This window comes from Vulpes lagopus, chromosome 3 (genome assembly GCF_018345385.1).
Source record: "Vulpes lagopus strain Blue_001 chromosome 3, ASM1834538v1, whole genome shotgun sequence".
NCBI classification, from domain to species: domain Eukaryota; kingdom Metazoa; phylum Chordata; class Mammalia; order Carnivora; family Canidae; genus Vulpes; species Vulpes lagopus.
Genome location: NC_054826.1, coordinates 89,331,017 through 89,452,912, shown reverse-complemented (window position 1 = coordinate 89,452,912; position 121,896 = coordinate 89,331,017). Strand labels below are relative to the sequence as shown.

The 121,896-nt window shown below is 42.4% G+C and overlaps 2 protein-coding genes and 1 pseudogene across 9 annotated transcripts; 1 reads left to right on the top strand and 2 right to left on the bottom strand.

Moving 5' to 3' along the window:
* Positions 1-10,517: 10,517 nt before the first annotated feature.
* Positions 10,518-78,295, bottom strand: LOC121488081 (CGRP receptor component). 8 transcript variants are annotated; one of them, XM_041750351.1, is made up of 6 exons: positions 76,054-78,295; positions 66,276-66,312; positions 64,968-65,108; positions 63,175-63,269; positions 45,892-45,949; positions 10,518-11,557 (listed from the first exon to the last, which is right to left on the bottom strand). In XM_041750351.1, exons 1-6 carry the CDS (start codon positions 76,059-76,061, stop codon positions 11,342-11,344), a joined length of 555 nt encoding a protein of 184 aa, XP_041606285.1. In that variant the 5' UTR covers positions 76,062-78,295; the 3' UTR covers positions 10,518-11,341. The 8 variants fall into 8 exon arrangements, with proteins under 8 accessions (XP_041606285.1, XP_041606286.1, XP_041606287.1 ...); XM_041750352.1 differs by having other exon boundaries at positions 10,526-11,557; positions 65,010-65,108; positions 76,054-78,284; XM_041750353.1 differs by lacking the exon at positions 10,518-11,557 and adding an exon at positions 39,597-40,765 and having other exon boundaries at positions 76,054-76,928.
* LOC121488083 lies at positions 49,561-50,776 on the bottom strand (annotated as a pseudogene).
* A 24,023-nt stretch (positions 78,296-102,318) lies between the features above and the next one.
* ASL (argininosuccinate lyase) lies at positions 102,319-113,330 on the top strand. The gene is made up of 17 exons (XM_041750349.1): positions 102,319-102,418; positions 102,821-102,875; positions 106,195-106,389; positions 107,011-107,094; positions 107,354-107,410; positions 107,568-107,665; positions 109,481-109,558; positions 109,642-109,719; positions 110,194-110,246; positions 110,595-110,657; positions 110,819-110,933; positions 111,107-111,191; positions 111,304-111,363; positions 111,585-111,668; positions 112,721-112,801; positions 112,942-113,048; positions 113,143-113,330. Exons 2-17 carry the CDS (start codon positions 102,864-102,866, stop codon positions 113,285-113,287), a joined length of 1,395 nt encoding a protein of 464 aa, XP_041606283.1. The 5' UTR covers positions 102,319-102,418; positions 102,821-102,863; the 3' UTR covers positions 113,288-113,330.
* Positions 113,331-121,896: the final 8,566 nt, after the last annotated feature.

Below are 121,896 nucleotides of genomic sequence, written 5' to 3'. Positions count from 1 at the left end.
TTGCCCCCATGTTGACAATTAGATTTAAAGACTGAATTATTATTATTATTTAAGATTTTTATTTTATTGATTTGAGAAAGAGAGACAGCATGAGCAGGGAGGAGGAGGCAGAGGGAGAGGGAGAAGCAGACTTTGTTGAGCAGGGAGCCCATTGTTGGGGCTGGATCTCAGGACCCTGAGATCATGACCTGAGCTGAAGGCAGACATTTAACTGACTAAGCCAATCCAGTGTCCCAAGAAGATAATTTTTTTGAAGAGAATTTTATAAAAGATGTGCATTTGCCCTACACCCAGTGACTGAGGAGTTCCTCGAAGAATTCCTCAGTGTATTCAAGTATCAAAGAGCTAGTTTTAAATATTTAACAAATCCTAAACCAACTCACAGCAGTAGCACTCAAAAGGGAATGTTTCTGTTACCCTTTCCTGTCTTCCTTTACTATATTCCAATCCCGAGTGTTCACAAGTTAGCCACACACAACACATTCCCCAATTTCAGGCTTCCCACCTGTGTTCCACATCACAGTCTTCACCCAGTCTGAGAATCCTCTTACCTTGTCTTCCTTCCCATTGAGTTTTTAAGGCCTCATTGAGATACTCCTCCCTTGACAATCCTCACCTGGAATGATCTGGCCCTTTTTTGGTTTTCCTTGATTTGCTGTCACACATTGTATTAATGCCCCTATCAATATAGTTCTTCTTATTTATTTATTTATTTATTTATTTATTTATTTATTTATTTATTTATGATAGTCACACACACACAGAGAGAGAGGCAGAGACACAGGCAGAGGGAGAAGCAGGCTCCATGCCCCGTGAGCCCGACGTGGGATTCGATCCTGGGTCTCCAGGATCGCGCCCTGGGCCAAAGGCAGGCGCTAAACTGCTGCGCCACCCAGGGATCCCTAGTTCTTCTTTTTTTATTTTTTATTTTTTAAATTTTAAAAAAAGATCTATTTATTTATTTATTCAGAGAGAGCAAAAGAGAGGCAGAGACACAGGCAGAGAGAGAAGCAGGCTCCATGCAGGGAGCCCGACGTGGGACTCGATCCCGGGTCTCCAAGATCACACCCCGGGCTGCAGGCGGTGCTAAACCGCTGCGCCACTGGGGCTGCCCTAGTTTTTCTTTTTTTAAAAGATATTCTTCCTTCCTTCCTTCCTTCCTTCCTTCCTTCCTTCCTTCCTTCCTTCCTTCCTTCTTCCTTTCTTTTTCTTCTTTCTTTCTTTCTTTCTTTCTTTCTTTCTTTCTTTCTTTCTTCTTTCTTTCTTTTTCTTTCTTCTTTCAGAGAAAGAGACTATGATCGTGCCTGTGAGAAAGCAAATGCAAAATGTATGAGGTTTGAAAAGTAGTGACTTTAGTCTTAATTCTTTGCCCCAATGTTGACAGTTAGATTTAAGGACAGAATTATTATTATTATTATTATTATTATTATTATTATTATTATTATTGGGCAGGGAGGCCAATGCAGGGCTTAATCCTGGGACCCCAGGATCAGAGCCAGGTCTGAAGGCAGATGCTTAATGACTGAGCCACCCAGGGGCCCCATCATGGCTCTTCTTTTTAAGAACAGCTTTATTGAGATAAAATTCATACAGCATACAATTCACCCGTACCCCTAAATGGTTTTTAGTATATTCAGAGAGATGTGCAACTATCACTATAATATTGTGATTTATAAGAAATATATGCTTGGTCATTCCAATGACCAAAATTTTTCCCATATATATTTGGCGCTTAATTTTCCAAAAAAGACATAGAGATGACTAACAGACACATGAAACGATGCTCAACATTACTCATCATCAGGGAAATACAAATCAAAACCATGATGAGATAACATCTCACACCTGTGAGGGTGGCTAAAATTAACAGCACAAGAAACAACAGTTGCAGGCAAGGATGCGGAAAAAGGGGAACCCTCTTGCACTGGCACTGTTGATGGGAATGCAAAGTGGTGCATCCACTCTAGAGAACGGTATGGAGTTTTCTTAGAAAGTTAGACATAGAACTACCCTACAATCCAGCAATTGCACTACCAGGTATTACCCAAAGTATACAAAAATACAGATTTAAAGGGATACAGGAGCCCTGAAGTTTATAGCAGTAGCCAAAGTATAGAGAAAGCCCAAATGTCCATCAACTGATGAATAGATAAAGAAGTGTACACACACACACACACACACACTGAAATATTACTCAGCAATCAAAAAGAATGAAATCTTGCCATTTGCAATGATGTGGTTGGAGTTAGAGAGTATTATGCTAAGTGAAATAAGTCAGTCAGAGAAAGCCAAATACCATATGACTTCACTCATATGTGGAATTTTTTTGAAAGACTTTTATTTATTTATTTATTTGTGACAGACGGGGAGGGGGGCAGAGACATAGGCAGAAGGAGAAGTATGCTTCCTGCAGAGAGCCCAATGTGGGACTCGATCTCAGGTCCCTGGGATCATGCCCTGAGCTGAAGGCAGATGCTCAACAGCTGAGCCACCCAGGCGTCACCATATGTGGAATTTAAGAAAGAAAACAGATGAACATATGAGAAGGGGGAAAAGAAAAAAAGGACAGAGGGAAACAAGCCATAAGAGACTCTTTTAAGTTTCCTTAAAACCCCGAGAGGACAGTTTTTTGGACCCTTTCTCTTTGGAGAGCTTCCATGTGGTAGGAACAAGAATGCTTCCACATGCTACTGAGCTGGGCCCCAAGTTCCCCAGAAGCTTCTTTATTCAGGACCTCCCCTAGGAGTCTCTTCATCCGTATCCTTTATCATATCCTTAATAAACTGGTAAATATAAGGGTTTCCCTGAGTTGTGTGCATTGCTCTAGCAAATTAATTGAGCCTAAAGAGAAGACTGTTAGAACCTCCAACCTGTAGCTGGTTACTCAGTAGTAACGTGTATCAGCCTGGGACTTGCAACTGGCATCTAAAATGGGGAGTGGGAGGAGACTGAGCCCTTAACCTGTTGGAACATGATGATATCTCTAGGTAGCACTCTGCTGGTGTGCAAGAATTATTTGGTGTTGTGTGGGGGAAACACCCACATACATTGGAATTCGGTCTGGGAACCCTAAAAGAATGATCGTATCAATTCTAGAACATTTTCATCACCTAGAAAAGAAATGTTGTACCCTTTACTTATCACCCCTCATTTTACATCTCTCCCCTCCCAGTCAGAAACAAACACTAATCTACTCTCTCTATAGATTTCTCTACTATAGATATTTCAAATGAATGGAATATAATATGTGGTCTTCTGTGACAAGTTTCTCTCTCACTTAGGGCAAAGAGTTCAAGGCTCAGCACATTGGAGCATGTATCAGTACTATATTCCTTTTTATGACCAAATTATATTTCATTGTATGAATGTGCTACATTTTTTTAAATCCATTTGTCAGTTGATAGACATTAGGTTGTTTTCACCTTTTGGCTATTGTGAATAATGCTGCTATGAACATTCGTGTATAAGTTTTGGTGGGGATATAGGTTTCATCTCTCTTGGGTCTGTAGCTAGGAGTGGAATTGCCAGGTCATGTGATAACTCTGTGTTTATTCATTTCAGGACCTGCCAGACTTTTTCTAAGTGATTGTGCCAACTGCAACATCAGGAGATCCTGCTGCTCCTTCTCTTACCCCATTGTATTGCACACCAAAGGAATCTCCCATGGGCACAGTTCTTCTCCAGCCTCAGAACATGGATTGGGATAGACCATCCAAAGTGTTGTGGGACACCAAAGCCCCAACACATGGAGGATTACAGCAGAAGTCTTGTTGTCAAGTGGACTGGATGCTGTTCCTGTAGCCCCCTGCAGATCTGATAATGCAGGAGGGAGTGGGAGGAAGAGAGAGAGAGACACCACTCAGATTTTTTTTGTATATATATTTTTAAAGATTTTATTTATTTATTCATGAGAGACACAGAGAGAAAGAGAGGCAGAGACACAGGCAGAGGGAGAAGCAGGCTCCATGCACCGGGAGTCCGACGTGGGATTCGATCCCGGGTCTCCAAGATCACGCCCTGGGCCAAAGGCAGGCGCCAAACCACTGCGCCACCCAGGGATCCCCTCATTGTGGTTTTGATTTGTATTTCCCTGATGGCCAGTGATGCAGAACATTTTCTCATGTGTTTGTTGGCCATGTCTATGTCTTCCTCTGTAAAATTTCTGTTCATATCTTCTGCCCATTTCACGATTGGATTGTTTATTTCTTTGCTGTTGAGGTTTTTGTTTGTTTGTTTGTTTTTGTTTTGCTGTTGAGTTTGATAAGTTTTTTATAGATCTTAGATACTAGCCCTTTATCTGATAGGTCATTTGCAAATATCTTCTCCCATTCTGTAGGTTGTCTTTTAGTTTTGTTGACTGTATCCTTTGCTGTGCAGAAGCTTTTTATCTTGAGTAAGTCCCAGTAGTTCATTACTTTTGTTTCCCTTGCCTTCATAGATGTATCTTGCAAGAAATTGGTGTGGCCAAGTTCAAAAAGGGTGTTGCCTGTGTTCTCCTCTAAGATTTTGATGGATTATTGTCTCACATTTAGATCTCTCATCCATTTTGAGTTTATCTTTGTGTATGGACACAACTCAGATTTTATTGCATGTCCCAGCTTACTCTTCTGGAAAATTCAGTCCCTGGAAAGCAACCAGCTTTCCAGCTGTAAGTCAGTTTCAGGAGTTCTTTCCTCCTTCCTTCCCTCAATTCTTCCCTCTACCCTCTTCCTTCCTTTCCTTCCTTCCTTCCTTCCTTCCTTCCTTCCTTCCTTCCTTCCTTCCTTCCTTCCTTCCTTCCTTCCTTCCTTCCTTCCTTCCTTCCTTCCTTCCTTCCTTCCTTCCTTCCTTTCTTTCTTTCTTTCTTTCTTTCTTTCTTTCTTCTTTCTTTCTTTTTCTTACTTTCTTCCAACTTAATTTTTTCCAATGACAAAAAAAAAATACTATTACAAACACTTTAGAACACACTGCAAAATATTAAAATGGAAAGAAAAATACCTCTCAGAAATGATCATTGTTAACATTTTAATAGTTCCTTTTAGGCTTATTAGTGCACAGTTTTAAAAAATCACAGAATAGAACATATTTGCGGTAGACCTCCAGCCTCCCTGTATGCAAGCTGTTGTCTAATGCTGCCCCCCCCCACACACATACCCATGCGACTCTGGGCTTGGTCATCCTGACTTGCTTTGGCCAACAGGACGTTAGCAAACATGAGGCAAAGCAGAGTGCTCACACCTTGAGGCTTGTTCTCTTGCTGCTCTTTGAGTCCACCTAAACACTATGAGAAGAAGCCCAGGGTAGCCTGTTGGAGGATGAGAGATCACATGGAACAGAGATGAACTAACTGTTCTGGATGAAGCCCTCTTAGACCATCAGCCTGCCAGCCACCAGATATGAGAATAAGGCTGTCCCAGACTATTCAGATCCAGCTGCAAAACACCTAGACACACAAAACAAGGGAAATAATAAACGCTTAAGTGAATTAAGCAACTAAATTTGGAGTTGTTTGTCACATGGCAAAAGATGACTGGTATACTAATTTACCTAAAATCCTGTGACCTATTTTTTTTGCACTTGATATTTCTTTTTTTTTTTTTTTTTTAAGATTTTATTTATTTATTCATGAGAGACATAGAGAGAGTCAGAGACATAGGCAGGCTCCCTATGGGGAGCCTGATGTGGGACTCGATCCTGGGACCCTGGTATCATGCCCTGAGCCGAAGGCAGACACTCAACCACTGAGCCACGCAGGTATCCCGCACTGGATATTTCAACACAAGCACTTTGTCATATGATTACAACTCTTCATGAACATCTGTTTTTAATGATCACATAATAGTCCCTTGAGGGACAGATCTAGTTTACAAAATTGTTGCCTATTGTTTGACATTTAGGTTGCCGTAATTTTGGCAATCGTAATGCTCATGGGATTGATATTCTTATGCATAAAGGTTTTTCCTAAATTAGATTATTAGATTTTCTCAGCATGGACCCTCTGGAATTACAGAATTACAGAGTCAAGGTGAAAGATCTTTTATTTTATTTACCTCCTTACTGTGGAAATTTAAACAAAATACTGAAGAGTATAATGCATTTAATGGGCCAGAATTCAGCTTTAATAATTACTAATATTTGCCATTTTTCTTTCGTGTATATATTCCTCATCCCCACGTTTTTTTCCTGAGGTATTTTAATCTCTCCTTTTACATAAGCATTTTTAGTATGTATTTCTAACTGATAAGAATTAAAAAAAAAACAATACATAAGCATAATTTCATCATCACACTTAACAGCACGAACAACAGACATTAAAATCTTCCAACAATAAATCCATGTTAATTTCCCCTCATTTTCTGAAATTATATTGATTTGAAGGTTAAGAAGGTCTTGGTTGATATATGTCTTATCACTCTTGTAAATTCTCCATAAACTGGATTTGGTTGATTGCATCCTTATGATAACATTTAACACATTTCTCTAACCTTTATATTTTCTGTTATTCCAGACATTTGATTAGATTAAAACATTTTTTGCATGAATACTTCATTGGGAATAGTATGCTTTCTAATACATCACATCAAAAGCCTCCAGAACATCCGGTTGGCCCTTTGTGTGATCTTAAGATTGTTCCGAAGCTGTCAGCCTGATCATTTCACCAAATGTTTTCCACAGCCACCGATAGCCACTGCTTAAATGTATTACCTCATGAGGGATTGTAAATACAGATTTTCTGGGGATCCCTGGGTGGCTCAGCGGTTTAGCTCCTGCCTTCAGCCTGGGGCATGATCCTGGAGACCCAGGGTTGAGTCCCGCGAGGGGCTCCCTGCATGGAGCCTGCTTCTCCCTATGCCTGTGTGTCTCTGTCTCTCTCTGTGTCTCTCATGAATAAATAAATAAAATCTTTAAATAAAAAATACAGATTTTCTAATCCTATAATTCCTTTTGCTGTAAAAAGAACTTTCTTTCATCAACTATTTGAGTATCCTAAAATAGAGTTGATAAGGAAAGTCAGGATAAATGCTTAATTCTTTTTTTCCTTTACCAACTTGCAGAACGAATTGGTATCCCAGAACTTCAAACGATACTTTTACTTTTGTTTTTTAGTATTAAATATTTATTTGAGAGAGAGAGAGAGAGAGTGGGGGGGAAGGGCAGTGGGAGAAGGAAGAAGACCCTTCTCCCTCTGCCTGTGTCTCTGCCTCTCTCTCTGTGTCTCTCATGAATAAATAAATAAATAAAATCTTTAAATAAAAAAAGACTGGATATTCTTGTTAAAATAGATGGATAGATCATATATATTGTATATTTATATGTAAATATGTATTACATATAAATCAATTGTTGTCATGGAGAATGTAAATGGACATCAATATTTTTTTAAATAGTCCTGGGTGATTTTATAGTACAACCAGGGTTGGGAATCACTAAACCAGTGCTTCTCAATCTGTGTTTACAAATCGCCTAGGCATATTGTTAAAAGACAAATCAGATTTGGCAGGACTAGGGTGGAGATGAGATTATATATTGTATATATATGTATTATAAATATACTAATATATTTCTACATTATATGTATTAAATGAATATATATATTATAAATATATATAAATATTTGCTATCAATAGGTTTTTAAAAATTGTATCTGTGCTAATTTGCCTTTATTTTTCGTTCCTAGAGGCTGAAAATTTTCTGTATGGGGTGCTGGTAAGGATGACAACAGACCTTCAGTTTTGGGGGCTGGCAATAGGTGTGCAGTTGAGTTCTAGGCACATATGTGGCATTGGTGCTGGTGGCAGTTGTGGGCGTAGTTGGTTTGCATCCCTAGCATGAGTGCAGATGGGCTCAGTGCCTGGCAGTGGGAAGACTGGTTCCTTCATTAGGTCAGTTCTGAAACCGTCTTAGGCACTTATTTCTGGGAGCTCAGCTCCAAGCTCCTAATTGGTTCTTGGAGTACCCCAGTGCCTTTTCAGAGCTGAAGCATGTTTTGATGTTATAACTGAGAATATTTTTATTTTTTTTATTTTTTTTATAACTGAGAATCTTGACTAACAGTAGGCAAAACTAAATTGGGGAAGAAAGGTATTGTATCCGGTATGAATTGTAGGTGCTGTCTACAGTTCAGATGGATCCTTGATATTCTAAAGTGTGTAAAGTCTGGTCCATGTGGACCAGCAGCACCAGTCCCTGAGAACTTGTTGAAATGCTTAAATTCACTCCACCCCAGTCCTGTTGAATCTTATTTGCCCTTTTTATTTTTTGGAAAGAGACAGAGAGTGAGAGAGCGCGCGTGTGCACCTGAGGTTGGTGGGGGGTGGTGCAGGGGCAACGGGAGAGGGAAAATCGTAAGCTGGCTCCATGGAGCCTGATGGGCTCGATCTCACCACCCTGAAATCAGGACCTGGGCCAAAATCAAGAGTCGGGTGCTTAACCAACTGAGCCACTCAGGCGCCCCTGATTTGCCTTTTAACAATATGCCCACAGGATTTATAAACACAGATTGAGAAGCCCTGGTCTAGTGTTTCCTAATGCTGGCTGTGCTTTAAAATCACTTGGAGACTATTTAAAAAAATATTGATATCCATTTACATTCTCCATGACAACAATTTATTCAGGAAAGAATCATCAATGGATCCTAAAGCCACAGGGCAAAAGGTTGTTGGGGCATTGCTTATTCTCAAAGAATTTCCCCACAGATCACTTATTAGTTACAAAAGGGAAGAATGACCTTTATTTTATTTTATTTTTTTTAAATGAACTTTACAGCAGAGAAATCTAGCAGAATCCACATAAAAAGGAACAAAACTTAGCAACACAAATAATTGGGGCAAGTAACATCATGAGCTTCCTGATAAGAACACGTCACCTATGTAGAATTTCTGCCAAAAATGAAAATGATTAACCTGAATCTAATACTGAGCAACAAAGAAATACAGATAAATCCAAACTGAGAGACAATCTGCTGAACAGCTGTCCTGGACTCTTCAAAAATGTGTTTCATGAGTGCTGAAAAAGACTGGGAATTGTCCTAGATCGAAAGCAACTGAAAAGACATGAAAACTAAATGCATCTTTAATCACATACTAAACTGAGGGTGGAAAGGCTATGAAAGATATTTTCAGGCCAATTTGGGGGAAATTTGATTATTAGTTAATAGTATTGTATTAATGTTAAATACTCTGGGTGTGATAATTATAATGTGATTTATGGAGAAGAGTAAATTTGTTCTCAGGACACACGCTGAAATATTAAGAGACAAAGTGTCATGAGACCTATAGTTTTAATGATTTTTTTTTTAAGATTTTATTTATTCAAGAGAGACAGAGAGGAAGCAGAGACACAGGCAGAGGGAGAAGCAGGCTCCCTGCAGGGATCCTGATGTGGGACTTGATCCTGGGTCTCCAGGATCACTCCCTGGGCCGAAGGCAGGTGCTAAACTGCTGAGCCAGCCAGGGATCCCCTGTTTTAAATGATTAAAAAAAAATTATAGATAAAAGAGAAATAAAGGAGGTGGGGGCAGGGGGGAAAGAGAAATAAAAACAAAATGGTAATATTTGGTAGACCCAGACCAAGGGTCAGTAATTTTTTTCTGTGAAGAACCAGATAGTACATTAGGCATTAGTTTCTTCTTTTTTTTTTTTTTTTAATTTTTATTTATTTATGATAGGCACACAGTGAGAGAGAGAGAGAGGCAGAGACACAGGCAGAGGGAGAAGCAGGCTCCATGCACCGGGAGCCTGACGTGGGATTCGATCCGGGGTCTCCAGGATCGCGCCCTGGGCCAAAGACAGGCGCTAAACCGCTGCGCCACCCAGGGATCCCTAGGCATTAGTTTCTGTCGTCATACTCAACTCCACTGTTTTAGTGTGAAAGCCGTCATAAACAAAATAGGTCTGGCTATGTTTCAATAAAACTTTATTTGTGGAAAAATATGTACTAATTTTAGCTCATTAAAATTAGAAAATAGCCATTTCAAAAATTTCCTTCTCAGACTTGGTGAAAGGGAACTTTGTTTTACTTTCCATACTGTTTAAATGTTCAAAAGAGTGCTTTGAGTTTTTTGTTTTTTTTTTCACTAAATTGCTTCTTAGATTAGTCAGCTTTTGCTGCAGTAACAAACAACCCCAAATTTCAGTGGTTTATAATAAATATTTGTTTCTCATTTTATGTGAGGGCTGAAAATAGGCTGCACTTTGGCCCTGTGTATTTTCTTACTCTGGCACCCAGGCTGAAGGAACAGACCTATCTGGAACGTACTGTTCTCATAGCAGAGGGCAGAATTGCTAGAGACCAAGCCAAACTACGCAATTGCATTTAAGATTTCTGCTCAGACATGATGACGAGCCTGCTCCCAGGCCAAAGGCCAAAGGCCCAAGGCAGTTCCCAGTCAAGCCTCTCAATGGAAGTCTTAACCAGGGGAGTACGTATAATTACCTTATAGGGAAGGCAATGGAGAATTGTGAAACAATGATATACTTGACTACATTTATTTTTTTTTTTTTTAAGATTTTATTTATTTATTCACGACAGACACAGAGAGAAAGAGAGAGGCAGAGACACAGGCAGAGGGAGAAGCAGGCTCCATGCAGGAGCCTGATGTAGGACTGGATCCCAGGACCCCAGGATCACATCCCGGGCCAAAGGTGGCGCTAAACCGCTGGGCCACCAGGGCTGCCCTTGACTACATTTCCGTTCAGCTAAGTAAATTCCCTTTGAGAAAATATTTTCTATTTTTGTTCTTATATTTTTTTCCCTATTGATCCACTTTTTCCTTCTTAGTTTTTGATTCCCTATGTAAAACGTAGCTTCAGCAGTGCTTTTCAAACTGTAGATGGTAACCCATTAGTGAGGAATGAAATTAATTTAGTGGAGGCACAACTAGTCTTTTGTATAAAAACAGAATACAATAGAAAATTATAAGAGAACATTGCACATAGTAAAGATAAGGATTGTTTCATGAAACTTTTATTGCAGTTACATATATCTGTCCACAAACTAATAAAAGTTATAATTTTTGCTGTGAGTTTCAGTAAAAAAAATTTAAGTGTTGATGGAAAGAACAAGCTAGGCTGGGTGCCTACGCACTTCCAATTCCCATCTGGATTCAAGGATGCTGGCATCCAGGGTAGAGGGAAGCTGGTTGCAGAATCTGATCACCAAGACACCCCTGAAGGCCGAGGGACTGTCATGGATACAGCAGAGTGGCAGTCTTCTCCTCTTTCCTGTGTTGCATTCTCCTCAGCTGCAGAGACTAGAAATCCTAAAACTACATTTCCCAGGCACCTATGTGGCAGGGCTCCAGGTGGGTTTTAGCTTCCACTCATCACATGTTGTGGTAGGTCAGAACTGCACACATTCTTTGCTACTCCTCCCATTGAGAGGTAGAATCCCAGGAATCTGATGTTGGAGACTCGTATGGCCAAAAGAATGCAGCAGAAATGATATTCTTGAACTTCGTTCCTAAGTTCCTAAGAAGTCTTACAGCGTCCACCTCTTGGAATGTTTTCTCTGGAGGAGCCAGCTTCTGTGTGAGAAGTCTGACTGTCCTCAACAGCCATCCTGTGAGAAGCCCAAGCATCTGGAGGATGAGAGCAGCACGTAGAGGTGCTCAGTATGGCAGTGAACAGTATTCTTTTGGAAATAATAAAATTTGGAAGTAAATCCTCCAGCCCCAACTACACCAGCATGGATCAGAGATGAACCACCCAACTGAGCCCTCTCCTGACTCACAAATCATGATCAAAATAAAATGGTTATTTAAGCCACCAAGTTTCAAGGTACTGTGTTTTATAACAATAGATGAATGGAAGAGATGCCTTTTCTCAAGACTTGGAACGGAGTTAAGCAGAGAGACAGTGGCATGCAAGGTGCCCGAGGGATCAAAGGTTGCATCTTGTTTGGGCATCTTGAAGATGTGTGGTATGCACCTTTCCCTTTAGGCCTCCACCCTTAGCAGCACCCAAACTCCAGGATAGGACATTTGGGAACCAAGAGACATTGTGCTGAGAGAATCCAGAGGCTAACACTAAGGACCACAGGAAAGCCAAGGAGAATTGGGGGTATAGAGCCAGAAATGAAGCTGGACAGAGTGAGAAACTCAGAGGGCTAACATTTGCTGGATACTTGCTGTGTGCCAAGACTACATCCTCACTCTATGAATGTGATTTTATTTGATCCCTCCAACTATCTTTTTTTTTTTTTTTTTTTTTTTAGGATTTATTTATTCAGAGAGAGCGCGAGAGAGGCAGAGACACAGGCAGAGGGAGAAGCAGGCATCATACAGAGAGCCTGATGTGGGACTCGATCCAGGGTCTCCAGGATCACACCCCAGGCTGCAGTCGGCGCCAAACCGCTGCGCCACCGGGGCTGTCCTCCCCCCAACTATCTTACGTGAAGAAATTAAGGCACAAAGAAGCTAAGTAAATTCAAGGTCCTGCGACCAGTAAATGGCAGAGCATGGATTCATCTGACTGACTGCTTGTGCTCCTAGCAGCCACTTACACTGGAATGGCTTCCAAGACCAAGGGCCAAGTCATTCAAAGGATGTTGAAACCACAGTGAGCATTAAAGGGCACGTGAAGTGTGTGTATGTTCTGTGTGTGTGTGTGTGTGTGTGTGTGTGTGTGTGTATGTTCTTGCACAAAAGTACAGGTGGGATTCAGCCACACAGAATGGTCCTTGACTCAAGGTAACTCATGAGCGAGGCCCGACCCTCACTCTCTAAGACACTGTTTATAGACACCATTATTGTTTCTACTCTGTGAGTGCTGAAAGTTCCTGTTGGGATTCTAAGGCTCTTCTTTGCTCCTGGTAACCAGAGCCTGGGTTCACCTTAGCATGGCTCAAAGCCCCAGACAGTTCAGACCTCTTATACTGGTTCAGGTGTGATCCGGGTTGGGGCTGGCCAGGAAAATTGCTGGAAAAAGGGCTGGTGTAACTCCCATGATTGTGTTATACTATATGGTGAAAGGGACGTTACCCAAGTGGACCTAATCTGATCATACAAGCGCGCTAAAAGCAGAGTTTCTTTAGCAGAAGAAGTAGTGACAAAGGTTCCCTTTTTTGACCAAACTCTGGCCATGCTCCTCTGTGCCCTCTTCTCCACAAGGAGAAGTCCATGTTGGACTATAAAGACTTGAACAGGGATACCTGGGTGGCTCAGTGGTTGAGCATCTGCCTTTGGCTCAGGGCCAAAGATCCTGGAGTCCCAGATCAAGTCCCACATCGGGCTCCCTGCATGAAGCCTGCTTCTCCCTCTGCCTATGTTTCAGCCTTCTCTCTGTGTCTCTCATGAATGAATGAATGAATAAATAAATAAATAAAGAAAGAAAGAAAGAAAGAAAGAAAGACTTGAACAAACACTAACCTAGTTTCCAACAACTCAAGGCCACATCCCTCGGATAACCCTAGCCCTCTCAGCCCTGCCTGAGAAAGCTCAGTTGAGTTTTATTCACATTAGACTCTTTCCCCTATTGCAATAGTTGTTACTGATTTTCATCTGTCCCTAACCACTTTGACTAATGTCCAGCTTTGTTTACCTTTGACAGAAGTTGGAGAGATTCCAGGCAAGAATGATTCAACACACTGTTGTTGGTTTGAAGATGGAGGAGCCACGTGGCAAAGAATGAGGGTGGCTTGTGGAAGCCAAACACCCACAGGAAAACAGGGACCTCAGTCCCAGGAACTGAATTCTCCCCCTGAATTTTCTTGGAAATGAATTCTTTCTAGAGCGTACAGATAAGAGCCCAGTCAACATCTTGATTTATGCCTTGTTATATTTTGAGCAGAGAGCCCAGTCAAGCATGCCTGGACTTCTGTCCTACAAAACTGTGAGCTAATGGGTGGGCGTTGTTTTAAGCTGCTAACTTTGTGGTAACTTGTTACACAGCCATAGAAAAGGAATGCACCCTTGGTTTGACCCAGAAATCCCATTTCTAAGAATTTACCCTGAAGATATACTGTCAATAATACAAATACATAGGTTATTCACTGCAATATTATGTTTAATTGCAAAATGCTGGAAATTTCCTAAATGTCCAAGCAGAGGAGATTGGGTGAATAAACTCTGGCATAGACAAGAGCTCATGGAGTAAATAGAACAAGGAAGACTTCTGTGAGCTGAGATGCAATGATTTCCAGAAGATAACTGAAGAAATTTAATTGCAGAAAAGCATATTGTGAAGGAAAAACTGTTTTCCTCTACATTACACACAATACTCTGAATACATCTGTACTCCATATATGTGGTAGCTTTTCCCACATCAAGCAATTTTGTGATGCTGCCTAGGCAGCCTATAATTTAACTCAATTTTTACATGATCTGCCTAGAGAGAGCACCAGACCCCACAGGTTAAGGACTTAGTCCCATAAGATCTCCCCACTTCAGACATCAATCGTAAATCCAGGTTGTTACATGTGCTTCTGAAGGGCCATAAATTGGAGGTTCCCATAAACTCCTGTTTAGATTTCATTTATTCACTAGAGTGGCTCACAGAACTCAAAGAAATCAGTTTATTATAACATATTATAAAGAATACAGGGATCCCTGGGTGGCGCAGCGGTTTGGCGCCTGCCTTTGGCCCAGGGCGTGATCCTGGAGACCCGGGATCGAATCCCACGTCGGGCTCCCGGTGCATGGAGCCTGCTTCTCCCTTTGCCTATGTCTCTCTCTCTCTCTCTCTCTCTCTGTGTGACTATCATAAATAAATAAAAATTAAAAAAAAAAAGAATACAGATGGGGGTGCCTGGGTGGCTCAGTTAGTTAAGCGTCCAACTTTTGGTTTCAGCTCAGGTCATGATCTTAAGGTCATGCGATGGAGCCCCACATTAGGCTCCGTGCTAAGTGTAGAGTCAGCTTAAGATTCTCTCTCCCTCTGCCCCTCCTCCTGCTCTCTCTCGCTAAAGTAAAATAAACAAATAAATAAAACCTTTTTTTTAAAAAAGGATACAGATTAGCAGCCAGATGAAAAGGTACATAGGTTGGGGCCCAGCAGGATCCTGAAGACAGGAGCTTCTAGCCCATAGAACTGGGATGTGACACCCTTCAACATCTAAATGTCTTGTTCAAGAGTCAGTGGGAGATGCTGAAAGTTCCAATCCTCTAAATGCTTGGACTTTCCGGAGATGAGCCCCAATCTAAGGGTATCTAGGGGCCTCACGCTGTCACTTCATTTGCCTACAGTCAAGTGTGCTCAAAAAGGATCTCATTAGGAGTAACTAAAGACACTCCCATCATTCAAGAAATTCCAAGGATTTCAGGAGCTCTGTGCCAGGAGCCAGGGACAAAGACCAGATATATTCTCTATTTTTTTTTTTAAGATTTTATCTATTTATTCATGAGAGACACACACACAGAGAGAGAGAGAGAGAGAGAGGCAGAGACACAGGCAGAGGGAGAAGCAGGCTCCATGCAGGGATCCCAACGTGGGACTCGATCCCGGGTCTCCAGGATCAGGCCCTGGGCTGAAGGTGGTGCTAAACCGTTGAGCTGCCCAGACTGCCCTCTCTCTTTTTTAAGATTGTATATATTTATTTGAGAGGGAAGGAGGGAGAGAGAGCAAGTGAGAGCACAAGAGCAGGGGGAGGGAGAAGCAGACTCCCGCTGAGCAGGGAGCCCAAGTTGGGGCTTGATTCCAGGACCCCGGGATCATGACCTGAGCCAACGGCAGACACTTAACTGACTGAGCCATCCAGGCACCCCAAAGATGAGATCTATTTCTTTTATTACACACATGCAGTATGCTTATATTTTGCATGAGAAGAGAAAATGAGAAAATATACATATATCTGCTTATCATTACAAAATAAAACCCAGGAAGGATAAACAAGAAAACAATGCAGTTGGTTACATACAAGAGGTGGAAGGAAATAGGTGGAAATGATATTTCTCTGAGCATATCTTTCTGTATGATTTTGATTTTTGGAAGCATGGCCATCCCACATAGTCAACAGTAAAATTAAATCAGTAAGAATGTCAAGAAGGTACATTAAAACTGAAGGCAAACTAAAACTAAATCATGTTGTGAGTAAGTCCCATAATCACACTGAACAGGAAAAAAAAAAGAATTAATTCGAAGTAATTTAACACAGTATTCGACTATATTTTCTCCACTGGGGACCGGGGATGTTGTGAGGAGGGAGAAAAATTGCAAATACATCCTCAACTCTTTTTCCTGGGTCTGCTGTTTGAAATGGGGTGGGCAAAGCAATTCAGAAAGGATTCTAGGTGGAACAAACTATTTTAGGTATAATATAAGATTGAGCAAAAGTGTTGAGTTGGGAGCCAGGAATCTCACGTAGGGAGAAGGGACAACCAAATAGGGAATGGGAGAGATGGGAAATAGCCTCATGAGGGGGTATCAGTATAAATCCATGATTTCCAAGATCTGTATATGCAGATCTGTCTATGCCACACATGTATACATATGCAAACATATGTACATATGTACACGTGTGTATATATGCATGTATGTCCTAGCTCTGTCCATTGAAGGGGCCAAGAAGCAAGAACACTGCAGTAGCACAGAGGACACCTAATTCTCTGACCTTGAGCTCTAAGAACTTCACTACGAAATGAATCAGGCTCCTCAAAGAAATGAGGGAGACGTAGGCTAAGTCCTAGACATAAGAAATGCTTGGAATCCTATTATGCCAAAAAGTAAGGAAGTGCTTTTTTTAAAAGTGGGTTTAGGTTACATGGGCCTAGAAGACAGCTTGATGGGGTTCTCACTGGCAAATGTAGGACAATTTGAACACCAAAATAAGAACTGAATTATAAATCCCTAAAAAGGGATGCCTGGGTGGCTAAGCAGTTGAGCGTTTGCCTTCAGATCAGGGCGTGATCTCAGAGTCCCAGGATCGAGTCCCACATCAGGCTCCCTGCATCTCCCTCTGCTTCTCCCTCTGCCTGTGTCTCTGCCTCTTTCTCTGTGTCTCTCATGAATAAATAAATAAATAAATAAATAATCTTAAAAAAATAAAAAGAAAAAAATCCCTAAAAAAAATAGGAACTCATGAGTCTATAGCATGTGTCCACAAATACACAAATTGAGAGAGGGGAGATCTCTTGTTCATTGGAAAATGCTGACAGCAGAATGGAAATGTGGAGGGAGTGTTGGATTACCGTTTTGGAACTGTCATGGTAAAGAGTGGATGGGCAAGAATCATCAGTGGATGCTAAATCTAGGAGACAATTTTGATAAAGAACATGATTTGTGTGGTGCACCTGGGTGGTTCGGTGGGTTAAGAGACCAACTCCTGATTTCTACTCAGGTCATGATCTCAGGGATGTGCTCTAGGCAGGGCTCCATGCTCAGTGTGGAATCTGCTTGAGATCCTCTCTCTCCTTTTCCCTCTACCCCTTCCCCTACCTGTGTGCTCTCTCTCTCTGAAATAAATAAATAAAATCTTAAAAAAAGAATATGATATTTGCATGATGTCCCATACTGCTTATTAGTTGCAAGGGAGAAAAAAAATCCTAGCAATAATCATACAGTAAAGTATTTAGGGGTTAAAGGGCTTGATATATTTAACTCACTTTAAGATAGTTTAGGGGGAAATGTGTATTTTTATATTGTGCTACTTTTATTTTTGCAACTTGGTGAAAGTTTGACATTATTTATGGATGGCTTAAAAAAATTTTAAAACCTCCTACTTGGAAAGTCTCTAAGAGTAAAGCTCTTGCAGAATGCAGTTTTCATCCAAAGAGAGGGTTGGGGCCTGACTGAGTGATCATAGCAGATAAGTAGCCAGGCTAGGGGACTACAGCTGATAGGATAGAGAGGCTGAGCCCCAGGAAACCAAGGTGGGAATGGGCCTGAGGCCTGTAGAAGAGGTGAATGTCCACCACAAAATCTGATCCAACAGGCTACCCATACTAATGCATGCTTCTGGGCATGTACATCCTCAGCTTGGGCCAATCTCCCAGCCATAGGCCACTATCAGCCCTGACGACAAGCTTCCATCCCTGAAGATCTCCAAACATGGGTTCAGGATCTCCTATACCAGCCAGACGTGATCCTGACCTGCTGGAGCTTGTTCTTGGCTCCAATTCTGACTGCATTCCCTCATGCGACCTTGCGTGTATCTGGTGAGTTCTCCCTCCTCCCAGCATTCAGACCATGGCTTTCCTCCAGATTTTCTGGCTCAGTGTGTCTTGCCCTGGCCCTGATTCCATGTCTCCCTCTGACTCAGGGCTCTGGCTCCCTTCCCCAAGACCCCACCCTGCCTATGTTCTGGTCCTCCCTGCTAAGGTCCCACAAGAGTCCAAAGAATGGGCATGTGTAACCCAGAATCTGTCAGATTACTAAGACCCTCCACACCTATCATGTGAAAGGACAACTTGGGGCTCCTGCTCTGTCAACCCAGGTACTGAGCCAGTCATGTCTGCAGGACACTGCAGATACATAGTGACCCATGAAGCTGCAGACTGGGGGTGGAACCAGCTCCTGACTACTGAACACACCCAGCATGTCACAGTCCATGGCCCTCTCTCTAGGTCAGGCAGTGTTTGGGAAGCACAAGGAAGGAGCATCAGAAATAGGCTTGTTCAACAGACCTGATTCTTGGAGTCCCCCATTTTCAGCTAATACTTGCTTCCCCAACTCTAGCATATGAACTCCAGCTCTAGAGCAGCTGGTCCTAGAGTCTCCTCCCATTTCTGCTGCTTATTAGCTATGCCCCTTGCACTACTGTTTCTCCTCTGCAGCTTTAGTCTCTTCTTCTGTGATGTAAGGACAATGCACATGAAGACCCAGTGCAGCACCTGGAGTGTGGCTGGTGTTCAAAAGTAACAGCCACTGATTCAGGAAAGAATTGTCAACAGATGATTATGAAAAGTTTGATGAGGAAGAGGATCTTCATATAATTGTAAAGTATCTCTCCATAAATTACTAATTAATTTAAGAAGGGAGAAAAAAAATCAAAGGACACTATCAAGAAAGTGAAAAGACAACCCACAAATGGGAGTAATTTGCAAATTGTAATTCTGATAAGAAATTAATATCCGAAATCTATAAAGAACTCCTGTCAGAACAACAACAACAACAAACACAATTCAAAGGACTTGAGTAGACATTTCTCCAAAGAAGATTTACAAATGCTCAGTAAGCACGTGGAAACTTATACATCATCGATCGCTAGGGAAATGCAAATCAAAGCCACAATGAAGATACGACTTCAAACCCATTAAAGTCACTATGATTAGAACAAAAACAAAATGGAGAAAGAGAAAGTGGGCAAGGATGTGGAGGAACTCCTGTGCATTGTTGGTGGGAATATATATATATATTTATATCATATGTATATGATTCTATTTATTTATTCATGAGAGAGAGAGAGAGAGAGAGAGACATAGGCAGAGGGAGAAGCAGGTTCCATGCAGGAGCCTGATGTGGGACTTGATCCTTGGACCCTGGGATAAGGCACTGAGTCAAAGGCAGATGTTCAACCACTGAGCCACCCAGGTGTCCCTGTTGGTGGGAATATAAAGTGGTACAGCTGCTGTGAAAATGGAAAAGCCATTTCAATTTGTGATAGTTCTTTACAAAGTTGAAAATAGAATTACCATATAATCCAACAATTCCACTCTTAGATAAGTATCAAAAGAATTAAAAGTAGGGTCTCAAATAGATACTCATACACCAATCTTCATAGCAGCATTATTTGCAACAGCCAAAAGATGAAAAAAGTATTCATCAACAGATGAATGAATCAACAAAATGTGCTATATATATACATATCTATCTATCTATCTATCTATCTATCTATCTATCTATCTATCTACATATATATATCTCTATCTATCTATATCTGCCTTCGGCTCAGGTACATGAGCAGGGGGAGGGGCAAAGGAAGAGGGAGAAGCAGACTCTCCACTGAGCAGGGAGTCCGACCTGGGCTTGATCCCAGGGCCCTGAGATCATGACCTGAGCTGAAGGCATTAACTGAGTCACCCAGGTTCCCCAAGGCAGCCACTATTTTAAAATCAGCTAAAAATGATTAAGAAAATGATACAAGACACAAAAGAGTTACAGTAAAAGAAATGAGAAAAACTTAGAAATGAGTAAAGAATTAGAAATAAAAGGGGGAGGGACGCCTGGGTGGCTCAGCAGTTAAGCATCTGCCTTTGGCTCAGGTCATGATCCCACGGTCTGGGATTGAGTCCCTCATCGGGTTGTCTTGCAGGGATCCTGCCTCTCCCTCTGCCTGTGTCTCTGCCTCTCTCTCTGTGTCTCTCATGATTAAATAAATAAGATCTTTTTTTTTTAAAGAAATAAAATGGGGAAATAAAGAGTAAATTAGAAGAAACACAAAGACAAATAAACAAGAAAAATCTTAATCTATTTAGAAGGGAGAAAAACATTAAAAACATTTTTTAACATCAAAAAAGTTTTTTCTAAGATTTTACTTATAAGTAATTTCTATAGTCAATGTGGGGCTTGAACTCATAACCCTGAGATCAAGAGTCACATGCCCCACTGAATGAGCCAGCTACGTGTCCCAAGAAAAAAACATTTTTTTTCCCAAAACTTTTATTTTATTTATTTGAGAGACAGAGTGCACACACACAAGTGTGGGAAAGTGCAGAGGGAGAGGGAAAGGCAGAGAGTGAATCTCAAGCAATCTCCCTGTTGAGCACGGAGCCCAATCTGGGAGCACGGAGCTCTCAATTTGATCCCACAACCGTAAGATGATGACCTGAGCTGAAATCAAGAGTTGGATGCTTAACCGACTGAGCCACTCAGGTTCCCTGAGAAAAAACTATTTTAATTTTAGAGGAGTCTAATAGAAAAGAACAAAATGAATTGACTGAAAATGACAAATATGTAGGATAGACAAAGAAGAGCTAGTACAGAACATCAAATTCTCTCAAGTTGAGAATGAAGCAAGTAAATAGAATAAATATAAAAATCAAGAAAAACGTAAAAAAATCAAGATATATAAGTCTTAACATAAAATATGTGTAAATCAAGAAAATATGTAAAACAAAAAATTAAGAAAATGTTCCTGAATTGAAGAAAAATAATATTTGAAACTACACACACACACACACACACACACACACACACACACACACCATGTACCTAAGAATACTTGATGCAAACAACACTATTAAGACATATTCTGGAGCACCTGGGTCTCCAGGGAGTTGGCCGTCTGCCTTCTGCTTAGGTCATGATCCCAGGGTCCTGGGATGGAGATCCACATTGGGCTCCTTGCTCTGCAGGGAGCCTGCTTCTCCCTCTCCCTCTGCCTGCCACTCTCTCACCTTGTGCTCTCTCTCTTTCTCTAATAAATAAATAAAATCTTTATATTAAAAAAAGACATATTCTCATAAACTCACTAGACTGTCAGAAGAAAAAAAAATCCTTTGGGCATCAAGGGAAAAAAAGAAGTGGTTTATATGAGAAACAAACGTGGGTATTGCCAGACTTTTTTTGACAGTACAAGAAAAGAAAATGTGGCCCAAGGATTTTATACCCAGCAAAACTGACTCCAAATATAAAGATCACTTACTATTATCAACATGCAAGAGCTCAGGGAATACTGTTTCATGAGCTCTAACTGAAAAATCTACTGAAGAACAAATTTCAGATAATCAAAATGAGATATATGAACATAGCATAACCCAAACGAGAGATTTGAATATAAGGTATGGCAAGCGACATTATAGATACATATAGTAAGTTGTGGAACTCAAATTAAACAGAGGTTAAAAGAGGAAGGAATGGTTATATTTCTGGCCATGTTTGTATAGATTGGTTATTATAAAATACAGAGTAAAAGGGAAAGCAGATATGAAAAATATATTTTTGGGGGGGACAAAAAAATATATTTTTAAGTATTTTCAGTAATTATATCAGTAGTGTATTACTATTGTTATTCTGAGACTCTCGTATAGGTAAGGTGGGTAAAGCAAATAAACAATTATGAGACATTCTAATTCTATCCTCTAGAAGAGTTTAAGTAAAAACCCTGAATGTGAAGTGGAAGTATCATCAGGATGACCTCAGAAGTTACCTTTATCTTTAAAAATGTATATAGACATGTATGCATATATTTATATAAAATACATGTATATTATGTACATATCATCCTAGCATATATATTCATATATGTATGTATTTTGTACACTTATATATATTTTCATTTTTAATTAAAAAATGTATTTATTCATGGGAGACACAGAGAGAGGTAGAGACCATAAGCAGATGGATGTGGGACTTGATACCAAGAGGTCACGACCTCAGCCAAATGTAGACGCTCAACCACTGAGCCACCCAGGCACCCCTTATTTATTTTTATAATATATCTTATATCATATGTATATATAAATTCTTAGCTGTCTTGACTGAAAATGCCTAGAAATGAGGTAGACACAATGACCAACCAGTGGCAGTGTGGATAATGGTCTCAAAATACTGCTTTGCACTAGAAGAAACCAGGGCTTTTTGAAGAAATGGATGATTCAAAGATAGGAAAGGTACAAGATGAGCCTGGAACTCTTTGCATATGTCAGGGCACAAGGAAGCTCTCAGAGAAACTCAGGAGCCAACTTTGAAAAGGCTTCCATGGGCCAGAGGACAATTTGAGCTGCACTAAGGATAATAATTATATAGACTGAAACCCATCAATAATAGTTAAGTCAAAAGGTTAAGTCCAAACAGTACTTAAAACAAACAGAATTAATTGGTCACCTTTGGAAAATGTTTAGGAGCCAATTCATAATTTTGAAGATAGATAAGTAAAAGGAAAGAATCAAACATGTATCTTGCTTTCCCTACATGAACTTTACTCCTAGGTGGAGGGTAAACAAAAATCTATTAAAAAAATAATAAAATAAATGTTAATATCTTTTGTGCTTAAAAGAGAACATTTCCTCTTGTTCTTTCTTTTCAGCATTTCCTTTAAAAACCTGAAATTATAAATGCTTTCTCTATCTCTCTGAGATATATGTAAATCTTAAACAAGTTAAAAAAGATCTCTTGCCAGTTTTTCATACCAAGAATGCCTTCTTGGAGGCCAGTAAAACTGACCATTATTGAAATGTGAATTTGTCTCTTTGGGATGTTAAACCTAGGTGCTTGGCTCTTAATGTAACATCCTGATTGTCATAAAGATGGGAGAGGAAAAAAAAATGATGGGAGAAGTTTTATTTTTCCTTTAATAAAGACAATTAACATATATGTAATGGATTTTATTTGCCTGGCTATATGTAACAGGATTTATTTTTCTTTGCAGTCTCGTTGATGGATTGCTATTATGTGCACTGCAGTCTGGTTTAATGCTTGTTCAATAATGAGACTATATCCTTTCCTATTTTGTAGGAGCAAATTTCTGTGTTGGCAGGAGATCTGATTTATAGATATATTTCCCCAAAATGGGTAACCAGTAGTAGATGAGGAAAAATATGTCATTATAAAAATATTTCATTTAATAAATAAAGAAAAAGTGATAGAATTAGAATACCACCATTGTGCAACCCCTGGTGAATTAACAGATCCAGGCACTAGTATTAACGCTGCTAGTATCATAAACAGACAATACAGACACTATATGCCTCTTGCTGAAAGAACACAATACCACCTGTATAGAGTCTTGCCAAAGGGATCAAACCTAAATCTGACCAAGCCTCTGGACTCAGTTGCTAAAGTGCTGGAAAAACTTGAGAACATGTTGAATTGCTCTATGAGTATGCCATCAGCAAAATCCAGGCCGCTACAGGAAACTCTATAGGTCAAACAGCCTGGGATCGTCATCATGAAATTTTAAGAAGGGCATGGTGAGTGATCTTGAAGATTAAGAGACTTAAAAGGTATGTTTAAAAAAATAACAAAAGTGCGAGAGAAAACTACTTGGGTAACAAAATTATAAAGAAACCCAGTGAAGTGGCTACCATGAAGTTCAGGACTGTGGACACTTTATGCAAGAGGAAGGCAATTGTATGTGGGACAGGATGAAAGGAGGGTTTCCAGGGTGGCTGGCAAAGTTCTGTTTCTTGACCTGAGTGGTATTTATACAGGTGAATTCATTAAGCTATAAATCATAATCGTAAATTCTCTTTATAATCCAATTCCTTATAATTCACATGATTTATGTGGCATTTTTTGGTATCTGTGTTTTATTTTACCATTAAAAAATGTTAAGATTATTTAAACCAAGTCCTTTTTTTTTTTTTAAAGATTTTATTTATTTATTCATGAGAGACACACAGAGAGAGAAAGAGACAGAGACACAGGCAGAGGGGGAAGCAGACTCCCTGTGGGGAGCCCGACCTGGACTCAATCCCCGAACTCCGGGATCACGCCCTGAGCTGAAGGCAGATGCTCAAGCACTGAGCCACCCAGGTGTCCCTAAACCAAGTCGTTTAATCATTGTCTCCCCAGAAAATTCTGCATGGAATTAAAATAGAAGAGACTTGCTAATGAACTGGATTGAGGCTGGAATCAAGAGGGACTTCTTTTATTTATTTATTTATTTATTTATTTATTTTTTTATTTTATTTTTTTTTTCAAGAGGGACTTCTATTTGTGTAACAGGGCAGGTGGGCATCACGAAAACACCACAAGGCCATGCATAGCTTAGAACTAATAACCAGCAATTGTTTCATTTATATCAAGGAGAGAATACTTCAGCATAAGATGATCAGGAAGGACTTTCTGAAGAAGGGAGGAAATGAGCCAAATCTTAGAATTTGGATTTTTTTGGGACGCCAGATCAACTCAGTTATCGACACCACCCTGAGATCATGATCTGAGCTGAAATCAAGAGTAGTCGCTTACTACTAGGACTACTACGCTTACTACTAGGAGCCCCTAGATGGGGCTTGATCCCAGGACCCCTAGAATTTGGATTCTAACAGAAGGTACATAGTACAAGCAGATGGCACCCTATACACAAAAGCATATAGATGAGAAAACACAAACATCTCTTGAAGGAATGTTCTTTCCTTCACTGACCAACTTACTCATCCTTTAAGTCCACACATTATTCTCTCCAAGAACCTTCCCTGGTTCTCCCAGACTAGGTTAGATTCTCCATTATATGCTCTCTTGGCTCATTTTAATTTCCAACTCTTAGCACAGTCATAATTAAATGACAAGCTGTGAAATAAGTCATTTAACATCTCTTCTTCTAGAACAGTGACTCTGGATGTCAGAGTCACATCATATCGCTACTCCCCAGCCCTAAGCCTTGTATGGTAGACACTCAAAAACTTGAGTAAATAATGAGTGAAACCATTCAGCTGAAATGGAGGGTTGTGCAAGAGACTAATAAAATTGGGAAATTTTATTGGGAGGCAGATTATGAATGCTCTAGAATGCTAGGGTTAAATGCTTAGATTTTTATCCTTTTTTAAAAAACTTAAACAACAGAAATTTATTGTTTCATAGTTATGGAGGCTAAAAGTTCCAAATCCATTACATTCAGCAACTTCCAGATGTCAAGAGAGCTGTTTTCTTCAAAGAGCTCTCTCCTTGGCTTGCTCATGGCTGCCTTTGGCATGTGTCTCTTCACATGAACTTCTCTCTATGTGTATATATCTCTCTGTGTCCAAATTTCCGTCCTTTATTCCCTAAGGTTTTATTTATTTATTTGAAAGAGAGAGAAAGAGCACAAGTTGGGGGAAGAGCAGAGGGAGAGGGAGAAGCAGGCTCCCCACTGAGCAGGGAGCCCAACATGGGGCTTGATCCCAGGACCCCAAGATCATGACCTGAGCCCAACGCAGTCGCTTAACCCACTGATCTGCCTTAGGCACCTTCAAATTTCCCCTTTTTATAAGGACTCCAGTCGTATTGGATTAGAGTCCACTCTAATGACCCCATTTTAACAAACTCAAAGAATCCTATTTCCAAAATAAGGTGACATTCTGAGGTACCAGTGTTAGAACTCCAAAATATTGTTTTTTTATAGGGGACACAATTCAACCCATAAAATATGGCTAACTCCCACTCAACATTTGAGACAGTTTGAAAGTTTTATTTGGGATGCCTGGGTGGCTCAGCGGTTGACCTTCTGCCTTTGGCTCAGGGAGTGATTTCGGTGTCCCAGAATCGAGTCCCACACGGGGCTTCCTGCATGGAGCCTGCTTCTTTCTCTCTCTATGTCTCTGCCTCTCTCTGTGTGTCTCTCATGAAGAAATAAAATCTTTAAAAACATTTTTTTTTCAAAGACATATAGTATGTTAACAAATACACGAAGTTTTACTTTTTAATATGATGTAGGCAAACAATATAGCTTATATTCTAAAAACAAATTAATCAGAATACTGAGCCTTATATTCCTAAGTAACAAGATTTCAATCTTTTTTTTAAATTAAAAAAAGATTTTACTTATTTATTTGAGAGAGAGAGCACACACAGAGAGGGAGAGCAGGAGCTTGATGTGGGGCTCGATCCTAAGACCCTGGCATCATGACCGGGGCTACCCAGATGCCCTAAGATTTCAATCTCAATTCAAGGATATAGTCTCTGTAAGTGGTTTTCAGAGCACATGCACAGGAATATGACCCTATTCTGGAGGAAATCTGAAGCTCGATAGGTCTGATTGTATTAGAATGAGTGCCTATAGCCCTACCCTTTTGTCTGATCTTGAGATCCATGAGTTGGCTTCTAAAGTTCTTAGTAATTCAAGGATTGAATAGAATACAGTGTAAGAATCACTGATCTAAAGGACAGAAAGTGAAGACTCTGAATACATATTGTTTTCTAAAAATCCTTGTTTTCCTCTATTAACCAAAAAATAATAATCTCTGAATTTTGGTCTAAATATTTTTGTATTCAATATTTATTATTATTTTTTTATTTATGATAGTCACAGAGAGAGAGAGAGAGAGAGAGGCAGAGACACAGGCAGAGGGAGAAGCAGGCTCCATGCACCGGGAGCCCGACATGGGAGTCGATCCTGGGTCTCCAAGATCGTGCCCTGGGCCAAAGGCAGGTGCCAAACCGCTGCGCCACCCAGGGATCCCTGTATTCAATATTTAACTTTCTACTGTCATGATCTAATTATGTATGTATATAGTTCAGAATTTTAACTGCCATAATTTATTTATTTTAAAGATTTTATTCATTTATTCACGAGAGACACAGAGAGAAAGAGAGAGAGGCAGAGACACAGGAAGAAGCAGGCTCCATGCAGGGAGCCTGACGTGGGACTCGATCCCAGGTCTCCAGGATCAGGCCCTGGGCTGAAGGCAGCGCTAAACCGCTGGGCCACCTGGGCTGCCCAAGCTGCCATAATTTAAACCAATGCAATAGTTTCCGTTAAACTATCAAAGCCATTCAACATGTTCTTGGCACTATGAGAATGTATCTTTTTTCTTGGTTCCAGGAGGCTTGGAGACAAAGTCAGTGCTCAGCTATTTTTTTTTTTTTTTGAGATCTTATTTATCTATTCATGAGAGACACACAGAGAGAGGCAGAGACACAGGCAGAGGGAGAAGCAGGCTCCCTGTAGGGAGCCAGATGTGGGACTCGATCCTGGGACCCCAGAATCACACCCTGAGCTGAGGCAGACACTCAACCACTGAACCACCCAGCCATCCCAGTAAGTGCTCAGTTTTAACTACACCACTATTTCTGGTTAACAAATCTTCTGCCTTCTACTCTAGTTTCCTAAACATATTTTATTGGAGTAAAATATACATAACATAAATTTACCATTTTCACTATTTTTAAGTCTACAATCCAATGGCATTCAGTACATTTACCACCATCATCTCCAGAAGTTTTTCATCTTTCTAAACTAAATTCTGTACCCATGAAATGTAACCCCATTATCCTCTCTGTCCAGCCCTTCCCTGGGACCCACCATTCTACTTTCTACATCTATGAATTTGGCTGTTCTGGGTATTTCACATAACTAGAATGATACAACATTTGTACTTTTGTGTCTGGGTTATTTCACTTAGCATAATGTCTTTAAGTTTCAATCATGTAGCATCTGCCAGAATTTCATTTTTTTAAAGATTTTATTTATTTATTTATGAGAGACCCAGAGAAAGAGGCAGAGACACAGACAAAAGGAGAAGCAGGCTCTCCCCAGGGAGCCTGATGTAGAACTCGATCCCAGGACCCTGGGATTACCACCTGAGCTGAAGGCAAATGCTCAACCACTGAGCCACCCAGGTGTCCCCAGGATTTCATTCTTTTTATGGCGGAATAATATTTCTGTATGTGTGTGCATGCACACATTTTGTTTATTCATCCATCAGCTGATGCTTGGATTGTTTCCATATATTGTTTATTGCAAATAACCAAATGCTATGAACATGAATATACAAATCTGTTTAAATTCTTTGAGGTATATACCCAGAAGTGAAACTGCTGGATGATATGATAACTCTGTTTAACCTATTGAGGAACTACCATCCTATTTTCCACAGTAAAAGCACCATTTTACATTCCCAAAGCAATGCACAAAGATTCAAATTTCTCCACATTTTCATGAACACTTGATCTTATAGTGGTTTTGGTTTATATTTCCCTAATGACTAATGATTTCAGCATCTTTTCACAAGGTTGTGGAACATCTCGATATCTCATTTGGAGAAATGTTTATTCAAAACCTTTGCCCATTTTTGAATAAAGTTTTTTTTTTTTCTTGTTTTGTGCTAGCAGTTCTTTATATATACTGGGTATTTTTTTTAAAGATTTTAATTTATTCATGACAGACACAGAGAGAGAGAGAGAGAGAGAGAGAGGCAGAGACACAGGCAGAGGGAGAAGCAGGCTCCATGCAGGGAGCCGGACATGGGACTCAATCCCGGGTCTCCAGGATCACGCCCTTGGGCGGAAAGCAGGCACTAAACCGCTGAGCCACGGGGGCTGCCCTATACCCTGGGTATTAGTTGGTTATCAGATGTACAATTTGCAAATGTTTTCTCCATACTGTGTATTGCCTTTTCACTCTCTTAACAGTGCATTTTGACACATGAAAGTTTTAAATTTTGATGATGATCAGGTTATCTATTTTTTATTTTGTTGCCTTTGCATGTCGAAAAAATCATTGTCAAATCCAGTGTCATGCAGCTTTCCTCCTGATATTTTCCAAAAGTTTTACAGGTTTTTAAAAAATTATTTACTTTTTTAAAAAGATTATTTATTTATCTATCTATCTATTTATGAGGGGGGGCGCGCAGAGAGGCAGAGACACAGGCAGAGGGAGATGCAGGCTCCATGCAGGGAGCCCGATGTGGGACTCGATCCTGGGTCTCCAGGATCACACTCCGGGCGCAGGCGGCGCTAAACCGCTGCGCCACCGGGGCTGCCCAGTTTTATAGTTTTAACTCTTATATTTAGGTCTTTGATATACTTTGAGTTAATTTTTGTATATGGTGTAAGGTAAGGCTCCACTTTTATTCCTTTGCATGTGGCTACCCAATTGTCTCAGAATCATTTGTGGAAAAGATCGTTTTTCCCACTGAATAGTCTTGGGACCCTTGTTCAATGGAGTTTAGGAGGGCTTACTTCTGGGCTTTCTTATTCTATTCTATTGGTTTACATATCTGTCTTTATGCCAGTACCTTACTGTTTTGGTACTGTATGCCAGTACCTTACTGTAGCTTTGCAGTGTTTTAAAATAAAAAAGTGTGAGATCTTTTTTTCTTTTTTTAAGATTTTATTTATTTATTCAGGAGAGACACACAGAAAGATAGAGAGGCAGAGACACAGGCAGAGGGAGAAGCAGGCTCCATGAGGGGAGCCCAATGCTGGACTCCATCCCAGGAGCCCTGAATGTGACCTGAGCCAAAGGCAGGTGCTCAACCACTAAGCCACCCAGGTGCCCTGCATCTTCTTTAATTTCTTTCAGCAACATTCTGTAGTTTTCCATGTACAAGTCTTACATCTCCTTGGTTAAATTTATTCCTAAGGAATTAATTTTCTTCAAAGTTATTGTAAATGGTTTTCTTGATATCTTTTTCAGATTCCTCATTATTAGGATATACAAATGCAACTGATTTTTGTGTGCTGACTTTGTGTTCTGTCACCTTAACTGAAATTGTTTACTAGTACTAACAACGTTTTTGTGGAATCTTTATGGTTTTCTACATGTTATCTGTCAACAAAGATAATTTCACTTCTTCCTTTCCAATTTAGATGCCTTTTATTGGGGATCCCTGGGTGGCGCAGCGGTTTGGCGCCTGCCTTTGGCCCAGGGCGCGATCCTGGAGACCCGGGATCGAGTCCCACGTCGGGCTCCCGGTGCATGGAGCCTGCTTCTCCCTCTGCCTGTGTCTCTGCCTCTCTCTCTCTCTCTCTCTGTGACTATCATAAATAAATTAAAAAATTAAAAAAAATAGATGCCTTTTATTTCTTTTTTCTGCCTAATTGCTCTGAAGAGGACTTCAAGTACTATGTTGAATAGAAACGGCAAAAGTAGGCATACCTTTCTTGTTCCTGATCTTAGAAGAAATGCTTTCAACCTTTCACTATTGAGTATGATGTTAGCTGTGGGTTTTTCCATGTGACCTTTGGTCAATGATGTATAATCCTTTTAATATGCTAATATGTTGTTGAGGTTTTTGCATCAATATTCATAAGGGATATTGTTCTTTAGTTTTCCTGAAGTGTCTTTGTCTGGCTTTGGTATCAGGGTAATACTGGTGTCATAGAATGTTAGAATGTATTCCCATTCTTCGATTTTTGGGAAGAATTTGATAAATATTGGTGTTACTTCTTTTTTTTTTTTTTAATTTTTATTTATTTATGATAGTCACAGAGAGAGAGAGAGAGAGGCAGAGACATAGGCAGAGGGAGAAGCAGGCTCCATGCACCGGGAGCCTGATGTGGGATTCGATCCCGGGTCTCCAGGATCGCGCCCTGGGCCAAAGACAAGCGCCAAACCGCTGCGCCACCCAGGGATCCCTGGTGTTACTTCTTTAAATGTTTAGTAGAACTCATCAGAGAAGCCATCTGGTCCTGGGCTTGTTGAGTTTTTTGGTTATTGATTCAATATTTTTAGTTATAGTCTATTCATATTTTCTATTTCCTCTTGATAATCTTGGTAGGTTGTGTGTTTCTAGTAATTTGCCCATTTCATCTGGGTTATCCAATTAGTTGGCATACAATTATTCATAGTACTTTTTTATAATCTTTCTAATTTCCATAAAATTGGTAATAGTATCCTCACTTTCTTGCTGATTTTAGTAATTTGAGTCTTCTTTTTCTTCTTAGTCAACCCAGCTAAAGTTTGATCAATTTGTTGGTTTTTTGAAGACCTGATTTTTGGTTTCATTGATTTTTCTATTCTCTACCTGCTTGCTATGCATAGAATTATTTGTGTCCTCTCAAAATTCATATGTTGAAATACTAACCCCCAACGTGATGGGTATTTGGAGGTGGAGTGTTTGGGATGTGTTTAAGTTAGGAGAATGGAGCCCTCATGAATGAGATTAGTATCCTTTTAAAAGAGAACCCTCTAGAGCTCCCTCCCCTCTTCTGTCATAAGAAGACAGTTAGAAGATGGTGGTCTATGAATAAGAAAGTACATCCTAACCAGACACCAAATCTGCTAAGGCCTTGATCTTGGACTTCCCGGCCTCTAGAACTGTAAGAAATACACTTCTATTGTTTATAAGCCACCCAGTCTATGATATTCTGTTATAGCATTCCAAACAGTCTAAGACATTGTTTCAATCTTTATTTCCTTCCTTCTACTAGCTTTGAGTTTAATTTGTTCTTTTCCATTCCCTCAAGGAGTAAAGCTATGTTGATGATTTGAGATTTCATCTTTAAAATTTTTTTTTATTTTATTTGAGAGCAAGCAGGGGTGGGAGGGACAGAGGGAGAAGGAGAGACCATTTTTAAGCTCACGGGGCTCAATCTCACAACTCTGAGGTCATGGCCTGAACCAAAATCAAGAGTCAGATGCTTAACCAGCTGAGCCACTGAGGTGCCCCTTAAATCTTTCATCATTTTTATGTATTTACAGCTACATATTTCCTCCTTAGCACTGTTTATGCTGAATCACATATATTTTGGAATGTTGTGGTTTTGCTTTCATTTGCCTCAAGATATTTCATAACTTCCTTTGAGATTTCTGACCCATTGGTTTAAAGAATGTGTTATTTAATTTCCACATAATTATGAATTTTTCAGTTCTCCTTCTGCTGATTTCTAATTTCATTTCATTGTGATGGGAAAACATACTTTGTATATTTTCAATAGGTTTGAAATGTATTTACTTGTCTTGTGGCCTAACCTATGATTTTTACTGGAGAATGTTCCATGTGCACTTGAGAAAATTGCTAGGTGGAATGTCTGTATGTCTGCTAAGTTCAACTGGCTTATAATATTGTTCAGATCTTTTATTTCCTATTGATTCTATCTCGTGTTCTATCATTATTGAAAGTGGTACTGAAATTACTCTTACTGCAGAGCTATCTATTTCTGTCTTGAATTATGTCAAGTAAGTCCTTTCCTACCAGCCATTACTTTAAATGTAAATGGATTGGGACATCGTCTGGGTGGCTCGGTGGTTTAGCATCTGCCTTCTGCCCAGGGAGCACATTTCATAGTTAAGTCTGATGCCTGTGTTTCCTCATGGAAGATTCCTGCCACCTCCTTTTCTTTTGAATGGCCCAGGTTATCCTGCTGCTTGTGATTTTTTGGTTGAAAACTGAGCAGGTGAAAAATAGCCTCTTTTTCCAGTCTTTGAAGACTGGGTCTGTGCCAGTGTATTCTTTTACTGATTAGTAGAATCTGTTCTGAGCTTTGGGATCAAACGAGAAAGCTAAGTCTTCGAGGATTTCAGTGTGTATCCCACCTGGATTTGCAAACCTTTATCTATTTCCCCCTTTACCTTCTTGCTTTTATGTCTTCCAGTTTCACTCCAATTTCTCCTTGGGGCCACAGATGCTCTACTATGTGTCTCCATCCACAATGTCTTGCCCCAGGTGTCTGTGAGCCATAATCACTCTAGAGATTTTATGAGCAGTTCCTTCCACTTTATGCTGAGTTTCCTCTGCAGAACTCCAATTATGGGAAAAAGAAACCAGTCCTTCAGGCAGCTCCCAGATAAGTTAGTACACTCCAAATAAGGTTTGCTCTGCTCCCTTCAATTTGAGGTGGGGCAGGGTATCGGAAAATGGGCTGTTGCCTCCTCCAGATCAAGACAGCCCATAAGTGAAGGGACAAGGATGAGCCAAACTTTCATTTTTCCTACTATTTTCAATGTAGCTTTTACTTGATTGGACATTCACTTGGTTACTGTAGACTTTAGCCTGTTTTCCTGAGCTACCTCAACCTTACTGTATAATTTTTGTAAAGGTTTTACTTATTTGAGAGAGAGCAAGAAAGCACAGAGGGAGAGGGAGAAGCAGACTCCTCGCTGACTAGGGAACACATGCAAGCAGCCTTAGTGTGTGGTAGGTAAGGCAGTCAAAACTGAACACACTCCATAAGACTTCTGTATCATGCTAGTGGGAAGAATCTCAACCAGGATTGGGCACGCCAGCTCTTGAAGCATTTATGGAAAAATCCCAGATGTCCTGCAGAAAAGTAAGGTACAGTGAGGATCTCATGAAGAAGGTTGTTGGTGGATAGGGAACCCTCTTCTCCCTACTCTAGAACCATCTAAACAAAGGGTCAACAAATAATAGCTTGTTGCCTGATTTTGTAGTTTTACTGGAACATAGTCACACTTACCTATTTATCAATTATCCATAGCTGCTTTCATGTTGTAACATCAGAATTAAGTAGTTGTGACAGTAATACCATGAACCGCAAAGCCTAAAGTATTATCTGGTCCTTGCTGACTCCTGTTCTAAACAATATAGTGAAGTCTAAAGGGGCTAGAGACTGCTGTAAATGACCATATTTAGTACGGGCCAAAGATGACAGATAACTAAGTAGTCCACAGAACCTGACTGATGAAATTTAGTAGTCACTGTCTTTTCATGGACAGAAGGCTTGGAGGAAAATAGGTTTCAACAAATGGTACTAGGACAAATGGATATCCACATGCAAAAAAGTGAAATTGGACCCCTTCTTTGCACTATACACAACAATTAACTCAAAATGGATTGAAGACTTAAATGTATAAACTTTTAAAAAGTTACAGAGGGGTAAATATTTATGATCTTGATTTAGGCAATGGATTCTTAGATATGATACCAAAACCAGAAGGAACCAAAGGAAAAAAAGATATGCTGGACTTCATCAAAATTAAAAACTTATGTGCTTCAAAGATACCATCAAGAAAGTAAAAAAAAAAAAAAAAAAAAAAACACACCAAAAAATGAAAGAAAATATGTATCTGTTAAGGGTTTAGTACCCAGAATATATAAAGAAATCTTGCAATTCAACAACAAAGACAAACAATTAGAAATGGGCAAAGGAGAAGAACAAGGGGACCAACACTACATGACTTCAAAACTTAATACAGTAATCAAGACAGTGTGATATTGGTGAAAGTACACAGACAGAACGGAACATAAGAGAGCCCAGAAATACCCATACAAAGAGAGTCGACTGATCTTTGACAAGGGATCAAAAGCAACTGGATGGAGAAAGGACAGTCTTTTCAACAAAGGGTGTTGGAGCAACTGGATATTGACATGCAAAAAGAAATTGTAGATACAGATCTTACATTTTTTGCAAAAAATCACTCAAAATGAATCAGATCTAAATGTGAAATATAACGTTATAAAACTCCAAAAGATAACATAAGAGAAAATCTATGTAACTTCACCATGATAATCTAGCCTTCACAATGACTTTTTAGGTATAATATTAAAACCATGATCCATGAAAGAAAAAATGGACAGGTTGGACTTCATTAAAATTAAAAATTTTTTGTTCTGTAAAAAACTGTTAAGAGAATAAAAAGACAAACCATGGACAAGGAGAAAATACTTGCAAAACACTTATTTTTGATTTGGTCTAGTATCCAGAATAAATTTTAAAAACCACTTAAATCTCAACAAAAAGAAAATAACCTAATTAAAAAATAGGCAAGAGATCTCAACATTAATAAAGATATACAGATGTCAAATAAGCATATAAAAACATGAATATTTTATGTCTTGGAATTGCAATTAAAGCAACACAATACTGGGACACCTTGGTGGCTCAGCGGCTGATAGTCTGCCTTCAGCTCAGGGAGTGATCCCAGGATCCGGGATAGAGTCCCACATTGGGCTCCCCGCAGGGAGCCTGCTTCTCCCTCTGCCTGCATCTCTGCCTCTCTGTGTCTCTTATGAATAAATACATAAATCTTTAAAACAACAACAAAAAACAACACGATACCACTACATACCTATTAGAACGGCCAAAATCTAAAATACTGACACCACCAAATTCTGATGAGGACATAGAACAAAAGGAACTCTGATTCATTGCTGCTAAATGGTATAGTCACTTTAAGACGATCTGGCCATTTCTTACAAAACTAAATATACTCTTACTCTATGACCCAGGTATTTTGCTCCTTGGTATTTACCAAAATGAGCTGAAAACTTGACCACACAGGTGTGTACACAAATGTTTACAGTGGCCTTTTTTGATAATTACCAAAATCTGGAAGAAATTAAGGTGACCTTCAATAGGCAAATGGATAAACAGGTACATCTAGACAATGGAATATTATTAAATACTAAAAAGAAATGAGCTATCATGCCATTGAATGACATGGAATAATCTTCAATGCGTATTGCTAAGTGAAAAATCCAATTTGTAAAGACCATATGCTCTAAAATCCAACTATATGACATTCTGAAAAAGGCAAAACTGGAGACAGTAAAAATACCAGTGGTTTTAAGGGACTCAGAGGAAGGGAGGGGATGTAACGGATGGAGCACAGGGTGTTCTCAGGGCATGGAAAATATTCTGATAGTATAATGGTGGAATACACATATTTGTCAAAATTCATTTTATGTATGCAATACTGCACTTTCTAACGTACAACACAAAGAGCGAACCCTAATGTAAACTATGAATTTTAAGTAGTAAAAGTTTATCAATGCTGGTTCATCAATTGTAATGAATACACTACATTAATGTAAGATGTTAATAACAACAGAAACTCTTGGGGGTGGGAGCAACGGCCCATATAGGAATTCCCTATACTTTCTGCTCAATTCCTCTGTAAACCTAAAAATCCTTGAGAAAAGTCTGTTTTTTAAATGCAAAGGATTTTTTTAAAAAAGATTTTATTTATTCATGAGAGAGAGAGAGAGAGAGAGAGAGAGAGAGAAAAGAGAAAGGCAGGCAGAGACACAGGCAGGAGAAGCAGGCTCCATGTAGGGAGCCCAATGTGGGACTCGATCCTGGGTCTCCAGGATCAGGCCCTGGGCTGAAGGTGGCCCTAAACCGCTGGGCCACCCAGGCTGCCCAATGCAAAGGATTTCAATAGGCATTTCTTTAAAGAACATACAAAAATGGCCAATAAGGACATGCAAAGATGTTCAACTTTAATAGCCATTAGGGAATTACGAAGCAAAACCACAATGAGATAGCACTTCACAACCACTAAGATGGCTATATTCATAAGAGGGACAAGAGAGAGACTGGATTCCATTATGCACTGCTGGTAGAAACATGATATGGAAAACAGTTTGGCAGTTCATCAAACAGCTAAACAGAATTATCACATGATGTAACAACTCCACTTATACGCAAGAGAAAGGAGAACGTAAGTCACAAAAATTTTGTACATGGATGTTCTCAACAGCATATCTATAAAGAGCCAGTTATGAACACACCCCTAATGTCCACCAACTGATGAATAAACAAAAGTGGTATATCTATTCAATGAATTATTATTCAACCATAAAAAGCAAAGGTACAACATATCTGAACCTTAAAAACATGCTGAATGAAAGAAGTCAGATACAAATGGCCACATATTGTATGGTTCAATTTATACGAAATGACCAGAATAGGCAAATACGTAAAGTAGAAACTAGATTAGTGGCTGCCAAGGGCCTGTGGGGAAATGTTAATGAAGAATGACTGCTAGTGGGTATGGGGCTTCTTTTTGGAATGAAAAGAATTCTGGAATTAGAAGTGATGTTTGTATAACCTTGCAATAAAAGGGCAAATTTTATGGTATATAAATTGTATCTTAATTTAAAAACTACACAGAAGGATCTTAAGCAGCTTTACTTCTTATCTCATTCGTTGTTGTGTAATTACGGTTGATGATTCTTTTCAGAGTATGTGATGTTTTACAGTTTATCAAGAAACGATCTATTTACATGCGTGTTAAATTCACTTCAGGGGAGAAAATGATTTAGCAAATATTATGATGGAGCATTAATGTAACTACTAGGGCATAAGCTTTTGAAAGCTGGCACACAATGATTAATTAGTGAAATGGCATCATTTTATGAACAAGTCCTGAAGAAACGGGAAGTCTTCTGAGGTGGCAGTGGGTCATACTGTAAACTTTTAAAAAGATTTTATTTACTTATTTATTTAGAGCAAGCCATGTGGAGGGAGGGACAGAGGGAGAGCCACAATTTCAAATAGACTCCCCATTGAACACGGAGCCCAACGTAGGGCTTGATCTCCCAACTCTGAGGTCATGATCTGAGCCAAAATCAAGAGTCTGATGCTTAAGCAACTGAACCACCCGGCTCCCTCACACTGTAACATTTAAGCAAAAGGGGGCAAGGAAAAAATATGTGGATAAATCTCTAACTAAGGGTCAATTTTTAAAGAGCTCTGTAGTATCTTCTTGAAAGATAACTAAGAAAATCTTCCTGTGTCAAAAACTAAGGCTTTCCCCTAAAGAAAATTTAAAGCTTGGGAAAAAAAGGTGAACTGAGAGCTTAGGAAAATCTGGAATAACAAAGGAAGACTGGTTGACCTAAAAATATATCCAGCTAGTCACTGAGCTAGACACTGGCATTAGTCCTCAAACTCTGCCTTCCTCACATGCCTGCCCCAGGTCCCTGTAGAGCTGCCTTTCCTACAGTGACTACAATGGATGTCAGCCTCTGTGTGGGACATAATTCAACTGTCAAGTACACATTCAGTAACATTCACAGAGGCCAAGAACAAGCATATGGATGTACTTTTTTTTCTTTTTAAAGAATACAATAGTCACATGGTCAAGAACTAAAACCACGTTGAAGGATATAAAATGAAAAGTAAGACTTCTAGGCTCCCCAGCTCTTCTTCCCAGATGTGATATGGGTTAAGTTTCCCAATATTATATTCTATTTGCTTCCTATAAAGGTTATTTAGTCTTCCAGAACCTGTCATTATCAGAAACTGAAGTTAAATTAAGGTCCCAAATACAGAAGCTTAAAATTTTCTTGCAATTGAAAAATAGATGACACTAAATAGATTCAACTTTTAAAAAAAATTATTTATTCATGAGAGACACAGAGAGAGAGAGAGAGAGAGAGCCCGCGCAGCGACACAGGCAGAGGGAGAAGCAGGCTCCATGCAGGGAGCCTGATGTGGGACTCAATCCCGGGTCTCCAGGATCCTGCCCACCCTGGTCTGAAGGGGGTGCTAAACCACTGAACCACCGGGGCTGCCCTCAACTTCTTTTTTTTTAATAAATAATCCACACGGGGATCCCTGGGTGGCTCAGCGGTTTCGCGCCTGCCTTTGGCCCAGGGCACGATCCTGGAGTCCCGGGATCGAGTCCCGCATCGGGCTCCTGGCATGGAGCCTGCTTCTCCCTCTGCCTGTGTCTCTGCCTCTCTCTCTATGTCTATCATAAATAAATAAAAATAAATCTATAAAAAAATAAATAATCCACATATTTTAACTTTTAAGTCAGATTTTATTTCTTTCTATCCATGGCAAAACAAAGTCCTCAAGGTTTTTTTTAAAAAAGATTTATTTATTTATTCAGGAGAGACAGAGAGAGAGAGGCAGAAACACACGCAGAGGGAGAAGCAGGCTCCCTGTGAGGACTCGAACACAGGATCCTGGGATTGTGCCCTGGGCCAAAGGCAGATGCTCGAACGCTGAGCCACCTAGGCGTCCCACTCTTCAAGGATTTATAAAAATACCAAAAGTTGGTGGTCACTTGGAAACAATTTATTATTAACTAGATTAATCCATTAAGAAAATGCACAGAATACACTGAAGGTTAAAATAAAACAGTGACACAGGTACCCAGATGACATCCTGACAAATCAGTTCTTGGTAAAACTCCCAATAAGGAAGAGAGATTTTAAAACAAATGCCCTGCAAATTCCAGTTTTGCCTGATCCTCAAATGATAAGGTTAAGAATGACCTAACTGCAATTGGCAGGGGTAGTGGGGAGGTTGAAATAATCTGGGAATTGCAAGGGGGTGGGAAATAATACAATTAAATAGCAGCACTGAAAGTATGTAATCTCACAACAAAATGAGTGCCGATTTGGAAAGTTAATGTCTGTATTTTCTTCCCCAAATGGGGAGCAGGGCAAATGTGGGAAATTCGCTTTCAGCAGTACTCCTAGGACCTAAGGCAACCACAAGTCTGGAGCTACTGAACTCTCCAAAACCTCAATATCAACAAACTCTTCACATGATCATTAGCCTAATATTTTACTTATTTATTTTTTTTTAAAAAGTTTTATTTTTATTTATTTATGATAGACAGAGAGAGAGAGAGAGAGAGAGAGAGAGAGAGGCAGAGACACAGGCAGAGGGAGAAGCAGGCTCCATGCTGGGAGCCCAACGCAGAACTTGATCCTGGGACTCCATGATTGCACCCTGGGCCAAAGGCAGGCGTGAAACCACTGAGCCACCCAGGGATCCCCCCTATCCTAATATTTTAAATTGAAAAACTGATGTAACCTTGCAATAGCCAACAAATTCAAATTCTTATTAGTCAACCTCTAGTTCTTCATATTCTGTCCCTATCTGTGCCCTTTCAAAAGATGCAATCTGTCCACTGTGCAAGTGAGGCTCAAGTGAGGCTCACCTGGCCTCAAGAGGCAGTGTGTACCCGGGGCTCCTGTCGGTGGTAAGGCAGCCAACGCTGTACTTCTTTGTCACTGTCACTCAGTCGGTCTGCAGTGGTTTTTCAACTAGAATGGGCTGGTGCCCTAACACTGAAGAATAAATAGTGAGCTGGGAAACAACACCCCTGCCAGGAGAGGAAAAGAGCCTTCAGACCTGAGGAAGGCTGGACAGGCCAGTCTTCTCTTATCTTTGATGTGCTGGAGGAGAAGATTCCTCTAAGGTAAGCCAAGTTCAGTGGCTCATTCTAACCTAGAGCAACTTTTTGCTACTCTGGGAGTTTCAGGCCATCTAACTGGATTCTTCTAACTCAGCTCTCACCCCAACAATGCTCAGCGCCCCTGCTTGGGAAGCTCCTAGGGAAGCAGATGAAACTAATTAGGACATAGCCCATCAAAGGCAACGCAAGCATTTTACCAGCTGTGCACAGGGCCCTGCCCACAACTATGGCAAAGGCCACAGAAATATTTTTACCACAGAGGGTTGCACATTGTCCTCTTTGACTCTGTCCTCCTCTCTGCCCTGACAGCCTGTCTTCACCAGGTTTCATCTCCCAGAGGCACATGTACTTCTTCTTAGCTTATTTTTGTGATTTATCTGACCAACCATGAAATCAGGCCTATTGGGATAAAGGGTAAAACCAAATGAAAAATCCTCTGGATGTCTGGGAAATGGCTGCTGGGCTTTTCAGCTTCACGAGGCAGCTGGCTGGCTGTGCTCTTCTATGCTGGGTCCTCTTCATCCACTGTCATGTCATTCGTGTTTTTCTTCTGTTCAGCCTCTGGTCCCGCAGGCAGAATGCTCGTGACGGTATGGAGGAGGGCTTCGATTTGCTCCTCTGTGAGCCGTTCTTCACTCTCTTCAACCATCTGCAGAAGAAAACCTCCAAGGGTTACAGATGAGCCAACAGGCGGTGTCCAGGCTGCCCTCCCCACCCATGCTGTTTCTAGTCCACTGGCCTCTGGCACGCTAGCTCCAGAGCCTCCTCAGGTCTCTGTGTTCTCTCCACCCTGGCTCTGAGGGAGGGAGAAGCCAGCTCCAATTCCTATGCAACTGTTCCAAATGGGTCAGGGCAAAAAGCAAGTTGCAGGTTAGCATTTTTCTTCAAATAAATAGAAAACCTCAATGGTTCTATACCCATGCACACTTGAATATGCTTTGTATGCAAAGAAAACTCACTTCTGGGGAGTGAAATAGCATTTTATATACTTTTGTAGTTCACAACAAACACAACTGTAACTTATAAACTGTATCAACAACCCATCTGACAATTGCCCACTGTGTGCCAATTTTTTATTTTTTTCTCATCCCCACTTCCACTGCCACTAACAGCTCTTTAGGGAGCTCACATGTCCAAGTGCACATAGCACTTCCTATCTGTTATTTCTTTTAGCCCTCACAACAATCCTGGCAAAAGACAGAACGAGCACCTCAAGTTGGGCCTGCCCAACACTGACACCTACAATCAAACACACACCATGTGGCCTTGATCACCTCCTGGGAATGTGAAGCAAGAGTGATGGCTGGGAAACAATCCCCTGCTGCCTCACTAAATTAGATCCACTTAAAGCCCAGTTTGATGTGTCCTGGAAATCTACACACTGATAATCCACAATTATGAGCCAGTTTTCTTAGCTGTACCTCTAGTTCTCGAATATATTAACGAATACAAATATAGTCAACAATGTTTTTAAGAGCAATATACAGGCAGTCAAATTACTTACCCATGTTCACTTAGGGGCACCAGCCACCTATCATAAACAGCTAAAGGTGTCCAGGGTTCTGTTCTGTGGCATTTCCCACAGCAACCTCTGAGATCTGGTGACTAGGACCAAGAGGAGTTCCAGAAAGAAATCCCAGCAGATTTAAATAAAACAGGATAACAGGCTAGACTTCGAACCCTGAAGAGGGTTTTGGTCTGACTGCCTCCCTTTACAGAAGCTAATCAAGTCAGGTGATGTGTCTAAGATCACATCACGAACTCCTGGCAAAACATCAGTCTCTTCATTCATCTAGGGTACAAAAATGTTTCTACAACCAGAGAATCATCCTGAGTGTTCTAGGGTGGAGAAGACCCTGAGTGAACCAACGGGGCTAATTCTCATCATGCTGTGAAATAAAACGACCATTTCCTAAAGATTCAAAAGCTCCATAAAGTATAACCTCTACTGAACAAGAAATAATCCTCAAAAACCCATTTTTAAAACCAGACATGCTGGGACACCTGGGTGGCTCAGTGGATGAGCATCTGCCTTTGGCCCAGGGCATAATCCTGGAGTCACGGGATTGAGTCCCACATCGGGCTCCCTGCAAGGTACCTGCTTCTCCCTCTGCCTATGTCTCTGCCTCTCTCTCTCTCACTAATAAATAAATAAAATCTTAAAAAAATAAATAAATAAAACCAGACATGCAAAATTACGGTGTGTAAAAGGAAGTAATTTAACAGAGACTGTCTCCAAAATATGAAGGAGTTGGAAAGGGGTATATCTAATTTGATTATTTAACCCTAAGAAAAGATGATCTCCATTTGAGAGAGGAATGTCTCCAAATTTATAAATTGCCATGTGCAGTTGATTATGAACTGCTTCCTGACTCAGGGGAAGCAGGAAAGGAGATTTAGACTAGTCTTAGAACACTGACAACTTCCCACCAGTATTTGTGCAGGGGCTTTCCCAGAATCACTGCCACCAGAGCTTCTCAAGCATGTGGAAGTCAGGACAATTTATAGATGAGTAAGTGTAGGCTCAGCATTGTAAAGAAAACCTGATCTGGGTCTTACAGCAAGTAGGGAAAAGTCTTTGCCTTTGGATTCCAGCTCTTTCTAGAACACCATGGCTCTATCCTTTCCTCTCTCAGAGAGGCAGACTAAAGTTATATGACTTCTCAGAGGCCTCATTTTTAGAAAACCAAATAGAGAAGACTTGAACAGACCACCTTCTTGCATCCTGATCACTGCGTGTGGCAGATGCAATGATGATCAGGCGTCAGCTGATAGGCAATAGGGCTGAAGAACAGAAACTTTCCTTTTCAAACCAAGATTCCCAGTCACAGGAAAAAAAACCTAAACCTCATTAAGCAAAATGAAAACACATTTATACAAAAAAGAAACTCAGAAACCAAAAACTCACTAATACCTCTTGGGTCTCTAAGATAAAATGATACTAACTGTATTACTCCTCACCTTTTCTTCCCAACACAGAAGAAACTGAGCCCAAAGAGACACAAAGCACCACCTCAACGTTCTCAAACACCCAAGGTTTCAAGTTGTTTGGAACAGAAGGGTGAATGAGATGTAAAAATCCAAAGTATTTGCAGATGAGTCAACGCTAAATTTTTATCATATACAAAGACCGTTATCAATTCCTAGGAACTGTCAAATGGGCTGCTATACTCCAAAAATGGTGTCTCTCATTCTGAGCTGCCAAGGCCAACTTCCTACATTGCCAAAACAACTTGAACCTAATAACTATGGACACTTCTAGCTATTTGACCCAGAACAGTTCACTTAACCTCTGTAAATTTCAATTTTCTCTAATGTAAAATGAATGTAACATCCACAGTTAAGGACCAAATAAGAACACATATTACAGTGTTTTGTAAGCCATAAGACGATACAATCTAAGACATTTATAATCACTAACTTCCAACAGGCGTATATGGCAGTACTGTTGAGGACAGTGGCAGGACGGGGACAGAATCACAGAAGTGGGGGGCAGGCTCCTGTGGATCTGAGGCTTACCACAAACCATGGCTGAGGTGTAACCAAAAGTAGCTTTACCCCCCAAAACTGAATACAAATGCTGGATGCTGGAAATACTTTGGACACAGGGAGAATAATGGTTGTAAGGTTAATGCAAGGATATTCTCAAGTCTTCTGTACTTCACACCCTTTGTGAAAACCTCATTTCTGATCCCTCTCTTTTTTTTTTTTTTTTTTTTTGATCCCTCTCTTATGAGAAGAGATATTGTCACTGGGATTTGCTATCCTTTGTAGCCAAATCCCAGGCTGGGGAAAATCTGACTATAACATGGTCCAACTGCTGAGAAACAACATACTGTATTTATCAAGACCTACTACCTACCTGTGAAAAGGAGAAAGGAATGGACAGTCTGAGGGGACACCACACACTTCTTTCTTCTTACTATGCAAAAGCACATGGCTTGGAGGAGAAAGTAAGGTGCTGAGTCAGACAGACCCAATTTGCCACTCACTAGCCAAGACTATGGTGAGGGCATTAAAGGTGACACCTACGAAGCCCATGGCATACAGCAGGCACTCTTAATAGCAGCTAATCATACCAAGTAATGATAGAGCTTTCTACAGGCTCTGGGATGAGATCATGCTAATCTTCATCTCCTCTCTCCATCTGTCATTAAGCCATGAATAACATATGTTGCTGATTAAAGTTGGAGGAGCTAACATGTGATTTTTAACCCAGATGGACATGGATTAGTTTCTTGCTGATTTTTTTTTCTAAGATGAATCTCCTGCACAGTTGAATGCATCAGAATAAGGATACCCCCCCCCCAAAAAAAAAAAAAAAAAAAAGGAATCTCTATTTACCCTAAAGGCCAGTTCCCCCAGAAAGTCACCCTTTATGGAAGGAATTTTTCTAATTTAATTTTGGGTGCATTTTGAAGGACAGGAAAACATTAGGAGGACAATAAAAGTTTTAGTCAAAAATTAAATGCCCCATGACCCTTTTATTTATTTATTATTATTTTTTAAGGTTTTTATTTATTTATTCATGAGAGAGATAGAGAGGCAGAGACACAGACAGAGGGAGAGGCAGGCTCCCTGTGGGGAGTTTGATGCGGGACTTGATCCTGGAACTCCGGGATCATGACCTGAGCCGAAGGCAGATGCTCAACCACTGAGCCACCCAGACGTCCCTCCATGAACCTTTTACAAAGGTTCTTTTTAAAGAAACTCTAAACATCATAAGTATTTTTGGCTGCTTTCTTCCACACTTTCTGAGAGAAATTTGACAAAGGATATGTACTTCTAAAACTGACTTTGCAAACTCCTTTTTTCTCATTTTGTTATTTCTCTAATAAGTTGTTTTTTTTTTTTATTGACAATTAAATGGCCTGCCTGGTATTTAGAGCTTCACGGTGTTCCCAGGACACCAACACAGTAACCACACAGATTTTCTCACTGGGCCTCAGCTTCACATTCTCCTTAGACCATGTATAGCTTTTACTCTGGCTGTCTTGCACAATTCTAAAGCTTTATACTGTGACTGCTGTGTAGACTGTGCAAGTGATGAGGATCCACGGAATGGTCATATGCAGGGAAACAAGATGATCAAGTTTGTGGTCTGAGAAAGTGAACTCTGACAGCGGTGCAGAAGGTGGACTGGAGGGGCCAGCCTGAGGCAGGGATGATGAGAGGACAACCACGAGAGCTGCACTGAGAAAAGACAGAAATTAACACAGTGTGACAGGGAGAGGAGAGAGAACAGGGGAAGACACAAGCAACAGAACCTGGGGACTAAGTGCATGTGAGATCAAAGAAGAGAATGACTTCCAGGTTTCTGGCTTGAGAGACTGGGCCAGGAGGCTGACAGAAAGAGCATGTGGGGAAGTACACTTGTGCTCCGTGAACCAAGAACAGAAACAGGAAGAATAGGGTTGAAGGGTGGGAGTCAGGGAGGAGAAATTCTGCCAGAGTCATGGTGAGTCTCTTGTTTTTCTGCAACATCTGGTTGGCAATAACCCCTACAGGAAAGCAATGACCAGGATAGGGTGGGACATCAGGGGAGACAAAGAGTGCGGCGATGCAGGCCCAAACCCTAAGGAAGGAACAAAATTTCCCCAGTCTACTTTCATTAAGTCCATACTAACTAGGATCCAATTGGTGACGTCTCCTTTCACTTATAAAATGGGGCAGGCGGGCAGTCTTTTCAGGAAATGGCAGTTCCAGCCTTCATCACCCTTTCTCCCTCTCAGACCCAGAAACCACTCCCCTCATATTCGGGCCTCCTTCACTCACCAGCTGGATCTCAACAGCAGTCATAGGCCTGTGATTCAGCAGCTGAAGCTTCTCAGCTCTGTCAAATGAAAGTACAAAAGCATTTAAAACTCTTATTCCCTTCAGAATCTTGAGTCTTGACCAAGCTGTTCAGAGAACATGGTGTCAGATAACAAATGGGAAAACTGCTTGGAAAGTGGCCCTCAGTTTCTTCAACTATAAAAGGGAGGATGAGAATCAAAGAGCCCACATCAGAGACTCTTGAGAGGGTACAAATGTGTATTAGAATCAAAAAAACAACTGATGTATGGATTAAAAGAAATGTAACAAATAGAAGAGGTGCAGTTTTAATCAATTTTATCTGGAAAATATGAAGAAAATAACATTTTCTTAATCCAAAAAGATTAATAAAATAATCTTGGTTGGTTGGTATCACTTAGAAATGGCAGAGAATTCCTTTTTGAGATTAATATTAAATGTCAGATTTTGACTTGTTATATCAGAAACAAAAACCAGGACTAGAGGGGGGGTAGGGGTTAATGCACAGAAGTATAAGGCACAGTCCTCTGCCCACAAAGTTTACAAGCCAGTTGGGGAAAGAAGACAAATACAAGAAATTTTAACAAACATGTAAGTAACTGTTGAAGATAATAATTATCACCTGTCACAAGGTAATATCTAGCTCATTTCTAAAGGAGTGGTCTTTTTTCTCTTGAAGGAGAAAAAAGAACAGCTTCAGTTACCACCCCTGTGCAGGTGACAATTTCTAAGTTTCCCTCTCAATCTGACCCAGAAGCTCCAGATTCATCTTTCGGATCAACTCAGTAAATATTTATTGAACTTTAAAGACATTCTGAAATAAACAGATGACTGAGCCACAGGCCCACAGCCGCCTTTGGAGAAACAGCATATTAGCCAGCCTCCCTCTGCCTCGGTCTCGCCATCTGTATAACAGCAATCATAATAGAACTTAATATTTCATCAGGGGGTTAAGGAGGGATGAACATCTTTCTGTTTATAGTGCCAGCAGCTACCATTTATTGCTTCTTCCCATATGGCAAGCACATTGAACCCTCAGACTTAATCGATGCTGAGATGGTAAATAACTTGCCCAAGGGTTACACAGCTAGTAAATGGAGAGTTGGGACTCAGTCATCAACGCTCATGTTCTTAACCATCTGCTTCTAGTATTCGGTATTCAAAATGATGACTGTCACAGCAATTTCTCCATAAATGGAAGTCATTAGTAAGGCACTTGTAGTGAAGTTCTACTCCTTCCTCATAATCCTGCAAACATTTACTCTAGACTCAAAGATGACTTCACTGAGGAGGAAACCTTTGCACTGGGCCCTGAAGAGTTTTCTAGACAAAACAATGGGAGCAATGGACAGTCAGGGCAGGAACAGCATAAGTAAACTGCAAGAACAAAAATTATGGAGTTTTAGGAAATGGCTGCATAAAAGGCTGTGAGACATGAAGCTGAGTCCTTAGGACAAGACCACACAGGGCTCCAACTAACAAAAGGCTGGATGTGACTCTGTGTACACTGGAAAGTAACCAAGGAACGGAGTGATATGCTGAGGTGAGAAAAAACAAGGCCGTGAACCTGGGTAGCAGCAGGGCTGGCAATGAGAGGCTGGACATGTGAAAGGTCAACCTCAGGTATAGGTAACAGGACCTGACAACAGCCTTGGTTGGGTGGGGACAGGGAGAAGAGAAGAGTCAGGGTTTAGTGTCAGGTTTTTAGTCTGTTTGGGAAAAATCTATTACTTGAAATCTGATGAGTTTGTGGTGCTTTTGGAACAATGAAGAGGTCTCTGTTCAGCCATTCATCTAGTTCTAGTTCTAGTGTGGTCTAGAACTAAAGAAAAAGACCAGAGCTGGATGTACTAGCAAGGAGTGATACAAAACCATGGGAGTGGATATCACAGTCCAGAGACCAACTACAGAGTAAGTGGAGACACAAGACAGGGCACCATAAAACATCTCCAGTTAAGGGTCTGGGAGAGAAGGTGGCAAAGGAGGAGGAAAGAGAGGCAAAGAAAACCTGAGACCTGAGAGAGTGATGTTAGGGAAACCAAGGGAGGAAAAGCTCTGGGAAAAGGGCAGGAGCAACAACATCACATGCTGAAGAGGGGAAAGCAGACTGACAGTATAGAAGTAACCAGATCTGCCAACAAAGAGGGCACTGGTGGCCTGTGCAATAGTTTGGTGGAACAACAGTGATGGTCACAACTGGACTGTGGGGACTGAGGATTAACTGTAGAGAAAATAATCTTTTTTTTCCCTTTGGTAATGCAGTGTTACCACTTTTTAAAAATTTTCAAAACAATCTTTATTCTACATTTTGAGAATTAAAAAATTCATCAGCAAAGTGTGTCACCAAAAAAAAAAAAAAAAAGTGTGCCACAGTGCAAAGAGAAACATACAACACAGAATCTCCATAATAATCAATGGTATAACCAAACATCACATGTACACAACACATTTAGATGAACTGAAATTATAACATAAAATAAAACCCAATTTCTGAAAACAAAAATCAAGGTATTACGGATCTCCAAACATTCTTAACTCTAATGAGATTTCACTGGACTCAAGTCACTTGGAAGTGAGGCATTCACAATATGACTCCATTAACCCAGCTTAGGAATTCTTGGGAGCCATGAATGGCTGTGGCAGGCAGGTTGACAACAAATGGCAACCAAATTTTGATCAGAAAATTCCCCTCTGGGATCCCTGGGTGGCGCAGCGGTTTGGCGCCTGCCTTTGGCCCAGGGCGCGATCCTGGAGACCCGGGATCGAATCCCACGTCGGGCTCCCGGTGCATGGAGCCTGCTTCTCCCTCTGCCTGTGTCTCTGGCTCTGTCTCTCCTTCTATCTCTCAAGAATAAATAATAAATAAAATCTTTAAAAAAAAAAAAAAAGCTACCATTAAAAAAAAAAAAAAAAAGAAAGAAAATTCCCCTCTGAAATTTGGCTCTAAAGTTATCAGGCTTTTGAAAGACATCCTCCTCACCGCCCCAGATTTTAAACAAACTCGTTTTCAGTACAGTTTGTATTGATGTTCTTTGTTTGGATGAACCTCAGTTTTTCTGGCATTAAAGCAAATTTAGGTTTGGTTCATGTGTGATGAAAAAAACCTGTGAGAGGAGGGTATAAGAGGCAGGTGTGAAAGCTGAAGTAATGGGGTCTGTGCTTGGGGCACAGAACGGGTTTCAGAAGATTCTTGTGAAAGACAAGTTAAAAGCACAAGGGGAGATGTCTAAGGAGAGGAGGAGGTTATTAGTCTGATTGGTCTCTGGCCTGCAACTCTGTTTCAACGGGGACTGGCAGGAGGGAATGGAAGACAAGGTTTGAGGATGGATATGGGGCAAAGGATAGAAAAGCAAAGTCAGACAACTGAAGTGTTTCATTTATGACATATACTATAAATCAAAGACTTAAAGGAGACTAAAGACCAGTATGGTACAGTATAATTCCAGAGGAATTTAAGGACGATCCTTAGGGCTGCTTTGTCTACTTTATTTTATGAATGGCTACCTCCCCTACACCAAAACGCTTCAGGGAGATTCTGCTACTGTAATATGGTTTCTATTTTTTTTTTAAAGATTTTTATTTGAGAGAGTGAGTGAGTGGGAGAGAGAGCAAGCATGAATGAGGGAGGAGCAGAGGGAGAGGGAGCAGATTCCCCTCTGAGCAGGGAGCCCAGTGTAGAACTCAATCCTAAGACCCTGAGATCATGACCAAGCCCAAAGTAGATACTTGACCGACTGAGCTACCCAGGTGCCCCTATAATGTAGTTTCTTATTAAATCTGAAAAGTGTCCAAAAGTTTCAGCACCGGAAAGACACCACAACACGTGTCTGAAGTGAAATGAGAGGCTAACAGGACTAAAGCAGCTGAACTGTGATAGTGCCAAAGGTACCTGATGTCCTTCCCAGCACACTGGTGGCCTACTTCCTCACCAGATGCTGGAGTCACCATCTAAGCCACCCACGAAGAGGTTTCCCTTTCACTGAGTTCTGAGGACACTGGCTCCCTGTGAGGCTCCAAGCTGAGCAGCACTGGGAAGGAATCCTGGATGTGGAGGAGGAATGCTGCCAGCAGCGGCCCCAGCTCTGAACCTCCTACCTGCAAAATACCCACCTTCCACCAGCACCGTTGAACCAGGTGGACAGGTGGGACCAAGTGGATCAAAGCCATAGGGATTATGGACTCTAAAGGGCCAAAAGCCACAGTCTGGGCCCTGGGAAGATACAGTGAGGTGCCAGGAAAAGCAGCTGACGTGGTAGCGACTGTGGCTGCCCAAGGTTGCACAAAGCTCCAATAAGAGCTCTGAGTAGGCAGACGGAGGGAGCATCAGTACAGAAGGAGCCTGAGAAGTCACAAGATCTGAAGGTGGACTGGATTCCCACAAGGCTGCACAGGACAGATCTGTGTTTGATACTGACCTTTGCTGTTCACAGTAGTTATGGGTCTGGTTCCTCTCAGCATCACAGACCAAAATAATCTCTTGAAGGAAAAGAGAAGGCAAGGAGCAACTACAGCCTGAGGAGGGGAGGTTCTGGAGGGACCCTGGAGCATGTCTGCCAGTTAAGGAAATAAGCACGAGGAAAGACTATAATTGAAGGGGAGAAAGGGAAAAAGACCCTCAGAAAAACAAAAGTCCAAAGTTTCAGCAAAGGGGCTCATATTCCACAGAGGCCACAGCAATGTGGGGGAGAAACCATATTTGAGGGGATCTGAAAGGAAAAAGTTCATTTTGGATAATTTTCTCAGTTAAGCAGAAGTGAAGTTACCATCTGAGAGGTTATGATGGGACCAAGAATAAAACCAGCAAGTAGTTTTTGTTTGAGAGAGAAAAGAGCACAGGAGCACAAGCAGGGGGCAGGGCAGAAGGGCAGAGGGAGAGGGAGAAGCAGACTCCCCACTGAGTGAGGAGCCCCACAACACTGGGCTCAATCCCAGGACCCTGAGATCATGACCCGAGCCAAAGTCAGATGCTTAACTGACTGAACCACACAGATGCCCCCAAAGTTTTAAAAACCCAACTGAAAAAAAAAAAAAACCCAACTGAGCTGAAAAATATGAACCGCATTCTAAATAAAATTATTTATTTTGACCGTCATTACCCAACAGAATAAAGAACAGAAAGAGAGCAGGAACAGAGAAAAAGTAGAGCTAAATAAATGAGCATCTCTGCTCAAATCAATCAAAGCAATGGAATCCAGTTCATCGACTGGTCATTATCAAGCTAGGTTCTGAACTGCTGGAAATGTTCCTATAGTTACACAAAAGGATCTTGTAAGTCAACTAGCAACAAAAACACTCACAGCTGCTCCATGAAAAAGCTGACTTGGAGTCAAACCAAACAAGCAAGTTCTCTGCTCCGACATTCAAGGAGCTGAGCACTGCAGGAGCAAAATCACAGACCCACACTGACTGCAGGCTCTGGTTTGAGGGTCCGCAGGTTATACACATTCCCCTCATTTCATAACTAAGCCTGTTTTTATTGTCCCTACTTTCATCCTTTTCATTTTTCAACTCATTACCCTTTAGCTCGTGCCCCAACTGATCACTAAAACTGTTCTTGCCAGAGGGCTCTATGCCTCCACACAGACAACTCTAGTGGATGCTTCCCTGTCTTCTTTTACCTGTCTCTGTGATATCTGACATTGTTGATCATTCTCTCCTTAAGACTATCTACCTTTATGGCTTCTACACAGCATTCTTTAATGATTCTCTTATCTGATGAGTCCTTCATCTCTTTCTAGTTTTTTTTTTTTTCTTTTAAGATGTTATTTATTTATTCATGAGAGACAATAGAGAGAGAGAGAGAGGCAGAGACACAGGCAGGGTAAGAAGCAGGCTCCATGTAGGAAGCCTGAGGTGGTACTCAATCTCGGGACTCCAGGGTCACACTCCGGGCCAAAGGCAGGCGCTCAACTGCTGAGGTACCCAGGCATCTCAGATTATTTCTTTCAAGATATCCATCCCCTTTCTCACCATTTCTATAAGCCACAATTTTTCTTGGTTAGAGGACAATGACCTCTATTCTCAGAGGTACCTGAAATAAAGTACTTTTATTTATTTATTTATTTATTTATTTATTTATTTATTTAATTAATTTATTTATTTATTTTTTAATTTATTTATGATAGTCACAGAGAGAGAGAGAGAGAGAGAGGCAGAGACACAGGCAGAGGGAGAAACAGGCTCCATGCAGGTAGCCTGATGTGGGACTCGATCCCGGGACTCCAGGACCACACCCTGGGCCAAAGGCAGGCACTAAACCGCTGAGCCATCCAGGGATCCCCAATAAAGTACTTTTAAAAGATAAAAATCTGGGGATCCCTGGGTGGCGCAGCGGTTTGGCGCCTGCCTTTGGCCCAGGGTGCGATCCTGGAGACCCGGGATCGAATCCCACATCAGGCTCCCGGTGCATGGAGCCTGCTTCTCCCTCTGCCTGTGTCTCTGCCTCTCTCTCTCTCTATGACTATCATAAATAAATAAAAATTTAAAAAAATAATTTAAAAAAGAGAAAAAAAAGATAAAAATCTGGCTGCCTCATTATCCTGCTTGTAATCTTCTACCAGGATTTTGGTATGAACTTGAATTCCTTAGTCTCCAGAATCCAATCTGGTATTTCCAATCCTCTAGGTTCATATGCCTTTGCTTTCCCTAAGCACTCATATCCCGATTAAATGAAACTAAACATTGCACAGAAAAGCATCAGACTACTTCTTGATTCTGTGCCTTTGCACATCATGTTCTTTCTGCTTTGAAGAACTAACTGACCTGCACCTGGCTGACTCTTCCTTTATATTAAAACCCAGTGTCACCTCCCAGAGACAAAATAATATACTCAAATTCCAACACTTTAGTGTCTCTCTACCATGTCCCTCCTACCATAGCACTTACACTGTATTCATCTTTGTATCTCTCAAACAGACAAAGCTGGAGGATAAGTCAAAGAAAGAGCTAGGGCAGGACTGACTTTCAAGAAAAGTGCAAAGAAGAGACAACTGCAGAACACTGGGGAGACCTGGGGCAAGAGTCCATGCTCCCAGAGCAGAGAGACTACCCATAATCCAGATACTAGTGAAATCTGACAACTCATCCATTTCCTCTGGGCTTTGCTGGCCCTAGAAGTATATATCCCAAATATGATGCCAAACCCCAAGAGTAATCTGTGTACAGAAGAGTCCCTTTAGGACTCAAAGTTATTTACAAACCTACCTAAGCTGGGTCTCAAAGACAAGTCCTTCTATTCTGGCAGACATAGCTGTCTGCACATCTTAGGGAACAGGTATCAGGATAAGACCTGGGGCTGTAAGCCAGACTGCAATTCTTAAGAACTAAATGCTTCAAGCAAAAATGATTAAAGAACCAAATGCTTTGAGAAAATAAACTATAGAAAAATATAATAGACTATAGAAAATTAACATAGGACTTAGTGTTAAAGTGACTTTGAGTTAAGTTTCAACACTACCATTTTGCTGAATAAAGCTATGGAGTAAAATAAAACATGGTTTCTATTATACCTTCAAGGATTCTAGCAGTGGAGGTACTTAAGCAAATTATAATAGAGTTCCAGTTTGTACCATGAGAACTAGACCCTTTAAGGGCTATTATCTTGAATCTCCTCTCCCTGAGAGGATGGTAGAGAAAAACTCTCTTGGGGATATGCAGATACAAGGATTAATGAGCACTTCAGCAGTTTCTAATATAAATGTTTATTCATATATATTTATATATATGTTTATTTATATTATATATATTCCTGTCTTATATCACACTGGCTAGCACAAAGATGGTCCAGGTCTGGTATAACGGTAAGCAGCCCCTGGATCATAGGTACTGAGGCCAATGAAAGTCAATGAGCTGCAATGGTTCTCTCTGCCTCAGAGGAGGAGCCAGGCCCCATCTACAGAAAAAGCAGCCTGCCAGCCCCCTCTACTGGTTGTCTGTAGAACACGACTGCCTGCAGCTTTTGCTTCTGGCAGTCACTAACCTATGTAAAAACCCTGGCACAGATCTGTCCTAGAAGTCAACCAGTTAATGAAAAATAGGCACCAACAAGTCACAAAGGAATATACAAATCCTCAATTTAGAATCACACATGGAAAAAAGAAACTTCTCCAAATACTACAATCTGGTTTAAATTTACATAGATTATGGCCAATCATGAATAGGCTTGCAAGAAAATTGTCATTTGTGGGTTTCTTTTTTCTTCCTTTCTTTCTTCTTTTTAAATTTAAACTCTATGCCCAACATGGGGTCTGCTCCCATGACCCCCAAATCAAGAATCTCATGCTCTACTGACTGAGCCAGCCAGATGCCCCATTTTTGAGTTTCTCGAATGGTAGCCAGGGGTATACGTGTACACCAGACCAGACACATAGTGAGAAGAGGCCTTAAAAAACTATCAGGACTTGTGTTGTAGATAAGAAATAAATCCCTAAAAGCCAATCTTTCTGCTTATTATAATAACAAAAAGCCCCTAGGACTAAATACAAAAGGAATAACCTGAGGACTGTGAAAAGTATACAAAGGTAGGTGGACTGGAAACTAAAATAAAACTTGAAGAACTAGTTAGTGTGGGGGATAGATGTTTGCTTTCTTTTTTCTCTCACAGCACGGATTCTCAGGCCACAGGAGAGCTATGGCAGTAGCTCCAACAAGCAGCTAAAACTCCAAGAGAAATCCCATCTTTCCAGCCAGAAGATTGGGGAAAGGGGCCCCTGAGACCCGGAAATCTGGATGAAATTTGCAGCTCAACGGCAGCTCCCTAGGGAGCCCCTATCAGCAAGTGTAGCTACAAAGAGAATCTTGGTCGTCCAGAGTGCCAAGTAATATCCTTTTTCCCCTTTGCTCTTTATCTCTCCTTGCTTTGCCCCAAGGGTGGTACCAATAACAACTGTACATGTGGCCAACTAAATCTTTGAGAGAGGGATCCCTGGGTGGCGCAGCAGTTTGGTGCCTGCCTTTGGCCCAGGGCGCGATCCTGGAGACCCGGGATCGAATCCGTCGGGCTCCCGGTGCATGGAGCCTGCTTCTCCCTCTGCCTGTGTCTCTGCCTCTCTCTTTCTCTCTCTGTGACTATCATAAATAAATAAAAATTAAAAAAAAAAATAGAACAAATCAGCGTTGATCTAATAAATAAATAAACAAACAAACAAACAAATAAATCTTTGAGAGAAATCTAGTACTTGTGGCCAAAGAACCAACAGGGGAGGCTCAAGTGGGTCAGAGTTTGGGGGCCATCTCAGAGAAGTGAGCTAGAGACGGGGGATTCTCCTACATCTGAGCATAAATCAGCACAAACCCCAGATTCAGCTTGAGCCATTCATGTGCAGAACAGTCCCAAAACAACAAAAATCATGTCAAACCACCACTCCAGTCTCATTTGCAAAAAACATCCAAAGCAGCAGATCAAAAGTTTTAAAAACTACACTGACATTAAAATCCTTGCCCATGAAGGCAAGAGACTTGAGGTGTGAACTTAACTGGGTTGACTGCTAAAATAAACAACAAAATAAGCAGAGACTTTTAACAGGATCCAGAGTCTAAACACTATAATATTCAAAAGGTCCAGGACATAATTTAAAATTACCTCAATGGAAAGAAAGAATATACAACTCATTCTCAAAGGAAAAAATATCAAACCTACAATAACCCATATGTTAGAATTATCAAAGATTTTAAAGTAGCTATTATAACAATATTCTTGAAATGGGTGGAATAATTGATGTTCTCAGGAAAGAGGCAGAAATTATAAATAATAAATGGAAATTTTAGAACTAAAAATCATAATGTATGAAATAAATTCACTGGCTGGGCTTATTAACAAAATGAAGATGACAGACAAAAGAGTTTGTGAATTTACAGAGAGATCAATAAAAATTATCGTTTGAACAACAAAGAGGGGGAGGAAAAAGAGAAAAATGAAGAGAGAGGATTCAGGGAAAATGGCAGTGTGGGAAAAACCAGGACTCTGCCTCTCCACCACCTAGACAACTGCCTAGACAACTAGACCTAAATGTAAAATGCAAAACTATAAAAATTCCTAGAAGATAATACAGGAGAAAGCCTAGGTGATCTTGAGTTTGGTGATGACTTTTCAACTACACCACCAAAGGCGCAATCCATGAAAGAAACAGCTGATAAAACTGGACTTCATTAAAATTAAAAACATCTGCTCTGTGAAACACAACATCAAGAAAATGAGAAAATAAACCACAGACTGGGAGAATATATTTATGAAAGGCACAGGATAAAGGACTTATCCAAAATATACAGTAAATTCTTAAAACAGTAAGAAAACAACTCAATTAAAAATGGCCAAAAGACCTGAATGAACACCTCATCAAAGAAGATACATAGGGGCACTTGGGGGGCTCAGTTGGTTAAGTTTCTGTGTTTGGCTTAGTTCAGGGTCCTGGGATCCAGCCCCACATAAGGCTTTCCACTCACTGGGGAGTCTGCCTATCCCTATGCCCATCCCCCCCAACCGTACACACGCTCTCTCTCTCTCAAATAAAATTTTAAAATGAAATACATATGGATGGCAAAGAAGCATGTGAAAAGGAGCTCAACATTATATGTTATTAGGAAAATGCAAATTAAAACAAGATACCATTAAATATTTATTAGAATGGCCAAAATCCAGAACAGTAACATCACCAAATGCTGGTGAGGACTGAAGCCAACAGAGACTCATTCATTGATGGGAGGGATGCAAAATGATACAGCCATTTTAGAAGGCTGTCTGATGGTATCTTAGAAAACCAGACATACTCTTATACTCTTACCATGTGATCCAGCTGGTGTACTTCTTGGTATTTACCCAAAGGAGCTGAAAACTTACAATGACAAAAAAAAAAAAAAAAAAAAAAATCTGAGCACAGATGGTTAAATTAGGTTTTTCTGGTAACTGCCCAAACTTGGAACCACCAAGATGTTCTTTCGTGGATAATGGACAAGCTATGGTATGTTCAGACAATGGAATATTCTTTAGTGCTAAAAAGAAATGAGCTATGAAACCATAAAAAGACACGGAGAAGGCTTAAAATGCATATTACTAAGTGAAAGAAAATAATCTGAAAATGACTACATACCCTATGATTCCAACTACAAGACATTCTGAAGAAGGCAATATGGAGAGGTAAAAAGATAAATGGTTGCCAGGGGTTGTATGTGGGAGGGAAGGATGAAGAGGTGGAGCACAGAGGATTGGATTTGCAGGTAGTGAAAACACTCTTGTGATACTGCAACAAGTGGATATACATGTTATTACACATTCTTCCAAATCCAAAGAATGTATAACGCTAAGAGTGAACCACAATGTAAACTATGGACTTTGGGTGATAATGATATGTCAATGGAGGTTCACTGATTGCAACATATTTACCAATCTGATGGGGGGATGTTAATAAAGTGGAGGCTGTGCATCTGATGGAGGGGGATATGGGAAATGTCTATATCTTCCCCTTAATTTTGCTGTTAACCTAAAAGTGATCTAAAATATGGTCTTAATTTCTTTAAAAAATAAAAAGAACAGAGATGATTCTGGAAAAGTGGTAAAATAGGAAGCACCAGGAATCTGCCTGTCTATCCAGACTATATCTGCACTGATGGAATGTGTCTGATGTAACTATTCTGGAATTCTGGAGCCTCTTAAAAGCTTGCAACTTCCAGGGTAAGGCTTAGAAGGTAAACTGAAATGGAATTTTGGTCCATTTAGACCATAGCACATTATATACCATCCTCCAATTCCAGTGCTAGGCAGCTGTACACATGTTCCTGGAGCAACTTGTATACAGCTTCCTGAAGCCAGGGAGGGCAAAAAAGAACCTGTGCTCCACAAGGTCTGTGCTCTCTTTAATCACTGACTGCAGCTTCTGATCAGAGGTGGCATAAGTGGAAATGCTAAATTGGAGGAAGGCCTTTCCACTTTTCTCCCAGGATAAATTCAGTATACCAAACAGCAGAATCATTCAGCAAAGGACTTGTAAAGGCCGCTGAATTTTGCCTATGGCTGTGAGATGAAATCAATTAGTGGAGGTATTATAAAATGGCACTGCCCAAAATGCCAGCCACTAACTACATATGGCTACCAACACTTAAATTTAGTTTAAGTAAAATTAAAAATGTAATTCCTCCTTAGTACAAGTCACATTTCAAATGATCAACAGCTGCATGTGGCTAGAAGCTACAGTATAAGACAGACCAGAGGAATAACATCCAGGCATGATAAAAATCTCAGCAAACTAAACTTCCTACCCTGTAAGAAGCATTCATGAAAAACTTAAGCTAACATACTTTAAGCTAACATACTTACTGGTAAATTAACTGAAAGCCTTCCCCTAACATCAGGAACAAGGTAATGACATCTGCTCCTACCACTTCAATTGAACATCATATATCAAACATCATAGTCCTAGCCAGAGCATGGGACAGCATGGGACAGGGAAAAGAAATAAAGGCAAAAAGATTCGAAAAAAAATTTAACATCTGTATTCACAAATACCATGATTGTCTTCAAAGAAAAATCATAAGGAACATACTAAAAAAAGTATTTTTTACAATAGCACCAAAATTTATTAAATTTATAGAATTGTGGAGGCTGAGAAAAATTAAGGCCATTCCACCTCAAGTTTAGCATTAGCACAAGCACAGCCATCTTAGGCCCCTGGGAATAAGAGCTGAACTTTACAGGAAAAACTGCAGAATGTCCTAGGCAGGGAATCCCGTATCGGAAAGACAATAAAGCTCAGAATGCCCTCGGCAGAGAATCCCGTATCAGATCTTAAGAAACCCCCCGACCCTTTCCCCCATATTGGAATGGAAAAAATTCCTCCACCCCTTCTGAAGATCCCCTAGACCAGCCGATAAAAAACCCAGCTGTAACCCCCTTGGGGGTCCAAGTCCCTGCTCCGCTGTATCGGGTATACTTGGACCCAAGCTCGAGCTTGTAAATAAACCCTTGTGTGTTTGCATCGGTGTCAGCTCCTTGTGGTTTCTCAGATTCGCAATCTTGGGCACAACAAGAATAAATCAATAAATCATGCAGAAGCTGTACGCTGATCTATAAAAATAGTGATAAAAGAAATTAAAGTCCTAACGAAGTGGAGAGATACACTGTTTTCATGGATCGGAAGACTTGATATTGATAAGGTATCCATTCTCCCCAAAAACTGATCTATAGATGTAGTAAAATCCCAAATGGCAGGATCTGTTCTAGATGCTGATTAAAAAATTTATGATAAAGGGTGCCTGGGTGGCTCAGTCAGTTAAGCATCAGACTCCTGGGATGCCTGGATGGCTCAGTGATCAGGCGTTGCCTTTGGCTCAGGTCCTGATCCCAGGATCCAGGATCCAGGATCGAGTCCCATGTCAGGCTCCTTGTGGGGAGGCTGCTACTCCCTCTGACTAGGTCTCTGCCTCTCTCACTCTCTGTGTCTCTCACGAAAAAATAAAATCTTAAAAAAAAGAAAAAAAAAAAAAAAGCATGTGACTCTGTTTCGGCTCAGGTCATGATCTTTCAGGGTTGTGGGACTGAGTCCCATCATCAGGCTCCTTGCTAAACAGAGTCTGCTGGAAAGTCTCTCTCTCCCTCTCCTCTTCCTGTGCCCCTGCTCACTCTTGCTCTCTAAAATAAATAAATAAATCTTTTTAATAATGTATATAAAAAGGCAAAAGGAACTGGAAAAGTCAAAACAATTTTGAAAAAGAACAAAGTTGAAGAACTTAACACAATTTGATTTCACATCTACTATAAAGCCGCAGTGATCAAGACAATGTAGTACAGGGAGAAAAATAGACACACTGATCAAAGGAACAGAATGTAGAATGAAGTAACAGAATCAACAGATTTCTTATAAAACTGCAAAGGCAATTCAAGAAAGAGAGGATGGTCTTTTCAACAAATGGTACTGAAACACTTTGAAATCTATACGCATGCTGAATCTCAACCCATATCTCACAACATACCTTCAAAATAAAATCTAAATGGATTATTTCTAGAAGAAAACATAAGAGAAAAATCTTTATTAACTTTGGATATGGCCGAATCTTTACACAAAGTGTCAAAGGCAGGATGCATAAGAGAAAAAAGAAAAGATAAATTTGACTCCATTAAAACCTTCTGCTGGGATCCCTGGGTGGCGCAGCGGTTTGGTGCCTGCCTTTGGCCCAGGGCGCGATCCTGGAGACCCAGGATCGAATCCCATGTCGGGCTCCTGGTGCATGGAGCCTGCTTCTCCCTCTGCCTGTGTCTCTGCCTCTCTCTCTCTCTCTGTGACTATCAAAAAATAAATTAAAAAAAAAATAAAAAAAAAAATTAAAAAAAAAAGAATTAAAAAAAAATAAAAATAAAAATAAAACCTTCTGCTCTGAGAAAATGTTAAGAGAATGAAGACAGTGGCAAGCAGGTGGTTTAGTGGGTTGGGCATCTGCCTTTAGCTCAGGTCTCAGGTCATGATCTTGGGGTCCTGGGAAAGAGCCCAGCGCTAGGCTTCCTGCTCAGTGAGGAGTCTATTTCTCCCTCTCCCCCATCCCCTCAAATAAATAAAAATCTTAAAAAAAGAGAATGAAAAAACAAACCACAAACTGGAGAAAAAACATCTACAAATTATGTACTAAACCAAGGACTTATATCCAGAATATACAAAGAATTCTTAAAATTATGTAAAAAAAAAATAACAAGCAAAGGCAAATCAAATTTAAATTTAAAAATGTAAAAAAAAGAAAAGTTGCAAAAAAATTAATAGGCAAAATATTTAAAGACACTCCATCCAAGAAGATAAAGAAATAAGAACAAAAAAAAAAATGCTCATTATTAACGACAATGAGGGGTGCATGGGTGGTTCAGTCAATTAAGCATCTTTTTTTTTTTTTTTTAAAGATTTTATTTGGGGGATCCCTGGGTGGCGCAGCGGTTTGGCGCCTGCCTTTGGCCCAGGGCAAATCCTGGAGACCCGGGATCGAGTCCCACGTCGGGCTCCCGGTGCATGGAGCCTGCTTCTCCCTCTCCCTCTGCCTGTGTCTCCGCCTCTCTCTCTTGCTCTGTGTATCTCTGATGAATAAATAAATAAAATCTTTAAAAAAAAAATAAAATAAAATAAAGATTTTATTTATTTATTCATGAGAGACACACATACGGAGAGAGGCAGAGAAACAGGCAGAGGGAGAAGCAGGCTCCATGCAGGGAGCCGGATGTGGGACCTGATCCTGGGACTGCGGGATCACACCCTGAGCCAAAGGCAGCCACCCAGGAGTTCCAAGCATCTGACTCTTAATTTTGGCTCAGGTTGTGATGTCACCAATCAGGAGATTGAGTAGTCAAATTCATACAAACAGAAAATAGAATGGTGGCTGTCAGGGGCTGGCGTGAGGGGGAAATGGGATTGGTTTAATTGCTAGTTTCAGTTTTGCCAGATTAAAAACTTCTGGGTATTAGTTGTACAGCATGTGAATATATTTAACACTAATGAATTGTACACTTAAAAAGTGGTTAAGATGATAAAATTTACAAGTAAAAAATATAAAGTGTGTGTATATACACACACACACACACACACACACACACATATGTAAACACACATTTGAAAGATGTTTGCCTTCAGAGTTCATCTGGACAAGAGAGGCAAGAGAAGTACACTTAGTTTACTCATAGTGTATCAGTTCTGTGCCTGAAATAACACCAATGTTTCCTTCAAAAGAAAATTATTAATTATCCTGAATGAATGACTGAAGCTTTTGGGATTTATCAGCTCTGGTATTAATTCTATTTTTTTTCTGGTATTAATTCTAAAAGAGAGCCAGTGCTGTTCTTATGTAAACTCTTAATCTAATTCTTTTTTTTTTTTTTTAAGATTTTATTTATTTATTTGACAGAGACAGAGAGCACACAAGCAGGGGGAAGGGCAGAGGGAAAAGCAGACTCCCTGCTCAGTGGGGCTCGATGCCAGGACCCTGGGATTATGACCTGAACCAAAGGCAGAAACTTAACTGACTGAGCCACCCAGGTGTCCCTCTAATTCTTAATGATGTTTTTAATTCCTACAATCTTAACTTTTTCAAGAAAGTCACTAGGAAAAGTAATCAAGCTCTAAAAGAGAAAACAGTATTATCAAGACATTTTTGCCCCAAGTAAACACAAATGTCAAATGACTTAACTAGCCAACTTTATAAAAACACTTTAGTTTGTGAACCCAATTTTCAGCTAATTTGGCACTCATGCTGTAAATGGTTATGGGGTAGGTCAGAGAACTAGGACTCAAAAAAACAAACAAACAAACAAAGAGATTTTGAGATTTAAAAATCCCATTAGGAATGCCTGGGTGGCTCAGCAGTTGAGTGTCTGCTTCAGCAGGGCATGATCCCGGGTCCAGGGATTGTGTCCCACATCCGGCTCTCTGCGAGGAGCCTGCTTCTCTCTCTATGTCTCTGCCTCTCTCTCTCTGTGTGTCTCTCATGAATAAATAAATAAAATCTTAAAAAAAGAAAAATCCCATTAAATTCTGTTTCTGGCTCTAGGAGGATCCTCATGTCTGAGTCTCAGTTCTCTTGTCCACGATACCATGATCCTACTTTAAAAGAGCACTGTGTCAATTATAATTCAAAATTCAACTAAATAGAAACATACCACTGCTGAGGATGGTTTTCATATAGTGTCATTTTCATTATGTGTCACATATTTTTCTGACTAAAAATAATTTTTACTACAGTGATTTAAAGGGGCACATTCACCCCGTTTATAGCAGTCCATGATAGCCAAAATATGGAAAGAGCCCAGATGTCCACTGACAGATGAATGGATAAAGATCTGTGTACACACACACACACACACACACACACACACACACACACAGGAGTATTACTCAGCCATCAAAAGGAATGAAATCTTGCCATGTGCAATGACATGGATGGAACTAGAGGGTATTATGCTAATGCTAAGTGACATAAATCATAGGATTTCACTCTTGTGTGGAATTTAAGAAACAAAACAGATGAACATAAGGGCAAGGGAAGGAAAAATAAAGATAAAAACAGAGGGGGAAGCAGATGGTAACAGACTCTTAACTCTAGAAAACAAATGGTGATTGATTGGAGGGAAGGTGGGTAGGGAGATGGGGTGACTGGGTGATGGGCATTAAGGAGAGCACATGATGTAATGAGCACTGGGTGTTATATGCAACTGATGAATCACTGAATTCTGCCCCTGAAACTAATAATACACTGTACATTAACTAAACTGAATTTAAATTAAAAATTAAAAAAATAATTTTTACTTACTTGGTCAACTTGTGGCTTTTCATTGCTGTGAGAAATTCTCTGACAATCTCAGGAGTCTGGTGCCTGCATGGTGTTTTTGATATATATTTTAATGTCTACCCCCCCACAAAAAAAAAGAAAAAACAAGCATAAGATAAACAAAACTTGAATGAGAAAAAGGGAAGACAATGGCTATAACTTAGTATTCTAAAATTTTATTTCAAAATCTATAAAGGGGTGTCTGGGTGGCTCAGTCAGTTGAGCATCTGACTCTTGATTTCAGCTCAGGCCATGATCTCAGGGTCATGGAACTGAGCCCCACATCAGGCTCTCTGCATGGAGCCTGTTTCTCCCTCTGCCTATGTCCCTGCCTCTCTCTCTCTGTGTGTCTCTCATGAATAATAAATAAAATCTTAAAAAAAAAAAAAAAAAAAAGCAAGCTTTTTTGATCTTAAAAAAAAAAAAACACTCAAGCTGACAATTGTGTTATATTTCAGACAATTTTTTAAAAGACAGGGAACCCAAAGAATAGTCACAAGTCCATATGGATATAAGTAAATAAATAAAAGGATGAGAAGGATCAAGTGTTTTCTTACAGAAGAATGTGGAAGGAATGAAGGAAATAAATCAATCTTAGGCAACTGAACCACAGTAATAATCACTGCAGGAAAGACACACTAATGAATCCTAAAATTAATGGGCAAAAGCTTTAAGTAGAATATATTATGCATAGCCTCAAAGCATCTTCCCCAAAATATCTATTAATTACTGTGATGAAAAAAAAAAAAAAAGAAAAAAAATTACTGTGATGGACTGATTGATTGATTTTTGGGTGATAGTTTTAATATATGTCCTCAGGGGTACCCGGGTGGCTCAGTGTGGTTGAATGTCTGCCTTTGGCACAGGTCGTGATCCTGGGGTCTTGGGATTGAGTTCTGCATCAGGCTCCCTGCAGGGAGCTTGCTTCTCCCTCTGCCTTTGTCTCTGCCTCTCTCATGAATAAATAAAAATTTTTTAAAAAGTCCTCAGATTTTTTGATATCCTTCCTTTAGGAGATGAAGCCTAATCCCTTCTCCTTTGAATGCACTGGACTTGACAATTCCTTTCTAACTAATACAAAGTGGAAGTGGAAAACCAGTAACTTTACAGCAGAGAGGCCAGATACCACCTTAAGCAAGTAATCAGAGTGAACAGCATCAGTAAGAAGACACTGATATCATGTACCCTGTACTACACAATGACAAGGACACATCCTTTCTGTAGCATTCCTTCCCAAAAGCCTAACTTCAGTCTGGTCATGAGAAAACATTAAAACAAAACAAAACAAAACAAAATAAAACAAAACAAAACAACCAAAACTGAGGGACATTCTACAAAATACTTGACTATTACTCTTCAGAAGTGTCAAGGTAATGCATGGAAGATGAGAAAAGCCTAAAGACCTGCTAGAGATAAGAGGATAATAAGGAGCCAGCCATGGTAACTGAATAAAACACAGTACCCTTGAACAGAAAAAGGGCATAGAAACTGAGAAAATCTGAATAAACTCTTTCTGTAATTTTCTTAGTTTTGATAATTGTGCCATGTTTATGGGAGACGGTAACATCAGGGAAAACTAAGAGAAGGGAAAAGTGTTAGAATCCAGGGCAGTCTTTTGACTATTCCTTCTAACTTTAACATTAGCTAACCCTCACCATTGGATAAACTCCCTCCACTTGTATAAACAGAATAAAAACTGGGTTACAGTAAAACCACTCAAATCAAGTAAGAGGTAGTCATGATTTGGTGGCTAGTCATCTGCAGAATAAGCCAACCTCAGTGGTAGTTGGGTAGCCTCTCCAGTAGCATAGGCTTACTTCATAGGTGATAGTATTCAAGTTCTGTTGCCCAGAACTATGTTTGTTTTTTCCACTTTCTTTCCTTTGCTCTTTCAGATCAGTCAGTAACTGGAACACCTAAGGAAGTAATAAAATATTTTTATGAATAAATTTGATAAATCTTTTTCAAGGTCAATGATTTTGAAGGATAACTAGTACAGTACCTCTTTTCTTTCACAAACCCTCTCCCTTACTCTTGCATTAGAGCAAATATTAGTCTGAGATGCAGCTGACATTTTAAAAATTCTTTTATCTAAGTTGAATAATCCAAATCCATTAGTTTACTGAAAATGTTTCAAATGTTTCCTTATCAATATATCTCCCCTGATCTCAAACATATATTGAGGGTTTTTTTTTTTTTTTAAGATTTTATTTATTTATTCATGAGACACACAGAGACATAGGCAGAGGGAGAAGCAGGCTCCCCATGGGGAGCCCAATGCAGGACTTGATCCCAGGATGCCAAGATCACTCCCTGAGCCAAAGGCAGATGCTCAACCACTGAGCAACCCAGTCATCCCATATATTGAGTATTTGAAAGTAAATCTTCCTAAAATATGATCATCTCAATAGAGGCAGACAAAGAATTTTCCAAAATTCAACACCCATTTATGATAAAAACTCTCAACAAACTGGGTTTAGAGGGAACATACCTCAATGTGTAAAGGCCATATATGATAAGTCCTCAGCTAACATCATACTGAACAGTGAAAAGCTGAAAGCTTTTCCATAAGATCAGAAACAAGAGGGACATCTGGTTGGCTCAGTGGCTGAGCATCTGCCTTTGGCTCGGGGAGTGATCCCCGTCCCAGGATCGAGTCCCATATCAGGTTCCCTGCAAGGAGCCGGCTTCTCCCTCTGTGTCTCTGCCTCTCTCTCTCTCTCTCTCTCTCTCATGAATAAATAAATAAATCTTAAAAAAATTAAAAAAAAAAAAAGAAAGAAACAGTTCCAAAACACATGTTTCTATCCCATGAAGGATTATCAAATGAAGATCTAAAATACCTAGGATTTGGGGAAGATTGCCTACTATAAACTAAAGTCTTCCCAGCTTTCCTGAATTACTATGTATAATTTACCAAGCTTATAATTCCAAAGTCCACCAGATGGTGTCATCTGTCCTATTTTAAAGTGGAAAATCCAATGAATTCAGTCATTTTAACTAAAATTAATTCAATAATCTTCAGAAGCAAAGGGCAAACTATCAGAGAGGAATATCCAATAGTTTACTTCAAAGCTATTTACCTCATAGTTACTGAGCAGCGCAGAATTGGCATCCTTTCTGCAAAATAAAGGAAATATTCATCAGTCTGGGCTCCCATTCCTTTGTTGAAATTAAATATCTGTAAAATACTTCCCATATCAAGATTCAGTAAACAAGGGACATCTGGGTGGCTTAGGGGTTAAGTGCCTGCCTTCAGCCCAGGGCATGATCCTGGAGTCCCAGAATTGAGTCCCACATCGGGCTCCCTGCATGGAGCCTGCTTCTCCCTCTGCCTAAGTATCTGCCTCTCTCTGTGTCTCTCATGAATAAGTAAAATCTTAAAAAACAAAACAAAACAAAACAAAAAACCAAGTTCAGGAATTTAGGGACTACAACCTAAAACTGAGAAATGTCCTAAGTCCTATTTGTTTAGCTGGCAACAGACAATTTCAGAGCAGCCTTCCCTCTTCACAGCCATAGTATATCACACATTCATTACTAAGTAGGTGAACAAAATACTATATACTCATCCTTAGTCTAGATAGGCAGAAGTCAGGTCAGTCATCTGGGAGAAGTTACTTACAGGAAGAACATGGGGCAAAACCAGAGGGTAAGGAAGGGGTGTTACTAAACAGCAAGGGTGCTAGAATTAACTGGAGAAACAGTGCAGTCTTATCCCACAGCCATGTCCTTGCCCCAGTACTATCTGCCTCCCATCAGTTATTAACATCTTGGGCAGGCAAGTCATCCTGCTAAATCACCAGAAATGGGATCATTAACACCACAACAGGGAATTCCAGCAACATCAGGAATCCTACTAGATATCCACAAAGGTGTTCATCTTCTATATCAATTCAACAGATAAAGTTCACATGTCAAGCAGTAGTCAAAACGTGGTACCCCTGCAATCAAGGCAAAAATGTCATCTTTCATGTATGAGTGAGCATAGCAATGTGACTTGTATTAAAGTATAATCAAGCCCCTCTACAATACTACATAAGTATTTTTAATAGAGCAGTATAGTGTGATAATTAAGAGTACAGTTATGAAATCAGACAAATCTGGGTTCATATTCTAGCTCTGCCACTTATAAGGTACAGGAGTCCTGGTGAGTTTATTAAGCCCCCCTAAGCTTCTCCATTCAAAACAAAAAATGGGGATAAAACAGCACCAAACATGTAGCCTGGATTCTCAACCCAGCTCCACCAAACATTAGCGTTCTGTGAATTTAGGCAAGTTACTTAGCCTTTCTGCTCTTAAATTTCCTCATCCATAAAATGACAAAGTAAGATCTAAGATTACTTACAGGATTTTTAAAAAAGATTTTATTTATTTATTCATGAAAGACACACACAGAGAGGCAGAGACATAGGCAGAAGGAGAAGCAGACTCCATGCAAGGAGCCCAATGTGGAACTCGATCCCGGGGTCCCAGGATCATGCTCTGAACCGAAGGCAGACACTCAACCACTGAGCCACCCAGGCGTCCCATATTTACAGGATTAAACTAAAAGATGTAAAGTACTAGAACACAGTAAGTACTCAATAAACAGCACTTATTATTACTATCTGTGTTATTACCATAACTTCTTCCTACCTCATAAAGCTGTTATGAGGATGAAACGAGACAACAAATTTTAAGTGTAGCATTGTTCTTGGTACTTATTAAGATCTACCTCAATGGAGGAGGTCATTATTCATTAAAGATACCACCTCACTGAATAATGCAGATTTCCAAAAATTTAGGAAGCACTCTGGACTTGACACAATGTGTAGTAAGACTACTGTATGTTCCTAAACCAGGAGCAGGACTATATGATGAAGATGCTGACACAAAATTTCAAAAATATGGGCCAAATAGATGGGTGACTTCCCTAAGCAATCAATAAAGCAAAAAAAGCAAGTGGTTAACACAAGGATCTGACCTAGGCCTTTGGTCTGCAGCACAGTGATGTCAGCACTCTAATCAAATCAACATGTGAAGCTTACCAAATGCTATTAGACATTCAACAAATAGCTAGGATTTCACAAGTGTTGCTTTGCCCAAATAACCACAATTGCATACAGGTCAGGGAACATCATATTTAAAAGGAAGCTAACACAGGAAGGACAATGCATAATTAGTATAATTAGTGTATATGATATGGTTCATTTAAAATTGAAAAGGACAAATCAAACCACATGTCATCTTTGCCTACTTAATTAGGAAGTCAGTCCACAAGGCTTCTTCCTATCTTTGCTTAAAATTGAGTTAAAACTCCCTGTGTGCCCTAAAATACAATGTAACTAAGAGATCCCTTCCCTGAGCAGACTGGAAAAATAATACAAATGTTATTTTTCCTCAAAGCTAAGGGATCCATCCCAGGTGCCATTGTTACAACTTCATTTCCAGATCATGGCCTCTCCTCTGTCATGTCCTATGCCTTGGGAAAATTTGTCCTTGGCTATTCCAAGTTATTGCCCCACTGCCCAAGCCAATATTGTTAATGCAAGAATCCAAAGAGCATCATCTATCTTTACTAGAAGCAATATACAAAGGTGAAACACTTTGGGTTTACTGAACCTGTGTTTTGGGTCCAGGAGAACAATGGATGCTTAAACAAGTATCACATCTTGCAGATTCTGGCTGGCAGAAGCTGGTTTATTCTTTTATTGGATAGTTTTTTGTTGTTGTTGTTGCTTTTTTTTTACTCAGTAAATACTAATGGAATAAGTGCCAAAATATGCCAGACTTTCCTTTATTTAATAAAATATCAATAGAAATAAGATCTACCTTTTATGAAATGAACTATGCTCATTTCAGTTTCTAAATGAACTGTGCATATGGAGAAACATTTTTAAGACAGCTTTTATCCTACTAAAGCCACCACTAAGTGGCAGGTTGCTGGGAATAGGATATGGTAAGATTGCACAGGCATCAACTTAATCAAGTGATCTCATTTAACAGCACTGATGATGATGTGATGCAGTAAGACACATCCCTTAGAGCAATCCTATTAAAGAATGTCTAATTTGAATCTAGCCAGGAGGATATAACCAGACAAATCAAAGTTTAGATTCTTCAACTATCAATGTCATTTGTAACAATGTCAATGTCAAAAAACAGGCTAGGAATCTGAGTAAAGGAGATAAAGAACTATGACAATAAAAGTTGTAGGACTAAAAATGTATGATTCTTGGCTGGATCCTGAATCAGTGGTTAAAAACAATCTAGCAAAAATGACACTTCAATTGGAGAAATTTTGTATTTTAATAATATTGGTACCTCATTGCTAAATTCTCTCGGTGTGACAATGGTATTGCAGTTAAATAGAATATATTTTTAAGACTAGGTAAAATGACATGGTATCTACAACTCTGAAATGAAATGATTCAATAGTGTACGGAGAGAGGATGTATACATGTTTAAGATGAGGCAAGCATATCAAAATGTTAACAAATGGTGACTCTAGAGGGTATAAAGGTACTTGTGCTCTTTTTGCAGCTGTTCTAAAGGTTTGTAATTTTTCAAGTTAAAAAGTTGATCTCTCTCTGTCTCTATGAGTAAATAAATAAAATCTTTAAAAAAATAAAAATAAAAAATAAAAAGTTGAGAAAGGGGATTCCCTGGGTGGCTCAGCAGTTTCACGCCTGCCTTTGGCCCAGGGCGTGATCCTGGAGTCCCAGGATCGAGTTCCGCGTCGGGTTCCTGGCATGGAGCCTGCTTCTCCCTCTGCCTGTGTCTCTGCCTCTCTCTCTATGTCTATCATAAATGAATAAAAATAAATCTTAAAAAAATAAATAAATAAATAAAAATAAAAAGTTGAGAAAACTGGAAATGTAAAACTAAAGAATTCCATAAGGTTAAAATAAGACATCTGAATAACTTATAATTGAGGACATAAAGTACAATTTCCTTCAGTGTTTTTCTTTAGCATGAATATAATCTGTCAATTACATATTTATAAGCTGTTGTTCCTACTGAGCAGGAATTGTCTGCTCTATATATAGTTTGCATTTCGGTGTCATGTAACACATTCACAAGCATTTAAACTTCTACAAACTGTCTACCTACACAGATCTTCATATTCTCCTATAGGACTCAGAATAGTACCGATTTTAATTACAGGGTTTTTTTTGTTGTTGTTGTTTTTGCTTTTTTTAATTTAGGATAGTCACACAGAGAGAGAGAGACAGAGAGGCAGAGACACAGGCAGAGGGAGAAGCAGGCTCCATGCAGGGAACCCGACGTGGGACTCGATCCCAGGTCTCCAGGATCATGCCCTGGGCCGAAGGTGGCACTAAACCGCTGCGCCACCCAGGGATGCCCAATTACAGGTGTTTAAAGCAAATATTCCAAGTGATGTTTAAAGATGTTTAAATCTTGGGCAGCCCCGGTGGCTCAGCGGTTTAGTGCCACCTTCGGCCCAGGGCATGATCCTGGAGACCTGGGATCGAGTCCCACGTCGGGTTCCCTGCATGGAGCCTGCTTCTCCCTCTGCCTGTGCCTGTGCCTCTCTGCCTCTCTCTCTCTCTCATGAATAAATAAAATCTTAAAAAAAAGATGTTTAAATCTATATTTACACGTAGACAGTCACTTAATTTCCTTAAGTAATGAATTGACTGAAGTTGACTTGCTATTTGAAATACAACCTGTAAATTTGCTTAACTTGCTGAGTCAATTTAATGGATGTAAACAACTACTTTGGAAAACTGAATTCTGAATAAACAGAACAAAATGATCTACTGGCTGATTTTCTTTAGAAACACATATACACATGCAAACAGCACCTTTTAATTGCAACACAATTAGCTTACGTGTGCAATGACGAACAGAACTGCTCAAATTCTACGTTCAACTTATATTATTGATTCAAGTCATGTTCCGCAAAACTAATAAAGAAAACTGGGCATATTTCAAAGTCAATAAACATAATCTGTAGCATTCTCCTAGGAGCTAGCAAACAAGTATCCTCTCTCCAGTCCTGTTACCCAACTGTTTATAGGACCTATTAGCTAACTTTAAATCCTAGTATTTCTTTTTTTTTTTTTTAATTTTTATTTATTTATGATAGTCACACACACACACACAGAGAGAGAGAGAGAGAGGCAGAGACACAGGCAGAGGGAGAAGCAGGCTCCATGCACCGGGAGCCCGACGTGGGACTCGATCCCGGGTCTCCAGGATCGCGCCCTGGGCCAAAGGCAGGCGCTAAACCGCTGCGCCACCCAGGGATCCCTAAATCCTAGTATTTCTCGCTGTAAAATGAAGGAAATTCTGACAAGATTTCAATAAGATGATACAGAACATAAATAATCCGTTCTCCCTAATTATGTATCTTAAGTTCAAGAATAAAAGAGCAGGGATGCCTGGGTGGCTCAGTGGTTGAGCATCCGCCTTTGGTTCAGGGTGTGATCCCAGGGTCCTGGGATCGAGTCCTGCATCAGGCTCCCCGCAGGGAGCCTGCTTCTCTCATGAATAAATAAAATCTTAAAAATAAATAAAAGAGTAAAACACAGGGGTGCATGGGGGGCCCAGTCAGTTAAGCACCTGACTCCTGGTTTCAGCTCAGGTCATGATCTCAAAGTCCTGGGACTGAACTCCATGCCAGGCTCCGAGTTCAGCATGGAGTATGCTGGAGATTCTCTCCTCTTTCAACCCTTCCCCACTGCTTGCATATGCACATAATCTCTCTAAAATAAATAAATAAAAAATTTTAAAAGAAAAGAGTGAATGAAAGCTTTCCAGGTATATAAATAATCCTAAGACATTAGACAAAGTTAGCCAAATAGCAAATACCTTATATGTAAACAAATACCTAATTTTCCTATATCTTGTATCCTTTTTTGCCTGAGGAAAATTTCCAAATGTCAGTCAAAAAGTTTTTATTTTTTAAAATTCTATCACTTAATGAAATGAAGTATAAATATTCCTCACATTTAAAAAATTTCTAGTATATTTGTATATGTATTATTCACTCAACAGGTATTTACTCAGTGACTGAAGAAAAAAAGTAGTAAAAACTCAAAAGAAGTTTTCCTTTCATGCTTCCTCCTCCCAGGTCCTAGGAATGCCTGAAAGAGCATTGTTTGTCCTCTCAGAGAAACAGGGTTCTGCTGAAGATCCTAAGGACCACACTGCCAAGGATCACATCTCATTTTGGAGGCCAGTAAGGAACTAGAAGTTAGGCCTCCAGACCTTTCCATTCCAGGGGTCCTTCCACTCTCAAATGACATTCCTAAAGAAAGCTCACTTTCCCATAAATTGCTAGCAGCAAAATTCTTGATTTTTTAAAAAAGATTTTATTTATTTATTCACAAGAGACACAGAGAGGCAGAGACATAGGCAGAAGAGAAGCAGGCTCCATGCAGGAAGCCCAATGTGGGACTCGATCCCAGGACCCTGGGATCATGCCCTGAGCCAAAGGCAGATGCTCAACCACTGAGCCACCCAGGCGTCCCTCTTTAATAAGTCACCAACTCCTTGGAAGAATGGACAGGTTGTTACAGAAGAAAACGCTCTTGATTCAAATCATATTACTTAGGAAAATCAGAAAATCTACATGCCCAGCAATTAGTAAACTAGCCAATTCAATTATATTAATTTTTAATTAATTTGTTAAATTAATGAAGTATTGTTATATTATTTCAACAACCCTCTGGTGAATACCTAATGTGTGCCAAATGCAGTGCTAAATAGTAGGTGAAAAGACAGCAGTCCTTGCCTTCATGGAACTTTCTCATGAGGGAGACAAGGCACTAAACAAGTAAATATACATCTGTTATTACAACTTTAATTATTCAAAGGAAAAATAAATTATACTAAGAGATAAGAGGAGGACTCTTTTTGGACTGACTGAAAAGGAAAAGCAACACTCAACCTGAGCTATCAAAAAGATAAAGAGGGAGCAGGATTGAGAAAAGTATACCAGGCAGAGGGAACAGCAATGCAAAGGTCCTGAAGACCTTGGAAGATTACAGAAACTACTTGACTGCCAGTGTTTGGGAGGTGGGAATTGTAACATGAGAGAGGGTTGGTGAGTAGATGAGGTTATACAGAATCATGTAGGTCCAAGTAAGTAATGTGGATTTCCTTTTAGTAGAACAGAAAGCCAATGAAGGGTTTTATACAGGGGGTGAGTTATCCAATTAATATTTTAAGATCATTCCAGCTGCTGACTGGAAACAGAATGGAGGGAGGACCAGAGTGGAAGCCAAAGGCTACTGCTTAATTTGGACCAGACATGACAGACTACAGAGTTAGCAATGGAGATAATGAAAAATAGCTGCACACAAAATATATTGAAGGTGGAAATGACAGGACTGGCTGATGGACTGGATTTAGAGATGAGGAAGGAGAGCTAGATTTTTGGACTAAGCAATTGGATGGATGATGAGAGAGAACAAGACTGAGCCCTAGGACACCTCAACATTTAGAAGCCAAGCAAGGGAGGAGAGGAGGGGCCAACCAGGAAAGGAGACTGAGAAATAGTCCTTGACATAGAGGAAAATGCAGACAGCATGTCACAAAGCCAAAAGACCTTCTAGAGTTTTTTGTTTTAAGCAGAGTTGACACCCGAGTTTCTGTATCAACTGTTGCTGAGATCAAGAACATTGAGGCCAGAAAATCAACCTTTGAATTTGACAAGTCAGAGGGCTCAGGTAATCACAAAAATCCATTTCTGTAGACTAGTGAGGATGAAAGCTTATGGCTTTTCGGCCTTTTGGCTACGAGCAAGTGAGGATGAAAGCCCAACAGAATGATTGAGACTGAGGGGATAAACAACACTTCCAAGCGGTTTTGTTGTGAGAGGAAGCAGAAATGGAGCAATAAGTGGACATGAGTGTGGGGACAAGGGAGTTTTTAAGATGTATAAATTAAAGCAGAATTGTATAATGATAGGAAATGCTTTTGTAAAGAGGGAAAAATGGGTAATAACAGCTTGGGCTAGAGTAATAAAAACATCTAAATGTTTTTAAAGTCGCAGATTAAACCCCATTAACAGACTACAAAATAATTTAGTGGGTCAGCATTCTTTTTTAATAAGAGACAATATGAGTGTACTGCAATACACTATATTTTACAATATAGTAAAAGTATTGTTTCATGATGTTTTCGTTTCAGTTACATATTTATATACATTGTGTGTCTTTAAAATCTGAAAAATAGTAGTATACATGACCATTAAAGAGGTAAGAGAACACAAAAGAAAATGTGAGTAACCAACACATTTGAGAACACAATACAGGTACGCCTGCAAGTTAACGTTGGCTACATAAAACCCACACGCGGGGGCATCCCTGGGTGGCGCAGCGGTTTGGCGCCTGCCTTTGGCCCAGGGTGCGATCCTGGAGACCCGGGATGGAGTCCCACGTCGGGCTCCCAGGGCATGGAGCCTGCTTCTCCCTCTGCCTGTGTCTCTGCCTCTCTCTCTCTCTCTGTGTATGACTATCATAAAAAAAAAAAAAAAAGACACCCTCAGAGGCAATACAATTCTTGTTCTAGAGAAGGAAGATCTTGAAAAAATTGCTGGTGTTTTTCCTAGCATCAGGTTGAATGACTGAAGAAAGAAAAGGTCTTTTGAGAATCCTAATTAAAAATATGTAACAGGGAGCCTGGGTGGCTCAGCCGTTAAGCGCCTGCCTTCAGCCCAGAGCATGATCATGGAGACCCAGGATCAAATCCCACATCGGGCTCCCTGCATGGAGCCTGCTTCTCCCTCTGCCTGTGTCTCTGCCTCTCTCTCTCTCTCTGTGTCTCTCATAAATAAATAAATAAAATATTAAAAAAAATATATGTATATATATATAACAAGAATTTGGGTCAGAATTCATTCCATGTACATGTCCTGGAAAAATCCAGCTTGAAATCTTAGATAGGGCAGCCTGGGTGGCGCAGCGGTTTAGCTCCTGCCTTCAGCCCGGGGCATGATCCTGGAGACCCCGGATCGAGTCCCACGTCGGGCTCCCTGCATGGAGCCTGCTTCTCCCTCCTTCTGTGTCTCTGCCCCCCCAACCCTATCATAAGTAAATAAATAAGTCTTTTTTTTTTAAATTTTTATTTATTTATTTATGATAGTCACAGAGAGAGAGAGAGAGAGAGAGAGGCAGAGACACAGGCAGAGGGAGAAGCAGGCTCCATGCACCGGGAGCCCGACGTGGGGTTCGATCCCGGGTCTCCAGGATCGCGCCCTGGGCCAAAGGCAGGCGCCAAACCGCTGCGCCACCCAGGGATCCCCTAAATAAGTCTTTTAAAAAAAAAAAAACCCACACGCGGAGCAGCTGAAAAACTTCCATCCGCACGTGGTACTAAGCAAACATCACAGACACGGGCTGTTTCTGCTTCTGCGATCCCCGTCCGCCTCAAGCACCTCCTTCTTCCCAGAAAACGTGGCCCTGCCCTAGCAAGGCGAACTGCTCAACAAACTCGGCCAGCACCTCTTCCCCAAGGTAGGCCAAGCTCTACCCCAACACGTATCCATCTCTTCTGCAAGTACTTCCAGGGCGGACTCGGGGCTTTACACTTTCGAGGTCCCCGCCGGGAGGCCGGGTGACGTCCGCACGGCGACCCAGGGCACGCTAGGAAATGAGGGTGGGGGGAGCAGGCACACCGCAAGGCCGCCAGGTCTCGTCGCACTGGGCCCCGCGCCGCAGGCATGGGCGGGAGTAGGGACGAAGGTCTCGAGCGAGCAGAGCGAGGGTCCCCTTCTTCCCCGCGTCCCGCCCAAGCCTTTCCCCCAAGCCTGTGTAAGGTGCCGCCCCGTGCCCGCGTCCCCTCGGCCCAGCCGTCCCCAGCCGTGTGCGTCTACGCAAAGCCAGGAACGCGCCGCGGACGACTTACACTTCCATGTCGACCCCGCGTCGTCGCCTCCGGCCGCCAGCACTCCCGCAGCCCCGTACCGCGCCACCGCAGCCGGCCGCGGGGCACGCCGGGATCGCCGCGGGGCACGCCGGGATCGCCGCGCTGCACGCCGGGAGCCGGCGGACCTCCGCCGCGGTGGGCCGCTCCGTGGGCCGCTCCGTGCGCCGCGCTTTGCCGCGCTTAGGGCTGTTAGGGTGGGGCGGGCAGGGCTTGGCTCCGTTTTCGGGTCTAGGTGATCTAAAGCATAAACAGAGAGACTATGGGGTTAGCGGGCCTGAGTGGCGTGCGAACCCCAGAAGTCGGGGAGGCGGCCCTGGGCTGCCTGGGCTCGGTTCCGGGGCCTGGGCGTTGGGTGCTGGCTGCGCCTGCGTCCGCGTCCGGTCCTGGAAAGTGGGCGGGGCGCGCACGCCTGCGCTTTCCTGGGGTCGTACGTGAGTATGCGACCGTGAGCGATGCCGTGGCACGCGGGTGGGCTGGGGAAGTGCTCAAGATGGGGTTTTTAGAAGATAGGAATTGAGGTTGGCGGGACTCTAGTGATGTGAAGGAAATAGTAAGCAGGGAAAAAATACCTACAGTCCTGTGAGGTAGAGCCACCTGATCTAAACGTGTCTTGAGAGAACAGACGCGGAAGCTTGATGTCCACGATCTTCTAGAATTTTTGCTATGTCGGAAAATAGTATTTGTTAATAATTGTTTAAATAATAATTTGACAAATTAAAGACTGCAAGAAATGGGACGCCCGGGTGGCTCAGCGGTTGAGCGTCTGCCTTCGGCCCAGGGCGCGATCCTGGGGTCCCGGGATCGAGTCCCCCATCAGGCTCCCCGTGAGGAGCCTGCTTCTCCCTCCGCCTGTGTCTCTGCCTCTCTCTGTGTCTCTCATGAATAAATGAATATAATCATAAAAGAAAAAAGACTGGAAGAAAATAGCGAAAATATTAACAGTAGCAAAAGTCTTTAGATGTTAAGTCAGTTTCTTTTTTTTTTCTGCTCTTTTATAGTTCTGTCAGTTATTATTCGCTAGATTCATTTGCTTTGCAAGGCCCTTGCTACACGGTTTGTTATTTTATTACGTTAATGGTGCAGGGTTCACAGTCAGGTGGCCTGTGGTTCTGTTCACCTCCATCGCCTACTCAGGGGCTGTGCGACCGTGGGAGATCTCCTAACCACAATTCCCTAGTAAGTCAAGTCTATTTGGTAATCTTTTTTTTTTTTTTTTTTTAACATTTTTAAATTTATTTATGAGAGACACAGAGAGAGGGAGAAGCAGGCTCCACACAGGGAGCCTGACGTGGGACCTGATCCCGGGTCTCCAGGGTCACGCCCTGGGCTGAAGGCGGCGCTAAACCGCTGCGCCACCGGGCTGCCCCACTGTTTGATGATCTTTATAAAGTGCCTGGCACTTAGTTAGTGCTCAGCAAAGGCTAATTACTGTGACAGTACAACAATGACTATGGGGTAGATTCTGTTGTTATTCAAATTTTACTTTTGAGGAAACTGAGGCAGGCTTGGTGAGATTATGATTTACCTAGTCAGTCATCTAGGAACTTGCTCAGGAGGGGCTCAAACTCAGGCAATTTGAACAAACACAGGGAGCGTATTACATTGTTAATAGTGACTAATGATTGGTTAATAAAACGTGTTGTAGCAATAAAAAGGAATGGAGCCCTGATACCCTGCTACAACACAGATGATCCTCAAATACATGCCAAGTAAAAGAAGCCAGTCATGAAAAACCAAATCCTATATGATTCCATTACTATGAAATGTCCAAAATAGGCAAGTGTATAAAGACAGGGAGTAGATTAGTGATTGCTTAGGGTTGGGAGAGGGGCAGGGGCAGGAATGGCAGCTAATGGATCCTGAATTTCTTTTGGGGAGATAAAAATGTCTTAAAACTAGATTTTTATGGTTGCCCATCCCTGGGAATATACCAAAAAACACTGAATTATATACTTTAAATTAGAAAATTGTATAGTATCTGAATGATGTATCAATGAAGCTGTTAAAAATATTTTTTCCTAGTGTTTGCCTGTGGGCATTAAATAGAGCTGTGGGCAATAGAACAATAGAAATGAGAGGAATTTTTAGCGTTTAACTAACAGTTCAGAATTTTAAAAAGTTTTTTTCAATGTACATGTTATTTTTAATTACAAAAAATACTATTTTAAAAAAGTAATTTGGGGGACGCCTGGGGAACTCAGTGGTTGAGAATCTGCTTTCGGCTCAGGGTGTGGTCCTGGAGTCCTGGGATCAAGTCGCACATCGGGCTCCCCACAGGAAGCCTGCTTCTCCCTCTGCATGTGTCTCTGCCTCTCTCTCTCTGTATTTCTCATTAATAAAGAAATACAATCTTTAAAAAAATAAAAACTGATTTGGGTGCCTGGATGACTGAGTTGGTTGAGCATCAACTCTTGGTTTTGGCTCTGGTCATGATCTCAGGGTCATGTGATCAAGCCCTGCATCAGGCCCTGTGCTCAGCATGGAGTCTGCTTGAGATTCTTCCCCCTTCCCTCATCCTTTCCCTCCCTCTCCGCTCCCTCCCACCTCACGTGTGCATGTGTGCACATGTGTACTCTCTTGCTCTCTCAAATAAATAAAAATTTTTAAAAAACCAACTAATTTACTTTTTAAAAATCAGCAAATAGGAATGCCTGGGTGGCTCAGCAGTTGAGGGTCTGCCTTTGGCTCAGGGCATGATCCTGGAGTCCTGGGATCAAGTACCACATCAGGCTCCCTGCAAGGAGCCTGCTTCTCCCTCTGCCTATGTCTCTGCCTCTCTCTCTCTCTCTCTCTCTCTCTCTGTCTTTCATGAATAAATAAGTAAAATCTCTTTTAAAAATCAGCAAATAGGGATCCCTGGGTGGCGCAGCGGTTTGGCGCCTGCCTTTGGCCCAGGGCGCGATCCTGGAGACCCGGGATCGAGTCTCACGTCGGGCTCCCGGTGCATGGAGCCTGCTTCTCCCTCTGCCTGTGTCTCTGCCTCTCTCTCTCTCTCTCTCTCTGTGACTATCATAAATAAATAAAAAATAAAATAAAATAAAAATCAGCAAATAAAATGCTACCCAAGACTCAGCTGGCCTAATTTGTGTAGAGGGTCCTCATACCTCCTTTGAGGACAGGAGGACTCATAAAGAAGCACTGAAGATGCTCAGGGTGTTATTCACTTAGCAGATATGTAGTGGTGGCCCATTTGGTGGTGATGATACATATGTGAATAATATGCACTTCCTGCCCTGGCTAGCTGGCAGCCTATTTGGGGAACCAGCTCTGGACATCAACTACTACAACACACAGTGTTTAGACGCGATGAAGCAGAGGAAAGAATGACTAATGAGGTGGCGTCCCAAAGCCAGGACGTTTGAACTGGTTGTGGGGAGGAATACCCAAGGCCAAGGCTTCAGGGATGGGCTTCCACAGGAGAGAAGCTAGTGCCTCTGAGGGCCCTGTGATAAAAATAGCTAAGCTCCTGGTTCTCCAAAGGAGGCCACCCTAAAACTTTGGGGCTGTATTCCGTCATCCTGCCTATCCTCTAAGGGTAGCCAAGTATCAGGAGTGAGGAGGCCCTTTCTCCCAAGGGAAGACTGCCCAAAAGGACCCTGTGCAGTGACATAATCCAGCCAACAAAACTGGACTAGTCAATGGCTGAAACTCCTACCTGGCCTGCCCCCACTCAGGGCCTCCTTGTAGCTTTCCTAACTTAAGGCTGCATAATGAGTCTTTGTCCTTTGCCACCCAAAGCATACAAACCTAGAAAATGGCTTTTTATTTCTTAACAGCTGTATTTTTAGGCAGAGCTACCTATTATGTACAAAGGCCCAGAGCATGAGCAAACCTTGTGTGTCTTCCATGTGGAAATGTCCTGTTGAACACAGAGCCATTAGGTCTAGAGCTCAAAAGAAAACTGGCAAAAACTTTGGTGTGAGTGGAAATTGAAGCTTTTGAAGTTCCCCAGAGAGAGTCTACAATAGGGAGACTCACTTGGTGCTTACCAGGTGCCAGAGAGTTGATCTCTGCTCTTCACAGGGATGTGCTCATTTAATCCCCAAAAGATTCCATGAGGATGTGTGCCCACACTGCATTAGCATGGTCTCACTTACTCCTCTAAGGAGTTTGCAGAGTTCAGCAGGATGATCGGCCTATTTCACAGGAAAGTGAAGCTCAGAGGAGAGTTACAAAATATCAGAGCCAGAATGCTCTTTCTTCTCTGGCCAGCTCCCAACATCCACATATACTAGCACTGTCCCAACCTTACCTCTCAGTTTCAGGGCCTACCAGTATCAAGGATACCTCTCCATTCTGCACTAAACCCTTTTAATGCACCAAAGTGGAAAATGTAGGGGAGACAAGCCAGGTAAGGCTTTAACTCTTCTGAAGCAGATAAATCCTAGACAGCACTTAGCCTTCTGCTGGAATGGCTGTTGTCTGAGCAATCCTGAAGCCTCAAACTGGCAATGAGAATGGGCAAGGCCCTGAAGGAAACACCAGCAAAGTCAAGTAAGATTGTGATCTCTTTTTTAGCATCCCAGGAGCAGGAATTGTAAACCCTTGCTGACTGCCAATCATGGGGTTGTATTCCTGGGCACTCATAGGAATGAGGCAGTTAAGTGTGGCAGTTACAGATATGGGCTCTGTGGCCAGACTGACTGGGTCAAATCCAGTACCTACCTTACAGAGTTGGCGTGTTTAGAGTAGCACCTGGTGAGTGGCAAGCATGAAAAAAATATATTAACCATTATCTTCCCATATATCCAAAGCAAGGAAACAAGATTCTGGATGAAGAAAATTAAAGGTTTCTTGGAGTATCTCCATAAACTACAGTTTTCCTGGAGTATCTCCATATGGTAGGCAGAATAATGGTTCCCCAAAGATGTCCACACTCCAAACCTCCAGAGACTGTGGATATGTTACTACATTTGCCCAAAGAGACTTCGCCGATGGGATCAAGGTTAGGGACCTTATGATGGCAAGATTATCCTGAATCATTTGGATGGGTCTGATCTAATCACATGGGTCCTTCAGAGGAGAATCTTCCCTTGCTGAGTTAGAAGGAGATGTAACTATGGAAGAGGAGTCAGCTCCAATCTTCTTCTTTCTGGAGATGGAAGAATGGGCCATGAGTCAAGGAATGTAGGAGGCCTCTAAAAGCCAGAAAAGGCAAGGAAACAGATTCTCCACTGAGCCTCCAGAAAGCACTGCAGTCCTGCCAACACCTTAATTTTAGCCCTATGAGACCCACATAAGGCTTCAAACCTCTAGAATTATGAGGTAATAAATTTGTGGGAGTGTGTGGTAATTCATTGCAGCAGCAGTGGGAAATGAATGCACTCCCATACAAACTGTCCTCCTGTCTATTCACTGTCAACAGTCACAAAATCCTGCTTCCCCAGTTCTGTCTCTACCTTTTCTGCATGATACTGAGTACCCCTCCAATGACCCCTAGATGGATCCATGTGTCTCACACTATTGTGTGTGTGTGTGTGTGTGTGTGCGCACGCGTGCGTGCACACGCCCGCACACAATGGTGCTCACGTGAGCACACCCAGAGCTCTGGGACTCCTTATGGTGGCTGCCACTGACCTTGTTGCAGTGATAGCAGCAGGGCAAGGTGCTGTTGTTCCCAGGCCCTAAGACATGGCCTCCTGCCTGACACCATTACTGTAGATGCCTTAGACTTCTTTAGTTTATTTTCATTCTCTAACTGCTGGAGCCTGGGGCCAGGTGGGAGGACAGTCAGGACATAAGGCATAGTTCTGTGCCTTTCAACTGAATGGGAGCCTTCACTCTGCACTCTTGTGATGGAGCTTTTTCCTGGAGGCTCCTTCGTCTCAGTCCCAGCCCAGGCAACCTAAGCCTGACTCCTGGGGCCTCTACCATGAGCTTATATAGTTCCCTGAACCTTATATAGTTCCCTGAAAAGTGCTTAGAACAGTGCCTGGCATTTAGTAATCACTGCATAAGAAAGCTTATAAACAAATATCTTACATATGTTCTGTCTTCTGTCTAGGGTGATTTGTATAGCATACAGATTAAGAACACAGATGTTAGGGTCTGACTGCTAGCCTTGGTTTGGATCCTGTCTGCACCACCTACTAACTTTATAACCTTGGGCAAATCACTTAATCTTCTAAGCATCTAATCCTCTAAATTTCCCCATCTGTAAAATAGTGATAATTGTTTACCTTCTGAGATTAAATGTGATGATAAACATGCAGTGGTTTTAAAGCACGTCTGCAAATTGTTTGACACTCTTCCTTCCCAAGGCGGAGACTAATCTCCCCCATATTGAATATGGGCTGAACTTGTGACTTACTAGTAATGAGAGCAGTGGAAGTGATACCATGTGACTTCTGAGGCTAGGACAAAAAGGCTGCGCGACTCCCATCTGGCTCTCTGGCTCTCAGGATATGGGTTTTAGAGCCCTAGGTCATCCAGGAAGAAGTGCAGCTACCTTCAAACCTAGGCTGGGGCACCACATGAAGAGATCACACTTAGACAGACTATTGGAGCCCCCAGCCTTTTGAATCTCCCCAGCCCAGGCATCAGGCCTGGGACTGACAAAGGTTTTGAAATGACATCAGCTCCAGCCAGTGTTGACTGCAGCTGCATGAAAAACCCTTATCCAGAACCTCCTTGCTGAGCCTGTTCAACCTCCGGAATGATCAAAAGTAATAATAATTATTACAGGTGTTGGTTTACAATTTGGGATATTCTGTTACACAGCAATAGATAACTGATATGCACATAAGCACCGAGAACATGAAAAGCGCTGAGTAAATAGTAGTCCTAATTATTATTACTTCAAACTAACATCATCCTGGCCCACTAGGGCTTCATTTATTAATAATGGCAACTATTGTTTCTTAAGTATTTAGTATAAATCAGGCATAGTGCATATATGGTTTCTTCACTCAGTGGTCAGTGCATGAGTATCATTATTCCCTTTTTACTGAACTTCCAAGGGGTTGAGTAATTACCTAAGGCAACACCCAAGAAGTAATGTGGCTCCTCTGCGTCTCAGAGCCTGTCATAAAGCATATTTTGGTGTAGTAATTGCCACTTGAGTCCCTCTAAAGTGCTGCCAGTGGTGAGCTCTCTGCCCAGGCTGGGCCACCAATATCTCCATGAAGAACTGACAGGACTGGGGCTCCTGCCATTCCCTGTGGCATTTTTCCAGGTTGGCTTCTGCACACTCGACACCAGGTATGTATGGTCAACATAATTCAGCAAGAGAACAGCGACTCATAGGCCTTAAGACTCCTTGTCACACTTTTGTTTTCACTACAAGGACGTGAAAGACAATTGATTGCTGTGTAAGATTTAGTGATGTTTCCATTAGCCAGTTGTTAACTTGATCTCTTGGATAATTAATTTCTGATGACTCAACCTCTTGGCAGCTCCCCAGACCAGTATTATTGCTGACCTGCACCTATCATGAGCTTTGTGGCCAGACTAATGGGGTTCAATTCCCAGCTCAGCCGTTTCCTAGCAGGGAATTATTGGGCAAGTCACTTAATCTCTCCCAGACTCAGTATCCTTATCAGTAGAAGGGGAGTAATTATTAAATTGACCACAAGGGGTGACTGTGAAAATTTAAGGAGATAATCAGTATGTAAGGTGTTTAGCAAGTGTCTGGCACACAGTTAGAGCTCAAGGAATATTAGCTCTCATTGTTATTCTGTGTCTGTTGCCCCACTTCTATATAGAAAACACCTTAGCCTACCTTTAAATTGTTTCCTTAACTACTTCCCTCAGCCAGGAGCCAGAACTTGAAATTTCCTATGATGATAAACAGGAGGTTTGATGAGGTAAGAGCCTCTCCCCTTCCTCCTTGTCTCCCCCTTCTCCTTGGAGTTCAGTTGTTGTCAATAATAGCAATGACAACACATGTACTGAGTGCCCATTATGTAGTTGCCAGACCTAGTCTTGAAATTATATTTATTATTAACGCAGATCTCACAACGAATCATTCAAGCGAGGTATTTTTACTCATTTATTCACCTTTTTTTTTCATTTAACAAATACTTATTGTGTTCCTTCAATAATATAGGAGCTTGGGATGCATTAAAGAATAAGACAGAGAGAAATCCCTGCTCACTTTGTGCAGGGACAAATGTGTAAATAAGGAAACAGGTAACAAATGTAGCATGTCAAAGGGTAGTAAGTGCTGTGGAGAAAAATAAAGGTGAGAAGGCAGAGAGAGAAGGAGAAGCAAATTCCTCCTTTAAACAACATCGTTGAGGAAGAAGTAAGACAGGTAGAGAAGCAGAATCTGGCTCTAGAGGAAAGCAGACATCAATGTTTCTGACTTGCATGAAACATATTTCATGTACTCAGCCCTTTGAAAATGCATGGGCGATCCTGACTTAAAGCAGCCTTAATTTTTTAAAAATTTTTATTTATTTATGATAGTCAGAGAGAGAGAGAGAGAGAGAGAGGCAGAGACACAGGCAGAGGGAGAAGCAGGCTCCATGCACCGGGAGCCCGATGTGGGATTCGATCCCGGATCTCCAGGATCGCGTTCTGGGCCAAAGGCAGGCACCAAACCATTGTGCCACCCAAGGACCCCCAGCCTTAATTTTTTTAAAAGATTTTCATTTATTTATTTTAGAGAGGGATAGAAAACACGAGAGTGGGTAGAGCCAGAGGGAGATGGGGAGAGAGAATCCTGAGCAGAGTCAACGCCAAGTCTGGAGCCCAATGTGGGGCTCAGTCCAGGACCCTGGGATCACGATCTGAGCCCAAATCAAAAGTTGGATGCTTAACCAACTGAGCCACCCAGGCACCCCAAAGCAGCCTTAATTTTGAAGTGCACAAAAAACCCATCTGGCCACACATAGGGCTAGAAGTTGGTTTTCATGTTAAAAAAAATCTGTTTCTTAATTGGTTTTATTAAATCTTTACTTTTTAAAGATTTTATTTATTTATTCATAGAGAGAGAGAGAGAGAGGCAGAGACACAGGCAGAGGGAGAAGCAGGCATCATACAGAGAGCCTGACGTGGGACTCGATCCAGGGTCTCCAGGATTGCGCCCTGGGCTGCAGGTGGCGCTAAACCGCTGCGCCACCAGGGCTGCCCTAAATCTTTACTTTTAAGTAAAAAAAATAATAAGGTAGTTGAGGGAAGTCCTCACTTTGTAAGAAGGTGACGTAGGCAGGGACATGAAGAAGGTGAGGAAGTGAGACATGAAGAGACTTGGGCCAACATTCCAGACAAGGGGAGCAGCAAAAAGTATCAAACAGAAAGGAACGTGCCTGGGTGTTCAAAGAACACACGGAGCCAGTGTGATTACAGTAGAGAGTGAGTGACAGGAGAGTCCTGGGAGAGGAGGGTAGAGAGGTACTAGGGGAAGAGGGAGCAGGGTAGGTCACTGAGCTCTAGGCTCCTGGTAGGACACTGGCTTCCACTCTGAGTGAGGTGTGGAGCCATGGGAGAGTTTGAGCAGACAAGTGGCATGATCTAGTTTAAATTGAAGAAGAATCTCTCTGGCTCCTGTGTTGAGAAGAGAGTAGAAGGGCAAGAGTGGAAGCAGGGACAACGGCTGTGCCTGATGGCTCAGTGGTAAGTGTCTGCCTTTGGCTCAGGTCATGATCCTGGGGTCCAGAGACTGAGCCTGTATTGGGCTCCCTGCTCCATGGGGAACCTGCTTCTCCCTCTCCCTCTGCTGCTCCCCCCTGCTTGTGTGCTGTCTCTCTCTCTTTGTCAAATAAATAAAATCTAAAAAAAAAGCAGGACAATAGTGAGAAGGCAAAGGATCTTGGTGCATGGTGGCTCAGTCCAGAAAGAAGCAGTGGAGTATAGAGTGAGGAGAGACAGTCAGATTCTGGATATAATTTGAAATATATACAACAGGATTATATGACTGATTTGATTTGGTTATGACACAAAACAGGGGTCAAAGATGACACTAAGATTTTTGGTCTGAGCAACTAGATGGATGGTGTTGCCATTTATTGTCATGGGAAGGACAGAATTATGATCACATTTGGGGGGGGAAGATCAAGGATTCAGTTTTATATGTTGTTTTGGATGCCTTTTATTTTTTGGTAAAGATTTTATTTTTTGAGAGAGCAAGAGAGCATGAGCGAGGGTAGAAGGACAGAGGGAAAGGGAGAAGCAGACTCCCCACTGAGCAGGGAACCCTATGTGGGGCTCCATCCCAGGACCCTGGGATCATGACCTGAGCTGAAGGCAGACACTTAACTGCCTGAGCCACCTAGGCACCCCTTTAAATGTCTTTTAAACAACAACAAAAAAATCAAATAAACATTTGGATATAGAAGTTCTCCCCGCTGGGCAGCCCTGGTGGTGACCCAGCGGTTTAGCACTGCCTTCAGCCCAGGTGGTGATCCTGGAGACCTGGGATCAAGTCCCACGTCAGGCTCCCTGCATGGAGCCTGCTTCTCCCTCTGCCTGTGTCTCTGCCTCCCTCTGTGTGTGTCTCATAAATAAATAAATAAAATCATTTTTAAAAATTAACTATCATAGTGGATTAATATGCAACCTTAAAGGAAGGAAATCCTGCCACATTATATGACATAGATGAAAGTTGAGGCCATTATGCTGGGTGAAATAAGCCAGTCAGAAAGGTTAAAATAATATGTGATTCCACTTATATGAATTTGACTACTTTGTATATCTCATATATGAAGAAAGTAAAATGGTGGTTACTAGGGGCTAGGGGTGGTGGGCAATGGAGAGTTGTTGTTCAATGGATATAGTTTTAGTTCTGCAAGATGAAAGGTTCTGGAGACCTGTCTCATAAGAGCGTTGGTATATTCAATAGTACTGAATCATACACTTAAAAATGGCTAAGATGATAAATTTTATGACATTTTTTATCACAACAAAAAGTTAATACACAATAATATTTCTATGATGTCAATAATGAGTTAAAATACCATGAAAATGATCATGAAACTATCACCCCATGCAAAAAAAAAAGTTATACAGAGACATGAAAGATATAAAAAAGGCCAAAACCAAACTTTTAGAGTTGAAAACTAAAACATTTGAGCTTTCTTTGGCCCCATCTACCATAAGAATGAAGATCATTCTTAGCAATCAGACTGTTGGTGTTGCAGAAAATGTTGACATCACTTTGAAGGGCTATACTGCTATTGTGAAGGCCCCCAGAAGAAATATGAGGAGGGACTCCAACTACAGCAGTGTAGAACTCAATCTCCTTGAAAGAAAAAAGAGGTTCCAAGTTGACAAATAATTGGGCAATAGAAAGGACCTATGTTCACAGTATTTGTAATTATGTACAGAACATGGCCAAGGGTGTTACACTGGGCCTCCAGTGCAAGATGACGTCTCTGTGTGCTCACTTCCCCATCAATGTTATAATTCAGAAGAATAGTTCTCTTGTTGAAGTCTGAAATTTCTTGGATAAAAATACATCTGCTGGGTTCAGATGAGACCAGCTGTTGCTTGTTCAGTATCTCAAGCCCAGAAAGATGAGTTAATTCTTGAAGGAAATGACACTAAACTTGTATCAAATTTAGCTGCTTTGATTCAGCAAGCCACAAGAGTTAAAAAAAGGATATCAGAAAAATTTTGGATGGTATCTGGTTCCGAAAAAGGAAAAATTCAGCAGGCTAATGAATAAGATCTAAGTTGTTCAGCTACAGACAGCAAGATGCCAGATGATTTTTCAGACTTTTTGTGATATTTTAAAGATGTGCTAACAGCTGTATATTAAAAAAGAAAAGAAAAGAAAACTACATGATTGGAGATATTGGATTGGATGGATAAGCAGATTAGACATTATAGAGAAAAAGATTGGTGGGTTAAGGGCATAAAAATAGGCACCATCCAAAATGAAACACAAAATGAAAAAGAATCAACAAAAATAAAAGAGCATCAATGAGCTATGGGACACTTCAAGCCTATGTACAAATAATTAGGGTCTCCAAAAAAGAGGAGCATGAAGGGGATAGAAAGATATTTTAATATTAAAAATTATAAATCCACAGACCTAAGATACTCAACAATCACTAGCACAAGAAAAATGAAGAAAACTGCACCAAGAATGAAGAAAACTGCACCAAGATTAACTGTCACAATTAATTTAGCCAAATCAGTGATAAAGAATCTTAAAAGCAGCTAGATAGGGGGGAAAATACATGTTACATATAGAGGTACAAGTATAATCCTGACAGATTTGTCCTCAGAAACAATGCAAGTGAGAAGACAGTGGAGCAACATCTTTAAATACTGGGGAAAAGAGTCAACTTAGAATTCTGTGTGTGGAAAAAATGTTTCTCAGAACAACAGGATGACCTGAAGACATTTTCAGGTATACAAAAGCTGAAAGGATCATCACTGGTGCTATGGAAAAATAAGAAAATGCTTCAGACAAAAGGACAATGATAGCAGATGGAAATCTGGATCCACACAAAGGAATAAAAAGTAGGATACTATATCATACTTAAAGGATCTATCCAACAAAAAGACCTAACAATCATGAATATTTATGCACCTAATATGGGAGCTGCCAAGTATATCAATCAATTAATAACCAAAGTAAAGAGATACTTAAATAATAATACACTAACAGTAGGAGACTTCAACATGGCACTTTTTGCAAATGACAGATATTCTAAGCACAACATCACCAAAGAAACAACGGCTTTAAATGATACACTGGGCCAGATGGATTTCACAGATATATACCGAACTTTGCATCTGAATGCAACTGCATACACATTCTTCTCAAGTGCACATGGAACTTTCTCCAGAATAGACCACATGTTGGGTCACAAATCAGGTCTCAACCAATACCAAAAGACTGGGATTGTCCCCTGCATATTTTCAGACCACAATGCTTTGAAACTAGAACTCAGTCACAAGAAAAAATTTGGAAGAAACTCAAACGCATGGAGGCTAAAGAGCATCCTGCTAAAAGATGAATGGGTCAACCAGGAAATTAGAGAAGAATTAAAAAGATTCATGGAAACTAATGAAAATGAAGACACAACCATTCAAAATCTTTGGGATACAGTAAAAGTGGTCCTAAGAGGGAAATACATTGCAATACAAGCCTCCCTCAAAAAATTGGGAAAAACTCAAATACAGAAGCTAACGTTGCACCTAAAGTAATTGGAGAAAGTACAGCAAGTAAAACCTACACCAAGCAGAAGAGACATAATAAAGATTCGAGCAGAACTCAATGAAATCAAGACCAGAAGAACTGTGGAATAGATAAACAAAACCAGGAGTTCGTTCTTTGAAAGAATTAATAAGATAGGTAAACCCCTAGCCAGCCTTAGAGAAAGAAAAAAAGACTCAAATTAATAAAATCACGAATGCAAAAGGAGAGATCACAACCAATATCAAGGAAATACAAATGATTTTTAAAATGTATTATGAGCAGCTATATGCCATCAAATTAAGCAATCTGAAAGAAATGGACGCATTTCTGGAAACCCACAAACTACCAAAACTGGAACAGGAAGAAATACAAACCCTGAACAGGCCAATAACAAGTGAGGAAATTGAAGCAGTCATCAAAAAACCTCCCAAGACACTAAAGTCCAGGGCCAGATGGCTTCCCAGGGGAATTCTATGAAACGTTTAAAGAAGAAATAATATCATTCTACTAAAGCTGTTCCAAAGGATAGAAAGGCATGGAATAATTCCAAACTTGTTTTATGAGGCCAGCATCACCTTAATTCCAAAACCAGACAAATATCCCACCAAAAAGAATTACAGACCAATATCCCTGATGAACATGGATGCAACAATTCTTAACAAGATACTAGCCAATAGGATCCAACAGTATATTAAGAAGATTATTCACCATGACCAAGTGGGCTGTATCCCTGGGATACAAGAGTGGTTCAACACTCATAAAACAATCAATAGGATAGATCACATCAACAAGAGAAAAAACAAGAACGATATGATCTTCTCAATAGATGCTGAGAAAGCATTTGACAAAATACAGCATCCATTCCTGATCAAAACTCTTCAGAGTATAGAGATAGAGGGAAAATTCCTCAGCATCTTAAAATACATCTACGAAAAGCCCACAGCAAATATCATTCTCAATGGGGAAAAATGGAGAGCCTTTTCCCTAAGATCAGGAACAATACAGGGATGTCCACTCCAACTTCTGCTATTCAACATAGTACCAGAAGTCCTAGCCTCAGCAATCAGGCAACAAAATGAAATAAAAGGCATTCAAATTAACAAAGAAGACATCAAACTCTCCCTCTTCGCAGATGACATGATCCTGTACATAGAAAATCCGAAAGACTCCACCCCAAGAGTGCTAGAACTCATACAGCAATTTGGCAGTGTGGCAGGATACAAAATCAATGCCCAGAAATCAGTGGCATTTCTATACATGAACAATGAGACTGAAGAAAGAGAAATTAAGGAGTCAATCCCATTTACAACTGCACCCAAAAGCAGAAGATACCTAGGAATAAACCTAACCAAAGAGATAAAGTATCTATACCCTAAAAACTACAGAACACTTCTGAAAGAAATTGAGGAAGACACAAAGAGATGGGAAAATAGTCCATGCTCATGGATTGGAAGAATTAATATTGTGAAAACGTCCATGCTACCCAGGGCAATTTACACATTTAATGCAATCCCTATCAAAATACCATGGACTTTCTTCAGAGAGTTGGAACAAATCCTCTTAAGATTTGTGTGGAACCAGAAAAGACCCCGAACAGCCAGGGGAATATTGAAAAAGAAAAGCATAGCTGGGGGCATCACAATGCTGGATTTCAAGTTGTACTACAAAGCTGTGATCATCAAGACAGTGTGGTACTGGCACAAAACAGACACATAGATCAATGGAACAGAATAGAGAACCCAGAAGTGGACCCTCAACTCTATGGTCTACTAATATTCAGCAAAGCAGGAAAGACTATTCACTGGAAAAAGGACAGTATCTTCAGTAAATGGTGCTGGGAAAATTGGACAGCCGCATGTAGAAGAATGGAATTGGACCATTCTCTTACACCAGACACAAAGATACACTCAAAATGGATGAAAGATCTAAACACTAGACAAGATTCCATCAAAATCCTAGAGGAGAACACAGGCAACACCTTTTTGAACTTAGCCACAGCAACTTCTTGCAAGATACATCTAAAAATGTACAAAAATAATACAAAAGCAAAAATGAACTATTGGGACTTTATCAAGATAAAAAGCTTCTGCACAGCAAAAGAAACAATCAACCAAACTCAAAGACAACCTACAGAATGGGAGAAGATATTTGCAAATGACATATCAGATAAAGGGCTAGTTTCCAAGATCTATAAAGAACTTCTTAAACTCAACAGCAAAGAAACAAACAATCCAATCATGAAATGGGCAAAAGACATGAAGAGAAATCTCACAGAGGAAGACATAGACACGGCCAACAAGCACATGAGGAAATGCTCCGCATCACTTGCCATCAGGGAAATACAAATCAAAACCACAATGAGATATCACCTCACACCAGTGAGAATGGTGAAAATTAACAAGACAGGAAACAACAAATTTTGGAGAGAATGTGGAGAAAGGGGAACCTCTTGCACTGTTGGTAGGAATGTGAACTGGTGCAGCCACTCTGGAAAACTGTGTGGAGGTTCCTCAAAGAGTTAAACATAGACCTGCCCTACGACCCAGCAATTGCACTGCTGGGGATTTACCCCTAAGATACAGATGCAGTGAAAAACCGAGACACCTGCACCACGATGTTCATAGCAGCTATGACCACAACAGCCAAACTGTGGAAGGAGCCTCGGTGTCCATCGATAGATGAATGGATAAAGAAGATGTGGGGTTCCCTGGGTGGCGCAGTGGTTTGGCGCCTGCCTTTGGCCCAGGGCGTGATCCTGGAGACCCGGGATTGAATCCCACGTCGGGCTTCCGGTGCATGGAGCCTGCTTCTCCCTCTGCCTGTGTCTCTGCCTCTCTCTCTCTCTCTCTCTCTGTGACTATCATGAATAAATAAATAAAATCTTAAAAAAAAAAGATAAAGAAGATGTGGTCTATGTATACAATGGAATATTCCTCAGCCATTAGAAAGGACAAATACCCACCATTTGCTTCAACGTGGATGGAACTGGAGGGTATTATGCTGAGCGAAGTAAGTCAATTGGGGAAGGACAATCATTATATGTTTCACTCATATGGGGAATATAAGAAATAGTGAAAGGGATTATAGGTGAAAGGAAAGAAAATGAGTGGGAAAAATTAGAGAGGGAGACAAACCATGAGAGACCCCTAACTCTGGGAAACAAACAAGGGGTAGTGGAAGGGAAGGTGGGCGGGGGGATGGGGTGACTGGGTGAGAGGCACTGGGGAGGGCACTTGATGGGATGAGCAATGGGTGTTATATGTTGGCAAATCGAACTTCAATAAAAAGTATATATTTTTTTAAATAAATAAAAATTTAAAAAAGGAATAAAAAGCATAGGAAATTCTAATATGGTAGTAGGCCAAATGTTAATAGGCAAATATGCAAGATTTTTTCCTACTATTTAAATCTCTATAAACATAATTGTTGGTTTAAACAAAAGTAATAATAAAGTGGGAATAGAAAGGGAACTTTCTTAACCTGATAAAGGGCAACTATAAAAATCTGACTATAGTGGGTTGAATTGTGCCACCTCCTCCCCACCCCCAACTCCAGAAAAATACTGTCAAGTCCCAATTCCTAGGATCTGTGAGCATGATCTTATTTGAAAATGGGATCTTGCATTGTACTTAAGCTAAAAGAGTAGGGTGAGGGGCCTCTGGGTGGCTCAATGGTTGAGCATCTGCCTTCGGCTCAGGTTGTGGTCTGGGGGTCCTGGGATCGAGTCCCACATCGGGCTCCTCACAGAGAGCCTGCATCCCCCTCTGCCTGTGTCTCTACCTCTCTCTGTGTGTCTCTCATGAATAAATGAAAATCTTAAAAAAAAAAAAAAGAATAGGGTGGGCCCTAAATTCAATGATTACTGTCTTTCTAAGAGAAAGGAGAGGGAGATTTGGATCCCTCCCTCCAAAGGTCTCCTAGGTCTCCTAGGTCTAGGAGAGAAGGCCATGTAAAGACAACAGAACATCAGAATGATGCAGCTGCATGTCAAAGAATGCCGAGGATTGCTGAGAGTCGCCAGAGCTAGGAAGAACAAATCTGCCTTCAGAACTGTCAGAGAATAAACGTCTGTTGTTTTAAGACACCACAATTTATAGTACTTTTAAAAAAATTTTTATTTATTTATGATAGTCACAGAGAGAGAGAGAGAGAGAGAGAGAGAGAGAGGCAGAGACACAGGCAGAGGGAGAAGCAGGCTCCATGCACCGGGAGCCCGACGTGGGACTCAATTCCGGGTGTTCAGGATCGTGCCCTGGGCCAAAGGCAGGCGCCAAACCGCTGCGCCACTATAGGGATCCCTATAGTACTTTGTTATGGCCATTCTAGGAAACTAATATACCTACATATAACCCCGTACTTAATGGTAAAAGACTGGATGTTTTCCCCCTGAAATCAGGAACAAGATAAAGATGTCCATTCTCACCACTCCTACTCAAAATTGTACTGGAAGTACTAGTCAGAGCAGATAGGCAAGAAAAAAAGGCATTCAGATTGGAAATGAAGAAGCAAAACTATATTAGCAGATGACATGATAGTGTATGTAGAATATCATAAAGAGTCCACTTAAAAAGACCCTGCTGGATAAACAGATTAAACAAGATTGCAAGATAGAAGATCAATATATAGAAGTCAATCACATTTCTATACATTAACAGTGAACAACTGGGGAATGAAAAATGAAAAAAATAATTCCATTTATAATAGCATCAAAAAGAATAAAATCCTTGGAGGGGCACGTGGGAGGCTCAGTCAGTGAAGCATCTCCCTTCTGCTCAGGTCATGATCCCAGTTCCTAGGATCCATCCAGCTTCTTTCTCTCCCTTTCCCTCTGCTGCTCCACCAGCTTGTGCTCTGTTGCTTGCTCTGTCAATTAAATTTAAAAAAATCTTTAAAAAATAAGAATAAGAAACTTGGGAATAAATTTATCAAAAGTCGTCCAAAACTTATGCCCTGACAATTACAAATTATTATTAAAGGAAATTAAATAAGATCTTATTAAATTAGAAACATCCCATGTTCATAACCAGAAGACTTAATATTGTTAGAATATCAGTACTCTCCAAATTGATCTCAATACATCCTTATCAAAATTCCAACAACTGCCTTTTTTGCAGAAATTGACAAGTTAATTATAAAATTCATTTAAGGATGTAAGGGACCCAGAACAGCCAAAACAAGCGACAAAAGAAAAAATGGATAAACTGAACTTCATCAAGATTAAAAACATTTGTGCTACAAAGTGAAAAGACAATCCACAGAATAGGGAAAAAATCTTTGCAGATCATATATTATATACCTGCTAAGGGACTTGTATCATCAAAATTAAAAACTTTTGCTCTGGGAAGCCCGGGTGGCTCAGCGGTTCAGCGCCGCCTTCACCCCAGGGCCTGATCCTGGAGTCCCCGGATCGAGTCCCACATCAGGCTCCCTGCATGGAGCCTGCTTCTCCCTCTGCCTGTGTCTCTGCCTCTGTGTGTGTGTGTCTCTCATGAATAAATAAATAAAATCTTAAAAAAAACCCTTTTGCTCTAAAAAAAAGTGCTGTTCAGACAAAGGAAAAACAAACCACGGACTGGACAAAAATCATTGCGAAATGTGTATCTGAGTGAATGACTTGTTTCCAAAACATATACAGAACTCTCAAAATGCAACAATAAGCAAACAATCCAATTTAAAAAGGACAAAAAACTTGAAAGGCACCTCACCAAAGAAGATAATACATGGATGGCAAGCAACCACATGAAAAAATGTTCAGTATTAGTCATTAGGGAAATGCAAATTAAAGCAATAATGAAACACACTATGCACCTATAGGAGTGACTAAACTTAAAAAGACTGACCATTCTAATGTTGACAAGGATGTGCAGAACTGAAGCTCTCACATATTGCTGGTGGGAAAAGTAAATGTGTGCAACATTTTGCAACACTATTTGGTAATTTCCTAAAAAATTAAATATGCATTTATCATATGGTCCAGCCATTCCATTCATAGGTATTTATCCAAGGGAAAGGAAAGCATATATGCATAGAAAGATTTTTACACCAATGTTTTATTTGTAATAGTCAAAAATTGGAAGCAACCCAAATGTGCATCAACAGACAGATAAACAAATTGGGGCATATCCATACAATGGAATACTACTTATCAAGAAATAAACTACTGGTACATGCAATAACATGGATAAACCTCAAAATAATTATCCTGAGTGAGAAAAGTCAGACAAAATATAGACAGAATAATAGATCTGGAAAATGCAAACTAATACTACAAAAAGCAAATCAGTATTTTCTTGGGTATGGATGGGGAGAGGTAGGAGGAAGGGATCATAAAAAGGTACAAAGACCCTTTTGGGTATGATGGATACACTCACTACCTTGATTATGGTTAGTTTCGTGGGTATAAGTATATGTCAAAACATATCAAATTGTACACTTTAAATATCTCTGTATTGTGTATTAATAGATCTCAATAAAGCTAATATATACATCATATATATAATATATATGGATACTCATACATATGTGCATATCCAAATTCATTAGGGTTTTAACAGTGGGATTGTGAGCCTTTGTTAATACTTGGAGATTTTAAAAATGCCTACTTGAACAATCATTGACATTTTGTAAATCTACCAATCTCACTCCTTTTTGTTGTTGTTGAAACATTTTATAATAAACTCCAGATATATCATTTCACATGAAAATTTTTCAGTATGTATCTCTAGAAGATAAGAACTTCTGAAAAACATAACCTCATGCCATTATCTATTGTAGGTATTTTCTTTTTTATTTTTATTTTTTATTTTTTATTGTAGGTATTTTCTAAAGTGAGCAGAGTAGTTTTGGAATATATATATATATATATATTTTTTTTTTGGTAATATATTTTTATTGAAATTTTTCTTGAGGGGCACCTGGGTGGCTCAGTGGTTGAATGTCAGCCTTCGGCTCAGGTTGTGATCCTGGGTCCTGGGATCAAGTCACAGACCGGGATCCCCACAGGGGAGCCTTTTTCTCCCTCTGCCTGTGTCTCTGCCTCTCTCTCTGTGTCTCTCATGAATAAATAAATAAAATCTTAAAAAAAGAGAAATATTTCTTGAGATAATTTTAGATTTACATGCAGTTGTAAGAAATGATTAGAGGGACACAGGGTGGCTCAGTTGATTGGGCGACTGACTCTTGGTTTTGCCTCAGGTCATGATCTTCTGGTCCTGGAATGAAGTCGTGTGGCAGACTCCCCAGTTAGCAGGGAGTCTTCTTCAGGGCTCTCTTTCTCCCTCTGCCCCTACTCTCTCTCTCCCTCTCCCACCCTCCCTCCCTAAAATAAATAATTTTTTTTTTTTTTTTAAAGAAAGAAATGATCAGAGACATCCCTTTACTCTCTCCTCAGTTTCCACCAGTGGTAACATTTTGTAAAACTACAGTATGTCACAACCAGAATATTGATATTGATACAATCAAATGATCTTATCAGACCTCCCTATTTTACTTGTACTCTTTTTTTTAATAATTTTTTAAATTTATTTATGATAGTCACACAGAGAGAGAGAGAGGCAGAGACACAGGCAGAGGGAGAAGCAGGCTCCATGCACTGGGAGCTCGACGTGGGATTCGATCCCGGGTGTTCAGGATCGCGGCCTGGGCCAAAGGCAGGCGCCAAACCGCTGCGCCACCCAGGGATCCCTGTACTCTTTTTTTTTTTTTTTTTTTTAAGATTTTATTTATTTATTCATAGAGACACAGAGAGAGAGAGAGAGAGAGAGAGAGGAAAATAAAACCTAATTTTAAACACATTCTAGTAAGATAGACTCTGAAAATCATGTTTTAACTTTTTAATCATATTCTCAGCTATACAGAATCATTTATTTTGAAGATTTTTAGACTGCAGCCTGATGTGGGACTCATCCCTGGTCTCCAGGATCACCCCCCGGGCTGCAGGCAGCGCTAAACCACTGCGCCACCGGGGCTGCCCACTTGTACTCTTTTTATGTGTGTATCTATGTATATGTTAAGTTCTACACAATGTAGTCACCTGTGTAATTTCATGTACCCATCATAAAGTCAAGATACTGAACAGTTCCAACAACACAATGATTCCTTATGTTGCGACTTCTCAGCATCCCTAACCCCTGACAACCACTACTCTGTTGTCCATTTCTAAAATTTTGTTGTTTCAAAAATGTTGTATCAGTAGAATAATACAATGTGTAAACTTTTGAGATTGGCTTTATTTTCCTACTGAGCATAATTTCCTGGAGATTCGGCAAAGTCATTGCATATATCAATAGCTCATTCATTTTTATATGCTGAATCCTATTCTATGGTACATATTTACACAGTAATATATATTTTTATGATTTTATTTATTTGAGAGGGAGAGAGCATGAGCCAGAGGCAGGAGTGGGCAGAGGGAGGAGAAGCAGACTCCCCAGTGAGCAGGGAGCCCAACACAGGGCTCAATCCTAGGATCCTGGGATTATGACCTGAGCCAAAGGCAGGCACTTATCCAACTGAGCCACCCAGGTGCTCTTATAATATATTTTTAAGCATCATTTTTACATACAAAAATTTTTATCATCATTCTTCTGCTTGCAAAAGGCACCAATAATTTGTTTTGCCATTTGGGGGTGGCATGTTCTATAAATATCAATTAGGTCATGTTGGCTGATAATTTTGTTTAGGTCATTCATATCTTTCCTGACTTTTTGTATACTGGTTCTGTCAATTACAGAGACAGGGATGTTAAAAATCTCCTATTATGATTTTGGAGCTCTTTATTTATGTCTTTAGTTCTATTAATCTTTGCTTCATATAATTTGAAGCTGTGATATTAGAAGCATACTTATTTGGGATAGTTAGCACTTAATGATTAATTGACCCTCTTATTATATAATGATCCTCTTTATCTCTGGTAATATTTCTTGCCTTGAAGTTTACTTTGTCTGATATGAAAACAACTATTTCAGATTTCTTATGATTATGCTTACATGGTGTATCTTTTCCATCTCTTACTTTTAACTTGTCTATGTCTTTATGTTTTAAGTGAATTTTCTGTACACAGGATATAGTTGAATCTTGCTTTTTTAAATGCATTCTGACAGGGGCACCTAGATGGCTCAGATGGCTAAGCATATATCTTCTGTTTGGGTCATGATCCCCAGGATCCTGGGATCGAGTCCCACGTCAGGCTCCCTGCTCAACAGGGAATCTGCTTTTTCCCCTCCCTATGCCCTTCCTCCCTGCTCAGGCTCTCTAGTTGTCAAATAAATAAATAAATAAAATCTTTTAAAAAAATGCATTCTGGGCAGCCCCGGTGGCGCAGCGGTTTAGCGCCGCCTGCGGCCAGTGGTGTGATCCTGGTAGACCCGGGATCGAGTCCGCCTCGGGCTCCCTGCATGGAGCCTGCTTCTCCCTCTGCCTGTCTGTCTGTCTGTCTGTCTGTCTCTCTGTCTCTATGAAGAAATAAATAAATAAACAAACAAACAAACAAATAAATAAATAAAAATCTTTAAGAAATACATTTGAAAATAAATTTAAAAAATTAAAAAATGCATTCTGACAATTTCTGCCTTTAATCAAAATGTTTAACCCATTTACACTATTTCCTCCATGAAGTGTTGCTAATCAGCTTTAACTCCTGTTGGGATAGCAATAATTATAGTAGCGGATGTAAAATATGCTGGTGTGTCTACATCCATCCCTATAGTAAATATATGGCGAGCCCATACAATAAAGCCCAGGAACCCAATAGATATCATTGCTCAAACCATTCCTATGTAGCCGAAGGGCTTTTTCCCTGAGTAATATGTAACAATATGAGAAATTATTCCAAACCCAGGCAAAATTAAAATATAGACTTCAGGGTGCCCCAAAAATCGAAATAAGTGCTGGTATAGAATGGGGTCTCCCCCTCTAGCAGGATTGAAAAATGTTGTAGTCAGGTTTTGGTCCGTTAGCAGTATTGTAATTATGGCAGCTAGTACAGGTAATGACAACAGCAATAGGACTGCTGTGATTAGCACAGATCATACAAACAAAGGGGTTTGATATTGAGACATAGCTGGGGGTTTTATATTAATAATAGTAGTAATAAAGTTGATTGCCCCTAGAATAGAGGAAACTCCGGCTAGATTTAAGGAAAAAATTGTTAGGTCTACTGATGCTCCTGCGTGGGCTAGGTTGCCGGCTAGTGGGGGGTATACAGTTCATCCTGTTCCTGCACCTGCTTCTACCATAGGGGATGCTAGCAATAGGAGAAAAGATGGAGGGAGCAGTCAGAAACTTATGTTATTTTTTTCGGGGGAATGCCATGTCTGGGGGGCCAATTATTAGTGGAACTACTCAATTTCCAAATCCTCCAATTATAATGGGCATAACCATAAAGAAAATTATTATGAAAGCATGGGCAGTTACGGTTACATTATAAATCTGGTCGTCTCCTAATAGGGTACCGGGTTGACCTAGTTCGGCTCGAATTAGGAGGCTTAAGTCAGTGCCTACTATACTGGCTCATGCTCCAAACAGTAAATATAAAGTACCAATGTCTTTGTGGTTAGTGGAAAATAATCATCGGTTAATGAACATAGACAGGTAAAATGGCTGATAAAAGCATTAGACTGTAAATCTAAAGATAGGGGTTTAAGTCCTCTTTTTGCCAAGTCCTGTGGTGAACTATTCATATTGAATTGCAAATTCAAAGAAGCAGCCTAGACGCTGCCAGGGCTTCTCCCGCCTTTTTTTTCTACACTGCGGGAGAAGGTAGATTAAAGCCAGTTGGTAGGGTATTTAGCTGTTAACTAAAATTTCGTGGGGTGGAAGCCCACCAATCTAGTAAGGATTTAGCTTAATTAAAGTGTTTGATTTGCATTCAATTGATGTAGGATAGATTCTTGCAGTCCTTAGTGTTGTTAATCAGGGGTTAAGTGGATAACACTTGCTTAGAGCTTTGAAGGCTCTTCGTCTGATTTAACCTAAACTCTTAGTCCAAGACAGATAGTATGGGTGTTAGTGGGAGTAATATAGTAGAGATGATAATTAGTGGGGGTACAAAGGTTATCTTATTATAGATAATATATATATCTACCAATACAGATAAAGTCTATTACTTTATTTTTATATCTGTACTTGTGTCCTTTATTCTTGACTTCCTTTGATCGAGAATATTTTAATATTCCACTTTATCTCATCTATTGGGTTTTTAGATGTACCTTTTTTTGGTGATTGCTCTAAGGATTACAATATGAGTCCTTAATTTATACCAGTTTGCTCTGAATTGAAATTAGTATACCTCTTCGTGTATAACACAATCATCTTACAATAGTATAATTCCATTAGTATCCTCTTCCACTTTGCTATAAAACCAACAACACAGTGTTATTATTTTTAGTTTAGTCATTTGTCTTTATTTTTTAAAGATTTTATTTTTAAGCAATCTCTATACCCAAAGTGGAGCTCGAACCAACAACCTTGAGATTAAGAATAATATGCTCCTCTCTGTGTATGTCTCATGAATAAATAAATAAAATCTTTAAAAAAAAAGAATAATATGCTCTATCAACTGAGCCAGCTAGGTACCCCTAGTCATCTGTCTTTAAGGAAATTAAGAAAAGAGAATAGTCTTCAATATATAGTTGCCTTTTTCTAGTGCTTTTTATTCCTTCTTGTAGACCCAAGCTTTTATCTTACGTCATTTCTCTCAGCATGAAGAACTTCCTTACCTTTTGATATAGTCTGGGTCTTCTGGCTATGATTTTGTGCACCCAGTCATTTAATAAGGCTTGAGAATTTGATCCAATCTCAGCTACCATTTCTTTTGCACTACACGATTCACTAGCAATTGTCTCACCCAGTCCCCAAGGCCCAGCATCTACATCCTGGCAGTCTGAAGGGGAGCTGGGTCTGATGGTCATCTAAGAGGTCCCTGAGAATGACGCACTTGTAAATGCTTTCCACAGTGGCTCAAGAGCCAGTTTTCCTTCTAGTTATGCTTCCATGACAACCTTAGGACCACCTAAACCTTCTATTTGTGGCAGGAGGGGCTAGACTGTTGTATGAACTGAGTGTTGCCTCCTGAAGGCCTGAGATAGTCACCCTTCAGATCCCTTGTCTGACCTCACTATGGACTACAGGTAGCAAAGGGTGGCCTCTGGTGGTTAGAGAGGACCTGTCCATCCTATCCGTCTTCCCTGTGCTGACTGGCCACTGGCAGGCACACTTCTCCGAACGTATCTCAGCCTCCCTGGGGTTTTGCTCAGGGATCTCAGCTTTTTCAGAGAGAACTTTGTTACTGTGCTTCCGTGAGCCTTTACTGGCTAAGACATTTCCTTAAGATCAAGGGTCATGTCCGTTTTAGTGTCTACTGTCAGGGCCTTAACTGCAGACTCTTGATTTGTCTGTTTTGTTTTGTTTTTTTTTTCCATAAGCTTTCATGGTGCCTTCCTTGTCTTCCTCCTCCTGAGTTCCCTCCCCCAACGCTTCAGGAGCCTCCACACAGAACAAACTTGCTATTTGCTGCAAGCGAATCTGGGGTGACAATCTCTCCTCCGTCCTGCGGTACAGCGTGGTCAGCCAGACTGTCTCCTTCTAACTGGCTGCCCGTGGGCACGTCCACTAACTTCTAACTCTTTGAAGCCTCAGCCTCTCCATCTGTAAACAGGACTGTTGTGACGATGAAATAAGGACAATCACCAAGAGCTGCAGCACAGTCTGGCGCCCGGTGAGCCTCTGGGTTAGGTGTGTTCACATCCCGACCCGTCTTCTGCGTCGTGGTCGTAGCCCAGCTCTAAGACATCTTCCCTGACTCCCTTTCCAGCCTCAATTCATGTGCCAGAAGGTTGGCCCTGCGTGTTGCTGGGTCCGCAGGGACGTGGGTTCATGTCTGTGGAGTGCTGCTGGCTCTCACACTCGGCCGCCCGGGAGGGGACGCCGCTTCGGACCTCAGCGCGCAGCCAGCGGGCCAGGCGGGGCCTCCAGCGGGGCGGGGCCTCCAGCGGGGCGGGGCCTCCAGCGGGGCGGGGCCTCCAGCGGGGTGGCTCGGCGGTCGCCGGCCCCGCCCCCCGCCCCGCCCCGCCCCGCCCCGCCCTGCGGCCGCGCGACCCAGAGCCGCCCCCGAGAGGCTCCGCCCACCGCCCTGCCCCTGCCATTGGCGCGCCCGCGGCCGGGAGGCGGGCATCGGGCCGGGCGCAGCGGACGCGCTCTGGGCCAGGAGAGGCCGGCGGGTGGCCGCCCCCAGACGCACGGCGCGGCCGGAGGGTGAGTGCCCGACGGGCGGCCCGGGGGAGTGGGGTGGGGGCCGTGGGGAGCCGGGGGCCGGGGGGGCCGTGGGGAGCCGGGGGGGGCAGGGGGCGCGGGGGGCCGTGGGGAGCCGGGGGTGCCGGGGGTGCCGGGGGGCCGGGGGGGGCCGTGGGGAGCCGGGGGGGCCGGGAGCCGGGGGGGGCCGGGGGCGCGGGGGGCCGGGGGGCCGGGGGGGGCCGGGAGCCGGGGGGCCGGGGGGGGCCGGGGGGAGCCGGGGGGGCCGGGAGCCGGGGGGGCCGGGGGCGCGGGACGCAGACTGTGCAGACCCGAGCGCAGCGCCCGCAGCCGCAGCCGCAGCCGGCAGCGCCCCAGGGACCCCGTCGGGGGCCCGGAAGCTTGTCAGTCCGGCTTGTCTTCCAGACCCGGACTGCCGAGGCTCCTGGACGACGAGGAACCGCCCAGCATGGCATCGGAGGTGAGCGGGACCTCGAGTCCCCAGCCGGGGAGGGGCGCCCTGGGGCCGGCCGGGCCGGGCCTGCACGCGGGATGCCCTGGGCCGGGCCTGCCGCCTGCCGCCTGCCGCCTGCCGCCCTCCTGGTGACTGTCGCCAGCTCCAGACGATGGGTGCCCCCGGTGCAGTCGCCCGAGCCTGGGAGACGCCCGTGCCTGTGGTCACTTCCCGGTGGCCGCCGCGTCACCGGCTGCCCCCCTCCTCCCCTCCCCGGGGCGTGTGTGGCGCTCGTCAGCCCACACGGGGCCGAGGGTGGCCCTGACCTGACTTGACTTGCCCTGATAGTGCTGCTCCTTCGATGGGGCAGAAAGGGAGCTGCCCACCCCCTCAGCTCCCTCACCTCTTCATTCCTTCTTTCCTGGTGCCCTTCCTGTTAGTCTCCCCCACTGCACCCCTTCTGCTGTAGCAGCTGCCCCTGTGTAGCAGAGTCCACATGACTCTGGCTTGTGGAAATAACCAGGAGGCAGGGGACCGTGCCTGTGGCCCCGTGGCCCCAGTGCCTGGTGGCTTCCCGGCTCACCAGCCTCACTTCCCTTGAGCCAGGGCTCTCTTCCTGACCACTCAGTAGCAGGAGTCTTAGGCACAGGTTCCTTTTCTTGGGCCTCAGTTGAATAATCTGGCAAGTGGGGAAAATAAGAGATCTCTGCCCCCTTCTGTAAGGTGCTGGATCATGAGGTCATTGCTTTGAACCCTGTTTGCTTGATGCCAGTGAAGAGAACCTGTGGCCTGGGAAGCAGGAGATCTGGGTTCCAGGCCTTTTTGGTCCTCATTAGCTAGCAAGGCACTCCCTCTCTCTGGATCTCAGTTTGTTCATCTGAGTAAACTGAATAAGAATGCCTGCCCTGCTAGTTTTGGGATCATGGGGTTGGTGGGCTTGAACTTGGGAGGCAAAGAAAGTTGGTTTCTGAAGCAGTCACCAGACCTCCCGAGGTGACAATGCCCAACTCACAGGAGGGTGTAATAGCATACATAGAATGCCTAGCCCAGGGCCAAGCCGTTGTGCTCTGTGGTAGGTGCTCTAACAGTAACAACGTTATTCCCCTTGTGCATTCTAAATTGGCTATTGCTCATTCATCCCCAACCAAACCAGTGCTCCTGCCCCCTTGCCCCAAAGGAATCATTCTGGCCCAGGTGTGCCCAGGAGTGCCCTGTGGCCCCAGATTGGGTCTCCCCTTCTACTCAGAGCCCAGATGGTGACATCTCATTCTGATATCCTTCTGGGTTCGGTTTTTTTTTTTTTTTTTTAAGATTTTATTTATTTATTTATTTGAGAGAAAGAGAGAGATTGGGAGCTTACATGCGGGTGGTGGGGGGTGGGTCAGGGGGCAAGGAAGGGGAGAGAAGATCTCAAGCAGACTCCCTATGCCCCAACACAAAGTAGGCTGCCTTTATGAGATCAGAGCATCTGGTGACTTCTGCTGGCCCCAGGCCGTCCTGTGGGTTGGTGCTAATTGGTTTGGCTAAGGCCCCAACTTGTTAAGTAGTTGTTATTACTAACAACCCAGGCAGGGAGTCCAGGGACCTGCTGGAGGAGGCAGTGCCAGGTTCCTGGCTGAGGGGCGGGCTGGCTCCCTATCCTGACTGGCTGGCCCTGGTCCTCTGGCCCCTAGTAGTCAGGAAAGGGACCCACGTGTTGCTTTGCAGGAGAGCTAGGCTTGGCACACATGTAAAGGGCCAATGGACCTAGCTCAGAAGGTTAAGGTTCTGCAGGGCAGAGTCCTCAGGCAGCCAAGGGAGCTGAGCAGCGGGGGGTCAGTTCACAGCCTGGGGCCTGAGCACAGTGGAGCCCCCCACCCCCACCCCCGGTGCTGTACACAGCCCTGGCGCCTCCCTTGCCTCCCTTGCTAAGAGAACTTAGCGAGTACCGGCACGGTACTATGCATGCACTTAGAAATTGTGCATAACTAGGGGATCCCTGGGTGGCGCAGCGGTTTGGCGCCTGCCTTTGGCCCACGGCGCGATCCTGGAGACCCAGGATCGAATCCCACATCAGGCTCCCGGTGCATGGAGCCTGCTTCTCCCTCCGCCTGTGTCTCTGCCTCTCTCTCTCTCTGTGACTATCATAAATAAATTTTAAAAAAAATTAGAAATTGTGCATAACTGAATGCTCACAACAGCTGTATCGGGTAGGTGCTACTACCGTCCTTACTTTATAGAGAGGTAGCCCTGAAGCTTATAGGCGTTATATGACATGACTGCAGTCAGGTGGCTAGGAGAGGTCTGGGACATTGCAGGGTGACGGACAAACACATATGTCCCCAGCAGTCATTATAAACTCCCCCTCCACAGGAAAGTTGGCAGCAAAGTAAAGTGCACACCTTCACCCAGGGAACACTCTCCTGATCCTTGGCATTCTGGGAGGGAGGACAGCTCCCCATGGGTTCTGTGCCCCTCCCCCAGCTTTTGCCCGCCAGTCCTGGCCTATGCACTCTTTCCAAACAGAGGTGTCTCTGTCCCACCCCCTGCCCTTGGCTCCCAGGGGCAGAGGGTCAGCTAGTGACCTTCTAGAAGGCCACTGATAACAAATGTGGCAGAGGCACTCTCTTTTGGGGAGGTGGGGGTTGGGATCTCAGACCCCACCCCAAGCTGTGGGAGAGAAATGCCAGTCACTTGAGCCTGCTGGGTTCTCTCCATTGCTTCCTTGCCTTTCCTGCTGCAAAAGTTCAGTGCAACAGTGCGTGCAGAGAGACCCTGTTGGAGCATGGGGTTTGGAGTGTGGCTTCTGCGTCAGACAGCTGGGCTGTCACCCTGGCTCTCCCAGCCCCAGCTAGGGCTCTGGGCCTGGGTTTTCCCTCTCTGCAGTGGGGTGGAATTGATATGTCTGTGGGTACATGCAAGCAATTAAAATCATGCCTGGCACAGAGTAAAAATGCAATACACGGTAGCCAGGATTATTATCATCATGGTTGGAATATCAGCTGGATTCAAAGTCTGGATTCCAGAGTGGCTTCTCCCCTCAGTCAGTGGCAGGAAAGGTCCCAGTAATCCTGCCGAAGTCTCAGAGGAGCCTTGTACCCCGCTGTCATGTCCTTAGAGAAGAGTCATGTGGTGGGAGAGAATTCTACCTTCTGTGTCCAGCCACATTCCTACACGGACTCCCCAAGTGACTTCGGGCCAGTTCCTGATCCTCTCTGAGCCTCAGTTTCCCTATCTGTGCAGTGGGAATAATCCTGCCTGCTGGTTCCCACCACCATCAGACTTAATAACTGTCCTGTGGGCCCTGTGTGAGGGCACTGTTCTCGAGGGTGGGAAGGATATTAATTGCTGCTGCTCTCCTGGCCAGAGTGGGAAGCTGTGGGGAGGCCGGTTTGTGGGCGCAGTGGACCCCATCATGGAGAAGTTCAACTCGTCCATCGCCTATGACCGGGCCCTGTGGGAGGTGGACGTGCAGGGCAGCAAGGCCTACAGCCGCGGCCTGCAGAAGGCGGGGCTCCTCACCAGGGAGGAGATGGACCAGATACTCCATGCACTGGACAAGGTACTCTCTGCACCCGAAGCCACCGGAGCCCGGTCCCAGGCTCCTACCGAGTCCTGAGTGCAGGTTGCAGGACATCCAAACATGTCATTTTACCTTGTGATTATATGTCTATCGAGGTGTTCTTTATTTATTTAATTTTTTAAAGGATATATTTATTTATCTCAGAGAGAAAGCGGGGAGGGGAAAGGCAGAGGGCGAGGAAGATAGAGAGAGAATCTCCAGCAGACTTTCCACAGAGCGAAGCTCAATCCCTTGGAGCTCAGTCCCTCGACCCCAAAATCATGGCCTGAGCTGAAATCATAAGTCAGCTGCTTAACCTACTAAGCCACCCAGGTGCCCCTATCAAGGTGCCCTTTAAACCCTGTGCCTTGCTTTGTCTCTCTGCATCTTTAGTGCCTCTGTGGCCCATGGCTCATGGACAAAGGGGAGCTGGGCCTGAAATGCTCCCTTGGGGTGGGGGCTACAGCCCCCTGGGGAGCACTCACCCTTCGTGGACACCCCCAGGACTCTGCTCCTTTACAAAGACACTCAGTGATCAGAGTGGGGTGGGACCAAGCTTGGGGCCCTGTGGCTGTGGCTGGCTGACCCCCTATCTCCTGGAGTTGTTGCCATCTGCTACAGGTGGCTGAGGAGTGGGCTCAGGGCACCTTCAAAGTAAACCCCAGTGATGAAGATATTCACACGGCCAACGAGCGGCGCCTGAAGGTATGGCCCCTTCCTGTCTGCCTGGCCTCCCCTCTCTACCTTGACCTTGGCCCCTCAGAACCTCAGCGCCATCACTCTGTTCCCTTCATCACTGGTAGAGTACAGGCCAGACCTCAGAACAGGTGGCCTCGGCAGAGATGGCAGGGTCCAGGAGGAGGGAGGGAAGGAAGGAGACAGGGCTGGGGGGAACCAGGGCCTGGGTGACCCCATTGGGCTACGAGCAGGTGGACCCTGACCCCACACCTCCCTCCACCCCCAGGAGCTCATTGGCGAAACAGCAGGGAAGCTGCACACTGGCCGGAGTCGGAATGACCAGGTTATGCCAGCTGCTACGCCCCCTACCGCCCCCACCCTGCCCTGTGCATTCTCAACCTTGGGGAGCCCAGGGGGCAAGCGTAGGGCTTGGCCACGGTCCTGGCTCCCTGGCGAAGCAACACCTCTGTCTCCCTGAGTGCCACCCCTCCTCCCCACAGGTGGTCACAGACCTCAGGCTCTGGATGCGACAGGACTGCTCTAGACTTTCCGCACTCCTCTGGGAGCTCATCAGAACCATGGTGGACCGGGCAGAGGCGTGAGTCTCCCATGGACACTCAGGTGGCAGAGAGGGTGGGAGGGCAGCCGGGGTCTCCTCTCCCCTAGGACGGGTGGCCTGAATGCTAGATCTAGGTGGCAGGGGGAAGAGGGTTGAGGACCCAGGCCCTGGGGCTCAGAGGCGTCCTGGAACTCCTGGACCAAGTGGGGCAAAGCAGCGGGGAATGCGGGTATTTCCTGCCGTGTTTCCTACTTGCATGCCAGCTGAGCTCAGTAGGCAGGGTGAGCTCACTCTCTGAGGCTTCGTAAAGAGGAGGCTAAGGTGCCAGGCAGATGCCCTGCAGCCTGAGGACAGGGCTGGCTGTGTCCGGGGTGGCCGGGGTCACTTTTCAGCCACCCTGTGTCCTGTGTCCCCTGTTCCACCTCCCACCCCCACCCAGCGAGGCTGGCATAGGACAGCCAAAGCTGCCTCCCACTGGCCTCATCCAGAGTTTTAGCTTCTGTGACCTCACGTCTTTGGGGTTGGCTTTGCTCCTTGCACACCTGGCCACTTTGCTGCTGAGAAGTCCGTGTCTGGTGACACAGATAGGTTGACCCTTCCTCTTCCTGAGCTTCCTGTGATGTCTTTTTCATGGACCTTACCCTCCTGGGGGAAAACTAGGGCCTAAGAACCATCTGCCGGGGGGTGCTAGGAGAAGTAGGGACTACAAGGTTTCTTCTTTGGGGGTATGAAAATGTTGAAAATCAATGTGATGATGGATACACACTAAAGTGTACAATTTAAATGGGTGAACTGTGGGTGAATTATATTTTAGTAAAGCTGTTTATCGAAAAAAGCAAGCCAAAACCACCACCCACAGCACCCCTGCCTACTTGGAAGTGCCCCCTGCACTTCCAGAGTCCCTGGGAGCTTCTTAGATGCTCACAAGTGTGATCCCCTGCTGGGTGGGACCCACTCTGTGTCTCTCTTTTGCTCACACCACTGCTCAGAGCAGAGGACTTCATCACATTTGGTCCTATAGCCCAAATCCTACTCCGGGGAAACTCCTTGGCACCAGCCCTATCCCTGGATTACACCGGCCCCATCCCCGATCACACCAGCCCTGACCCTGGAACACACCGGCCCTGTCCTGGATCACACCGGCCCCGGCCCTGGATCAGACCAGCCCTCTTCCTGGATCACACCGGCCCTATCCCTGGATCACACTGGCCCAATCCCTGATCACCCTGGCCCTGACCCTCGAACACACCAGCCCTGTCCCTGGCTCACACCAGCACTCTTCCCGGATCACACCGCCTTGACCCTGGATCACACTGGCCCTCTTCCTGGATCACACTGGCCCTGACCCTGGATCACAGTGGCCCAATCTCTGGAACACACCGGCCCAATCCCTGGATCACACCACTCCAGTCCCTGGATCACACCGGCCCTATTACTGGATCGCACCAGCCCAGTCCCTGGATCACATCAGCACTCTTCCTGGATCACACTGGCACTGGCCCTGGCCCTGGATCACACCAGCCCTATTAGCGGATCACACCAGCCCAGTCCCTGGATCACACCACCACTCTTCCCAGATCACACCAGCCCTCTTCCTGTATCACACCGGCCCTGACCCTGGATCACACCGGCCCTGTCCCTGGATCACACCGACCCACTTCTGGTCTTTTCCTTATGATATGTTTGTCCCTAGGAGCTCACTTGGTTTGTGCTGCACACAGACCCTTGGAAGGCTGGCCCTGCTTTTTCCTGTTGGGACCCAGGCCCATTCTGGGTGACATTCTGGGTGACACAGTCAGACCTACCTGGACTTCCTAAGCCCCTCAGGCCCCTGCCCCTCTTCTTCCCCCACAGGGAACATGACGTCCTCTTTCCAGGGTATACACACCTGCAAAGGGCTCAGCCCATTCGCTGGAGCCACTGGATTCTGAGGTGAGTGGGTGGGCCATAGTACAGGGGCACCCTGACTCTGTTCATGCCTCAGGAGGCCCTGACCTCTTGCCCCTGGCTCTCAGCCATGCTGTGGCACTGACCAGAGACTCTGAGAGACTGCTAGAGGTACAGAAGCGGATCAATGTCCTACCCCTGGGGAGGTGAGTGAGCACAGTGCCTCTCTGCTCTGAGGGCCTAGTTGGGGGTGGGGGTTGCTGCTATATGGTGAGCATGGTCCTTGGGGATCAACAGAAGTAGAGGAGGTAGGAAGGACCTGAGGAGGACAAAGGACAGATAGTAGCCTCTGTGTCTGGGGTGCTTCCTATGTGGAAGGGAGGGAAGCCTGCATGGACCCTCGGCTCTCCTAAAATGGGGATAGCCAAGCTAGCAGGTATGTCAGAGAAGGGCCAGAGCTTTCCAGAGAGATTCCAGAGAACCAGCCAGTTGCCCACAGCTTGCCATTTCTGCTCCATGGTGACAAATGTTCCATCAGCACAGCCGACTGGGCAGCAGCCCTGACAGTCTGGGCTTGGCTTTGGGTGTGCGTGTGTGTGTGTGTGTGTGTGTGTGTGTGTGTGTGTGCCAAGGCCTGTCGGCCAGGAGCCCTAATCACCTGGAATCCCCCAATCCTGCAGTGGGGCCATTGCAGGCAACCCTTTGGGTGTGGACCGGGAGCTACTCCAAGCAGGTGAGGAGCCCTGCCCCTCGTCCCCACAGAGATTCCCTTTAGCACCTGCCAGGTGCCATAGACTCACCCTCAGAGGGGGCAGGGGTGTGGTTGAAACCCTCGTTTGTTGCCTATGGACACTGAGGCTAGAGAGACAAGAGAAGGTTTGTGGCAGGGGTGCATGGCACTGGGGAGGCTTAGGGCTCCCATTTCTTTCTGGGACCTGTACTAGAGACCCTCTGGCCCCCTCCCTGCTCCTCCATAAGAGGGACTCCAGGAGAAGGTGGCAAGGCTACCTGTTCTGGGGGAGAGGAAGCCCCTCCTTGCCCTCCAGCCCAGCCCTGCTGCCTTCCCCATTTACCCCTCCAGAACTGAACTTTGGGGCCATCACTCTCAACAGCATGGATGCCACCAGTGAGCGAGACTTTGTGGGTGAGTCCTAGGAACCAGCACGCTTGTCCCCTGCACTGTGCTCTAATCTGTCCTCCTGCCCTGGCTCCTCTCAGCCTCCTCCCACCTGGGGCTTCTCCAGACTAAGCGAGGACCAAGAGAAGCCTGGTGACCAGAAGGCCCACTCTTTGTTGTCCCACCAGCTGAGTTCCTGTTCTGGGCTTCGCTGTGCATGACCCACCTCAGCAGGATGGCCGAGGATCTTATCCTCTATGGCACCAAGGAATTCAGCTTTGTGCAGCTCTCAGATGCCTACAGGTAAGGCTGAGCCCTGCCCTACGCTAGCTCTGTGCCCACCAGCAAGGTTTCCTTCCTCCCCACACCACCCCTGGGCTGACCTGGACTGCCTGCTGCTAGATTCCATCTGCTCCCAGTCAGCAGACCAGCCAAGGGGCAGGGGAGCTCTTTCAGCCCAGGATCTCTGTCCCCAGCACCGGAAGCAGCCTGATGCCCCAGAAGAAAAACCCAGACAGCCTGGAGCTGATACGGAGCAAGGCAGGGCGAGTGTTTGGACGGGTGAGCAGGGCATGGAGTGGGGGCAAGGCCTCTGGGCTGACCTGGAGGGTCCTAAGGAAACTTCGAAAATGGGCTCTGAGGCCCAGCCTCCTTGTTCTCGCTCTTTCTTCAGTGTGCTGGGCTCCTGATGACGCTCAAGGGACTTCCAAGCACTTACAACAAGGACTTGCAGGTGTGAGGCTGGGGCTGCAGGGGCCCCCTGCACATATCCTGCGTTCCATTTCTCGGGGCCCTGGCGCATCCAGGCAGGGGCCCCACAGAATGGCCCCTTCTCGTCCTATCACCCAGCCCTCGGGTTATACGAAAGGCTGGGTGTCCCCAGTGGAGGGCAGTGGGATGCCTTGGTGGGGGACAAGACTGCTGGGGTCTCACCCCCTACCACATGCCCTCCAGGAGGACAAGGAGGCTGTATTTGAAGTGTCAGACACCATGAGCTCCGTCCTCCAAGTGGCCACTGGTGTCATCTCCACACTGCAGGCAAGCCTCCTCCTTCCTCCCCTAGGCCCCTGTACCCTGGGAGGGGTGTGCCAGGAGGTGATCATGGGAGGAGGAGGGTGGGTGCATCCAGAAGATCTGGGGCAGGGGAGGTGGGTATGTGTTTGCTCCTGCCCCTGGGACAAACAGTGTTAGCTATAGTAGAATGGACATGGGTGAGCCTGTAGGGGTCCCATCAGCTGGCCTGACCAGATTTCTTTCTTCATCATTTATTACGGGAAATTTCAGTTCACAGAGTTGAGAGAATGCATAACTAATACCCATCTTCCCACAGTAATCAGCTCATGGCCTTTCTTGCTGTGGCGGTCTTTACCCACCACCTGCCATCACTGCCACTCCCAGCTCATTATTTTATTTTTTTTAAAGACTTATTTTTTTTAATAAGTCTTTTTTTAAAATTTTATTTATTTATGATAGTCACAGAGAGAGAGAGAGAGAGAGAGAGAGAGGCAGAGACATAGGCAGAGGGAGAAGCAGGCTCCATGCACTGGGAGCCCAACGTGGGACCCGATTCCGGGTCTCCAGGATCGTGCCCTGGGCCAAAGGCAGGCACCAAACCGCTGCGCCACCCAGGGGTCCCCCAGCTCATTATTTTAAAGCAAATTGCCATCTTGTCATTTCATTCCTAAACAGTTCAGGATGTGTCTCTAAAGCAGTGTTTCTTGAACTGTGGTCTTGGGACCAGCATCATCATCAGTACCTGAGAACTGGGCAGGAATACAATCCTAGGCCCCACTGCAGACCTGGATTCGAGACTTGGGGTGGGGCCCAGTTTGAAATAAATCCTCCCAGGCGTTCTGATGCACGCCAAACCTAAAGACTCTGAAAAAAAGTGCTGGCAACCCCAGGAGCGCAGCTAAACATCATCAATAATGATGACAAAATGGCTCAAGCTGAGAGAGCAGATAGGCTGGGGCAGGGTGCATCTGCCCAAGGCCAGGGACATCCTGGCTAAGGGCCGGGGTGGGGTTGGCCAGCAGCCTTGCCACCCAGGGTCCCTAGCACTCAGCACTCCCCTCACCGGCATCCCCCAGATTCACCGTGAGAACATGGCACGGGCTCTTAGTCCTGACATGCTGGCCACTGACCTTGCTTACTACCTGGTCCGCAAAGGGGTAAGACTGGGGTGGCTGGGCTGGAGGGGGAGGTGATGGATGTGTGCCCCAAGCCGAGGGTGGGGGCTCTGAGGGTGGGCACGGGCCCAACAGGGATCCGAGGGAGCCCAGTCCGTGCAGCGCTCACTCGGCTGCCCCAGATGCCGTTCCGCCAGGCCCATGAGGCCTCCGGGAGAGCTGTGTTCCTGGCCGAGACCAAGGGGGTGGCCCTCAACCAGCTGTCGCTGAAGGAGCTACAGACCATCAGGTGCGGCTCCTCCCCTCCCTCTGCTGCCTCCGGGGAGGTGAGCCTGCCCCCGTGGCCCCCTGGGCCCTGGCCCACCTCCCCCTCTCTCCTCCAGCCCCCTGTTCTCTGGCGATGTGAGCCGCGTTTGGGATTACGGCCACAGTGTGGAGCAGTACACCGCCCTGGGGGGCACAGCGCGCTCCAGCGTCGACTGGCAGATCGGCCAGGTGCGAGCACTGCTGCGGGCCCAGCAGGCCTAGAGCCCTCCCCACCCCGCTCCTCAATAAAGCTGGCTCAAGAGGAGGCTGCTGCGTTTTTCCTGCCTGGCCTGGCTCCCTCAGCAGTGGGCTTTCAGGAACCATCAAGAAGTGGAGAACATGGACAAGGATGGCAGGAGGAGATGGGGAAGGAGGAGAGGGGATTGGGGCCTCTGTCCTGCTCAGGCCCCACACCCTTACCTGCAGGGCAGTTGGGTAACCTCCTGCCTGGAGCGTCCTGGGAGGACTGGCCTCCTGGGAGCCTTGATGGCACCTGATGGGCTTGGTTAACTGAGGCCTGGGTCATTATCCTTTCTCCCCGTGTCCTCTAGGCTCCCCTGCTCATTCTCCCCTTGCTTAACCCACCCTTCCCCGAACAATCAGGCACCATCACAGCGTGTCCTGTGACGGGGGGACTGGTGTACTTAGTGGTAGAGCCAGTCATCCAGCTGGCATGTGATGCTGGGCACTCGGTGGGCTTCGTACACATGTGTTTAGGGACAGGATAACACGTAGAGGCATGTCAATGTATTTTTTAAAAGATTTTATTTATTTATTCATGAGAGACAGAGAGAGAGAGAGAGAGAGGCAGAGACACAGGCAGGGGGAAGAGCAGGTTCCATGCAGGGAGCCCGACATGGGACTTGATCCCGGGACTCCAGGATGACACCCTGGGCCGAAGGCGGCGCTAAACCGCTGGGCCACCCAGGCTGCCCAAGATTTTATTTATCTTAGAGAAAGTGTGTGAGCGGTGGTGGGGGTTGTCAGGGGGCACTAGGAGCAGAGGGAGAGAGATAAGCAGACTGTGCACAGAGGCAGATGCAGGGCTCCCTCCCATGATCCTGAGATCACGACCAGAGCCGAAATTAAGAGTCAGATACTTAACCCACCAAGCCACCCAGGTGCCCCAAGGCATTTCAATTTAAAAAGAAAGAAAAGTTAAGGGAAAAGGGAATCACTGGTTCTGAGCAATTTTTCCTTGTAGAATTCAGCGAGTTAAAGTTGGCTTGGTTCTCTGACTCCATCAAATTTCATCAGGATTTTATCAATTTTTCTCAGCTGAAATCAATAAAAAATGATGAAGAAAGTAAGGCAGGTGGCTGAAGCCCTATGCCATATAATCTGAGACCTTTTCCAGCTTACCTTTAATTGGCATTTGGGGGTTATATTTGCTCAACCATTCAGTAATGGAGTCATTCATTCTACATTTTTCCAAAAATAGGTCATTTTTCAAACGTCTTGCTGAAATCCAGATAGCCTTTGTTAGAGTATTCCCTCACCCAATCTTTTTAGGCCTGGATAAAGGATGTTATCAAAAGTTCTGATCAAAAATCACTTTATCAAAAAGGAACATGAGGTTAGTTTTATAGGATTTGTATTTAGGTAAAACTGTATTGGGTTCCTGTGTCAATTCTTTCCTTTTTTTTCTTTTTAGAGATTTCATTTGTTTATTTTAGAGAGATGAGAGAATGTACAAGTGTGGGGAGGGGCAGAGGGAGAGACAATCCCAAGCAGATTGCACTGAGTGTGGAGCCTAACACATGGCTTGATCCCACTACCCTGAGATCATGACCTAAGCAGAAACCACGAGTCAGATGCTTAACCAAATTAACCAATCAAGTGCCCCATCAGTTTTTTTTCTAAGTGCTCATTATCTACTCATTTTACTCATTCCTTACTTTATTTTTTAAAATAATAGCTTTATTGAGATATAATTCACATGCCACAAGACACACCTTTTTAAAAAAAATTATCTATTTTAGAGAGAAAAAGAACTTATGTGCACACATAGGGGGCAGGCAGAGAGAGAATTTTCAAGCAGATTCCATGCTGAGCACAGAGCTCTATGTGGGGCTCCATCTCACAACCCATGAGCTCATAACCTCAGCTGAAACCAAGAATTGGATGTTTGAGCCACCTAGGAGCCCCAAGACACACCTTTTTAAGGATTCAATTTATTTATTTTTATTTTTATTTTATTGGAGTTCAATTTGCCAACATATAGCATAACACCCAGTGCTCATCCCGCCAAGTGCCCCCCTCAGTGCCCATCACCCAGTCCCCCCGGACCCCCGCCCACTTCCCCTTCCACTACCCCTTGTTCATTTCCTAGAGTTAGGTGTCTCTCATGTTTTGTCACCCTCACTGATATCTTCACTCATTTTTTCTCCTTTCCCTTTATTCCCTTTCTCTAATTTTTATATCCTCCAAATGAATGAGACCATATAATGCTTGTCCTTTTACAATTGACTTACTTCACTCAGCATAATACCCTCCAGGTCCCTCCACATCGAAGCAAATGGTATTTGTTGTTTCTAATGGCTGAGGAATATTCCATTGTATACATAAACCACATCTTCTTTATCCATTCATCTTTCGATGGACAAGGGTTCAGTTTAGAGGCTTCTGGTGTGTGTTCACAGAACTGTGTGATCATCACTACAATCAATTTTAGAACATTTCATCACCCCAAAAGAGAAGCCCACAAGAAACTTAAGTGCTTCAAAGGAAGTGAATAGACATTCATAAAATGGGAGAAAATATCTGTAAATCATGTACCTGATAAGGGTCTGGTATCCAGAATACAAAACGAACTATTATAAGTCAATAATGAATTGGATATTATTTTAAATTTTATTTAGTTGAATTGAAAATGGACAAAGTATCTGAATAGATATTTCTCCAAGGAAAATATGAAAATGGCCAATAAGCACACAAAATGATGTTCAACACTATTAATCATTGGGGAAATGCAAATCAAAATCAAAATGAGGTATCATTTCATACCTACTAGGATGTGAGTTAATTTTTTAATTTTTTAATATAATGTAAGGAAAAGGTCCAACTTCATTCTTTCCCATATGGAAATCTATTTGTCTCAATACCATTTGTTGAAAAGACTCTTCATACCAAATTAAATTGTCTTGGCACCCTAGGCAAAAAACAGTTGACCAATGTAGGGGGATGAATTGTATGATATGTGAATTACACCACAAAAAAGCTGATATCCCTCTAAAATAATCAACTAGCATTTTATTTTTCATTTTTAAGTTTTTATTTAAATTTGCATTAGTTAATTTATAGTGCAATATTGGTTTCAGGAGTAGAATTCACTGATTCATCACTTACATACAACACCCAGTGCTCAATTAACTATTATTTTTTTAAATTAACTATTATTTTAAACAAATAAGTATTTTCTACTTGGGCCAGATGTTGCACTGAATGCTTTAAGTTCACCTGGATTTTGTGGGATTCATCTTCTTCCCTTTCTTGAAGACTTTCTAGCTCTTCCAGCCTCACCAGAATCCTGCTTACCATCTACATTACATGCAGAAATTCTACAGACTTTTCCTAATTTCTTGTTCTTAGTAACCCCAATCTCTTACCAACATCTATGGCCACCTGAATGGGCAAGACTGGGCCTATAACCTTAGGCAAACATTCAGTTTTTCACTTATTCTTTCTCAGCTTTCCCTTACCTCCCCCTGGCAGCTAAACCAAAGTCTCATGTCTTCTTCAACCTCCTAACCTGATCTGAACATCTCCCCCAAACTCCTTGAAACCACTAATACATTTTCTGTCTATGGGCTTATCTATTTGGTATTTCATATACATATGTGGCCTTTTGTGCCTGGCTTCTTTCACTTAGCATAATGTTTTCAAAGTTCATCCACATTGTAGCATGTATCAGAGTTTCATTCCTTTTTATGACTGAATAATACTCAATTATATGGATATACCATATTTTGTTTAACCATTAATGGTAGACATTTGGTTTTTTTCCATTTTTTGGCTATTATGAATAGTGCTACTAAGAACATTCATGTATGAGTTTAACAAAAATCTCTTAACTAAATTCCCATCAGTCTTACTTGACCTTTCTGACATTCTAGACAGTGCTAGACATTCCTTCAAAGAAATCCTTTAAAAAAAATGTTACTGTTTTAAAAGTAATAGTAACATATTTTAAAAACCATTTTAGGGACACCTGGGTGGCTCAGCAGTTGAGCAATGCCTTCGGCTTGGGTTGCAATCCCAGGATCTGGGATCAAGTCCCACATCAGACTCCCTGTGGGGAGTCTGCTTCTCTCTCTGCCTAAGTCTTTGCCTCTCTCTGTGTGTCTCTAATGAATAAATAAAATCTTTAAAAAAAACCATTTTATTTATTTATATGAGAAAGAGAGAGCACTAGAGGATGAACAGGGGGAGGGGCTGAGTGAGGGGGAGAAGCAAATTCCCTTCTGAGCAGGGAGCCCTGTGTTATAGGGCTTGATCCCAGGACCCTGAGATCATGACCTGAGCTGAAGTCAAACACTTAACCGACTGAGCCACCCAGGTGCCCCAGTAATGGAAACATATTAAAAGGATTATATACCATGACCAAGTAAGATTTCTCCCTAGAATGCAAGGATGGTTCAACATTCTAAAATCAATCAATATTATATAACACATTAACTGAATGAAGGGAAGAAACCCCATATAATTATTCAGTAGATGCAGAAAAAGCAATCGACAAAATTCAACACCCATTCATGATAAAAACTCATAACAAACTAGAAATAGAAGGAAACTAACTCAGTATAAGCCATAAATGAAAAACCTACAGCAAACATTGTACTCAAGGGTGAAAGATGGAAAGCTTTTCCTCTCAGATCGGGAACATGGTAAGGAAGCCCACTTCTTCAACATAGTCCTGGAAGTCCTAATCAGAGCCATCAGGCAGGAAAAAGAAAGAGCACCCAATTTGGAAAAGAAGAAATAAAATTATTTCTGTAGACAGACAATATGACTTTATATGCAAAAAAATCCTAGAGATTTCATCAAAAAACTGTTAGAACTAATAAATGCAACAAAATAGCAAGATACAAGGCAACACATAAATATCAATTGCATTTCTACACACTAACACTGAGCAATTCAAAAAAGAAATTAGGAAAATTTATTTACAATACCATCAAAAAGAATAAAATATGTGGGGATCCCTGGGTGGCTCAGTGGTTTGGCGCCTGCCTTTGGCCCAGGGTGCAATCCTGGAGTCCCGGGATTGAGTCCCACGTCAGGCTCCTGGCATGGAGCCTGCTTTTCCCTCCTCCTGTGTCTCTGCCTCTCTCTCTCTCTGTGTCTATCATAAATAATAAATAAATAAATATTTTTAAAAAACCCAAAAAGAATAAAATATGTATGATTACTTAACCAAAGAGGTGAAAGATTTGTACAATTAAAACTAGAAAACACTGCTGTGTTCACGGATGCTGCTGAGTAATCTACAGGCTTAATGCAATTTTAAAAATCAAAGTCCAAATGATGTTTTTAGAAAAATAGAAAAGCCCATACTAAAATTCACATGGAGTCCCAAGGGACTGCAAATAACCAAGAAAATTATGGGAAGAAAACAAAGAAAAAAGAGATCTCAAACTTCCTGACTTCAAAATCTACCACAAAGCTACAGTAATCAAAATAGTGTGATACCGGCCTAAAGACAGTATAAGGACTAATAGAATAGAGTTCAGAAATAAATTCTCATCTACATGGTCCAATAATTTTCAACAAGGGTGCCAAAACCATTCAGTGGGGTAAGATAGTCTTTAATAAATGGTGCTGAGAAAAGTGAATATCCATGTACAAAAGAATGAAGCTGGACACTTACAGAACACCATGTAAAAACATGAACTGGGAAGGCCGGGTGGCTCAGTGGTTTAGCGCCACCTTCAGCTCAGGGCATGATCCCGGAGACCCGGGATCAAGTCCCACGTTGGGCTCCCTGCAGAGAGCCTGCTTCTCCCTCTGCCTGTGTCTCTGCCTGTGTCTCTGCCTCTCTCTCTCTCTCTCTCTCTCTCTGTCTCTCATGAATAAATTTTTTAAAATCTTAAAAACATGAACAAAAATGGATCTATGACCTAAATACAAGACCTAGACTATAAAAAAAAAAAAAAAAAAAAAAAGACCTAGACTATAAACCCCATGGAAGAAAATACAAGGAAAAAGCCACAGGACATTGGGTTTGGCAATGATTTCTTGGATATGATCCAAAGACAAGCAACAAAGGAAAAAAATAGATTAGCTTGATGCAAATTTAAGAATTTTGTGCATGGACAGTCCAGGTGGCTCAGCGGTTTGACACCGCCTTCAGCCCAGGGTGTGATCCTGGGATTTGGGATCAGGTCCCAAATCCAGTTCCCTGTGAGGGGTCTGCTTCTCCCTCTGCCTATGTCTCTGCCTCTCTGTATGTATTTCATGAATAAATGGATAAATCCTTAAAAAAAAAAAAAAAGGGATTATAGGGACTCCTGGGTGGCTCAGTGGTTTAGCACCTTCCTTTGACCCAGGGCGTGATCCTGGAGTCCCAGGATCAAGTCCCACTTCGGGCTCCCTGAATAGAGGCTGCTTCTCCCTCTGCCTATGTCTCTGCCTCTCTCTGTGTGTCTCTCATGAATAAATAAATAAATTTTTTAAAAGAAAGGATTATAAGAGAATACTATAAACAGTTGTATGTCAACAAATTAAATAACCTAGAAGACATGGACAAATTCCTTAAAACATACAAATTATATAAACTGACTCAAGAAGAAGTAGGGAATCTGAACATACGTATAGCAAGGGATTGAATCAATAATCAAAAATCTCCCAACAAGTCCTAGACCAAATGGCTGCACAGGTAAATTCTAACAAACATTTAAAGAATTAACACCAATGCTTCTTAAACTCCTCCAAAAACTTGAAGAGGGCATACTTCCTAAGTCACCATATGAGGCTAGAATTACCTTGATACCAAAGCCAGATAAAGACATCACAAGAAAAGAAGATTATAGATCAGAGGCACCTGGGTGGCTCAGTGGTTGAGCATCTGCCTTGGGCTCAGGGCATGATCCTGGGATCCTGGGATCAAGTCCCACATTGGGCTCCTTGCAGGGAGCCTGCTTCTCCCTCTGCCTATGCCTCTGTATCTCTCATGAATAAATAAATAAAATTTTAAAAACAAAAACCAAAAAAACCCACCAGAGTATCTTAATGTGAACAAAAATTTTAAATATTGATTATTTGCTAGATAAAAGGCATTTATGAGGAACCCACAGTTAACATCATATTCATAGACTGAAAGTCTGTCACTTAAGATAAGGAAAAAGACAAGGATTCCTGCTTTTACTGCTGCTATTCAATATAGTACAAAAAGTTCTATATAGCATATATTAGACAAGAGAAAGAAATAAAAGACACCCTAATTGGAAAGATGTAGAACTATGTCTATTCATGGATGGTGAAAACTCCAAAGAATCACCAGAAAGCTGCTAGAGTAATACTTACTTCATTATAGAAACCCTAGAAAACTAATACAGTCACATTCTGAACTCATGAGTAGACATGAATTTGGGTTTCAGGGGAGGCACTATTCAACCCACTATGCTGGGCTTTCAGATTCCTGGTTATTGACCCTCCCTAAAGGTGAAGTCATAAGAAGTGGATCAGTTTGACAAGCTGCCTCCTTAGGGTCAGGATCCAAGCAGAGCTTCCATGTGCTTCCTTAGCAGATGCCTGTCCTGTGGCTGACCTTGAAGAATATCTCTGATTCCCCGAAGTACCCTGGGCTCCCCTAGGCATGTTCCTCTCCCTCTGCTGTTCCCCCTGCTTGTGCTCTCTCTCAAATAAATAAGTAAAATCTTAAAAAAAAAAAAAAAAGTAAAGAAAAGCAGACCAACTTAAAAAAAAAGAAAGCAAAGAGCACAGTTTCCTTTCAAGGTCATGAAAATGTTTCAAACTTAATTGCAATGATAGTCACACACTTCTGGGAATATACTAAAATTATTGCATTGTATACTGTAAATGAATGAATTATGTGGTATTTTATCTCAATAAAACTGTTTAAAAATAATCTTTATGGTGCTCTCTTTGCTGAACCCACTGTGAGAATAAAGACCATTTTCAGTAAACAGACTGTCTACATTCTAGAAAATGTTATCACTCTGAATGGATGGTCACTGTGAAAGGCCCAAAGGAAAGCTGCAGAGGGATGTCATCAGTGTAGAAATCAATTGGAAAGAAAAGCAAGAGGCTTCGGGTTAATAAACAGAGAGGAACTGTTAACAGTTCCTCTGTAGTCAATTATAGCACATGAGCAAGGGTGTTCCATTGGGTTTCCATTAGGATGAGATCCATGTGTGCTCATTTCCCCATTTTGGTCTTTATTCAGAACAGCAGGTCTCTTGTTAAAAATCTGAAAATTATTGGGTGAAAAAAACCTATCTGCTGGGTTCAAATGAGGCCAGGTATGGCTTGTTCAGCACCAGAAAGTTACTGGCTTTTTTTTTTTTTAAGTTCTTTCATGTGTTCAGCAAATGTTTATTAAGGGCCTGTGTGGTACCAGGCACTGTGCTGCCCATTTTAAGTGGCTTTAATTTTCACTGGGACCAAGGGACACAGAGGAATGGACAGGCTGGCAAGGGAGGAGAGGCAGAGATGAAGATGGGGGCTGGTTGAGGGTGGATCGGGGACCCCCCCCACCCTCAGGGGGTCAGGTCCTGCAAAGGCCTAGGTTCCAGGCTACTCTTCCCAAATGGACACTCCTTGGCTACTGTCAGGACACTTTCAGGGCACTTTCACCCTGCTGGAAAGAG

Coding starts and splice junctions, on each gene's coding strand:
- LOC121488081 (XM_041750351.1), bottom strand. Junction 63,270..64,967: donor GCTACCCAACTACCACTGAG/GTTGGCTTATTC, acceptor GTGGGGGGGTAG/ACATTAAAATATATATCAAA. Junction 45,950..63,174: donor AAAAGCCACAAGTTGACCAA/GTAAGTAAAAAT, acceptor TTCATTTGACAG/AGCTGAGAAGCTTCAGCTGC.
- ASL (XM_041750349.1), top strand. Junction 106,390..107,010: donor TACTCCATGCACTGGACAAG/GTACTCTCTGCA, acceptor CATCTGCTACAG/GTGGCTGAGGAGTGGGCTCA. Junction 110,934..111,106: donor CAGCTCTCAGATGCCTACAG/GTAAGGCTGAGC, acceptor CTCTGTCCCCAG/CACCGGAAGCAGCCTGATGC.